The 142,769-nt window shown below is 48.5% G+C and overlaps 5 protein-coding genes and 2 pseudogenes across 7 annotated transcripts in view; all 7 read right to left on the bottom strand.

Annotated features, from left to right (window-relative positions):
* Positions 1–4,468: 4,468 nt before the first annotated feature.
* On the bottom strand, positions 4,469–7,502 carry LOC146756287 (uncharacterized). The gene is made up of 4 exons (XM_085524985.1): positions 7,362–7,502; positions 7,046–7,172; positions 6,212–6,322; positions 4,469–6,106 (listed from the first exon to the last, which is right to left on the bottom strand). The coding sequence occupies exons 1-4, from the start codon at positions 7,383–7,385 to the stop codon at positions 4,758–4,760; spliced, it is 1,611 nt and encodes a 536-aa protein (XP_085381111.1). The 5' UTR covers positions 7,386–7,502; the 3' UTR covers positions 4,469–4,757.
* A 10,580-nt stretch (positions 7,503–18,082) lies between these two features.
* Positions 18,083–97,796, bottom strand: LOC146756288 (uncharacterized). The gene is made up of 5 exons (XM_085524959.1): positions 97,657–97,796; positions 21,292–21,374; positions 20,976–21,102; positions 20,147–20,257; positions 18,083–20,041 (listed from the first exon to the last, which is right to left on the bottom strand). The coding sequence occupies exons 2-5, from the start codon at positions 21,313–21,315 to the stop codon at positions 18,525–18,527; spliced, it is 1,779 nt and encodes a 592-aa protein (XP_085381085.1). The 5' UTR covers positions 21,316–21,374; positions 97,657–97,796; the 3' UTR covers positions 18,083–18,524.
* LOC146756289 (uncharacterized) lies at positions 48,297–65,864 on the bottom strand (annotated as a pseudogene). The gene is made up of 7 exons (XR_014937567.1): positions 65,376–65,864; positions 63,812–65,270; positions 53,451–53,479; positions 52,758–52,819; positions 52,471–52,479; positions 50,311–50,488; positions 48,297–50,205 (listed from the first exon to the last, which is right to left on the bottom strand). The product of XR_014937567.1 is annotated as an uncharacterized LOC146756289 (transcript).
* On the bottom strand, positions 76,169–97,788 carry LOC146756290 (uncharacterized; annotated as a pseudogene). Its single transcript, XR_014937568.1, has 9 exons — positions 97,657–97,788; positions 93,145–93,553; positions 92,686–92,719; positions 92,447–92,612; positions 90,548–92,341; positions 80,926–80,954; positions 79,210–79,431; positions 78,380–78,493; positions 76,169–78,274 (listed from the first exon to the last, which is right to left on the bottom strand). The product of XR_014937568.1 is annotated as an uncharacterized LOC146756290 (transcript).
* A 14,078-nt stretch (positions 97,797–111,874) lies between the features above and the next one.
* Positions 111,875–114,701, bottom strand: LOC146756291 (uncharacterized). Its single transcript, XM_085524967.1, has 2 exons — positions 113,867–114,701; positions 111,875–113,761 (listed from the first exon to the last, which is right to left on the bottom strand). Exons 1-2 carry the CDS (start codon positions 113,886–113,888, stop codon positions 112,329–112,331), a joined length of 1,455 nt encoding a protein of 484 aa, XP_085381093.1. The 5' UTR covers positions 113,889–114,701; the 3' UTR covers positions 111,875–112,328.
* Positions 114,702–125,488: 10,787 nt separating this feature from the next.
* On the bottom strand, positions 125,489–127,613 carry LOC146756292 (uncharacterized). Its single transcript, XM_085524968.1, has 2 exons — positions 127,474–127,613; positions 125,489–127,368 (listed from the first exon to the last, which is right to left on the bottom strand). The coding sequence occupies exons 1-2, from the start codon at positions 127,493–127,495 to the stop codon at positions 125,936–125,938; spliced, it is 1,455 nt and encodes a 484-aa protein (XP_085381094.1). The 5' UTR covers positions 127,496–127,613; the 3' UTR covers positions 125,489–125,935.
* Positions 127,614–140,917: 13,304 nt separating this feature from the next.
* Positions 140,918–142,769, bottom strand: part of LOC146756293 (uncharacterized) — a 3,333-nt gene continuing 1,481 nt past the window's right edge. Inside the window, exon 4 of the mRNA XM_085524960.1 lies at positions 140,918–142,769. This exon is cut by the window's right edge and continues 107 nt beyond it. Coding sequence (XP_085381086.1) covers positions 141,360–142,769 — 1,410 coding nt within the window. The 3' untranslated portion in view covers positions 140,918–141,359.

Consider the following 142,769-nt stretch of genomic DNA (forward strand, 5'->3'; position numbering starts at 1 on the left):
TCGAGTAGTAGTATCAGAAACGACGGATGAAGGTCAGTCTCCATACGGGTCACCAGGTCTAGTGAAGGACCTGATCAAAATATTCCAATCCTACTCCTCACTTGTATCATCAAAAGTTTCAGCTATTAGACGCGTGTGCTTTCCAGCTCGAGCAAGGAACAACAGTAAGATTGCACAGCGTGTTTCCATGTGGTGCTACCTACGGGACCACAGAGAAGACATGAGGAAGTGGCACGACCAGCCTACTCCTGTACTACGAGCACGGGTGAGAGAACTACAAAAGAGACCAACCACCAGTGGAGTTGCTCCAGTCATCACAGGTAACCAATAGAGGGGCCCTGCCCTCAGTCTTGGCGGGGAAAGGGATAATAAGAGTTTATTGGACTGTGTGGATTAAATGGTCTGGCACATCAGAACCACAGAAATATAAGGCACTGGTGGATACTGGTGCACAGTGCACTCTAATGCCCTCGAGTCATGAAGGGACAGAATCAATCCATATTTCTGGAGTGATTGGGGGCTCTCAAGAACTGACTGTGTTGGAAGCCGAAATAAGCCTCACTGGAAATGACTGGCAATAGCATCCTATTGTGACTGGCCCAGTGGCTCCATGTATACTTGGTATTGATTACCTCAGAAGGGGACATTTAAGGTTCCGAAGGGGTATCGATGGGCCTTTGGAATAGCTGCTGTAGATATGGACATTAAGAAGCTGTCTGTTTTGCCTGACCTGTCAGAGGACCCATCTGTTGTGGGGCTGCTACGAGTAAAAGAGCAGCAGGTACCGAGTGCTACGAAGACAGTGCACAGACAGCAGTACCACACTAACAGGGATTCCTTGCTCCCCATTCATGATTTGACTCGCCAGCTGGAGAATCAGGGAGTGATCAGCAAAACTCACTCACCATTGCCACCATTGACATTGCTAATGCCTTCTTCTCCATTCCTTTGGCTGCAGAATGTCGGCTGTTGGGGAACTAAGCTGTCTTTGCAAGGATTTATGAGTGCATACAGTAGTTCTGAGTAGATGGAGTGTTCTAGAATAGCTGAGTAAGGCCTGCAGATTTAGAGTTAGTGGGTGGGGGGTTTAGTTAGGTGTGTGTAGAGGCTCTCTCGCGTGCATCGGGTTTTGCGTAGAGGGTGTACGTGTCTGCACAGGATTTAGGATGGTATATAAGGAGTGTGACGCAGCGAAAAAATGAGAGAAGACATCATGGCATCCATGTTTGTGTCTCTCCCCGGAAAGTCAAGGTCCTGGGATAAGTCAGGTTAATTTGCAGATACGTCAGTAGGCCACAGTTTGCCTTCACCTGGAGGGGCATTCAGTATACTTGGAACCGTTTGCCCCAGGGGTGGATACACAGCCCAACCATTTGCCATAGGTTGGTCCAAACTGTACTGGAACAGGGTGGTGCTCCTGAACACCTGAAGTACATTAATGACATTGTTGTGAGGGGCGATACAGCAGAGGACGTTTTCACAAAAGGAGAGCAAATAATCCAAATTCTTTTACAAGCTATTAAGCAAAGCAAAAGGCCTGCCCAGGAAATTCAGTTCCTAGGTATAAAGTAGCAGGATGGACATAGTCACATCCCAACTGATGTGATCGAAAAACTCACTGCCATGTCTACATCAACTAGCAAGAATGAGACACAGTCTTTCCTGGGTGTAGTAGGCTTTTGGAGGATGCACGTTCCAAACTACAGCCCTACACCTTTATCAGGTAACACGGAAGAAGATTAGTTTTGGATAGGGCCCTGAACAGCAGAAGGCTTTTGAGCAGATTAAACAAGAGGTACCCTGTGCCGTGGCCCTGGGGCCAGTACGGATGGGACAGGATGTAAAGAACATCCTCTACACTGCTGCTGGAAAGAAAGGTCCCACTCGAACTTTGTGGCAAAGAGCCTCAGCAGAGACCTGAGGCTGACCCCTGGGATTTTGGAGTTGAGCATACAAGGAGTCCGAAGAGTGCTACACTCCAACTGAGAAGGAGATCTTAGCTGCATATGAGGGGATTCAGGTTGCTTCCGAAGTAGTTGGTACTGAAACACAGCTCCTTCTGGCACCTCGACTGTCAGTGCTGAACTGGATGTACAAAGGAGAGGTTCCCTCCACCCATCATGCTACTGATGCCACCTGGAGCAAGTGGATTGTGCTGATTACACAACGAGCTCAGATGGGGAACCTCAGCCTTCCAGGGATCCTAGAGGTGATCATGGACTGGCCTGAAGGTAAAAAGTTTGGAACATCAGCAGCAGAAGAGGTGTCATAGTATCATAGTCTCGTGTAGGTTGGAAGGGACTTTAGAGATCATCGAGTCCAACCCCCCGGGATTGGAGCCTCCTGTGTAGCAGAGCGGCACTTCTACCACTTGTGCCACAGGGGGGATTCACGTGCTAAAGAGGCCACACCATACAACGAGCTACCAGAAAATGAAAAGAAATATGCCCTGTTCTCTGATGGATCATGTCACATCGTAGGGAAGCATCGCAAATGGAGCCCCACACAACAGGTTGCAGAGGCTACTGAAGGTAAAGGAGAATCAAGTCAGTTTGCAGAGGTAAAGGCTGTCCAGCTGGCCTTAGATGTTGCTGAATGGGAGAGGTGGCCAATGCTTTATCTTTATACTGACTCATGGATGGTGGCAAATGCCTCGTGGGGGTGCTTACAGCAGTGGGAAAAAAGTAACTGGCAACGGAGGGGTAAACCTATTTGGGCTGCTGGACTGTGGAAAGACATTGAAACCTGAAGGTACGGTTGTAAAGGTGCGTCATGTGGATGCACACGTGCCCAAGAGTCGGGCTACTGAAGGACAACAGAACAACCATCAGGCAGATTGAGCTGCCAGAATTGAGGTTGCTCAAATTGACTTGGACTGGCAGAATAAGGGTGAGTTATTTCTAGCTCGATGGGCTCATGAGACCTCGGGCCATCAGGAAACAGATGTGACATATAAGTGGGCCGGAGACCGAGGGGTGGACTTAACTATGGACACTATTGCGCAGGTTACTCATGACTGTGAAACACGTGCCGTAATTAAACAAGCCAAGAGGTGAAACTTCTCTGTGGGCAAGGACAATGGCAGAAGGTTAAATACAGGGAGGAGTGGCAGGTTGATTATATCACCTTGCCACCATCTCACAATTGAATAGTGAAAAAAGACCGCATAGTAGATGAAAAGGGAACACTTTGCTACAGAAAGGGAAAGGGGGCCTCACTAAGGCAAAGGGTAGTTACAGATAGATAGTTTATGTTAAGGGGGGGCAGAGAGGGGGAATTGCAGACACTAATTTTGAGAAAACAAGGAGATGAAGGCCATGAAGAGAAGGGTGGAAGAGCCCCAGAACAGTGTGGTGATTAGATGTCCACAGAGCAAGCTGGAATGAGTTTGGGGGGTGCCCCTCCCGCAGGGTCGAAAGTTTACAGTGAGGAAGATGATGAGCCTTCATCCCACAACCACCCCCACAACTCAGTACACATACGCAAGGGGGGAGGGACTGCATGCTAATGGGGTCTCATGAATATAATTAATATGTATCCAAATTTCTGCAAACTATTGATTATGTATTAGTTCAGCCTATATCTGTTGCACATTTAGTCCTAACGGTGTGCAAGTAAGGTGAAGCTATCCCCCATGCACCAGGGTGTATGCGCATCACTCATTAAACATACCTGCTTTATAACTGCTTTGTGGTTATGGAGTTTGATTACGCAAGTCACAATGGCAAGTATTATGTGCTTACCATGGTGAAAGCAAACACTGGGTGGCTTGACACATACACAGTACCCATACTACCACCTGAAACACCGCACTGAATCTTGAGAAGCAAGTCCTATGGTGACATGGCACCCAAGAAAGATATGAATCTGAAAATGAGACACAATTCAAACGTTTCCTTATAAAAACAGTGGGTTTATCATATCCCCTACAGTGACCAGCTTCTGGTAAAATTGAACAACGGGTTGTTGAAAGCTATGTTGAAAGCAATAGATGGTGGAACACTGAAGCTCTGGGAGAAGCATTGGGCAGAAGCCACTTGGTTGGTCAGTATGAGAAGATCTGTCAATCATGAGGGTCCTAGCCAATCCAGCCCCCTGCACAATGTAGAGAGAGATAAGATCCCTGTAGTACATGTAAAGAACATGTTGGGAAAAGCTGGTGAAATTTTTTTTACCCAGGGACCTGGGAGCACTTGGTGGGTGATGCAGAAAGATGGGCATGTTCAATATGTACCACAAAGGAATTTGATGTTTGGGCAGTGCAGTCAGTAATTCTATGTATATATATGTAAATAGACCTGTGTGTGTCATACATTTTAATTTTTGTTTATTTACATGTATTTTAAGCATATTATAGCGATGTAGAATAAGACATGGAATGGCATGGTTTGGTAATATTTTTTCTATTGGTATTTCTCATCATATCATCATGTGGAGCACAGAGAAGAACTACACATCCCAGAGGACCTCAGTTTCAATTAGACTGTATTATATTGTGTAATCTTGCATCCCAACATCATAGTTAGTAAGGTAAGTCTTCCTCCTTAGATTGTTGCTGCTGCTCTGTTTGTTTCCCTGAGCCCAGCTCCCATCTCCCTACCCCCTTTCCCTTCCCATTTTTGGGGGGCAGGGAGCCCAAAAGACTGCTAACCGCCTGTCACGGACATAGTTTGATCTAGATAACACCGTGACACTCTCCTGTATGGATGCTTCAATTCAGAACTCCCTTCGAAGCTCTTCCCACACTCAGGACACTTTCAGGGTCTCTCTTCCGTGTGGATGCACTGATGGCACTTCAAAGCACGCCTCGTGGCAAAGGTCTTCCCACACTCAGAGCACTTATATGGTCTCACTCCTGTGTGGATGCGCTGGTGCACCTTCAATTCAGAGCTCCTTTTGAAGCCCTTCCCACACACAGGACACGTATAGGGTTTCTCTCCTGTATGGATGCGCTGGTGGAGCTTCAAATCATAGCTGCTTTTGAAGCCCTTCCCACACTCAGTGCACTTAAATGGTCTCTCTCCTGTGTGGATGCGATGGTGGTACTTCAAAACAGAACTGTTTTTGAAGCTCATCCCACACTCAGAGCACTTATATGGTCTCTCTCCTGTGTGGATGCGCTGGTGCCATTTCAATTCATAGCTGCTTTTGAAGCTCTTCCCACATTCATTGCACTTATATGGTCTCTCTCCTGTGTGGTTGCGCTGGTGGCGCATCAAATGAGAATGACGTTCGAAGCTCTTCCCACATTCAGTGCACTTAAATGGTTTCTCTCCTCTTTGGATGCGATGGTGGTAGGCGAGTTGGGAATTATATTTGAAGCACTTCCCACACTCAGTGCACTTATATGGTCGCTCTCCTGTGTGGACACGTTGGTGCCTTTTGAGTTTATAACTATCTTTGAAGTTCTTCCCACACTCTGTGCACTTATATGGTCGCTCTTCTATGTGGACAAGTTGGTGCCTTTTGAGTTTATAACTATCTTTGAAGTTCTTCCCACACTCAGTGCATTTATATGGTCGCTCTCCTGTGTGGACACGTTGGTGCCTTTTGAGTTTATAACTATCTGTGAAGTTCTTCCCACACTTAGCACACTTGTACAGTCTCTCTCTTCTGTGGATACACTGCTGGGAAGTGAGGTTCCCAGTGTCCGTGAAATTCTTTCCACAATCAGAGCACTCGAAGGCTCTCTCTCCTGTGTACATGCACTGCTGGCCAGTGGGGTGGACTCTCCTTTTCATGCTCTCTGCAGAATCACACAACTCGTAATGCCTCTTTGCTGAGTCCATGCACTGGCGGTTAGTGATGCTGGAATCTGTTTTAAAGCTTTTCTCACACTCAGTGCACGGATTCTGCTTTTTCATCTGGCACGCATCCTTGCTCCTGGTTTCCTCAGGCTGCTTTGGACCTATGGTGAAGTCCACTGGGTTCCTCAATGTCATTCCCAGACGCGTTCCCAGGGGCTTCTTGATGTGCTCACCCTGACCTTGCTGCAGGCCTTCATGGGCATCCCTTCTGATTTCTTCCGCAGAGATGTGACCCCACTGTCTATCTGCTACACAACTTCTCTGCAGAACCTCCTTTGCATTTTTGATCCCATCAGCTGCTGGATGACAGAGAAAATACAGCAATAGCACACGGTGCCCAACATAAAACACAGGCAGAGAAGGCTCTTACAGCCCCAACATTCCCATTCCCTCCACCATCTCACCTGGGATGAGGTCTCCTGGCATGGCCTCAGGGCTACGCACATCTGGGATCCAGGGGTCTTCCCCACTTTCAAGCAGGGAGATCACCACGGGCTTGGGGCCTGGAAATGGTGCTTCTGGGAGAGAAACAGGGAACAAGAGAGCATTTCCATCATGCTGGCGCACTGCCTGTTCAACAGCTCCACTCTGTCTCCCTCCCCATGGACAAACCACCCCTTGGGCCTGAATGTTGGAGCAAAGAATGATTTGACATCTGAACATTATGAAGGGATATTTTCTTTATATGTTCAACAGGTCATCAGCACCACTGTGTCCCTCCCCATGGAGAAAACAACATTTGGGTCTGAATGACACCGTGCCTACAGCTTCCCTTGGAGCAAAGAATGCTTTGACATCTCTGAACATTGTGAAGGGATATTTTTTCTTTCAAATTAATTTTAAAACAGATTACTTATTTTCTTACAATCTACCAGAGATCAAGGCATCAAAATGTTGATGGCAATTGCATGGAAAATCCTCAATTTCATAGCAGTATTCAGGGAGTCATCTGTGAGTTGGAGCTGGTGGCACCATGCAACACACAACACAAGGGCTCCTGTGTTTTCTCCCTCCTGGCTGATGCCTGCTTGCCAGCAATGACTCTGCAGCTTTGATCACAGTGCCGTGCATACTAATCCCTTCTGAAACTCGTGCTTCTCAGTATCTCCTTTCTTGCTGGCACTGCTGTGTTAGTCAATATGTAGCTGCATGACAATTATTCAAGGCCCGGCTTGCAGAGGCTCATTCTGCACAGCCAAAGGTGCCCTAACGAGGAGGAAAGGCAGACAAGCTCTCACCCAGCGAGGCCACGCACTGGTACGTCTCCAGCATCACGTCCCGGTAGAGCGCTCGCTGTGCAGGGTCCAGCAGCGCCCACTCCTCCCTGCTGAAATACACGGCCACCTCCTCAAAGCTCACGGGCTCCTGCAAGCAAAGAAGCACCTTGCTGGGAACAGCCAAGGCCCAGGCAAACAGCTCGCACAGGACAGAACCTCCCATCCCAGCTGCTTCCCTGTCCCCTGCACACACATGCTGCGTGAGGGCATCTCCCTCTTCCCCTGCATTCACATCCCTGGCCATTTGGCCTCTCCTGCCTGCTTCCCCAACCCCTACCTCAGCTGGATGTGCTGCGGCCATTTCCTGCTCTCCTGCAGGCTGGGATGATCACGGCTGGAAGGCAGAAGTTGAACTGGAGCCTGCAGGGAGAAGAGAAATGGCAGGGGAGCTGTGAGAGAATGCAGCAGTCCCAGTCCCAGATCAACCCTTCTGCAGGGCACAGACTCGGCTTACAGAGGAAGACAATGTGCTGCAGCACAGGAAACAGCCTAGCTCAAAGAGATAAACTGCCACAAAGCTGTTTCATACTGGGAGGCTGATGCAACTGGTAGCAGACACTGAGTTCAACAGCTGAGACTGAGCTGGGGACTTAAGACAAAGCAAGGCAAGGAGGCAGCCATCTTACCCCAAAACAGGGAGCAGCACAAGTGCCCCTCCAGCTCTGCTGCACAGCAGCAGGCTACACTGCAGGACCTGCCATCAAGCAGGGCTCTCTGCAGCTCACACCTGCACAGAGATCCCTTGCAGCTTGACATCAGGACTCCTCCTCAGTACAGATCTTCTCTAAGGCACCTGTGGTTACTTTGGAGCTTTCATGTGCTCTATAAGGCTCTGCCTTAGAGGGACTGTTTGATTCCTTCCACACAAAGCCTTGAGCAAGTTTGGGACTAGGAGAGGATCCAGCCACATCCTAGCTCCTTACCTCTGTGGTCTGAAGACATGAGAAAGAAAGGGGAAGTACTCTGAGCATCGTGACTCAATGGGATTGCCTCCTGTAGCTGTGCGTGTAACCCTACCCTCTATGCAGTAAATAACCAAGTGTATCCAGTCACCTCAGAAGGGGAGTTTTATTGGAGGTCTGAGTGGAGAAGAAAGTTGAGGACATACAACAAGGACAGGCTGTGCTGATTGGGGGATCTTTCGACTGACTGCAAGCACGTCTAAATGGGACGGCTACCCAGGAAAGAGCTGCAGAAATACTGTTAGAAAATGGTATGGCCATCCAACCATCCAGCAGGAGGTGCAGAAAAGCACCTGGTTCATGGAAGAACACTGTGAATGCAGCCCCCAACACACAAACACAGCGAGCCTCAGCGCAGATGGCAGCTGCCAGCAGAGCAGCCTGCTGGAGCACCGCCTCTACAGATCCGTGAGGGGAACACCTGGTGGCAAATGGATTAAATCCTCTGGCAGATGTCTGTACATCCTCTCAGGAGCGGAAGTAGCCTTGGGCTTGCTGAAATCAACCAAGCCCTCATAAAAGGGTTGGGAAAAGTACTTTGTGAAGGAAAATGATGTAGTTCTCAAAACCACCTGCTGCTGATGTTACCTAAAAGTGATGAGGGCTCACATTCCTTGTGTAAGGAAGTGCAAAATGGCGAGGAGTCAACTGGATTTTACACACTTCTCAAATAAACAGGATGGCTTACTTAAACACAGAAACAAATCAACAAAACATCCAAAAAACTCCTGAAAAGAGAGAGTATCTGACAGCACTGCAGCCAAACCAGCCTGTGACGGTCACAACCACCACCAGACAATGCTGTGCTGGGAATTTTAACTCAACCAGGAAGGCAACTTATCAAATAGTAGCAGCTCAAAACAGAACAATTAAGGCAATACACAACCACGTGGTTACAACAGCGTTGTTGAGCCCTTGTTAGAGAACTCCATGATACCTGCATTACATCAATGAATACATTCCTCCGTCTCTCTTCAGCTCAGCACGCAGACTGCGCTCACTGCCAGGGGACGCTCTCAGCAGCGTGTGCCCTTTGCAGAAGGCAGCCTGGGCTGTGCTTTACTGCCCTGCTGCTGCTCGGCCGTGTTCTCAGCGCGTGCTCCAGTCAGCCCACAGGCTGCCAGCTTCTCATCGTCTGTTCCAGAGCCCAGTGCCGGAGCTGCTGCAGATGCTGAACGTGCTCAGGGCCCGCAGCTGTGCGCTCAAGGCATCTGCAGCTGCCGGGACAGACTCAACAAAAGCCTTGCCAGGGCTTTGCACAACCCCAGCTGAGCCATCAGGCAAGCGCTCAGCAAACAAAAGGTAACGCCATTTCAAGGGTCGCCAGAGGCACGTGTTGCCCGCAGGGTCCCCGAAGGGAAGCTGGGAACTGCCGGGGAGGAGAAGCAGGGGGAGTGGAAATTCCCTCTTGGGTGCTTCACATTAAGACACTCCAAAGGAGACACTGGGGAGTTTAAAGCTTCCATCATTCCACTCGTGCACAGCTGCAGAGCGAGGCCGTCTCGTGTCTCCCGTGGCCCAGAGGAAGAACTGCAGTCCCAGCTGCGCTGTGTTACAGAGATCCAACCGGGCAGCAGAGCACGCTGACCTCCTCTGCTCCCTTCCTCACTGTCCCAGCTCCCAGCCCGTTCCCGTGCCCCTCGGAGCCCAGCCCGGGCTGCATAAACTGCTGCCCTGGTTGCAGCCCGTCTGGGCCAGCAAACCTGCTGCGCTGAGTGGGAGCTGGAGCCGGGACCAGGGTCCCGCCTGGGGTACGGCAGTGCGGGTTCCGCCCCGTCCGGGGCCGCTCCCCGCTCCTCTCCCGGTGCTGCTGGCAGGGGGCAGGAAGCGTGCGCTCCTCTGCACGAGCCACGAAGGGCACCTACCTTGGGTGCGGAGCAGGCTGCTCCCAGCTCTGGTGCAGGTAGCCGGGCTCCTCGGAGTCGCGTAGAGCAGAGGATGCCGAGTGCCCTGAGCCCGGAGCTGGCCGCAGGACGGCCTTGGTGCACCTCCTGCCCCCGCGGTGCTGCCCGGATGGCTTCCAGACAGGCTCTCGCCTCTTCCGCACAGGCTCAGGAAGGCAGGAATTCCCACAGCGAGCACGCCCGGAGCTCGTTCTCATGGCACATCTGCCCTCGGGGGAGGGCGATGGGAGGGGTGCAGGGGAGAACGGTTTGAGGGAGGGAGGAATGGGGGCTGTGTTTTGTTACGCTAATGAAGCATCGCTTTCTGCCGGCTCTCTTTGCTTCCTTCGGTGGGGACATTCGCACACCCTTGTGGTCAGACATCCCTCCCTTGCTGTCCTGGCGTTCCTTTCACTCCTCTCCCCCACGAGTATGTCCCAGCATGAGGCAATCTCCGTTACAGCACCAGAGGACATTGTATGTTGAACAGAACTCTTGCAATGGAACCGAGCTGTGGGTAGCAGCTTTACCCAAAAGCTGCGGTAAGAATACGACTATCCCCAGATCCTTGTCTAAGGGTCCTAATAAGTCTTCTGTGAAGCAATACTATGGAGTTCTGTGTGGGTTTTTGGTCTGTATGGTTGTCTGTTATAGATTCCCGTGTCAAAACCGTGTCAAAACCAGGCAAAGTCTTGTGATTTAAATAAAGGGATAGCTTTATTCAATTAAGGAAGGTGGTAAAGTGAGCAAAACAGAGCTGGGTGCTGAGGGGAGTCTGTACTCCGCCAGGGTGGCAATTTGAACAAAGGTTCTGCATTTGTACAGTTCTTATCTCTTTTATATATTCCAGTCATTCTTGTGGCTGTGCAGGTTATTGCTGCGGTCGTAGAGTGTTGTGGGGGTGAAAGTCATCAGTCTTTTCCTATATCTTTGGTTATTTTCTAGCAGCTTATGTGCCCTGGCAATATGTAGTTTGCAGTGCTTGCTGCTTCTTAGTTTCCCTGCTTTACAACACGATCTACATTTTACAACACTGTTTACATTCCAGGACTCCTGAGAAAGCACCACTGAGTTTCATTTGACTAACAAACTTAACCCTTACCTATCACAATCTCCCTTTTTCTATTTAATCCTGATTTTGTTCATTAAATCGTTTTACTGCTTCTTTAGCCCTTTGGAGGGTAGATTCATCCTCTTCCTTGCTACTGATACGTTCATATTCTTTTCTTACTAACATTAAATAGGCTATTTCTAACCGACCGTTAACAATAGCAATAAGTGTATTGAACAGAAATGGTCCAAGAGTTAGTCTCAGGATTAATAAAATAAGAGGTCCCGCTAAAGTGGACAGCAAAGTAGTCAGCCAGGGAGAACAGTCAAACATTGATTCATACCAGCTTTGTTGCATCTCTCTTCTTTCTCCATTTTTCTAGTCCCTCTCGTATTTTGATGACTATTTCTCTTACAACCCCAGTATGGTCAGCTTATACACAGCACTCCTCTCAAAGTGCGGCACACAGCCCCCTCCCCGCTGTAAAAAGATAAGGTCTAATGTATTGGGGTTGACCCTACGTACCCAGTGCAATACATTCCAAATTGCCACAGATACCAACTGACTGCCATACATTTCGTGGGAATCAATTGTTGTTTCTGCATTTAGAACAAGATACGAGTATTTCGTTTCAAGCTCTCAGTATCTAAGTGAAGCAATTTGTAGTTATTAAAAATTAGGTAAAAGTCATAAGTACAAAGACTGCAGCTCATTTCTGTCCAGCCATCTGAAATAGAACTACTGATTTTCGGTGCTGGACAAAAAAGACCTGAGTAATAAAGGATCCAAAGAGGAGAAGTTAAAATAATTAACCGAATAATTGTATAAACTAACACAATGTATATATATATATATATATATAAGTCGTGATATACCTATACAAAAGTATAATTGAGGGTATGTGGAACTGTAACTGATGGTACAAATAGTGGAATAGTGTTCAAAGGAAAATGGGTTAAGGAGAAAGTGAGTTTATCTGCGCTGGTATGAGAGATTCTGTAGATATTCAAGGCCCAACTGGGCGCCTACCTGTGCAACATGGTGTAGGGAACTTGCTTTGACAGGGGGTTTGGACTCGATGATCTTTAGAGGTCCCTTCCAACCCCTACAATTCTGTGATTCTGTGAGAGCAATCCCCCTTCATTGTTCCCTCCCCCAGCAGGAACTTCTGGAGTGAGAGAGAGCCAGGGAAAGAGACTGCTGCTGTAAACAGCGAAGGGGGAGGTGGAGAGGACGGGGCAATGGAAGTGAGAATAGCCATCATGTGCAGAGATCTAGCAAACCTGAAATCCCAGTGTTAGCGCTTGACACCTCTGAAGAGAAGGAGGCGGAAGTGAAATAGGATGTTAGTAGTTTACGTAATGATGAGAGTTTCGATAATGAGAAAGTTTGGGACAGACACAGGCTGAAGAAAGGACGACTGGCAAGGTATGACAGAGATGTCAGGACGGAAGAGTGGTGAATGATATGAAAACTAACCAAAACAAAACTGATTGACGTACATATAGAAAAAGAACTGGGAATAAGAACAGCTGTTACTGTTGTGGTGTTAGAATAAGGCAGTAGGACCCAGAGATCCCCTTAGGGAGAGTTGGGGGGATGGGGTCTTGAAGATCCCAGGGAGGGCTCCTCCCCACTGGAAGGAAAGCAGTGTGCAAACTGCAGTGGGAAATTGCATCTAGGAAAGCAGGATATAGAGGTTCATTTTCTGGTGGATATTGATGCTTCTTAGAAGTTATTGCCCAACAAGAAAAGGTTTCCTTTTTTGGAATATAAATATTAAATATATATTATAAATATATTATATTTATATTTTATATATATTTATATATATATATTATTATATATTTTTATATTATTATTATAATATTATAATTATTTAAATAATTATAAAATTATTATAATATTATAATTAAATATATATTATATTAAATATAATCTAAGAAAACAGTAGGAATACAGAAATTCTTGTACCTGCCAGGTTACTCTGGCAAGAAATTGAATAAAACTGGAGCTAAGAGTGCGACGATATTGACTGATTAAAAACTGTAACTCTGGCTTTAACACAATCTGGGCAAAACATTGTGACATGGTTTTGTAATGTTGCTGTCAATATTCCACATCAGAACATTATGTGCAGTTTGGATCATTAGAAGCTTCATACTCCAGTTCCATGGAATAACAACGTTCCGAATACTCATCTCTCAGAAGAAAACTACATATTCCAGAGGACTTCGCGGCCAAAGATAAGTCATGGGAGGAGGACATATGTATAATCTCCTCCCAGGCTGGAGCTCTCTTTTTTGGGCTGGGGGCCCTACGGGCCAGCTGCCCCCTGTCATTCACAAAGGTAAATCTAGGTAAACTGTGACAGATTTTGGTGGAGATGGCGGGCATAAGCTGCTGCTTTTTAGCTTTTAGAACAAATCTCTCTTTGCTCTCAGAGAGCTTTGTTAGGGGAGTGATATCTTTCTGTAGCTGCTCACTGAGAGTGTGACCTTGAAAGTCCAGGCAAACTGTCAACATTCAGGAGTAGCTGTAAACTCTGAGCATTGCTGTCTTGCTTTTGTAAAGAAAACAAAGAGATTTCTTTCTCTCCCAGAGCACAGCTAGCTAGCTCTGACTTTTACAGCACCTGCCAGCTACTGCCAGCTATGACTCTGCTCTCTATTTTAGGAGCACTGCATAGGGGATTCAAAGCCATCATGTTCTTTGGAACTTATTGGCCCCTTCTTAATTTATTGATTTCTTGTTATAGAATATATGCATTATACAACCAAGTAAGGGCATTGATGGAGACACCTGCCTGGTACTTCTATGCAATTTGGTATGATGTGAATTTTGACACTTGCATCCTAGATGAAATAGTTAATTTTACAATGACTAATTTCACAATTGCTAATTTCACAGCAGCTAATTTTACAAACACCACGATGTTCAATCTGGTTTCCAGGCTGCCTTATCAGATTGCCGCACAGTTTTTGAAAACCGAGTTAGTGTTCATCCTTGTGTTCATACTCATGTTCATGTTATCATTATCAATATATATGAATGTACTTCTCTCCATTCGTTCTATGCGGAAGTCCCCTCCAAAACCAGAAAATGCTGACTGGCAGGGAATATGGAAAGGTTTAAGAAAAATCTTAAAAGCGTGGGGACCCACAGTGTAATGGGATTTCACTCTTGAACATCTGAGGGACCCTGAGAAATTGAGTATTTGAGTCAGAGATCTAAGGAGGTAAACCATACTTGGGGGTTGGCTTATGCTTACCGTGCTCTATATACTACTACCCAAGAGAGAGAGAGTTTCCTATCTGAGGTTCAAGCCTCAAAAAAAAAAAAATCCCCAAGTCAACTCTGATCAGTCACAGGAGGCACCAGTAACAATATCAGTTGCCCCTGTGGAAGGAAGAAATGGAAACGGGTATCCTTGTGTCTAGGACGAGAAGAAGGAGAAGCAGAGGAGGAGGCAGCAGAAGATCCAGGTAGGGGGTCTGGATTGGCACTGAGAAATGCAAAAAAACAGAACAAAACAAAAACAAAAACTAAGAGGCATGAAGAAGAGAGTGATGAGGAGGAAATCTCTATTACCGTTCATCAACCTCTGAAGATGGATGAATTCCAAGGCTCAAGAAAGGAGTTTACATGGCATCAAAATGAAGGTCTCTTGCCTTATTGATTCGCTGCTGGGACAACGGGGCCAACAGCCTGTCTCTAGCTGGTAATGAATCTCACCAACTAGGAAGCATTGCCAGAGACCCAGCTATCGACAGAGGGATTAGCAGATGTTTGGATGGAGCTGGCACCCTCTGGACTGTTAACAGCCGTGAGGGAAAGGTACCCCTTCAAGGATGCTTTGAAGCCTCAGACTATTAAGTGGGATACCATCGAAAAAGGTATCCAGTACCTGAGGGAAATGACCGTGGTGGAAATGTTGTATGACCCTGATCCACAAGACCGTGATCCTGAGAGAGTGAGGACCAAGCCTAGCATGTGGCAGAAACTCACAAATACAGCACCAGAAAGATATGCACACACACTGGCCTTCACCTGGAGGGGCATTCAGTATACTTGGAACCGTTTGCCCCAGGGGTGGATACACAGCCCAACCATTTGCCATAGGTTGGTCCAAACTGTACTGGAACAGGGTGGTGCTCCTGAATACCTGAAGTACATTAATGACATTGTTGTGAGGGGCGATACAGCAGAGGACGTTTTCACAAAAGGAGAGCAAATAATCCAGATTCTTTTACAAGCTATTAAGCAAAGCAAAGGGCCTGCCCAGGAAATTCAGTTCCTAGGTATAAAGTAGCAGGATGGACATAGTCACATCCCAACTGATGTGATCGAAAAACTCACTGCCATGTCTACATCAACTAGCAAGAATGAGACACAGTCTTTCCTGGGTGTAGTAGGCTTTTGGAGGATGCACGTTCCAAACTACAGCCCTACACCTTTATCAGGTAACACAGAAGAAGATTAGTTTTGGATAGGGCCCTGAACAGCAGAAGGCTTTTGAGCAGATTAAACAAGAGGTACCCTGTGCCGTGGCCCTGGGGCCAGTACGGGTGGGACAGGATGTAAAGAACATCCTCTACACTGCTGCTGGAGAGAAAGGTCCCACTCGAAGTTTGTGGCAAAGAGCCTCAGGAGAGACCTGAGGCTGACCCCTGGGATTTTGGAGTTGAGCATACAAGGAGTCCGAAGAGTGCTACACTCCAACTGAGAAGGAGATCTTAGCTGCGTATGAGGGGATTCAGGTTGCTTCCGAAGTAGTTGGTACTGAAACACAGCTCCTTCTGGCACCTCGACTGTCAGTGCTGAACTGGATGTACAAAGGAGAGGTTCCCTCCACCCATCGTGCTACTGATGCCACCTGGAGCAAGTGGATTGTGATGATTACACAATGAGCTCAGATGGGGAACCTCAGCCTTCCAGGGATCCTAGAGGTGATCATGGACTGGCCTGAAGGTAAAAAGTTTGGAACATCAGCAGCAGAAGAGGTGTCATAGTATCATAGTATTATAGTCTCGTGCGGGTTGGAAGGGACCTTAGAGATCATCGAGTCCAACCCCCCGGGATTCGAGCCTCCTGTGTAGCAGAGCGGCACTTCTACCACTTGCGCCACAGGGGGGATTCACGTGCTAAAGAGGCCCCACCATACAACGAGCTACCAGAAAATGAAAAGAAATATGCCCTGTTCTCTGATGGATCATGTCACATCGTAGGGAAGCATCGCAAATGGAGCCCCACACAACAGGTTGCAGAGGCTACTGAAGGTAAAGGAGAATCAAGTCAGTTTGCAGAGGTAAAGGCTGTCCAGCTGGCCTTAGATGTTGCTGAATGGGAGAGGTGGCCAATGCTTTATCTTTATACTGACTCATGGATGGTGGCAAATGCCTCATGGGGGTGCTTACAGCAGTGGGAAAAAAGTAACTGGCAACGGAGGGGTAAACCTATTTGGGCTGCTGGACTGTGGAAAGACATTGAAACCCGAAGGTACAGTTGTAAAGGTGTGTCATGTGGATGCACACGTGCCCAAGAATCGGGCTACTGAAGGACAACAGAACAACCATCAGGCAGATTGAGCTGCCAGAATTGAGGTTGCTCAAATTGACTTGGACTGGCAGAATAAGGGTGAGTTATTTCTAGCTCGATGGGCTCATGAGACCTCGGGCCATCAGGGAAGAGATGTGACATATAAGTGGGCCGGAGACCGAGAGTTGGACTTAACTATGGACACTATCGCGCAGGTTACTCATGACTGTGAAACACGTGCCGTAATTAAACAAGCCAAGAGGTGAAACTTCTCTGTGGGCAAGGACAATGGCAGAAGGTTAAATACAGGGAGGAGTGGCAGGTTGATTATATCACCTTGCCACCATCTCACAATTGAATAGTGAAAAAAGACCGCATAGTAGATGAAAAGGGAACACTTTGCTACAGAAAGGGAAAGGGGGCCTCACTAAGGCAAAGGGTAGTTACAGATAGATAGTTTATGTTAAGGGGGGGCAGAGAGGGGGAATTGCAGACACTAATTTTGAGAAAACAAGGAGATGAAGGCCATGAAGAGAAGGGTGGAAGAGCCCCAGAACAGTGTGGTGATTAGATATCCACCAGAGCAAGCTGGAATGAGTTTGGGGGGTGCCCCTCCCGCAGGGTCGAAAGTTTACAGCGAGGAAGATGATGAGCCTTCATCCCACAACCACCCCCACAACTCAGTACACATACGCAAGGGGGGAGGGACTGCATGCTAATGGGGTCTCATGAATATAATTAATATGTATCCAAATTCCTGCAAGCTATTGATTATGTATTAGTTCAGCCTATATCTGTTGCACATTTTGTCCTAACGGTGTGCAAGTAAGGTGGAGCTATCCCCCATGCACCAGGGTGTATGCGCATCACTCATTAAACATACCTGCTTTATAACTGCTTCGTGGTTATGGAGTTGGATTACGCAAGTCACAATGGCAAGTATTATGTGCTTACCATGGTGAAAGCAAACACTGGGTGGCTTGACACATACACAGTACCCATACTACCACCTGAAACACCGCACTGAATCTTGAGAAGCAAGTCCTATGGTGACATGGCACCCAAGAAAGATATGAATCTGAAAATGAGACACAATTCAAACATTTCCTTATAAAAACAGTGGGTTTATCATATCCCCTACAGTGACCAGCTTCTGGTAAAATTGAACAATGGGTTGTTGAAAGCTATGTTGAAAGCAATAGATGGTGGAACACTGAAGCACTGGGAGAAGCATTGGGCAGAAGCCACTTGGTTGGTCAGTATGAGAAGATCTGTCAATCATGAGGGTCCTAGCCAATCCAGCCCCCTGCACAATGTAGAGAGAGATAAGATCCCTGTAGTACATGCAAAGAACATGTTGGGAAAAGCCGTTTGGGTCCTTCCAGCCTCTGGAAAGGGCAAACCACTTGGTGAAATTTTTTTTGCCCAGGGACCTGGGAGCACTTGGTGGGTGATGCAGAAAGATGGGCATGTTCAATATGTACCACAAAGGAATTTGATGTTTGGGCAGTGCAGTCAGTAATTCTATGTATATATATGTAAATAGACATGTGTGTGTCATACATTTAATTTTTGTTTATTTATATGTATTTTAAGCATGATGTAGCGATGTAGAATAAGAGATGGAATGGCATGGTTTGGTAATATTTTTTCTATTGGTATTTCTCATCATATCATCATGTGGAGCACAGAGAAGAACTACACATCCCAGAGGACCTCAGTTTCAATTAGACTGTATTATATTGTGTAATCTTGCATTCCAACATCATAGTTAGTAAGGTAAGTCTTCCTCCTTAGATTGTTGCTGCTGCTCTGTTTGTTTCCCTGAGCCCAGCTCCCATCTCCCTACCCCCTTTCCCTTCCCATTTTTGGGGGGCAGGGAGCCCAAAAGACTGCTAACCCCCTGTCACGGACATAGTTTGATCTAGATAACACCGTGACACTCTCCTGTATGGATGCTTCAATTCAGAACTCCCTTCGAAGCTCTTCCCACACTCAGGACACTTTCAGGGTCTCTCTTCCGTGTGGATGCACTGATGGCACTTCAAAGCACGCCTCGTGGCAAAGGTCTTCCCACACTCAGAGCACTTATATGGTCTCACTCCTGTGTGGATGCGCTGGTGCACCTTCAATTCATATCTCCTTTTGAAGCTCTTCCCACACACAGGACACGTATAGGGTTTCTCTCCTGTATGAATGCGCTGGTGCACCTTCAATTCATAGCGGCTTTTGAAGCCCTTCCTACACTCAGAGCACTTATATGGTCTCTCTCCTGTGTGGATGCGCTGGTGCCATTTCAATTCATAGCTGCTTTTGAAGCTCTTCCCACATTCATTGCACTTATATGGTCTCTCTCCTGTGTGGATGCGCTGGTGGCGCATCAAATATGAATGACGTTCGAAGCTCTTCCCACATTCAGTGCACTTAAATGGTCTCTCTCCTGTGTGGATACGACGGTGGTAGGTAAGGTTGGAACTTTGTTTGAAGCTCTTCCCACAGTCAAGGCACTTAAATGGTCTCTCTCCTGTGTGGACGCGATGGTGGCAAGTGAGTCTGGAACTGCTTTTGAAGCTCTTCCCACACTCAGTGCACTTATATGGTCTCTCTCCTGTGTGGATGCGATGGTGGTACTTCAAAACAGAACTGCTTTTGAAGCTCATCCCACACTCAGAGCACTTATATGGTCTCTCTCCTGTGTGGACGCGATGGTGGTAAGAGAGGTTGGAATTATATTTGAAGCTCTTCCCACACTCAGTGCACTTATATGGTCTCTCTCCTCTGTGGACGCGATGGTGGTCAGAGAGGTTGGAATTATATTTGAAGCTCTTCCCACAATCAGTGCACTTATATGGTCTCTCTCCTCTGTGGACGCGATGGTGGCAAGTGAGTCTGGAACTGCTTTTGAAGCTCTTCCCACACTCAGTGCAATTATATGGTCTCTCTCCTGTGTGGACACGTTGGTGCCTTTTGAGTTCATAACTATCTTTGAAGTTCTTCCCACACTCAGCACACTTGTACATTCTCTCTCTTCTGTGGATACACTGCTGGGAAGTGAGGCTCCCAGTGTCCGTGAAATTCTTTCCACAATCAGAGCACTCGAAGGCTCTCTCTCCTGTGTACATGCACTGCTGGCCAGTGGGGTGGACTCTCCTTTTCATGCTCTCTGCAGAATCACACAACTCGTAATGCCTCTTTGCTGAGTGCATGCACTGGTGGTTAGTGATGCTGGAATCTGTTTTAAAGCTTTTCTCACACTCAGTGCACGGATTCTGCTTTTTCATCCGGCACGCATCCTTGCTCCTGGTTTCCTCAGGCTGCTTTGGACCTATGGTGAAGTCCACTGGCTTCCTCAATGTCATTCCCAGATGCGTTCCCAGGGGCTTCTTGATGTGCTCACCCGGACCTTGCTGCAGGCCTTCATGGGCATCCCTTCTGACTTCTTCCACATAGATGCGATCCCACTGTCTATCTGCTACACAACTTCTCTGCAGAACCTCCTTTGTATTTTTGATCCCATCAGCTGCTGTATAACAAAAGAAATGCAGCAATAGCACACAGTGCCCAAAATAAAACACAGGCAGAGAAGGCTCTTACAGCCCCAACATTCCCATTCCCTCCACCATCTCACCTGGGATGAGGTCTCCTGGCATGGCCTCCGGGCTACGCACATCTGGCATCCAGGGGTCTTCCCCACTTTCAAGCAGGGAGATCACCACGGGCTTGGGGGCTGGAAATGGAGCTTCAGGGAGAGAAACAGGGAACAAAAGAGCATTTCCCTCATTCTGGCACAGTGCCTGTTCAACAGCTCACTCTGTCTCCCTCCCCATGGACAAACCACCCCTTGGGCCTGAATGCTGGAGCAAAGAATGATTTGACATCTGAACATTATGAAGGGATATTTTTTTTATATGTTCAACAGGTCATCAGCACCACTGTGTCCCTCCCCATGGAGAAAACAACATTTGGGTCTGAATGACACCGTGCCTACAGCTTCCCTTGGAGCAAAGAATGCTTTGACGTCTCTGAACATCATGAAGGGATATTTTTTCATTCAAATTAACTTTACAACAGCTTATTTATTTTCTTACAATCTACCAGAGGTCAAGGCATCAAAATGTTGACGGCAATTGCATGGAAAATCCTAAATTCCAAAGCCGTAACCAGGGAATCATCTGTGAGCTGGAGCTGGTGGCACCATGCAACACACAACACAAGGGCTGGTTTTCTCCCTCCTGGCTGATGCCTGCTTGCCAGCAATGACTCTGCAGCTTTGATCACAGTGCCGTGCATACTAATCCCTTCTGAAACTCATGCTTCTCAGTATCTCCTTTCTTGCTGGCACTGTGGTGTTAGTCAATAAGTAGCTGCATGGCCATTATCCAAGGCCCGGCTTGCAGAGGCTCATTCTGCACAGTCAAAGGTGCCCTAACGAGGAGGAAAGGCAGACAAGCTCTCACCCAGCGAGGCCACGCACTGGTACGTCTCCAGCATCACGTCCCGGTAGAGCGCTCGCTGCGCAGGGTCCAGCAGCGCCCACTCCTCCCTGCTGAAATACACGGCCACCTCCTCAAAGCTCATGGGCTCCTGCAAGCAAAGAGGCTCCTTGCTGGGAACAGCCAAGGCCCAGGCAAGCAGCTCGCACAGGACAGAACCTCACACCCCAGCTGCTTTTCTGTCCCCAGCACACACACGCTGGCTGAGGACAACTCCCTCTTCCCCTGCATTCACATCCCTGGCCCCTTGGCCTCTCCTGCCTGCTTCCCCAACCCCTACCTCAACTGGATGTGCTGCGGCCATTTGCTGCTCTCCTGCAGGCTGGGATGATCACGGCTGGAAGGCAGAAGTTGAACTGGAGCCTGCTGGGAGAAGAGAAATGGCAGGGGAGCTGTGAGGGAATGCAGCAGTCCCAGTCCCAGCTCAGCCCTTCTGCAGGGCGCTGCCTGGCCTTGCAGAGGAAGACAATGAGCTGCAGCACAGGAAACAGTCTGGCTCAAAGAGATGAACCGTCACAAAGCTGTCTCAAACTGGGAGGCTGAAACAACTGGTAGCTGACACTTAGTTCAACAGCTGAGACTGAGCTGGGGACTAAAGAGAAAGCAAGGCAAGGAGGCAGTCATCTTACCCCAAATCAGGGAGCAGCCCAAGTGCCCCTCCAGCTCTGCTGCACAGCAGCAGGCTACACTGTAGGACCGCCCTCAAGCAGGGCTGTCTCTGCAGCTCACACCTGCACAGAGATCCCTTGCAGCTTGACGTCAAGACTCCTTCTCAAAACAGACTTTCTGTAAGACACCTGTGGTTACTTTGGAGCTTTCTTGTGTTCTCTAAGGTTCAGCCTTAGAGGGACTGTGCAGGTATGATTCCTTCCACACAAACCCTTGAGCACGCTTGGGACTAGGAGAGGATCCAGCCACATCCTAGTGAATAGCGATGCAAAAAACAGAGGCTCTGGTGGAATTTAGAACAAAGGGGGGCTAGAGGAAGATAGTTATATTTAGTGTGTAGGTGGGAAAAGGAATGATCTAGTTAGAATAACAAGGAATGGAGACAATGGCTCTGGGAGAGCAGGAAGGATGCAGATAAGAAGTGAGATCTCCCTGAGACACCTGGGGAGGAGAGGATTAGAAGTTTAAATATCAGAAGAGGAGTTGCATCTCCCTGATAAGATGGGCAATAACAAGAGGGGGGTCTGCATGCTAAAGAACTATTGAATAAGTATCAGAATTTCGAGAACTCATTGACTATGTATTAGATGTACCTATATCTATGTCACGATTTTACAAATCGGTGTGCAAGTTTGGTTGGAGCTATTCCCCTTGCACCCAGCACTGCACAACACTGGAATAAACATACCTGCTTTATAACCCATCTCTGGATTATAGAGTTTGATTCCGCAATCACTAGCACCTTACCTCTGTGGTCTAAAGACACGAGAAAGAAAGGGGAACTACTCTGAGCCTCGTGACTCGATGGGAGTGCCACCTGTAGGTGTGTGTGTATCCCTACCCTCTATGCAGTAAATAACCAAGTGTATCCAGCCACCTCCGATCCTGTTTGTCACTACTAAATCACTACAGCATATCCCTATTATATCAACAAATATAAGCCTGTTTCTCCCTTAGGAGTGTATACTGTGTTTCGATCCACCTGTGACCAATGGGGAAAGTCTGTAGGTTGGCAAGAAGGGAAACAAACTGACAACAAGAGACATTAAGTGCATCCCAAACTCTTCCGTGAATGACTGCTTATTGTCTACCTTTGCTGCAGGAATGGGAAAAGGGAGTTTTATTGGAGGTCTGAGTGGTGAAGAAAGTTGAGAATATACAACAAGGACAGTCTGTGCCAACTGGGGATCTTTCGACTGACAGCAAGCACGCCTAAAGGGGATGGCTACCCAGGAAAGAGCTGCAGAAATACTGTTAGAATATGGTATGGCCATCCAACCATCCAGCAGGAGGTGCAGAAAAGCACCTGGTTCATGGAAGAACACTGTGAATGCAGCCCCCAACACACAAACACAGCGAGCCTCAGCGCAGATGGCAGCTGCCAGCAGAGCAGCCTGCTAGAGCACCACCTCTACAGATCAGTGAGGGGAACACCTGGTGGCAAATGGATTAAATCCTCTGGCAGATGTCTGTACATCCTCTCAGGAGCGGAAGTAGAATTGTGCTGCCAGCTTCTCATTGTCTGTTCCAGAGCCCAGTGCCGGAGCTGCTGCAGATGCTGAACGTGCTCAGGGCCCGCAGCTGTGCGCTCAAGGCATCTGCAGCTGCCGGGACAGACTCAACAAAAGCCTTGCCAGGGCTTTGCACAGCCCCAGCTGAGCCATCAGGCAAGCGCTCAGCAAACAAAAGGTAACGCCATTTCAAGGGTCGCTAGAAGCACGTGTTGCCCGCAGGGTCCCCGAAGGGAAGCTGGGAACTGCCGGGGAGGAGAAGCAGGGGGAGTGGAAATTCCCTCTTGGAGGTTTCACATTAAGACACTCCAAAGGAGACACTGGGGAGTTTAAAGCTTCCATCATTCCACTCGTGCACAGCTGCAGAGCGAGGCCGTCTCGTGTCTCCCGTGGCCCAGAGGAAGAACTGCAGTCCCAGCTGCGCTGTGTTACAGAGATCCAACCGGGCAGCAGAGCACGCTGACCTCCTCTGCTCCCTTCCTCACTGTCCCCGCTCCCAGCCCGTTCCCGTGCCCCTCGGAGCCCAGCCCGGGCTGCATAAACTGCTGCCCTGGTTGCAGCCCGTCTGGGCCAGCAAACCTGCTGCGCTGAGTGGGAGCTGGAGCCGGGACCAGGGTCCCGCCTGGGGTACGGCAGTGCGGGTTCCGCCCCGTCCGGGGCCGCTCCCCGCTCCTCTCCCGGTGCTGCTGGCAGGGGGCAGGAAGCGTGCGCTCCTCTGCACGAGCCACGAAGGGCACCTACCTTGGGTGCGGAGCAGGCTGCTCCCAGCTCTGGTGCAGGTAGCCGGGCTCCTCGGAGTCGCGTAGAGCAGAGGATGCCGAGTGCCCTGAGCCCGGAGCTGGCCGCAGGACGGCCTTGGTGCACCTCCTGCCCCCGCGGTGCTGCCCGGATGGCTTCCAGACAGGCTCTCGCCTCTTCCGCACAGGCTCAGGAAGGCAGGAATTCCCACAGCGAGCACGCCCGGAGCTCGTTCTCATGGCACATCTGCCCTCGGGGGAGGGCGATGGGAGGGGTGCAGGGGAGAACGGTTTGAGGGAGGGAGGAATGGGGGCTGTGTTTTGTTACGCTAATGAAGCATCGCTTTCTGCCGGCTCTTTGCTTCCTTCGGTGGGGACATTCGCACACCCTTGTGGTCAGACATCCCTCCCTTGCTGTCCTGGCGTTCCTTTCACTCCTCTCCCCCACGACTATGTCCCAGCATGAGGCAATCTCCGGTACAGCACCAGAGGACATTGTATGTTGAGCAGCACTCTTGCAATGGAACCGAGCTGTGGGTAGCAGCTTTACCCAAAAGCTGCGGTAAGAATACGACTTTCCCCAGGTCCTTGTCTAAGGGTCCTAATAAGTCTTCTGTGAAGCAATACTATGGAGTTCTGTGTGGGTTTTTGGTCCGTATGGTTGTCTGCTATTGATTCCCGTGTCAAAACCAGGCAAAGTCTTGTGATTTAAATAAAGGGATAGCTTTATTCAATTAAGGAAGGTGGTAAAGTGAGCAAAACAGAGCTGGGTGCTGAGGGGAGTCTGTACTCCGCCAGGGTGGCAATTTGAACAAAGGTTCTGCATTTGTACAGTTGTTATCTCTTTTATATATTCCAGTCATTCTTGTGGCTGTGCAGATTATTGCTGCGGTCGTAGAGTGTTGTGGGGGTGAAAGTCAGCAATCTTTTCCTATATCTTTGGTTATTTTCTAGCAGCTTATGTGCCCTGGCAATATGTAGTTTGCAGTGCTTGCTGCTTCTTAGTTTCCCTGCTTTACAACACGATCTACATTTTACAACACTGTTTACATTCCAGGACTCCTGAGAAAGCACCACTGAGTTTCATCTGACTAACAAACTTAACCCTTACCTATAACGATCACCCTTTTTCTATTTAATCCTGATTTTGTTCATTAAATCGTTTTACTGCTTCTTTAGCCCTTTGGAGGGTAGATTCATCCTCTTCCTTGCTACTGATACGTTCATATTCTTTTCTTACTAACATTAAATAGGCTGTTTCTAACCGAACCTTAACAATAGCAATAAGTGTATTGAACAGAAATGGTCCAAGAGTTAGTCTCAGGATTAATAAAATAAGCGGTACCGCTAAAGTGGACAGCAAGGTAGTCAGCCAGGGAGAACAGTTAAACATTGATTCATACCAGCTTTGTTGCATCTCTCTCCTTTCTCTGTTTTTCTAGTCCCTCTCGTATTTTGATGACTATTTCTCTTACAACCCCAGTATGGTCAGCTTATACCCAGCACTCCTCTCAAAGTGCGGCACACAGCCCCCTTCCGCTGTAAAAAGATAAGGTCTAATGTATTGGGGGTGACCCTACATACCACGTGCAGTACATTCCAAATTGCCACAGACACCAACTGACTGCCATACATTTTGTGGGAATCAATTGTTGTTTCTGCATTTAGAACAAGATACGAGTATTTCGTTTCAAGGTCTCAGTATCTAAGTGAAGCAATTTGTAGTTATTAAAAATTAGGTAAAATCTATATGTACAAAGACTGCAGCTCATGAAAGTAGTTTACACCGCGTCAAGATGAAGGTATCCTTGCTTGGTTGCTTCGCTGCTGGGACAACGGGGCCAAAAGCTTGTCTCTAGATGGTAATGAAGCTCGCCAACTAGGAAGCATTGCCCAAGATGCAGGTATCGACAGAGGGATTAGCAGATGTTCGGATGGAGCTGCCACTCTCTGGTTGCGGCTGTTAGAAGCCGTGAGAGAGCCTGAGGTAATTGGCCATGGCGAAAATGTTTTACAGCCCTGATCCAAGCGAACTTGACCCTGAGAGAGTGAGGGCCGATCCTGACATGTGGCAGAAAATCACAAGTACAGCACCAGAGAGAATTGCACAGTCATTAGTAACAGGATCTAAAGGATTCGTGGACAGATGGCCCCGAGTTGTTGAGCTGATTATAATGCTTCAATCCGTTGATCAGCAGCTCCCCCAACTGCATGCTGCAGTTTCTGCCATCTCACGGCTAGAAGACTGAGTAGATGAAATGTGCAAGAAATTGTTTCCATCAACTAATTGTAATGATCCCGTAATAGTATCAGAAACAACTGATGAAGGTCAATCCTCGTACGAGCCAACAGGTCTAATGAAGGATCTGATCAAACTAGTCCAGTCCTACTCCTCACCTGCATCATCAAAAGTCTCAGGACAGTCTTGTGTGTTAAACACACACGCTTCCCAGCTCGAGCAAAGAACAACAGTACGATTGCACCGCGTGTTTCCATGTGGCGCTACCTACGTGACCGTGGAGAAGACATGAGGAAGTGGCATGATCAGCCCACTTCTGCACTACGAGCACGGGTGAAAGAACTGCTAGACATACCAACCACCAGTGGAGTTGCTCCAGTCATCACAGGTAACCAATAGAGGGGCCCTGCCCTCAGTCAGGGGAGGGAAAGGGATAATAGAGTTTATTGGACTGTGTGGATTCGATGGCCTGGCACATCAGAACCACAGGAATATAAGGCGCTGATGGATACCGGTGCACAGTGCACCCTAATGCCCTCCAGTCATGAAGGGACAGAATCAATCCATATTTCTGGAGTGACTGGGGGCTCTCAAGAATTGACTGTGCTGGAGGCTGAAATAAGTCTCACTGGCAAAGACTGGCAAAAACATCCTATTGTGACTGGCCCAGGGGCTCCATGTATACTGGGTATTGATTACCTCAGAAGGGGGCATTTCAAGGATCCTAAGGGGTATCGATGGGCCTTTGGGATAGCTGCTGTAGATATGGACAACATTAAGCAGCTGTCTGTTTTGCCTGGCCTGTCAGAGGACCCGTCTGTTGTGGGGCTGCTACGAGTAAAAGAGCAGCAGGTACCGATTGCTACAAAGACAGTGCACAGACGACAGTATGGCACCAACAGGGATTCCTTGCTCCCCATTCATGATTTGATTCGCCAGTTGGAGAATCAGGGAGTGATCAGTAAAACTCACTCACCTTTTAACAGTCCCATATGGCCAGTGCATAAAGCCAGTGGAGAATGGAGGCTGACAGTAGACTACCGTGGCCTGAATGAGGTCACACCCCCATTGAGCGCTGCTGTGCCGGACATGTTGGAACTCCAGTACAAGCTGGAGTCAAAAGCAGCCAAATGGTATGCCACCATTGACATTGCCAATGCCTTCTTCTCTATTCCTTTGGCTGCAGAATGTAAGCCACAGTTTGCCTTCACCTGGAGAGGCATTCAGTATACTTGGAACCGTTTGCCCCAGGGGTGGATACACAGCCCAACTATTTGCCATGGGTTGGTCCAAACTGTACTGGAACAGGGTGGTGCTCCTGAACACCTGCAGTACATTGATGACATTGTTGTGTGGGGTGATACAGCAGAAGAGGTTTTCACAAAAGGAGAGCAGATAATCCAAATTCTTCTACAAGCCGGCTTTGCTATTAAGCGAAGCAAAGTAAAAGGACCTGCCCAGGAGATTCATTTCTTAGGTATAAAGTGGCAAGATGGACGTTGTCACATCCCAACAGATGTGATCGACAAAATGACTGCCATGTCTCTACCAACTAGCAAGAAAGAGACACAATCTTTCCTGGGTGCAGTGGGCTTTTGGAGGATGCACATTCCAAACTACAGCCTCATTGTAAGCACCCCTTATCAGGTGACGCGGAAGAAGAATGATTTTGCATGGGGCCCTGAGCAGCAGAAGGCTTTTGAACAGATTAAACAAGAGATAGCCCGTGCTGTAGCCCTGGGGCCAGTACGGACTGGACAGGATGTAAAGAACATCCTCTATACTGCTGCTGGAGAGAAAGGCCCCACTTGGAGTTTATGGCAAAGAGCCTCAGGAGAGACCCGAGGCTGACCCCTGGGATTCTGGAGTCGATCATATAAGGGGTCTGAAGAGTGCTACACTCCAACTGAGAAGGAGATCTTAGCCGCATATGAGGGGGTTCGGGCTGCTTCCGAAGTAGTTGGGACTGAAACGCAGCTCCTTTTGGCACCTCGACTGCCAGTGCTGAACTGGATGTTCAAAGGACAGGTTCCCTCCACTCATCATGCTACCGATGTCACCTGGAGCAAGTGGATTACGCTGATTACACAGCGAGCGCGAATGCGAAACCTCAATCGTCCAGGAATCCTAGAGGTAATCATGGACTGGCCTGAAGATAAAAGGTTTGGAACATCACCAGCAGAAGAGGTATCATGTGCTAAAGAGGCCCCACCATACAACGAATTACCAGAAAATGAAAAGAAATATGCCCTATTCACTGACGGATCATGTCGCATTGTAGGGAAGCATCGCAAATGGAAAGCTGCTGTGTGGAGCCCCACACGACAGGTTGCAGAGGCCACTGAAGGTAAGGGAGAATCAAGTCAGTTTGCAGAGGTAAAAGCTGTCCAGCTGGCCTTAGATGTTGCTGAACGGGAGAGGTGGCCAATGCTGTATCTTTATACTGACTCATACTGACTTTATACTGGATGGTGGCAAATGCCTTATGGGGGTGGTTACAGAGGTGAGAACAAAATAACTGGCAATGGAAGGGTAAACCTGTTTAGGCCGCTGAATTATTGAAGGACATTGCTGCCCGAACAAAGAATATGGTTGTAAAGGTGCGTTACGTGGATGCACATGTGCCCAAAAGTCAGGCTACTGAAGAACAACGAAACAACCATCAGGTAGATAAAGCTGCCAAAATTGAGGTGGCTCAAATCGACTTGGATTGGCAGAATAAGGGTGAATTATTTCTAGCTCGATGGGCTCATGAGACCTCAGGCCATCAAGGAAGAGACGCAACATATAAGTGGGACAGAGACCGAGGGGTGGACTTAACCATGGACGCTATTGCGCAGATTATTCATGATTGTGAAACATGTGCCATAATTAAACAAGCCAAAAGGATGAAACCTCTCTGGGAGGAAGGGCGATGGCAAAAGTATAAATATGGGGAGGCGTGGCAGGTTGATTATATCACCTTGCCACGATCTCGCAGTGGTGTTATGTACTCACTATGGTAGAGGCAACCACTGGGTGGCTTGAAACATACGCAGTACCCCATGCTACTGCTCGAAACACCATATTAGGTCTTGAGAAACAAGTCCTGTGGCGACATGGCACCCCAGAAAGAATTGAATCTGATAATGGGGCACATTTCAAAAATTCTCTTATAAATACTTGGGCCAAGGATCATGGCATTGAGTGAATTTATCATATTCCCTACCATGCACCAGCTTCTGGTAAAATTGAACGATATAATGGGTTGTTGAAAACTATGTTGAAAGCAATGGGTGGTGGAACATTTAAGCACTGGGAGAAGAATCTGGCAGAAGCCACTTGGTTGGTCAATACTAGAGGATCTGTCAATCGTGATGGTCCTAGTCAATCTAGCCCCCTACACACTATAGAAGGAGATAAGGTCCCTGTTATACATGTAAAGAACATGTTGGGAAAAGCTGTTTGGGTCCTTCCAGCTTCTGGAAAGGGGAAACCTATCTGTGGAACTGTCTTTGCCCAGGGACCTGGGTGCACTTGGTGGGTAATGCAGAAGGATGGGGATGTTCAGTGTGTACCACAAGGGAATTTGATGCTGGGGGAGTGCAGTCAATAATTTTATAATTATATTATAATTTTATTTTATCTATCTATATATATATGTTTGCATGTGTAGTGTATTTTAGTTATTATAGTTGTACATTTAGTTATGTTACATGCAATTCTACTATTTAGCTATCATAATTTTACATACGTGTATATATATGTATATATATTAACCATGATGTAATAATGTAGAATAAGGGCTGGAATGTCATGGTTTTGTAATTTTGTAATTTTGCTATCAGTATTCCACATCATAACATCATGTAAAGTATGGATACTTCTATTGAATGTGCAGTCCACAGAAGAAGACTACATATCCCAGAGAACAACAGGGGTAACAATAAGTCACGGGACCAGGACGCTGCATAATCTCGTTTCCAGGCTGGAGTGCCCTCCTTCTTCTCTCCAACTTCTCGGAGAGTGGGAAGCGTTCCAGCCGTGTCGCCTAGAGTTCACAGTAGGCCTCTCGGTTTTCGGGGACTCTCTCTCTCTGTTTCGTTCGATTTGTTAGCCTCAATTATATTATACTGTGTTATCTTGTATTTCGATATCATATTTAGTAAAATAAGTTTTTCCTCCTTAGATTGCCGCTGTTTTATCCCACTCCTTTTTTCCCCTCCTTTCCGGGCCCCGGGGGGGGGGGCCCACGGTATGGCTTCCCCTGTCACGGGCATAGGTAAATCTAAGTAACCCGTAACAGGGGCCTGTATGGGGTCTATGGGACCTATATGGGGTTGTGGGGCCTGTGTGGGGTCTATGGAGCCCATATGGGGCTTTGCAGCATTTATGGGGTCTATGGGGCCCTTTGGGGTTGTGGGGAATCTATGGGCTCTATGAGGCTCATATGTGGTTGTGGGGCCTGTAAGGGGTCTATGCGTCCCATATGGAATTGTGGGGCCCATATGGGGTTGTGGGGCCTGCATGAGGTCTATGGGGCCTGTATGGGGTTGTGTGACCTGTATGGTGTCTCTGGGGCCTATATGGGGTTGTGGGTCCTGTATGGGGTGTATGGGACCCATATGGGGTTGTGTAGCCTTTATGGGGTTGTAGGTCCTATATGGGGTTGTGGGGCCATTTGGGGTTGTGGGGCCATTTGGTGTTGTGGGGCCTGTATGGAGTCTATGGAGCCCATATGGGGTTGTGGGACAGTATGGGGTTATGGGGCCTGTATGGAGTCTGTAGGGCCCATATGGTGTTGTGGGCCCTGTATGGGGTTGTGGGGCCTGAATTGGGTTGTAGGTCCTACACGGGGTTGTGGGGCCATTTGGTGCTATGGGGCCTGTATGGGGTTTTTGGGCCTGTATGCGGTCTATGGGGCCCATATGGCATTGTGAGGCCTGTATGGGGTTGTAGGGCTTCTATGGGGTCGATGGGGCCTATATGGCGTTGTGGTGACAGTATGGGGTTATGGGGCCTGTATAGAGTCTATAGGGCCCATATGGGGTTGTGGGCCCTGTATGGGGTTGTGGGGCCTGTATGTTTTCAATGAGGCCCATATAGGGTTGTAAATCCTATATGGGGTCTATGGGGCCGATGTTGGTTTTGGGGCCTGTATGGGGTTGATGAGGTCCTTATGGGGTCTATGGGACTCATATGGGTTTGTGAGGCCTATATGGGGTTGTGGGCTTATATGGGGTTGTGAGGCCTGTGTGGGGTCTATAGGGACCATATTGGTTTGTGGGGCCTGTATGGTGTTGTGAGGCCTGTATGCGATTGTGGGCCCTCTATGGGGATCTATGGGCCCTGTATGGGGTTATGGGGACCATATGGGGCTGTGGAGCCAGTATGGGGTCCATGGGGCCCATATGGGGTTGTGGGCATGTATATGGTTGTGGAGCCCATCTGGGGTTTTGGGGCCTGTATGGGGTTGTGGGCCCTGTATGGGGTTATGGGGCCCATATGGGGTTTTGGGGCCTGTAAGGTGTTGTGGGGCCCACATGGGGTTGTGGGGAATATATGTGGTTGTGTGAGCTGTATGGTCTCTATGGGGCCCATATGGGATTTTGGACCATGTATGCGGTTGTGGGGCCTGTATGGGGTTCTGGGGCCCATTTGGTGTCGTGGGGCCTGTATGGAGTTGTGGGACCTATATGGGGTTGTGGGGAATATATGTGGTTGTTGGAGCTGTATGGTCTCTATGGGGCCCATATGGGGTTTTGGACCATGTATGCGGTTGTGGGGCCTGTATGGGGTTCTGGGGCCCATTTGGTGTCGTGGGGCCTGTATGGAGTTGTGGGACCTATATGGGGTTGTGGGGAATATATGTGGTTGTTGGACCTGTATGGGGTCTATGGGGCCAATATGGTGTTGTGGGGCATGTATGGGTTTGTGGGGCATGTATATGGTTGTGGGGCATGTATGGGATCTATGGGGCCAATGTGGGCTTGTAGCACCTTTATGGGGTCTATGGGGCCCATATGGGGTTGTGGGGCCGGTACGGGGTATATGGGGCCTGTATGGGGTATATGGGGCCTGTATGGGGTCTATGGGCTGGTATGGGGTCTATGGGGCCTGTATGGGGTTGAGGGGCTTGTATTGGATCTATGGTGCCTTTGTGGGGTCTAAGGGGCCTATATGGGGTCCATGAGGCCCGTATGCATTTGTGAGGCCTGTATGGGGTTGTGGGGTCTGTATGGGGTTTTGGGGCCTGTATGGGGTCTATGGGGCCCATATGAGGTCTATGTGTCTTGGATGGAAATGTGGGGCCCATATGGGGTTGTGAGGCCTGTATGGGGTTGTGGGGCCTGTATGGGGTACATATGGGGATGTGGGGTCTGTATGGGGTTGTGGGGCCTGTAAGGGATCAGTGGGGCCCATATGGGGTTGTGGGGCCTGTATGAGGTCTATGGGGCCTGTATGGGGTTCTGGGGCCTGTATGGGGTTCTGGGGCCCATTTGGTGTCGTGGGGCCTGTATGGAGTTGTGGGACCTATATGGGGTTGTGGGGAATATATGTGGTTGTTGGACCTGTATGGGGTCTATGGGGCCAATATGGTTTTGTGGGGCATGTATATGGTTGTGGGGCCTATATGGGATCTATGGGGCCAATGTGGGCTTGTAGCACCTTTATGGGGTCTATGGGGTCCGTATGGGGTTGTGGGGCTCGTATGTGGTATATGGGGCCTGTATGGGGTTGTAGGGACTGTATGGATCTATGGTGCCCATATGGGGTTTTGGAGCGTGTATGGAGTCCATGGGGCCCATATGGGGTAGTGGGGCCTGTATGGGATCTATGGGGCCAGTATGGGGTTGTGGGGCCTGTATGGGTTCTATGGGTCCCATATAGGGTTGTGGGGCATGTATGGAGTCATGGGGCCTGTATGGGGTTGTGGGGCCTATATGGGGTCTTTGTGTTTCATATGGGGTCTATGTGTCCCATATGGGGCCTGTGTGGGGCCCATATGGGGTTGTGAGGCATGTATGGAGTCTATGGGGCCCATATGGGGTTGTGAGTCCTGTATGGGGTCTATGGGGCCCATCTGGGGTCTATGTGTCCTGTATGAGGTCTATGGGGCCTATATGGTTTTGAGGGACCTGTATGGTTTTGTGGGACCTGTATGGGGTCTATAGGGACCTTATGGGGTTGTGGGGTCAGTATGGGGTCTATAGGGCCCATATGGGGTTTTGGGGCCTGTATGGTGTCTATGGGGCCTATAAGGGGTCTATGGGTCCCATATGGGGTCTATGGGGCCTATAATGATTTGTGGAGCCTGTATGGGATCTATGGGGCCTGTATGGGTTTTTGGAGCCTTTATGGCATTGTAGGTCCTATGGGGTTGCGGGGCCTGTATTGGGTTTTTGGGGCTGTATGGGGTTTTTGGGTTTGTATGCAGTCTATGGGGCCAATGTTGGTTGTGGGGCCTGTATGAGGTTTATGAGGCCCTTATGGTGTCTATGGGTCTCATATGGGTTTGTGAGGCCTATATGGGGATGTGGGGCCTCTATGGGGTCTATGGTGCCAATATGTGGTTGTGGGGTTTGTATGGGTTTGCGGGGCCATTTTGGTGTTGTGGGGCCTGTATGGTGTTGTGGGCCCTGTATGGGGTTATGGGGCCCTGTTATAGTTTTGTAATTTGGTTGGTGTTGGTATTCCACATCAGAACACCATGCCTAAAAATGGGAGGAAAGGGGACAAGTTTTTTTTTTCTGTGGACTGCCTTAAATGTTCATGTGTGGAGGGGCACCGGAGGGGAAGTGGGGCAGGGGACGGGGTTCCTGGCCCGGCTCCCTGCGGGGAGACAACGCGGGCGGAGCTTCTTACCTTCCACAGCTCCCTCGGTGAGATTGGGGACTTGGTATTCTCTTTGTTGAAACTCTCTTGTTGTTGTTTAGCGTTATTAGGTTATTAAACTGCCGTTCGTTCTCAGATCACCTTTTTCCTCCTTCATTTTTTGTTAGACCCAATCGCAATCTCCCTTCCCTTCCCCTCTCCCGAAACGCACGTGGCCGGACCGCGCTGTGCCGTACCGTGCAGCGCCGCCAGACAAAGGGGGGCACTTTTGTTCCTGCTCCCCCGGGTTTTTGCCCACTGTCCCGGAGTGAGCTCTAGAGAGAACTCCGTGACAGGCCCATACGGGGTTGTGGGGCCTGTATGGGCTCTATGGGGCCCATAAGGGGTTGTGGGGCATGTATGGGGTTGTGGGGCCTGTATGGGGTCTATGGGGCCTGCACGGGGTTGTCGGGCATGTATGGGGTTGTGGGGCCTGTATGGGGTCTATGGGGCCTGCATGGGGTTGTCGGGCATGTATGGGGTTGTGGGGCCTGTATGGGGTCTATGGGGCCTGTATGTAGTTGTGGGACCTGTATGGGTTTGTGGGGCATGTATATGGTTGTAGGACCTGTATGGGGTCTATGGGGCTTATATGGGGCTTTGGGGCCTGTATGGTGTCTATGGGGCTTATATGGGGTTGTGGGGCCTCTGTGGGGTCTGTTGGGCCCATATGGGGTTGTAGCAATTTTATGGGGTCTATGGGGCCCATATGGAGTTGTGGGGCCTATATGGGGTCTATGGTGCCCATATTGGCTTGTGGGGCCTGTATGGGGTCTATGGGGCTTATATGGGGTTGTAGCAATTTTATGGGGTCTATGGGGCCCATATGGGATTGTGGGGCCTATATGGGGTCTATGGTGCCCATATTGGCTTGTTGGGCCTGTATGGGGTCTATGGGGCTTATATGGGGTTGTGGGGCCTCTGTGGGGTCTGATGGGCCCATATGGGGTTGTAGCAATTTTATGGGGTCTATGGGGCCCATATGGGGTTGTGGGGCCTATATGGGGTCTATGGTGCCCATATTGGCTTGTTGGGCCTGTATGGGGTCTATGGGACCCATGTGGGTTTGGGGTCCTGTATCGGGTCTATGGGGCCCATATGGGTTCTATGGGTTAATATGGGTCTATGGGGTCTATATGGTTTTGTGGGGCCTTTATGGGGCCTATGGGTCCCATATGGGGTGTGTCGGTCCCATATGGGATTGTGGGGCCTGTGTGGGGTTGTGGGACCTGTATGGCATCCATGGGGCTTGTATGGCATCCATGGGGCTTGTATGGTTTCTGTGGGGTTTGTATGGTGTCTGTGGGGCTTGTATGGGCTTGTGGGACCAGTACGGAGTCTATGGGGACTGTATGGGGTTGTGGGACCCACATGGTGTTGTGGGGCCTATATGTGGCTGTGGGACCTGTATGGTGTTGTGGGGAATATACGTGGTTGTGGGACCTATATGGGGTGTATGAAACCCATATGGGGTTGTGGGGCATATCTGGGGTTGTGGGGCCTGTATGGGGTCGATGGGGCCTGTATGGGGTCTATGGGGCCAGTATGGGGTTGTGGGGCCTGTATGGGGTCTATGGGGCCAGTATGGGGTGGTGGGGCCTGCATGGGGTCTATGGGTCCCATATGGGGTAGTCGAACCTGTATGGGGTCTATGGGGCCCATATGGGGTTGTGGGGCCCATATGTGGTTTTGGGGCCTATATGGGGTTGTAGGGACTGTATGGGTCTATGGTGCCCATATGGGGTTTTGGAGCCTGTATGGGGTCCATGGGGCAAATATGGGGTTGTGGGGCCTGTATGGGGTGTATGGGGCCAGTATGGGGTTGTGGGGCCTGTATGGGTTCTATGGGTCCCATATGGGGTAGTGGGGCTTGTATGGGGTCTATGGGGCCCATATGGGTTTGTGGGGCCTGTATCTGGTCTATGGCCCATATGAGGTCACCCCAACTATCTTTTTAACTTGCAGTTTTCGTCCTGATAGCTACTCCCTTGCTGAGTTCCCAAAACCATGGCCAACTTCTCCCCACCATCACACATCCCATTGCTCTCGTCGTCCTTGCAGATGGCACAGCAGCTTGGTCAGCTGCACAGTGTCTACGTGACCCTTCTCAGCTAGCCAGTTGTCAATAAATCTGTCCACACACAAGGTGTGTTTGTTGGCTGCCAGGTTCCTCCTCGCCCTGTCTGCCTCAGCCTGGACTTACTCTGAGTCTTCCTCTGCACACACAGCAGGAAGCTCACCCCGTCTTTCCCTGCTGAGCTGAGTTTGGGACGGAGGGTGAGGGGAAGGAGAGGGCTGTGCAGCCCCAAAGCTGTCCCCACTGCCCTGGCTTGTGCCTCTCAACAGCAGGAGGGGGCTCCTGAGCTCTGTTCCCACACAGGACCACCTCCAGCTCTTCCTCCAGCCAGCCTGTAATGCATCCACCCTTTCTACCTCCTCCACTCGCAAGGGGTCTGGATTCCCACCTTCGGCTCCTTCATCATCCATCATCTCCAAGGAGATCAGGACAGAGGACAGGACCTTGACTCTGTGCTGGCCTGTGTTTCACCTGGCCAGCAACCTCACAGCTGTGCACCACCTCAAGTCCCTAATGGCAGGGAGTCCCTGCCAGGTAGGAGGGGGGATTCAAGCTCTGCTGGCTTTGTGGACGGGGCAAAGAGGGCCACCACATCCCTTCTCAGAAGCAGGCCTACCCCTCGCAGGAGCCCATCCAAACGCAGGGCCGTTCTGGATGATGTCCCTTAGAACCAGTTCTAGGTGGAACAGCAACCATATCATCAACACCATCCCTGGTATTTTCTCAGCCCACAGGAAGGTGGAGCCCCTGAAGTGCAGCCAGGTGGCCGCAGCCGCCTCTGTGAGCAGGTGGAGAGTGCAGGCTTGTATCCAAAGCACCGTATGGTTGCTCTCCATCTGCCTGCAGAATGGGGAGAACGTGGCCGTGGTGCTCAAGGATGTCGGAGTGCTCTTCACTGATGGGCTGACCTTCGAAATAAAGTTCTATTATGTCTTCATTGAGAAGCTGCCAGGGAAAAAGAACTTCAGGAAACCCATTTTTTTTGCTTCAGAGACTAGCTTCAAGCAGGTAAAACTGCACTGGAGAAGGAAACTGAAGTGAAGAAAAGTGAAGAAAAAGGACCAGAAAAGCTCTTTTTTTAGAGTTTTTTGGAGCTAGCACCAGTGCTGTGCTTGGGCTAGCAGCTGGCAGCTTGTGGGAGGGCTCCTGACTCACCAGGGGCGGAGCTGACACTGCCTGCTCTTTATCACTGGTAATTGACCTTGACCCATTTGCTGTGTGGATAAAGAGAGGCCAGGGAGGGCGGGAACTAGTTCACAGAACAACACAGAAGGTGTGAACAGCTGTTCTGAGCACCTAGTTTGGAGGTAGTCAGTGTTTGAGGGCTGCTTGCACTGCCCACTCAATAAGGCAGCAGTGGGAGTGGAGGCTGCGTCTTGTGTAAGCACGAGTTAGTGCTCTTGTCTTTTTCTCAGGTAACTTGCTCTTCTGTTGACAGGACCTGAAGCTAACGCTTCAAACATGGTCCTCACCAGGAAGCGGGCTTCCCGTGCAAAGCCTGTGGCAACCCAGACAGAAGGTCTGCTCCAAGATGTGGCAGTTCAGGTCTCTGGCTGCCAGGAGCCTGAAAGCTCTCAAAGATGATTTCAGGGGACTGGGGTGGGTAATTGAAGGAACAGGTGTGCAAGTGGTTATTGCATCTGTACCTTCAGTGGCAGGGAGGGATACTGAGTTGGGCCTGAGAACCCACCTCTTAAACAAATGGTTAAAGAGTTGGTGCAGACATAGGAGTCTTGGTTTTTTTGATCATGGGGCAATTTATTCGGCACCTGGCATGACAGCGGCAGATGGAAGCGGCCTGTCTCAAAGGGGTAAGAGGGTTCTAGCCAAGGAACTGTCAGGACTTATTGACAGGTGTTTAAACTAGGTAGGATGGGGGAAGGGGACAAAACGAGGGCCGCTGGGTCTGAGGCGGCAGTTCAAGACTCAAAGCAGAGCTTGCTAGGTGCAGACAATGGAGTTAAAAGGCATGGAGAGGGGTGGGGAGATGCTGCCTCTCTCAAGTGCCTGTATACCAACGTGCGAAGCATGGGGAATAAACAGGAAGAATTGGAGCTCTGTGTGCGGTCAAGTGGCCATGATCTCATTGCGATCACGGAGACGTGGTGGGACAGCTCGCATAACTGGAATGTTGTCATGGAAGGCTATGTGCTTTTTAGGAAAGATCGGCTGGCAAGGCAGGGTGGTGGAGTTGCTCTTTATGTGAGAGAGCAGCTAGAATGTATTGAACTCCACCTGGGCGAGAGTAATGTAGAAGTTGAGAGCTTGTGGGTGAGAATCAAGGGCCAGGCTGGCAAAGGGGACACTGTTGTGGGTGTGTACTACAGGCCTCCTGATCAGGAGGAGGAGGTTGATGAGGCCTTCCATAAGCAACTGGAAGTAGCGGCACGCTCCCAGGCACTGGTACTTATGGGGGATTTCAATTATCCAGATATTTGCTGGACAACCAACACGGCCAGGCATGCACGGTCCAGACAATTCTTGCAGTGCATTGAAGATAACTTCCTGATGCAGGTGGTAGAGGAACCGACGCGGGGTGGGGCATTGCTGGACCTTATTCTCACCAATAAGGAAGGACTTGTTAAGGAAGTAAAAGTTGGGGGCAGCTTGGGATGTAGTGACCATGAGATGGTGGAGTTCGAGATCCTGAGTGGAGGAAGCAAAGCAAAAAGTAGGATTGCTACCCTGGACTTTAGGAGAGCCAACTTTGATCTCCTTCAGGACCTACTTGGGGCTATCCCGTGGGCCAGGGTGCTAGAAGGCAAGGGGGCCTGTGAGAGCTGGTTAGCGTTTAAACGGCTCTTCTTCCAAGCTCAGGATCGGTGCGTCCCTGTGACTAAGAAATCGGGAAAAGGTGCAAGGAGACCTGCGTGGATGAGTAAGGAGCTCATGTGCAAGCTCCACGGAAAGAAGAAAGTACATGATATGTGGAAGAAGGGTCTGACCACTTGGGAACAATATAAGAATGTAGTCAGGGATTGCAGAGATGCAACCAGGAAGGCCAAAGCCCACCTGGAGTTGAATCTAGCTAAGGAGATAAAGAATAATAAAAAAGGCTTTTTAAAATACGTTAACAGCAAAAGGAAGGCTAGGGAGAATGTGGGCCCCATACTAGGTGAGGGGGGCGCTCTGGTAACTGGGGATGCTGAGAAGGCGGAAATACTGAATGCCTTCTTTGCTTCTGTCTTTAGTGAAAAGGCTCTCCCACAGGAATCCCAGACCCTGGAGGTTGATGAGAGAGTCTGGGGAATGGGAGATTTCCCTTTAGTCAGGGAAGAGGTGGTCCGTGAGTGCCTAGGAAACATTAAGGTCCATAAATCCATGGGACCTGATGGGGTGCATCCACAGGTGCTGAGAGAGCTGGCAGAAGTCATTGCTGAGCCGCTCTCTGTAATCTTTCAGAGGTCTTGGAGAACTGGGGAGGTGCCTGAAGACTGGAGGACGGCCAATGTCACTCCAGTCTTCAAAAAGGGCAAGAAGGAAGACCCGGGTAACTATAGGCAAGTCAGCCTCACCTCTGTCCCAGGGAAGGTGATGGAACAGCTTGTGCTGGATGCCATCTCCAGACAACTGGGAGATAAGGAGGTTATCAAGAGAACTCAGCTTGGGTTCACCAAGGGGAGGTGGTGCTCGACCAACCTGGTGGCCTTTTATGAAGATGTCACTAGCTGGGTGGACAGGGGGAGGGCGGTAGATGTAGTCTACCTTGATTTCAGTAAGGCTTTTGATACTGTCCCCCATGACATTTTTATAACAAAGCTGAGGAAGTATGGGATAGATGAGTGGACAGTGAAGTGGGTCGAGAATTGGCTGACTGGCAGAGTGCAGAGGGTTGTCATTGGCGGTGCGGTGTCCGGCTGGAGGCCTGTAACCTGCGGCGTCCCCCAAGGGTCTGTACTGGGTCAGGTCTTGTTCAACATCTTCATCAACGACCTTGATGAGGGGATAGTGAACACCATCAGCAAGTTTGCTGATGACACGAAGTTGGGAGGATTGGCTGACATGCCTGAAGGCTGTGCTGCCATTCAGTGAGACCTGGGCAGGCTGGAGAGCTGGGCAGTTAAGAAACCGGATGAGGTTTAACAAAAGCAAGTGTAGAGTCTTGCACCTGGGTAGAAATAATTGCATGCACCAGTACAGGCTGGGGGAAGACCTGCTGGAGAGGAGCTCTGCAGAGAGGGACCTGGGCGTCCTGGTGGACGACAGATTGACCATGAGCCAGCAGTGTGCCCTTGTAGCCCAAAAAACCAACGGCATACTGGGGTGTATTAAAAAGAGCATGTCCAGCAGGTCGAAGGAGGTGATCCTCCCCCTCTACTCTGCCCTGGTGAGGCCTCATCTGGAATACTGTGTCCAGTTCTGGGCACCCCAGTACAAAAAAGACAGGGATCTCTTGGAAAGAGTCCAGCGGAGGGCCACTAAGATGGTGAAGGGCCTGGAGCATCTCCCCTATGAGGACAGACTAAGTGATCTGGGTCTGTTTAGCCTTGCAAAAAGAAGGCTGAGGGGGGACTTGATCCAGGTTTATAAATACCTGAGGTGTGGGAGTCATAGTGGTGAGTCTGGTCTCTTTTCAGTAGTGCGTGGGGATAGGACTAGGGGTAATGGGATGAAAGTACAACATAGGAAGTTCCGCACGAATGTGTGCAAGAACTTCTTTACAGTGAGGGTGACGGAGCACTGGAACAGGCTGCCCAGGGAGGTGGTGGAGTCTCCTTCTCTGGAGATATTTAAGACCTGCCTGGACGCCTACCTGTGTGACGTGGTGTAGGGAGCCTGCTTTGGCAGGGGGGTTGGACCCGATGATCTCTAGAGGTCCCTTCCAACCCCTACAATTCTCTGATTCTGTGGTTCTGAGATTCTTTCGGGTCACCTAATAGAGGGGGCTCACAATGAGGCTATAATTCGGGATGTGCACCCTCCAGAAGCCCACTACACCCAGGAAAGACTGTGTCTCTTTTTTGTCAGTGGGTGCAGACATAGCAGTAATTTTGTTGATCACGTCTGTTGGGATGTGACGACGCCCATCTTGCCATTTCACCCCTAGAAACTGGATTTCTTGGGCAGAGCCTTTCACTTTGTCTCGCTTAATAGCGAAACCAGCAGACAGGAGGATTTGGATTACCCGTTCTCCTTTTTTAAAAACTTCCATTGCTGTATTACCCCACACAACGATAACATCAATGTACTGCAGGTGCTCTGGAGCACCGCCCTGTTCCAACGTGGCTTGGATCAGCCCATTGCAAATGGTCGGGCTGTGTTTCCACCTCTGGGGCAAACGGTTCCAAGTGACCTGAACACCCCTCCAAGTAAAGGCAAACTGTGGCCTACACTCTGTGGCCAAAGGGACAGAGAAGAATGCATTAGCAATATCAATGTTGGCATACCATTTTGCCTCTTTCAATTCCAGTTCATACTGGAGTTCCAACATGTCTGGCACAGCAGCGCTCAATGGGGGTGTGACCTCATTAAGGCCACGATAGTCCACTGTCAGCCTCCAATCTCCACTGGCTTTGCGCACTGGCCATATGGGGCTATTGAAAGGTGAATGGATTTTACTAATTACTCCCTGACTTTCTAGTTGTTGAATTAGCTTATGGATGGGGAGCAAGGAATCCCTATTAGTACGGTACTGTCGTCTGTGTACCGTTCTCGTGGCAATTGGTACCCGTTGTTCTTCCACCTGTAGTAACCCCACAGCAGACGGGTCCCCTCATAGGCCAGGCAAATCAGACAGCTGCTTTATGTTTTCTGTTTCTATAGCAGCTATTCCAAAAGCCCATCAGTATCCTTTGGGGTCCTTGAAATGTCCCCTTTTTAGGTAATCTATCCCAAGTATGCAGGGAGCCCCCTGGCCAGTCACTATACGATGTTTCTGCCAGTCTCTACCGGTGAGGCTTATCTCGGCCTCCAACACAGATTGTTCCTGCGAACCCCCAGTCACCATGTATATGTATCAGTTCTGTCCCTTTGTAACCTGAGGGTATCAGAGTATACTGTGCACCAGTATCCACCAGCTCCTTATATTTCTGTGGTTCTGATGTGCCAGGCCACCGAATGCACACAGTCCAATACACTCTATTATCCCTCTAACCCCCTGGCTGAGGGCAGGGCCCCTCTATTGGTTGTCTGCAGCAGTAGAGGCAATCTCAGTAGTGGCTGACCTCTTATGTAATTCTCTCGCACGTGCTCACAGTGCAAAATTGGGTTAGTCATGCCACTTCCTCATATTCTCTCCATGGTCACGCAGGTAGTTCGACATGGCACCACATGACATAGGCTCACTGCTGTCATTCACTCGGGCAGGCGGGCACTTGCGTCTGATGGCTGAGACTGCCACAGGTTCACTGTGGTTCCTTGCCACGAACCAGTTCTTCCGCACGTTGTCTTGTTTTCTCTCTATTTGGTCCAGTCTCTCCGTTATTAGGCAGATGGCTGCGATGGTGGCACGGTATGGCACTAGTGTGCTTTCGGTATTTTGCAGTGAAAGAATAACCTCAAAAATTGGAGGTCTTCTATCCAGCTCTTCATACCTGTTAGAGTTCGTTAATAGTATACTGGAATATTTCTCTGGTGCTGACCGTATAAGTTTCTTGCATAGTTCTGGAGTACTGCTCACCTTCTGTGGGTCATGGCCATCCTCTGGGTCCTTAGGGACAAACGTGGGATCGAACAGAATTTCTGCCACAGCCATTTCTCTCAGGTACTGGATACCTTCCTCAGCTGTACTCCATTTTTCCAGTACAGGCTCCAAATCACTTTTTAGAAGACAGGTTGCCTTTACAGCTGATAGCATCCTCTCCCAGAGAGTGGCAACTCCATTGAGACATCTGCTGATCCCTCTATCAATAGATGAGTTTCGAGCAATGTTTCCTAATTGATGAGCCTCATTGCAACTTAGGGACATGCTGGTGGCCCCATTGTCCCAACACCGGAGCAGCCAAGTGACAAGGCGTTCACCTGGGAGTCGGGCAAACTCCTTTCTCGTGCCTTGGATTTCAGTAATTTTCATAGGTTTACGAATATAGGAAACGGTGACTTCCCCCTCATCATCGCTATCCTCTCCGTGTCTGTTAGTCTTCCTCGGTGGCTTTGGGGAGGGCCTCCTCAACTTCATCCATCCATTCCAGACATGAGGACACACGCTCCCATCTCTGGCCTTCCAATGGGGCAACTGACACTGATGCTGGTGCTTCCTGTGGTTGGCTGGGATTAACCTGAAGCCTTTCTCTTAGGGTTTGGATCTCATTCTTGAGACTCTCTATCTCCTTCATAAGCCGTTCGTTCTGAGATTCCCCTGAGTTACACCATCCCTCACTCAAATGTTCATTTAATTTCCCAAGGTTCCCTCTGGTGTTCAGGGGTGAGATTACCTGAAACCGGGGGTCCCGATGCTCCTTGCCCTTTTCCGAAGTCTCTCACTATTCTTTGCAAGTCTCTCTGGACTTTATAGTAAGCTACTACAATTATTACAATTAGAGAGACTAACAACACAGTATCCAATTTGACACCCCAGTCATACTTAAGGAATTCAGAGCATTCGTGAGCCAGTCCGAGCACAGTGTCTGTGTTGTTTGTTAGGCTGGAAGGGAGCCAGGCAGGTATCCCTATCCCTGGCACCTGTTGGCTTAATGCATTTACAACTAACCCCCCCAACACGATGCAATGAAGCCAGGACCACAGGAACATAAGGACCATCAGTCCTACGTACAGGGCTGCTGAAATAAGCCAATTCATTACTGCCCAAAACATTGCCCAGAGAATTGCCCGCATTCTCCACCAAAAAATGTCACGAACTTCCCGCTAGAGCTCACTCTGGGACAGTGGGAACAAACCCAGGGGAGCAGGAACAAAAGTGCCTCCCTTCTCTAGCAGCACAGTGCAGCACTGCACAGCGCGGCCCGACCACATGTGTTTCAGGAGAGGGGAGGGGAAGGGAGATTGCGATTAAGTCTAAAAAAAAAATGAAGGAGGAAAAAGTGATTTGAGAACAAATGGCAGTTTAATAACCTAATAACGCTAAACAACAACAAGAGAGTTTCAACAAAGAGAATACCAAGTCCCCAATCTCACCAATGAGATATGGAAGGCGGGAAGCTCCGACCGCGCTGTCCCCTCACAGGGAGCCAGGCCAGAAAAACACGTCCCCTTCCTGACCTCCCCTCCGTTGCCGATCCCCACATGCCCATTTAAGGCAGTCCAGAGGAAAAAAAACTTATCCCGTTAATTCCCATTTATCCGCATGGTTATCTGATGTGGAATACAAACACCAACCAAACTACAAAACCATAACAGATACCATCGGAAAAGGTATCCAGTACCTGAGGGAAATGACCATGGTGGAAATGTTGTATAACACTGATCCACAAGACCGTGATCCTGAGAGAGTGAGGTCCAAGCCTAGCATGTGGCAGAAACTCACAAGTACAGCACCAGAAAGATATGCACAGACACTGGCAACAACATTTGGAAGATCCGAGGAACAAGAGAGAAGACCCCGAGTTTTTGAACTGATTATGACACTTCAAAACTACAAACAGCAGCTCCCCCCAGTACGCACCGCAGTTTCTGCCATCTCACGAGTAGAAGACTGATAGATGAAATGCACAAGAAACTATTTCCATCGACTAATTGTGATGGTCGAGTAGTAGTATCAGAAACGACTGATGAAGGTCAGTCTCCATACGGGTCACCAGGTCTAGTGAAGGACCTGATCAACATATTCCAATCCTACTCCTCACCTGTATCATCAAAAGTTTCAGCTATTAGACGCGTGTGCTTTCCAGCTCGAGCAAGGAACAACAGTAAGATTGCACAGCGTGTTTCCATGTGGTGCTACCTACGGGACCACAGAGAAGACATGAGGAAGTGGCACGACCAGCCTACTCCTGTACTACGAGCACGGGTGAGAGAACTACTAAACAGACCAGCCACCAGTGGAGTTGCTCCAGTCATCACAGGTAACCAATAGAGGGGCCCTACCCTCAGTCTTGGCGGGGAGAGGGATAATAAGAGTTTATTGGACTGTGTGGATTAAATGGTCTGGCACATCAGAACCACAGAAATATAAGGCACTGGTGGATACTGGTGCACAGTGCACTCCAATGCCCTCGAGTCATGAAGGGACAGAATCAATCCATATTTCTGGAGTGATTGGGGGCTCTCAAGAACTGACTGTATTGGAGGCCGAAATAAGCCTCACTGGAAATGACTGGCAAAAGCATCCTATTGTGACTGGCCCAGTGGCTCCATGTATACTTTGTATTGATTACCTCAGAAGGGGGCATTTAAGGTTCCGAAGGGGTATCGATGGGCCTTTGGAATAGCTGCTGTAGATATGGACATTAAGAAGCTGTCTGTTTTGCCTGGCCTGTCAGAGGACCCGTCTGTTGTGGGGCTGCTACGACTAAAAGAGCAGCAGGTACTGATTGCTAACAAAGACAGTGCACAGACGGCAGTATCACACCAATAGGGATTCCTTGATTTGATTATCCATCTGGAGAATCAGGGAGACATCAGCAAAACTCACCCACCTTTTAACAGCCCCATATGGCCAGTGTGTAAAGCCAGTGGAGAATGAAGGCTGATGGTAGACGACCGTGGCCTGAATGAGGTCACACCCCACTGAGTGCTGCTGTGCCAGACATATTAGAACTCCAGCACGAGCTGGAGTCAAAAGCAGCCAAATGGTATGGCACCACTGGCATTGCTAATGCCGCCTTCTCCATTCTTTGGCTGTATAATGTAGGCCAGTTTGCCTTCACCTGGAGGGGCATTCAGTATACTTGGAACCGTTTGCCCCAGGGGTGGAAACACAGCCCAGACATTTGCCATGAGTTGGTCCAGTCTGTATTGGAACAGGATGGTGGTCCTGAACACCTGCAGAACACTGATGACATTGTTGTGAGGGGCGATACAGCAGAGGAAGTTTTCACAAAAGGAGAGCAAATAATCCAAATTCTTCTACAAGCTGGCTTTGCTATTAAGCGAAGCAAAGTAAAAGGGCCTGCCCAGGAAATTCAGTTCCTAGGGATAAAGTGGCAGGATGAATGTTGTCACATCCCAACAGATGTGATCGAAAAAATCACTGCCATTTCTCTGCCAACTAGCAAGAAAGAGACAGTCTTTCCTGGGTGTAGTGAGGCTTTTGGAGGATGCACGTTCCAAACTACAGCCTCATTGTAAGCCCCCTTTATCAGGTCACCTAGAAGAAGAATGATTTTATATGGGGCCCTGAGCAGCAGAAGGTTTTTGAGCAGATAAAACAAGATATACCACGTGCTGTGGCCCTGGGCCAGTATGGATGGGACAGGATGTAAAGAACATCTTCTACATTGCTGGTGCTGGAGAGAAAGGTCCCATTTAGAGTTTGTGGCAAAGAGCCTCATGAGAGACCTGAGGCTGACCCCTGGGATTTTGGAGTTGAGCGTAAAAGGGGTCTGAAGAGATCTCCAACTGAGAAGGAGATCTTAGCCGCGTATGACAGGGTTCGGGCTGCTTCCGAAGTAGTTGATACTGAAACGCACCTCCTTCTGGCACCTTGACTGCCAGGGCTGAACTGGATGTTCAAAGGACAGGTTCCCTCCACCCATCATGCTACCGATGCCACCTGGAGCAACTGGATGGCACTGATTACACAAAGAGCGTGGATGGGGAACCTCAGCCATCCAGGGATCCTAGAGGTGATCATGGACTGACCTGAAGGTAAAATGTTAGGAACATCACCTGCAGAAGAGGTATCACATGCTAAAGAGGCCCCACCATACAATGAGCTACTAGAAAATGAAAGGAAATATGCCCTGTTCACTGATGGATCATGTCGTATTGTGTGGTATCATCGCAAACAGAAACCTGCTGTGTGGAGCCCCACATGACAGGTTGCAGAGGCTACTGAATGTAAAGGAGAATCAAGTCAGTTTGGAGAGGTAAAGGCTGTTCAGCTGGCCTTTGATGTTGCTGAATGGGAGAGGTGGCCAATGCTTTATCTTTATACTGACTCATGGATGGTGGCAAATGCCTCATGGGGGTGGTTACAGCAGCGGGAGCAAAATAACTGGCAGCAGAGGGGTAAACCTATTTGGGCTGCTGAACTCTGGAAATACATTGCTGCTCAAACAAAAGATATGGTTGTAAAGTTGCATCATGTGGATGCACACATGCCCAAAATTCGGGCTACTGAAGAACAGCAAAACAACCATCAGGTTGATCCATCTGCCAAAATCGAGGTAGCTCAAATAGACTTGGACTGGCAGAACAAGGGTGAATTATTTCTACCTCGATGGGCCCATGAGACCTTGGGCCATCAGGGAAGAGATGTGACACATCAGTGTGCTGCAGACCAAGGGCTGGACTTAACTATGGATGCTATTGTGCAAGTTATTCACGACTGTGAAACATGTGCCATAATTAAACAAGACAAAAGGCTTAAACCTCTCTGAGAGGAAGGACGATGGCAGGTTAAATACAGGGAGGAGTGGCAGCTTAATTATATCACCTTGCCACACTCTCACAATGGTAAGTGTTATGTGCTTACCATGGTGAAGGCAACCACTGGGTGGCTTGACACATACACAGTACCCATACTACCACCTGAAACACCATACTGAGTCTAGAGAAGCAAGTCCTGTGGCAACCTGGCACCCCAAGAGGAATTGAGTCTGATAATGGGACACATTTCAAACATTTCCTTATAGATACAGTGGGTTTACCATATCCTATGCCATAACCAGCTTCTGGTAAATTTATTGATACAATGGGTTGTTGAAAGCTATGTTGAAAACAATGGACGGTGGAACACTGAAGCACTGGGAAAAACATTGGTCAGAAGCCACTTGGTTGGTCAATACTACATATATGTATACATAGTATGGGATGTTCAATGTGTACCACAAGGGAATCTGATGCTGGGGGAGTGCAGTCAGTAATTCTTTGTATATATTTGTATGTAGACCTGTGTGTGTAATGCATTTTAATTTTTATTTGTATATATGTATGTACTTTAAGCATGATGTAATGATGTAGATTAAGGGGTGGAATGTCATGGTTTGGTAATTTTTTTGCTATTGCTATTCCACATCAGAACATCATGTGGAGCACAGAGAAGAACTACACATCCCAGAGGACCTCAGTTTCAATAAGACTGTATTATATTGTGTAATCTTACATCCCAACATCATAGTTAGTAAGGTAAGTCTCCACCTTAGATCGTTGCTGCTGCTCTGTTTGTTTCCCTGAGCCCAGCTCCCGTCTCCCTACCCCTTTTTCCTTCCCATTAATGGGGGGCGGGGAGCCCATAGGCCTGCTAACCCCAGTCACGGACATAGATTGATCTAGATAACATAATGACACACTCCTGTGTGGATGCTCTGATGCAGCATCAGTTCAGAACTCCCTTTGAAGCTCTTACCACACTCAGGACACTTTCAGGGTATTTCTTTTGTGTGGATGTGCTGGTGGCGCTTCAAATCAGAACTCCTTTTGAAGCTCTTCCCACACTCAGTACATTTAAATGGTCTCTCTCCCATGTGGATAAACTGATGGGAAGAGAAGCTGGAACTCCATTTGAAGCTTTTCCCACACTCAATACATTTAAAGGGTTTGTCTCCCGAGTGGACATTCTGGTGCAGTTTCAATTTAGAACTGCTTATGAAGGCCTTCCCACACTCAGTGCACTGAAAGGGTTTTACTCCTGTATGGATGCGCTGGTGGCACTTCAGTTCAGAATTGCTTTTGAAGCTCTTCCCACACTCAGGGCACGTATAGGGTTTCTCTCCCGTATGGATGCGCTGGTGGCACTTCAAAAAAGAACTGCTGGCGAAGCTCTTCCCACACTCAGTGCACTTAGACAGTTTCACTCCTGTGTGGATGCGCTGGTGGCGCTTCAAATCATAACTCCCTTTGAAACTCTTCCCACACTTAGGACATATAAAGGGTCTCTCTCCCATGTGGACGCGCTGATGGGAAGAGAAGCTGAAACTCCATTTGAAGCCTTTCCCACACTCAGGGCATTTAAATGGTTTGTCTCCTGAGTGGACATTCTGGTGCAATTTCAATACAGAACTGCTTTTGAAGCTCTTCCTGCACTCAGGACACTGAAAGGGTTTCAGTCCTGTGTGGATGCGTTGATGGCACTTCAAAACAGAACTGATTTTGAAGCTCTTGCCACACTCAAAGCACTTATATAGTCTCACTCCTGTGTGGGTGCGCAGGTGGAGCTTCAATTCAGAGCTGCTCCTGAAGCTCTTACCACACTCAGTGCACTTAAATGGTCTCTCTCCTGTGTGGATGCGATGGTGTTGGGAGAACTTGGAACTGCTTTTGAAGCTCTTCCCGCACATAGAACACTTATATGGTTTCTCTCCTGTGTGGATGCGCAGGTGCATCTTCAATTCATAGCTGCTTCTAAAGCTCTTCCCACACTCAGTACACTTAAATGGTCTCTCTCCTGTGTGGACGCGATAGTGGTAGATGAGGCTGGAACTGTTTTTGAAGCACTTCCCACACTCAAGGCACTTATATGGTCGCTCTCCTGTGTGGACACGTTGGTGTCTTTTGAGTTTAGAACTACATTTAAAGCTCTTCCCACACTCAGGGCACTTGTACATTCTCTCTCTTCTGTGGATACACTGCTGGGAAGTGAGGCTCCCACTGTCCGTGAAATTCTTTCCACAATCAGAGCACTCGGAGGCTCTCTCTCCTGTGTACATGCACTGATGGCCAGTTGGGTGGACTCTCCTTTTCATGCTCTCTGCAGAATCACAGAACTTGTAATGCCTCTTTGCTGAGTGCATGCACTGGTGGTTAGTGATGCTGGAATCTGTTTTAAAGCTTTTCTCACACTCAGTGCACGGATTCTGCTTTTTCATCCGGCACGCATCCTTGCTCCTGGTTTCCTCAGGCTGCTTTGGACCTATGGTGAAGTCCACTGGCTTCCTCAATGTCATTCCCAGACGCTTTCCCAGGGGCTTCTTGATGTGCTCACCTGGACCTTGCTGCAGGCCTTCATGGGCATCCCTTCTGATTTCTGCCACAGAGATGTGACCCCACTGTCTATCTGCTACACAACTTCTCTGCAGAACCTCCTTTGCATTTTTGATCCCATGAGCTGCTGGATAACAAAAGAAATGCAGCAATAGCACACGGTGCCCAAAATAAAACAAAGGCAGAGAAGGCTCTTACAGCCCCAACATTCCCCTTCCCTCCACCATCTCACCTGGAATGAGGTCTCCTGGCATGGCCTCAGGGCTACGCACATCTGGGATCCAGGGGTCTTCCCCACTTTCAAGCAGGGAGATCACCACGGGCTTGGGGCCTGGAAATGGAGCTTCAGGGAGAGAAACAGGGAACAAGAGAGCATTTCCCTCATTCTGGCACAGTGCCTGTTCAACAGCTTACTCTGTCTCCCTCCCCAAGGAGAAACCACTATTTGGGCCTGTATGACATCGCAGCTACAGCTTCCCTTGGAGCAAAGAATGCTTTGACATCTCTGAACATTATGAAGGGGTATTTTTGCTTTCAAATTAAACTTACAACAGCTTATTTATTTTCTTACAATCTACCAGAGGTCAAGGCATCAAAATGTTGACGGCAATTGCATGGAAAATCCTCAATTCTATAGCAGTAACCAGGGATTCATCTGTGAGTTGGAGCTGGTGGCACCATGCAACACACAACACAAGGGCTGGTTTTCTCCCTCCTGGCTGATGCCTGCTTGCAAGCACTGACTCTGCAGCTTTGATCACAATGCCGTGCATACTAATCCCTTCTGAAACTCATGCTTCTCAGTATCTCCTTTCTTGCTGGCACTGTGGTGTTAGTCAATATGTAGCTGCATGGCCATTATCCAAGGCCCGGCTTGCAGAGGCTCATTCTGCACAGTCAAAGGTGCCCTAACGAGGAGGAAAGGCAGACAAGCTCTCACCCAGCGAGGCCACGCACTGGTACGTCTCCAGCATCACGTCCCGGTAGAGCGCTCGCTGCGCAGGGTCCAGCAGCGCCCACTCCTCCCTGCTGAAATACACGGCCACCTCCTCAAAGCTCACGGGCTCCTGCAAGCAAAGAAGCACCTTGCTGGGAACAGCCAAGGCCCAGACAAACAGCTCGCACAGGACAGAACCTCCCATCCCAGCCGCTTCTCTGTCCCCAGCACACACATGCTGCGTGAGGGCATCTCCCTCTTCCCCTGCATTCACATCCCTGGCCCCTTGGCCTCTCCTGCCTGCTTCCCCAACCCCTACCTCAGCTAGATGTGTTGCAGCCATTTGCTGCTCTCCTGCAGGCTGGGATGATCACGGCTGGAAGGCAGAAGTTGAACTGGAGCCTGCAAGGAGAAGAGAAATGGCAGGGGAGCTGTGAGAGAATGCAGCAGTCCCAGTCCCAGCTCAGCCCTTCTGCAGGGTGCTGCCTGGCCTTGCAGAGGAAGACAATTAGCTGCAGCACAGGAAACAGTCTGGCTCAAAGAGATGAACCGTCACAAAGCTGTTTCAAACTGGGAGGCTGAAACAACTGGTAGCTGACACTTAGTTCAACAGCTGAGACTGAGCTGGGGACTAAAGAGAAAGCAAGGCAAGGAGGCAGCCATCTTACCCCAAATCAGGGAGCAGCCCAAGTGCCCCTCCAGCTCTGCTGCACAGCAGCAGGCTACACTGCAGGACCGCCCTCAAGCAGGGCTGTCTCTGCAGCTCACACCTGCACAGAGATCCCTTGCAGCTTGACGTCAAGACTCCTTCTCAAAACAGACTTTCTGTAAGACACCTGTGGTTACTTTGGAGCTTTCTTGTGTTCTCTAAGGTTCAGCCTTAGAGGGACTGTGCAGGTATGATTCCTTCCACACAAACCCTTGAGCACGCTTGGGACTAGGAGAGGATCCAGCCACATCCTAGTGAACAGCGATGCAAGAAACAGAGGCTCTGGTGGAATTTAGAACAAAGGGGGGCTAGAGGGAGATAGTTATATGTAGTTTGTAGGTGGGAAAAGGAATGATCTAGTTAGAATAACAAGGAATGGAGACAATGGCTCTGGGAGAGCAGGAAGGATGCAGATAAGAAGTGAGATCTCCCTGAGACACCTGGGGAGGAGAGGATTAGAAGTTTAAATATCAGAAGAGGAGTTGCATCTCCCTGATAAGATGGGCGATAACAAGAGGGGGGTCTGCATGCTAAAGAACTATTGAATATGTATCAGAATTTCGAGAACTCATTGACTATGTATTAGATGTACCTATATCTATGTCACGATTTTACAAATCGGTGTGCAAGTTTGGTTGGAGCTATCCCCCTTGCACCCGGCACTGCACAACACTGGAATAAACATACCTGCTTTATAACCCATCTCTGGATTATAGAGTTTGATTCCGCAATCACTAGCACCTTACCTCTGTGGTCTAAAGACACGAGAAAGAAAGGGGAACTATTCTGAGCCTCATGACTCGATGGGAGTGCCACCTGTAGGTGTGTGTGTATCCCTACCTTCTATGCAGTAAATAACCAAGTGTATCCATCCACCTCCGATCCTGTTTGTCACTACTAAATCACTACAGCATATCCCTATTATATCAACAAATATAAGCCTGTTTCTCCCTTAGGAGTGTATGCTGTGTTTCGATCCACCTGTGACCAATGGGGAAAGTCTGTAGGTTGACAAGAAGGGAAACAAACTGACAACAAGAGACATTAAGTGCATCCCAAACTCTTCTGTGAATGACTGCTTATTGTCTACCTTTGCTGCAGGAATGGGAAAAGGGAGTTTTATTGGAGGTCTGAGTGGTGAAGAAAGTTGAGAATATACAACAAGGACAGTCTGTGCCAACTGGGGATCTTTCGACTGACAGCAAGCACGCCTAAATGGGACAGCTACCCAGGAAAGAGCTGCAGAAATACTGTTAGAATATGGTATGGCCATCCAACCATCCAGCAGGAGGTGCAGAAAAGCACCTGGTTCATGGAAGAACACTGTGAATGCATCCCCCAACATACAAACACAGCGAGCCTCAGCGCAGATGGCAGCTGCCAGCAGAGCAGCCTGCTAGAGCACTGCCTCTACAGATCAGTGAGAGGAACACCTGGTGGCAAATGGATTAAATCCTCTGGCAGATGTCTGTACATCCTCTCAGGAGTGGAAGTAGAATTGTGCTGCCAGCTTCTCATCGTCTGTTCCAGAGCCTAGTGCCGGAGCTGCTGCAGATGCTGAACATGCTCAGGGCCCGCAGCTGTGCGCTCAAGGCATCTGCAGCTGCCGGGACAGACTCAACAAAAGCCTTGCCAGGGCTTTGCACAGCCCCAGCTGAGCCATCAGGCAAGCGCTCAGCAAACAAAAGGTAACGCCATTTCAAGGGTCGCCAGAGGCACGTGTTGCCCGCAGGGTCCCCGAAGGGAAGCTGGGAACTGCCGGGGAGGAGAAGCAGGGGGAGTGGAAATTCCCTCTTGGAGGCTTCACATTAAGACACTCCAAAGGAGGCACCGGGGAGTTTAAAGCTTCCATCATTCCACTCGTGCACAGCTGCAGAGCGAGGCCGTCTCGTGTCACCCGTGGCCCAGAGGAAGAACTGCAGTCCCAGCTGCGCTGTGTTACAGAGATCCAACCGGGCAGCAGAGCACGCTGACCTCCTCTGCTCCCTTCCTCACTGTCCCAGCTCCCAGCCCGTTCCCGTGCCCCTCGGAGCCCAGCCCGGGCTGCATAAACTGCTGCCCTGGTTGCAGCCCGTCTGGGCCAGCAAACCTGCTGCGCTGAGTGGGAGCTGGAGCCGGGACCAGGGTCCCGCCTGGGGTACGGCAGTGCGGGTTCCGCCCCGTCCGGGGCCGCTCCCCGCTCCTCTCCCGGTGCTGCTGGCAGGGGGCAGGAAGCGTGCGCTCCTCTGCACGAGCCACGAAGGGCACCTACCTTGGGTGCGGAGCAGGCTGCTCCCAGCTCTGGTGCAGGTAGCCGGGCTCCTCGGAGTCGCGTAGAGCAGAGGATGCCGAGTGCCCTGAGCCCGGAGCTGGCCGCAGGACGGCCTTGGTGCACCTCCTGCCCCCGCGGTGCTGCCCGGATGGCTTCCAGACAGGCTCTCGCCTCTTCCGCACAGGCTCAGGAAGGCAGGAATTCCCACAGCGAGCACAACCCGAGCCGGCTTCCGCCAGGCTCTCGGAAGTTTCACAGCTCGTTCTGCATCCGGGGGAGGGGAGGGCGATGGGAGGGGTGTACGGGAGGAGGGTGGAAGGGAGGGAGGAATGGGGGATGTGTTCTGTTACGCTACTGAAGCATCGCTTTCTGCCGGCTCTCTTTGCTTCCTTCGGTGGGGACATTCGCACACCCTTGTGGTCAGACATCCCTCCCTTGCTGTCCTGGCGTTCCTGTTACTCCTAACCCCCACGAGTATGTCCCAGCAAGATGTAATCTCAGGTACAGCACCAGAGGACATTGTGTGTTGAATAGAACTCTTGCAATGGAACCGAGCTGTGGGTAGGAGCCTTACCCAGAAGCTGTAAGAATACGACTTTCCTCCCATCCTTGTCTAAGGGTCCTAATAAGTCTTCTGTGCAGCGATACCATGGGGTTCTGTGTGGGTTTTGTGGTCCGTGTGGTTGGCGGTTATAGATTCTCGTGTCAAAACCAGGCAAAGTCTAGTGATTTACATAAAGGGATAGCTTTATTCAATTAAGGAAGGTGGTAAAGTGAGCAAAACAGAGCTGGGCACTGAGGGGAGTCTGTACTCTGCTAGGGTGGCAATTTGAACAATGGATCGGTTCTGCATTTATACAGTTCTTATATCTTGTATACATTCCAGTCTTTCTTGCGGCTTGGGAAGGTTATTGCTGGGGTCGTAGAGTGTTGTGGGGGTGAAAATCATCAGTCTTTTCCGTTATTCTTTGGTTATTTTCTAGCAGCTTATGTGCCCTGGCAATGTGTAGTTTGCAGTGCCTGCTGCTTCTTATTTTCTCTGCTTTACAACACGATTTACATTTTACAGCACTGTTTACATTCCAGGACACCTGAGAAAGCACCACTGAGTCTGGATTTGACTAGCAAACTTAACCCTTACCTATCGCAATCCCCCCTTTTCTATTTTATCCATTAAATCGTTTTACTGCTTCTTTAGCACTTTGGAGGGTAGATTCATCCTCTTCCTTGCTACTGATACGTTCATATTCTTTTCTTACTAACATTAAATAGGCTGTTTCTAACCGACCCTTAACAATGGCAATAAGTGTATTGAACAGAAATGGTCCAACAGTTAGTCTCAGGATTAATAAAATAAGAGGTCCCGCTAAAGTGTACAGCAAGGTAGTCAGCCAGGGAGAACAGTCAAACATTGATTCATACCAGCTTTGTTGCATCTCTCTCCTTTCTCCCTTTTTCTAGTCCCTCTCGTATTTTGATGACTGTTTCTCTTACAACCCCAGTATGGTCAGCTTATACCCAGCACTCCTCTCAAAGTGCGGCACACAGCCCCCTCCCGCTGTAAAAAGATAAGGTCTAATGTATTGGGGTTGACCCTACGTACCCAGTGCAATACGTTCCAAATTGCCACAGATACCAACTGACTGCCATACATTTTGTGGGAATCAATTGTTGTTTCTGCATTTAGAACAAGATACGAATATTTTGTTGCAAGCTCTCAGCATCTAAGTGAAGCAATTTGTAGTTATTAAAAATTAGGTAAAAGTCATAAGTACAAAGACTGCAGCTCATTTCTCTCCAGCCATCTGAAATAGAACTACTGATTTTCGGTGCTGGACAAACAAGACCTGAGTAATAAAGGTTCCAAAGAGGAGAAGTTAAAATAATTAACCGTATAACTGTATAAACTAACACAATGTATATATATATATATATATATATATAAGTCATGATATACCTACACAAAAGTATAATTGAGGGTATGTGGAACTGTAACTGAGGGTACAAGTAGTGGAATAGTGTTCAAAGGAAAATGGGTTAAGGAGAAAGTGAGTTTATCTGCGCTGGTATGAGAGATTCTGTAGATATTCAAGACCCAACTGGGCGCCTACCTGTGCAACATGGTGTAGGGAACTTGCTTTGACAGGGGGTTTGGACTCAATGATCTCTAGAGGTCCCTTCCAACCCCTACAGTTCTGTGATTCTGTGAGAGCAATCCCCCTTCATTGTTCCCTCCCCCAGCAGGAACTTTTAAAGTGAGAGAGAGCCAGGGAAAGAGTCTGCTGCTGTAAACAGCGAAGGGGGAGGTGGAGAGGACGGGGCAATGGAAGTGAGAATAGCCATCATGTGCAGAGATCTAGGAAACCTGAAATCCCAGTGTTAGCGCTTGACACCTCTGGAGAGAAGGAGGCGAAAGTGAAATAGGATGTTAAAATAGGATGTTAGTAGCTTATGTAATGATGAGAGTTTGGAAAATAAGAAAGTTTGGGACAGACACAGGCAGAAGAAAGAAGGACTGGCAAGGTATAAAAGGAATGTCAGGACTGAAGAGCGGTGAATGATATGAAAACTAACCAAAACAAAACTGATTGACGTACAGATAGTAAGGGAATTGGGAATAAGAACAGCTGTTACAGTTGCGGTGTTAGAATAAGGCAGTAGGACCCAGATATCCCCTCAGGGAGAGGTGAGGGGGTGGGGTCTTAAAGAGCCCAGGGTGGGCTCTTCCCCACTGGAAGGAAAACAGTGTGCAAACTGCAGTGGGAAATTGCATCTAGGAAAGCAGGATATAGAGGTTCATTTTCTGGTGGATATTGATGCTTCTCAGAAGCTATTGCCCAACAAGAAAAGGTTTCCTTTTTTGGACTAATTAAATATAAGCTAAGAAAACAAGCAGGAATACAGAAATTCTTGTACCTGCCAGGTTACTCTGGCAAGAAATTGAATAAAACTGGAGCTAAGAGTGCGACGATATTGACTACTTAAAAACTGTAACTCTGGCTTTAACACAATCTGGGCAAAACATTGTGTCATGGTTTTATAATGTTGCTGTCAATATTCCACATCATAACATTATGTGCAGTGTGGATCATTAGAAGCTTCATACTCCAGTTCCATGGAATAACAACGTTCCGAATACTCATCTCTCAGAAGAAAACTACATATTCCAGAGGACTTCGCGGCCAAAGATAAGTCATGGGAGGAGGACATATGTATAATCTCCTCCCAGGCTGGAGCTCTCTTTTTTGGGCTGGGGGCCCTACGGGGCAGCTGCACCCTGTCATTACCAAAGGTAAATCTAGGTAACCTGTGACAGATTTTAGTGGAGATGGCGGGCATAAGCTGCTGCTTTTTAGCTTTTAGAACAAATCTCTCTTTGCTCTCAGAGAGCTTCGTTAGGGATGTGATATCTTTTCATAGCTGCTCACTGAGAACGTGACCTTGAAAGTCCAGGCAAACTGTCAAAATTCAGGGGTAGCTGTAAACTCTGAGCATTGTTATCTTGCTTTTGTAAAGAAAACAATGGGATTTCTTTCTCTCCCAGAGCACAGCTAGCTAGCTTTGACTTTTACAGCGCCTGCCAGCTACTGCCAGCTATGAGTCTGCTCTTTATTTTAGGAGCACTGCATAGGGGATTCAAAGCCATCATGTTCTTTGAAACTTACTGGCCCTTCTTAATTTATTGATTTCTTGTTATAGAATATATGCATTATACAACCAAGTAAGGGCCTGGTACTTCTACGCAGTGTGGTATGATGTGAATTTTGACACTTGCATCCCAGATGAAATAGTTAATTTTACAATGACTAATTTCACAATTGCTAATTTAACAGCAGCTAATTTTACAAACACCACGATGTTCAATCCGGTTTCCAGGCTGCCTTATCAGATTGCCACACAGTTTTTGAAAACCGAGTTAGTGTTCATCCTTGTGTTCATACTCATGTTCATGTTATCATTATCAATATATATTAATGTACTTCTCTCCATTCGTTCTATGCGGAAGTCCCCTCCAAAACCAGAAAATGCTGACTGGCAGGGAATATGGAAAGGTTTAAGAAAAATCTTAGAAGCGTGGGGACCCACAGTGTCATGGGATTTCACTCTTGAACATCTGAGGGACCCTGAGAAATTGAGTATTTGAGTCAGAGATCTAAGGAGGTAAACCATACTTGGGGGTTGGCTTATGCTTACCGTGCTCTATATACTACTACCGTGGAGAGAGAGAGTTTCTGATCTGACGTTCAAGCCTCAAAAAAAAAAAAATCCCCAAGTCAATACTGATCAGTCACAGGAGGCACCAGTAACAATATCAGTTGCCCCTGTGGAAGGAAGAAATGGAAACGGGTGTCCTTGTGTCTAGGACGAGAAGAAGGAGAAGCAGAGGAGGAGGCAGCAGAAGATCCAGGTAGGGGGTCTGGATTGGCACTGAGAAATGCAAAAAAACAGAACAAAACAAAAACAAAAACTAAGAGGCATGAAGAAGAGAGTGATGAGGAGGAAATCTCTATTACCGTTAATCAACCTCTGAAGATGGATGAATTCCAAGGCTCAAGAAAGGAGTTTACATGGCATCAAAATGAAGGTCTCTTGCCTTATTGATTCACTGATGGGACAACGGGGCCAACAGCCTGTCTCTAGCTGGTAATGAATCTCACCAACTAGGAAGCATTGCCAGAGACCCAGCTATCGACAGAGGGATTAGCAGATGTTTGGATGGAGCTGGCACCCTCTGGACTGTTAACAGCCGTGAGGGAAAGGTACCCCTTCAAGGATGCTTTGAAGCCTCAGACTATTAAGTGGGATACCATCGAAAAAGGTATCCAGTACCTGAGGGAAATGACCGTGGTGGAATTGTTGTATGACCCTGATCCACAAGACCGTGATCCTGAGAGAGTGAGGACCAAGCCTAGCATGTGGCAGAAACTCACAAGTACAGCACCAGAAAGATATGCACACACATTGGCAACAACGTTTGGAAGATCTGAGGAACAAGAGAGAAGACCCCGAGTTTTTGAACTGATTATGACACTTCAAAACTATGAAGAGCAGCTCCCCCCAGTACACACCGCAGTTTCTGCCATCTCACGAGTAGAAGACTGATAGATGAAATGCACAAGAAACTATTTCCATCAACTAATTGTGATGGTTGAGTAGTAGTATCAGAAACGACGGATGAAGGTCAGTCTCCATACGGGTCAACAGGTCTAGTGAAGGAACTGATCAAAATATTCCAATCCTACTCCTCACCTGTATCATCAAAAGTTTCAGCTATTAGACGCGTGTGCTCGAGCAAGGAACAACAGTAAGATTGCACAGCGTGTTTCCATGTGGTGCTACCTACGGGACCACAGAGAAGACATGAGGAAGTGGCACGACCAGCCTACTCCTGTACTACGAGCACGGGTGAGAGAACTACAAAACAGACCAACCACCAGTGGAGTTGCTCCAGTCATCACAGGTAACCAATAGAGGGGCCCTGCCCTCAGTCTTGGCGGGGAGAGGGATAATAAGAGTTTATTGGACTGTGTGGATTAAATGGTCTGGCACATCAGAACCACAGAAATATAAGGCACTGGTGGATATTGGTGCACAGTGCACTCTAATGCCCTCGAGTCATGAAGGGACAGAATCAATCCATATTTCTGGAGTGATTGGGGGCTCTCAAGAACTGACTGTGTTGGAAGCCGAAATAAGCCTCACTGGAAATGACTGGCAAAAGCATCCTATTGTGACTGGCCCAGTGGCTCCATGTATACTTGGTATTGATTACCTCAGAAGGGGACATTTAAGGTTCCGAAGGGGTATCGATGGGCCTTTGGAATAGCTGCTGTAGATATGGACATTAAGAAGCTGTCTGTTTTGCCTGACCTGTCAGAGGACCCATCTGTTGTGGGGCTGCTACAAGTAAAAGAGCAGCAGGTACCAATTGCTACAAAGACAGTGCACAGACAGCAGTACCACACTAACAGGGATTCCTTGCTCCCCATTCATGATTTGACTCGCCAGCTGGAGAATCAGGGAGTGATCAGCAAAACTCACTCACCATTGCCACCATTGACATTGCTAATGCCTTCTTCTCCATTCCTTTGGCTGCAGAATGTCGGCTGTTGGGGAACTAAGCTGTCTTTGCAAGGATTTATGAGTGCATACAGTAGTTCTGAGTAGATGGAGTGTTCTAGAATAGCTGAGTAAGGCCTGCAGATTAAGAGTTAGTGGGTGGGGGGTTTAGTTAGGTGTGTGTAGAGGCTCTCTCGCGTGCATCGGGCTTTGCGTAGAGGGTGTACGTGTCTGCACAGGATTTAGGATGGTATATAAGGAGTGTGACGCAGCGAAAAAATGAGAGAAGACATCATGGCATCCATGTTTGTGTCTCTCCCCCAAAAAGTCAAGGTCCTGGGATAAGTCAGGTTAATTTGCAGATACGTCAGTAGGCCACAGTTTGCCTTCACCTGGAGGGGCATTCAGTATACTTGGAACTGTTTGCCCCAGGGGTGGATACACAGCCCAACCATTTGCCATAGGTTGGTCCAAACTGTACTGGAACAGGGTGGTGCTCCTGAACACCTGAAGTACATTAATGACATTATTGTGAGGGGCGATACAGCAGAGGACGTTTTCACAAAAGGAGAGCAAATAATCCAGATTCTTTTACAAGCTATTAAGCAAAGCAAAAGGCCTGCCCAGGAAATTCAGTTCCTAGGTATAAAGTAGCAGGATGGACATAGTCACATCCCAACTGATGTGATCGAAAAACTCACTGCCATGTCTACATCAACTAGCAAGAATGAGACACAGTCTTTCCTGGGTGTAGTAGGCTTTTGGAGGATGCACGTTCCAAACTACAGCCCTACACCTTTATCAGGTAACACAGAAGAAGATTAGTTTTGGATAGGGCCCTGAACAGCAGAAGGCTTTTGAGCAGATTAAACAAGAGGTACCCTGTGCCGTGGCCCTGGGGCCAGTACAGATTGGACAGGATGTAAAGAACATCCTCTACACTGCTGCTGGAGAGAAAGGTCCCACTCGAAGTTTGTGGCAAAGAGCCTCAGCAGAGACCTGAGGCTGACCCCTGGGATTTTGGAGTTGAGCATACAAGGAGTCCGAAGAGTGCTACACTCCAACTGAGAAGGAGATCTTAGCTGCGTATGAGGGGATTCAGGCTGCTTCCGAAGTAGTTGGTACTGAAACACAGCTCCTTCTGGCACCTCGACTGTCAGTGCTGAACTGGATGTACAAAGGAGAGGTTCCCTCCACCCATCATGCTACTGATGCCACCTGGAGCAAGTGGATTGTGCTGATTACACAACGAGCTCAGATGGGGAACCTCAGCCTTCCAGGGATCCTAGAGGTGATCATGGACTGGCCTGAAGGTAAAAAGTTTGGAACATCAGCAGCAGAAGAGGTGTCATAGTATCATAGTATCATAGTCTCGTGCGGGTTGGAAGGGACCTTAGAGATCATCGAGTCCAACCCCCCGGGATTGGAGCCTCCTGTGTAGCAGAGCGGCACTTCTACCACTTGCGCCACAGGGGGGATTCACGTGCTAAAGAGGCCCCACCATACAACGAGCTACCAGAAAATGAAAAGAAATATGCCCTGTTCTCTGATGGATCATGTCATATCGTAGGGAAGCATCGCAAATGGAGCCCCACACAACAGGTTGCAGAGGCTACTGAAGGTAAAGGAGAATCAAGTCAGTTTGCAGAGGTAAAGGCTGTCCAGCTGGCCTTAGATGTTGCTGAATGGGAGAGGTGGCCAATGCTTTATCTTTATACTGACTCATGGATGGTGGCAAATGCCTTATGGGGGTGCTTACAGCAGTGGGAAAAAAGTAACTGGCAACGGAGGGGTAAACCTATCTGGGCTGCTGGACTGTGGAAAGACATTGAAACCCGAAGGTACGGTTGTAAAGGTGCGTCATGTGGATGCACACGTGCCCAAGAGTCGGGCTACGGAAGGACAACAGAACAACCATCAGGCAGATTGAGCTGCCAGAATTGAGGTAGCTCAAATTGACTTGGACTGGCAGAATAAGGGTGAGTTATTTCTAGCTCGATGGGCTCATGAGACCTCGGGCCATCAGGGAAGAGATGTGACATATAAGTGGGCCGGAGACCGAGGGGTGGACTTAACTATGGACACTATTGCACAGGTTACTCATGACTGTGAAACACGTGCCGTAATTAAACAAGCCAAGAGGTGAAACTTCTCTGTGGGCAAGGACAATGGCAGAAGGTTAAATACAGGGAGGAGTGGCAGGTTGATTATATCACCTTGCCACCATCTCACAATTGAATAGTGAAAAAAGACCGCATAGTAGATGAAAAGGGAACACTTTGCTACAGAAAGGGAAAGGGGGCCTCACTAAGGCAAAGGGTAGTTACAGATAGATAGTTTATGTTAAGGGGGGGCAGAGAGGGGGAATTGCAGACACTAATTTTGAGAAAACAAGGAGATGAAGGCCATGAAGAGAAGGGTGGAAGAGCCCCAGAACAGTGTGGTGATTAGATGTCCACAGAGCAAGCTGGAATGAGTTTGGGGGGTGCCCATCCCGCAGGGTCGAAAGTTTACAGCGAGGAAGATGATGAGCCTTCATCCCACAACCACCCCCACAACTCAGTACACATACGCAAGGGGGGAGGGACTGCATGCTAATGGGGTCTCATGAATATAATTAATATGTATCCAAATTCCTGCAAACTATTGATTATGTATTAGTTCAGCCTATATCTGTTGCACATTTTGTCCTAACGGTGTGCAAGTAAGGTGGAGCTATCCCCCATGCACCAGGGTGCATGCGCATCACCCATTAAACATACCTGCTTTATAACTGCTTCGTGGTTATGGAGTTGGATTACGCAAGTCACAATGGCAAGTATTATGTGCTTACCATGGTGAAAGCAAACACTGGGTGGCTTGACACATACACAGTACCCATACTACCACCTGAAACACCGCACTGAATCTTGAGAAGCAAGTCCTATGGTGACATGGCACCCAAGAAAGATATGAATCTGAAAATGAGACACAATTCAAACGTTTCCTTATAAAAACAGTGGGTTTATCATATCCCCTACAGTGACCAGCTTCTGGTAAAATTGAACAATGGGTTGTTGAAAGCTGTGTTGAAAGCAATAGATGGTGGAACACTGAAGCACTGGGAGAAGCATTGGGCAGAAGCCACTTGGTTGGTCAGTATGAGAAGATCTGTCAATCATGAGGGTCCTAGCCAATCCAGCCCCCTGCACAATGTAGAGAGAGATAAGATCCCTGTAGTACATGTAAAGAACATGTTGCGAAAAGCTGTTTGGGTCCTTCCAGCCTCTGGAAAGGGCAAACCACTTGGTGAAATTTTTTTTGCCCAGGGACCTGGGAGCACTTGGTGGGTGATGCAGAAAGATGGGCATGTTCAATATGTACCACAAAGGAATTTGATGTTGGAGCAGTGAAGTCAGTAATTCTATGTATATATATGTAAATAGACCCCTGTGTGTCATACATTTTAATTTTTGTTTATTTATATGTATTTTAAGCATATTATAGCGATGTAGAATAAGAGATGGAATGGCATGGTTTGGTAATATTTTTTCTATTGGTATTTCTCATCATATCATCATGTGGAGCACAGAGAAGAACTACACATCCCAGAGGACCTCAGTTTCAATTAGACTGTATTATATTGTGTAATCTTGCATCCCAACATCATAGTTAGTAAGGTAAGTCTTCCTCCTTAGATTGTTGCTGCTGCTCTGTTTGTTTCCCTGAGCCCAGCTCCCATCTCCCTACCCCCTTTCCCTTCCCATTTTTGGGGGGCAGGGAGCCCAAAAGCCTGCTAACCCCCTGTCACGGACATAGTTTGATCTAGATAACACCGTGACACTCTCCTGTATGGATGCTTCAATTCAGAACTCCCTTCGAAGCTCTTCCCACACTCAGGACACTTTCAGGGTCTCTCTTCCGTGTGGATGCACTGATGGCACTTCAAAGCACGCCTCGTGGTAAAGGTCTTCCCACACTCAGAGCACTTATATGGTCTCACTCCTGTGTGGATGCGCTGGTGCACCTTCAATTCAGAGCTCCTTTTGAAGCCCTTCCCACACACAGGACACGTATAGGGTTTCTCTCCTGTATGGATGCGCTGGTGGAGCTTCAAATCATAGCTGCTTTTGAAGCCCTTCCCACACTCAGTGCACTTAAATGGTCTCTCTCCTGTGTGGATGCGATGGTGGTACTTCAAAACAGAACTGTTTTTGAAGCTCATCCCACACTCAGAGCACTTATATGGTCTCTCTCCTGTGTGGATGCGCTGGTGCCATTTCAATTCATAGCTGCTTTTGAAGCTCTTCCCACATTCATTGCACTTATATGGTCTCTCTCCTGTGTGGTTGCGCTGGTGGCGCATCAAATGAGAATGACGTTCGAAGCTCTTCCCACATTCAGTGCACTTAAATGGTTTCTCTCCTCTTTGGATGCGATGGTGGTAGGCGAGTTGGGAATTATATTTGAAGCACTTCCCACACTCAGTGCACTTATATGGTCGCTCTCCTGTGTGGACACGTTGGTGCCTTTTGAGTTTATAACTATCTTTGAAGTTCTTCCCACACTCTGTGCACTTATATGGTCGCTCTTCTATGTGGACAAGTTGGTGCCTTTTGAGTTTATAACTATCTTTGAAGTTCTTCCCACACTCAGTGCATTTATATGGTCGCTCTCCTGTGTGGACACGTTGGTGCCTTTTGAGTTTATAACTATCTGTGAAGTTCTTCCCACACTTAGCACACTTGTACAGTCTCTCTCTTCTGTGGATACACTGCTGGGAAGTGAGGTTCCCAGTGTCCGTGAAATTCTTTCCACAATCAGAGCACTCGAAGGCTCTCTCTCCTGTGTACATGCACTGCTGGCCAGTGGGGTGGACTCTCCTTTTCATGCTCTCTGCAGAATCACACAACTCGTAATGCCTCTTTGCTGAGTCCATGCACTGGCGGTTAGTGATGCTGGAATCTGTTTTAAAGCTTTTCTCACACTCAGTGCACGGATTCTGCTTTTTCATCTGGCACGCATCCTTGCTCCTGGTTTCCTCAGGCTGCTTTGGACCTATGGTGAAGTCCACTGGGTTCCTCAATGTCATTCCCAGACGCGTTCCCTGGGGCTTCTTGATGTGCTCACCCTGACCTTGCTGCAGGCCTTCATGGGCATCCCTTCTGATTTCTTCCGCAGAGATGTGACCCCACTGTCTATCTGCTACACAACTTCTCTGCAGAACCTCCTTTGCATTTTTGATCCCATCAGCTGCTGGATGACAGAGAAAATACAGCAATAGCACACGGTGCCCAACATAAAACACAGGCAGAGAAGGCTCTTACAGCCCCAACATTCCCATTCCCTCCACCATCTCACCTGGGATGAGGTCTCCTGGCATGGCCTCAGGGCTACGCACATCTGGGATCCAGGGGTCTTCCCCACTTTCAAGCAGGGAGATCACCACGGGCTTGGGGCCTGGAAATGGTGCTTCTGGGAGAGAAACAGGGAACAAGAGAGCATTTCCATCATGCTGGCGCACTGCCTGTTCAACAGCTCCACTCTGTCTCCCTCCCCATGGACAAACCACCCCTTGGGCCTGAATGTTGGAGCAAAGAATGATTTGACATCTGAACATTATGAAGGGATATTGTTTTTATATGTTCAAGAGGTCATCAGCACCACTGTGTCCCTCCCCATGGAGAAAACAACATTTGGGTCTGAATGACACCGTGCCTACAGCTTCCCTTGGAGCAAAGAATGCTTTGACATCTCTGAACATTGTGAAGGGATATTTTTTCTTTCAAATTAATTTTAAAACAGATTACTTATTTTCTTACAATCTACCAGAGATCAAGGCATCAAAATGTTGATGGCAATTGCATGGAAAATCCTCAATTTCATAGCAGTATTCAGGGAGTCATCTGTGAGTTGGAGCTGGTGGCACCATGCAACACACAACACAAGGGCTGCTGTGTTTTCTCCCTCCTGGCTGATGCCTGCTTGCCAGCAATGACTCTGCAGCTTTGATCACAGTGCCGTGCATACTAATCCCTTCTGAAACTCGTGCTTCTCAGTATCTCCTTTCTTGCTGGCACTGCTGTGTTAGTCAATATGTAGCTGCATGACAATTATTCAAGGCCCGGCTTGCAGAGGCTCATTCTGCACAGCCAAAGGTGCCCTAACGAGGAGGAAAGGCAGACAAGCTCTCACCCAGCGAGGCCACGCACTGGTACGTCTCCAGCATCACGTCCCGGTAGAGCGCTCGCTGTGCAGGGTCCAGCAGCGCCCACTCCTCCCTGCTGAAATACACGGCCACCTCCTCAAAGCTCACGGGCTCCTGCAAGCAAAGAAGCACCTTGCTGGGAACAGCCAAGGCCCAGGCAAACAGCTCGCACAGGACAGAACCTCCCATCCCAGCTGCTTCCCTGTCCCCTGCACACACATGCTGCGTGAGGGCATCTCCCTCTTCCCCTGCATTCACATCCCTGGCCATTTGGCCTCTCCTGCCTGCTTCCCCAACCCCTACCTCAGCTGGATGTGCTGCGGCCATTTCCTGCTCTCCTGCAGGCTGGGATGATCACGGCTGGAAGGCAGAAGTTGAACTGGAGCCTGCAGGGAGAAGAGAAATGGCAGGGGAGCTGTGAGGGAATGCAGCAGTCCCAGTCCCAGATCAACCCTTCTGCAGGGCACAGACTCGGCTTACAGAGGAAGACAATGTGCTGCAGCACAGGAAACAGCCTAGCTCAAAGAGATAAACTGCCACAAAGCTGTTTCATACTGGGAGGCTGATGCAACTGGTAGCAGACACTGAGTTCAACAGCTGAGACTGAGCTGGGGACTTAAGACAAAGCAAGGCAAGGAGGCAGCCATCTTATCCCAAAACAGGGAGCAGTACAAGTGCCCCTCCAGCTCTGCTGCACAGCAGCAGGCTGCACTACAGGACCTGCCCTCAAGCAGAGGTCTCTGCAGCTCAAACCTGCACAGAGATCCCTTGCAGCTTGACGTCAAGACTCCTCCTCAGTACAGATCTTCTCTAAGGCACCTGTTGTTACTTTGGAGCTTTCATGTGCTCTATAAGGCTCTGCCTTAGAGGGACTGTTTGATTCCTTCCACACAAAGCCTTGAGCAAGTTTGGGACTAGGAGAGGATCCAGCCACATCCTAGCTCCTTACCTCTGTGGTCTGAAGACATGAGAAAGAAAGGGGAAGTACTCTGAGCATCGTGACTCAATGGGATTGCCTCCTGTAGCTGTGCGTGTAACCCTACCCTCTATGCAGTAAATAACCAAGTGTATCCAGTCACCTCAGAAGGGGAGTTTTATTGGAGGTCTGAGTGGAGAAGAAAGTTGAGGACATACAACAAGGACAGGCTGTGCTGATTGGGGGATCTTTCGACTGACTGCAAGCACGTCTAAATGGGACGGCTACCCAGGAAAGAGCTGCAGAAATACTGTTAGAAAATGGTATGGCCATCCAACCATCCAGCAGGAGGTGCAGAAAAGCACCTGGTTCATGGAAGAACACTGTGAATGCAGCCCCCAACACACAAACACAGCGAGCCTCAGCGCAGATGGCAGCTGCCAGCAGAGCAGCCTGCTAGAGCACTGCCTCTACAGATCTGTGAGGGGAACACCTGGTGGCAAATGGATTAAATCCTCTGGCAGATGTCTGTACATCCTCTCAGGAGCGGAAGTAGCCTTGGGCTTGCTGAAATCAACCAAGCCCTCATAAAAGGGTTGGGAAAAGTACTTTGTGAAGGAAAATGATGTAGTTCTCAAAACCACCTGCTGCTGATGTTACCTAAAAGTGATGAGGGCTCACATTCCTTGTGTAAGGAAGTGCAAAATGGCGAGGAGTCAACTGGATTTTACACACTTCTCAAATAAACAGGATGGCTTACTTAAACACAGAAACAAATCAACAAAACATCCAAAAAACTCCTGAAAAGAGAGAGTATCTGACAGCACTGCAGCCAAACCAGCCTGTGACGGTCACTACCACCACCAGACAATGCTGTGCTGGGAATTTTAACTGAAAAGGGAAGGCAACTTATCAAATTGTAGCAGCTCAAAACAGAACAATTAAAGCAATAAACAACCACGTGGTTACAACAGCCTTGTTGAGCCCTTGTTAGAGCACTCCATGATACCTGCATTACATCAATGAATACATTCCTCCCTCTCTCTTCAGCTGAGCACGCAGACTGCGCTCACTGCCAGGGGACGCTCTCAGCAGCGCGTGCCCTTTGCAGAAGGCAGCCTGGGCTGTGCTTTACTGCCCTGCTGCTGCTCGGCCGTGTTCTCAGCGCGTGCTCCAGTCAGCCCACAGGCTGCCAGCTTCTCATTGTCTGTTCCAGAGCCCAGTGCCGGAGCTGCTGCAGATGCTGAACGTGCTCAGGGCCCGCAGCTGTGCGCTCAAGGCATCTGCAGCTGCCGGGACAGACTCAACAAAAGCCTTGCCAGGGCTTTGCACAACCCCAGCTGAGCCATCAGGCAAGCGCTCAGCAAACAAAAGGTAACGCCATTTCAAGGGTCGCCAGAGGCACGTGTTGCCCGCAGGGTCCCCGAAGGGAAGCTGGGGGCTGCTGGGGAGGAGAAGCAGGGGGAGTGGAAATTCCCTCTTGGAGGTTTCACATTAAGACACTCCAAAGGAGGCACCGGGGAGTTTAAAGCTTCCATCAATCCACGCGTGCACAGCTGCAGAGCGAGGCCGTCTCGTGTCTCCCGTGGCCCAGAGGAAGAACTGCAGCCCCAGCTGCGCTGTGTTACAGAGATCCAACCGGGCAGCAGAGCACGCTGACCTCCTCTGCTCCCTTCCTCACTGTCCCAGCTCCCAGCCCGTTCCCGTGCCCCTCGGAGCCCAGCCCGGGCTGCATAAAGTGCTGCCCTGGTTGCAGCCCGTCTGGGCCAGCAAACCTGCTGCGCTGAGTGGGAGCTGGAGCCGGGACCAGGGTCCCGCCTGGGGTACGGCAGTGCGGGTTCCGCCCCGTCCGAGGCCGCTCCCCGCTCCTCTCCCGGTGCTGCTGGCAGGGGGCAGGAAGCGTGCGCTCCTCTGCACGAGCCACGAAGGGCACCTACCTTGGGTGCGGAGCAGGCTGCTCCCAGCTCTGGTGCAGGTAGCCGGGCTCCTCGGAGTCGCGTAGAGCAGAGGATGCCGAGTGCCCTGAGCCCGGAGCTGGCCGCAGGACGGCCTTGGTGCACCTCCTGCCCCCGCGGTGCTGCCCGGATGGCTTCCAGACAGGCTCTCGCCTCTTCCGCACAGGCTCAGGAAGGCAGGAATTCCCACAGTGAGCACGCCCGGAGCTCGTTCTCCTGGCACATCTGCCCCCGGGGGATGGCAATGGGAGGGGTGTAGGGGAGAACGGTTTGAGGGAGGGAGGAATGGGGGCTGTGTTTTGTTACGCTAATGAAGCATCGCTTTCTGCCGGCTCTCTTTGCTTCCTTCGGTGGGGACATTCGCACACCCTTGTGGTCAGACATCCCTCCCTTGCTGTCCTGGCGTTCCTTTCACTCCTCTCCCCCACGAGTATGTCCCAGCATGAGGCAATCTCCGGTACAGCACCAGAGGACATTGTATGTTGAACAGAACTCTTGCAATGGTACCGAGCTGTGGGTAGAAGCTTTACCCAAAAGCTGCGATAAGAATACGACTATCCCCAGATCCTTGTCTAAGGGTCCTAATAAGTCTTCTGTGAAGCAATACTATGGAGTTCTGTGTGGGTTTTTGGTCTGTATGGTTGTCTGTTATAGATTCCCGTGTCAAAACCGTGTCAAAACCATCAAATCTTGTGATTTAAATAAAGGGATAGCTTTATTCAATTAAGGAAGGTGGTAAAGTGAGCAAAACAGAGCTGGGTGCTGAGGGGAGTCTGTACTCCGCCAGGGTGGCAATTTGAACAAAGGTTCTGCATTTGTACAGTTGTTATCTCTTTTATATATTCCAGTCATTCTTGTGGCTGTGCAGGTTATTGCTGCGGTCGTAGAGTGTTGTGGGGGTGAAAGTCAGCAGTCTTTTCCTATATCTTTGGTTATTTTCTAGCAGCTTATGTGCCCTGGCAATATGTAGTTTGCAGTGCTTGCTGCTTCTTAGTTTCCCTGCTTTACAACACCATTTACGTTTTACAACACTGTTTACATTCCAGGACTCCTGAGAAAGCACCACTGAGTTTCATTTGACTAACAAACTTAACCCTTACCTATCACAATCTCCCTTTTTCTATTTAATCCTGATTTTGTTCATTAAATCGTTTTACTGCTTCTTTAGCCCTTTGGAGGGTAGATTCATCCTCTTCCTTGCTACTGATACGTTCATATTCTTTTCTTACTAACATTAAATAGGCTATTTCTAACCGACCCTTAACAATAGCAATAAGTGTATTGAACAGAAATGGTCCAAGAGTTAGTCTCAGGATTAATAAAATAAGAGGTCCCGCTAAAGTGGACAGCAAAGTAGTCAGCCAGGGAGAACAGTCAAACATTGATTCATACCAGCTTTGTTGCATCTCTCTTCTTTCTCCATTTTTCTAGTCCCTCTCGTATTTTGATGACTATTTCTCTTACAACCCCAGTATGGTCAGCTTATACCCAGCACTCCTCTCAAAGTGCGGCACACAGCCCCCTTCCGCTGTAAAAAGATAAGGTCTAATGTATTGGGGGTGACCCTACGTACCCAGTGCAATACATTCCAAATTGCCACAGACACCAACTGACTGCCATACATTTTGTGGGAATCAATTGTTGTTTCTGCATTTAGTACAAGATACGAGTATTTCGTTTCAAGGTCTCAGTATCTAAGTGAAGCAATTTGTAGTTATTAAAAATTAGGTAAAATCCATATGTACAAAGACTGCAGCTCATGAAAGTAGTTTACACGGCGTCAAGATGAAGGTATCCTTGCTTGGTTGCTTTGCTGCTGGGACAACGGGGCCAACAGCTTGTCTCTAGATGGTAATGAAGCTCGCCAACTAGGAAGCATTGCCCAAGATGCAGGTATCGACAGAGGGATTAGCAGATGTTCGGATGGAGCTGCCACTCTCTGGTTGCGGCTGTTAGAAGCCGTGAGAGAAAGGTACCCCTATAAGGATGCTTTGAAGCCTAAATTTGATAGTTGGAATACTGTCCAAAAAGGTATTCAGCGCCTGAGGTAATTGGCCATGGCGAAAATGTTTTACAGCCCTGATCCAAGCGAACTTGACCCTGAGAGAGTGAGGGCCGATCCTGACATGTGGCAGAAAATCACAAGTACAGCACCAGAGAGAATTGCACAGTCATTGGTAACAGGATCTAAAGGATTCGAGGACAGATGGCCCCGAGTTGTTGAGCTGATTATAATGCTTCAAACCGTTGATCAGCAGCTCCCCCAACTGCATGCCGCAGTTTCTGCCATCTCATGGCTAGAAGACCGAGTAGATGAAATGTGCAATAAATTGTTTCCATCAACTAATTGTAATGATCCCGTAATAGTATCAGAAACAACTGATGAAGGTCAATCCTCATACGAGCTAACAGGTCTAATGAAGGATCTGATCAAACTAGTCCAGTCCTACTCCTCACCTGCATCATCAAAAGTCTCAGGACAGTCTTGTGTGTTAAACACACACGCTTCCCAGCTCGAGCAAAGAACAACAGTACGATTGCACCGCGTGTTTCCATGTGGCGCTACCTACGTGACCGTGGAGAAGACATGAGGAAGTGGCATGATCAGCCCACTTCTGCACTACGAGCACGGGTGAAAGAACTACTAGACATACCAACCACCAGTGGAGTTGCTCCAGTCATCACAGGTAACCAATAGAGGGGCCCTGCCCTCAGTCAGGGGAGGGAAAGGGATAATAGAGTTTATTGGACTGTGTGGATTCGATGGCCTGGCACATCAGAACCACAGGAATATAAGGCGCTGGTGGATACCGGTGTACAGTGCACCCAAATGCCCTCCAGTCATGAAGGGACAGAATCAATCCATATTTCTGGAGTGACTGGGGGCTCTCAAGAATTGACTGTGCTGGAGGCTGAAATAAGCCTCACTGGCAAAGACTGGCAAAAACATCCTATTGTGACTGGCCCAGGGGCTCCATGTATACTGGGTATTGATTACCTCAGAAGGGGGCATTTCAAGGATCCTAAGGGGTATCGATGGGCCTTTGGGATAGCTGCTGTAGATATGGACAACATTAAGCAGCTGTCTGTTTTGCCTGGCCTGTCAGAGGACCTGTCTGTTGTGGGGCTGCTACGAGTAAAAGAGCAGCAGGTACCGATTGCTACAAAGACAGTGCACAGACGACAGTATCGCACCAACAGGGATTCCTTGCTCCCCATTCATGATTTGATTCGCCAGCTGGAGAATCAGGGAGTGATCAGTAAAACTCACTCACCTTTTAACAGTCCCATATGGCCAGTGCATAAAGCCAGTGGAGAATGGAGGCTGAGAGTAGACTACCGTGGCCTGAATGAGGTCACACCCCCATTGAGCGCTGCTGTGCCGGACATGTTGGAACTCCAGTACAAGCTAGAGTCAAAAGCAGCCAAATGGTATGCCACCATTGACATTGCCAATGCCTTCTTCTCCATTCCTTTGGCTGCAGAATGTCGGCTGTTGGGGAACTAAGCTGTTTTTGCAAGGATTTATGAGTGCATACAGTAGTTCTGAGTAGATGGAGTGTTCTAGAATAGCTGAGTAAGGCCTGCAGATTAAGAGTTAGTGGGTGGGGGGTTTAGTTAGGTGTGTGTAGAGGCTCTCTCGCGTGCATCGGGTTTTGCGTAGAGGGTGTACGTGTCTGCACAGGATTTAGGATGGTATATAAGGAGTGTGACGCAGCGAAAAAATGAGAGAAGACATCATGGCATCCATGTTTGTGTCTCTCCCCGGAAAGTCAAGGTCCTGGGATAAGTCAGGTTAATTTGCAGATATGTCAGTAGGCCACAGTTTGCCTTCACCTGGAGGGGCATTCAGTATACATGGAACCGTTTGCCCCAGGGGTGGATACACAGCCCAACCATTTGCCATAGGTTGGTCCAAACTGTACTGGAACAGGGTGGTGCTCCTGAACACCTGAAGTACATTAATGACATTGTTGTGAGGGGCGATACAGCAGAGGACGTTTTCACAAAATGAGAGCAAATAATCCAAATTCTTTTACAAGCTATTAAGCAAAGCAAAGGGCCTGCCCAGGAAATTCAGTTCCTAGGTATAAAGTAGCAGGATGGACATAGTCACATCCCAGCTGATGTGATCGAAAAACTCACTGCCATGTCTACATCAACTAGCAAGAATGAGACACAGTCTTTCCTGGGTGTAGTAGGCTTTTGGAGGATGCACGTTCCAAATTACAGCCCTACACCTTTATCAGGTAACACAGAAGAAGATTAGTTTTGGATAGGGCCCTGAACAGCAGAAGGCTTTTGAGCAGATTAAACAAGAGGTACCCTGTGCCGTGGCCCTGGGGCCAGTACAGATGGGACAGGATGTAAAGAACATCCTCTACACTGCTGCTGGAGAGAAAGGTCCCACTCGAAGTTTGTGGCAAAGAGCCTCAGGAGAGACCTGAGGCTGACCCCTGGGATTTTGGAGTTGAGCATACAAGGAGTCCGAAGAGTGCTACACTCCAACTGAGAAGGAGATCTTAGCTGCGTATGAGGGGATTCAGGTTGCTTCCGAAGTAGTTGGTACTGAAACACAGCTCCTTCTGGCACCTCGACTGTCAGTGCTGAACTGGATGTACAAAGGAGAGGTTCCCTCCACCCATCATGCTACTGATGCCACCTGGAGCAAGTGGATTGTGCTGATTACACAACGAGCTCAGATGGGGAACCTCAGCCTTCCAGGGATCCTAGAGGTGATCATGGACTGGCCTGAAGGTAAAAAGTTTGGAACATCAGCAGCAGAAGAGGTGTCATAGTATCATAGTATCATAGTCTCATGCGGGTTGGAAGGGACCTTAGAGATCATCGAGTCCAACCCCCGGGATTGGAGCCTCCTGTGTAGCAGAGCGGCACTTCTACCACTTGTGCCACAGGGGGGATTCACGTGCTAAAGAGGCCCCACCATACAACGAGCTTCCAGAAAATGAAAAGAAATATGCCCTGTTCTCTGATGGATCATGTCACATCGTAGGGAAGCATCGCAAATGGAGCCCCACACAACAGGTTGCAGAGGCTACTGAAGGTAAAGGAGAATCAAGTCAGTTTGCAGAGGTAAAGGCTGTCCAGCTGGCCTTAGATGTTGCTGAATGGGAGAGGTGGCCAATGCTTTATCTTTATACTGACTCATGGATGGTGGCAAATGCCTCATGGGGGTGGTTACAGCATGGGAAAAAAGTAACTGGCAACGGAGGGGTAAACCTATCTGGGCTGCTGGACTGTGGAAAGACATTGAAACCCGAAGGTACGGTTGTAAAGGTGCGTCATGTGGATGCACACGTGCCCAAGAGTCGGGCTACTGAAGGACAACAGAACAACAATCAGGCAGATTGAGCTGCCAGAATTGAGGTTGCTCAAATTGACTTGGACTGGCAGAATAAGGGTGAGTTATTTCTAGCTCGATGGGCTCATGAGACCTCGGGCCATCAGGGAAGAGATGTGACATATAAGTGGGCCGGAGACCGAGAGTTGGACTTAACTATGGACACTATCGCGCAGGTTACTCATGACTGTGAAACACGTGCCGTAATTAAACAAGCCAAGAGGTGAAACTTCTCTGTGGGCAAGGACAATGGCAGAAGGTTAAATACAGGGAGGAGTGGCAGGTTGATTATATCACCTTGCCACCATCTCACAATTGAATAGTGAAAAAAGACCGCATAGTAGATGAAAAGGGAACACTTTGCTACAGAAAGGGAAAGGGGGCCTCACTAAGGCAAAGGGTAGTTACAGATAGATAGTTTATGTTAAGGGGGGGCAGAGAGGGGGAATTGCAGACACTAATTTTGAGAAAACAAGGAGATGAAGGCCATGAAGAGAAGGGTGGAAGAGCCCCAGAACAGTGTGGTGATTAGATATCCACCAGAGCAAGCTGGAATGAGTTTGGGGGGTGCCCCTCCCGCAGGGTCGAAAGTTTACAGCGAGGAAGATGATGAGCCTTCATCCCACAACCACCCCCACAACTCAGTACACATACGCAAGGGGGGAGGGACTGCATGCTAATGGGGTCTCATGAATATAATTAATATGTATCCAAATTCCTGCAAGCTATTGATTATGTATTAGTTCAGCCTATATCTGTTGCACATTTTGTCCTAACGGTGTGCAAGTAAGGTGGAGCTATCCCCCATGCACCAGGGTGTATGCGCATCACTCATTAAACATACCTGCTTTATAACTGCTTTGTGGTTATGGAGTTGGATTACGCAAGTCACAATGGCAAGTATTATGTGCTTACCATGGTGAAAGCAAACACTGGGTGGCTTGACACATACACAGTACCCATACTACCACCTGAAACACCACACTGAATCTTGAGAAGCAAGTCCTATGGTGACATGGCACCCAAGAAAGATATGAATCTGAAAATGAGACACAATTCAAACGTTTCCTTATAAAAACAGTGGGTTTATCATATCCCCTACAGTGACCAGCTTCTGGTAAAATTGAACAATGGGTTGTTGAAAGCTATGTTGAAAGCAATAGATGGTGGAACACTGAAGCACTGGGAGAAGCATTGGGCAGAAGCCACTTGGTTGCTCAGTATGAGAAGATCTGTCAATCATGAGGGTCCTAGCCAATCCAGCCCCCTGCACAATGTAGAGAGAGATAAGATCCCTGTAGTACATGTAAAGAACATGTTGGGAAAAGCTGTTTGGGTCCTTCCAGCCTCTGGAAAGGGCAAACCACTTGGTAAAATTTTTTTTGCCCAGGGACCTGGGAGCACTTGGTGGGTGATGCAGAAAGATGGGCATGTTCAATATGTACCACAAAGGAATTTGATGTTTGGGCAGTGCAGTCAGTAATTCTATGTATATATATGTAAATAGACATGTGTGTGTCATACATTTAATTTTTGTTTATTTATATGTATTTTAAGCATGATGTAGCGATGTAGAATAAGAGATGGAATGGCATGGTTTGGTAATATTTTTTCTATTGGTATTTCTCATCATATCATCATGTGGAGCACAGAGAAGAACTACACATCCCAGAGGACCTCAGTTTCAATTAGACTGTATTATATTGTGTAATCTTGCATCCCAACATCATAGTTAGTAAGGTAAGTCTTCCTCCTTAGATTGTTGCTGCTGCTCTGTTTGTTTCCCTGAGCCCAGCTCCCATCTCCCTACCCCCTTTCCCTTCCCATTTTTGGGGGGCAGGGAGCCCAAAAGACTGCTAACCCCCTGTCACGGACATAGTTTGATCTAGATAACACCGTGACACTCTCCTGTATGGATGCTTCAATTCAGAACTCCCTTCGAAGCTCTTCCCACACTCAGGACACTTTCAGGGTCTCTCTTCCGTGTGAATGCACTGATGGCACTTCAAAGCACACCTCGTGGCAAAGGTCTTCCCACACTCAGAGCACTTATATGGTCTCACTCCTGTGTGGATGCGCTGGTGCACCTTCAATTCAGAGCTCCTTTTGAAGCTCTTCCCACACACAGGACACGTATAGGGTTTCTCTCCTGTATGGACGCGCTGGTGGAGCTTCAAATCATAGCTGCTTTTGAAGCCCTTCCCACACTCAGTGCACTTAAATGGTCTCTCTCCTGTGTGGATGCGATGGTGGCGAGTGAGTTTGCAACTGTTTATGAAGCTCTTCCGACACTCAGTGCACTTAAATGGTCTCACTCCTGTGTGAATGCACTGGTGGTAATTCAAAACAGAACTGCTTTTGAAGCTCATCCCATACTCAGAGCATTTATATGGTCTCTCTCCTGTGTGGATGCGCTGGTGCCATTTCAATTCATAGCTGCTTTTGAAGCTCTTCCATATTCAGTGCACTTAAATGGTCTCTCTCCTGTGTGGATGCGACGGTGGCGAGTGAGTTTGGAACTCATTTTGAAGCTCTTCCCACACTCAGTGCACTTAAATGGTCTCTCACCTGTGTGGACATGATGGTGGATGGTGAGGTAGGAACTCCTTTTGAAGCTCTTCCCACACTCAGTGCACTTATATGGTCTTTCTCCTGTGTGGATGCGATGGTGGTTGGTGAGGTCGGAACTCCTTTTGAAGCTCTTCCCACATTCAGTGCACTTAAATGGTCTCTCTCCTGTGTGGATGCGCTGGTGCGATTTCAATTCATAGCTGCTTTTGAAGCTCTTCCCACATTCAGTGCACTTATATGGTCTCTCTCCTGTGTGGATGCGATGGTGGTCGGTAAGGTAGGAACTGCTTTTGAAGCTCTTCCCACACTCAGTGCACTTAAATGGTCTCTCTCCTGTGTGGACGCGATGGTGGTCGGTGAGGTAGGAACTCCTTTTGAAGCTCTTCCCACATTCAGTGCACTTAAATGGTCTCTCTCCTGTGTGGATGCGCTGGTGCGATTTCAATTTATAGATACTTTTGAAGCTCTTCCCACATTCAGTGCACTTAAATGGTCTCTCTTCTGTGTGGATGCGCTGGTGCGATTTCAATTCATAGCTGCTTTTGAAGCTCTTCCCACATTCAGTGCACTTAAATGGTCTCTCTCCTCTGTGGATGCGATGGTGGTAGGCGAGTTGGGAATTATATTTGAAGCACTTCCCACACTCAGTGCACTTATATGGTCGCTCTCCTGTGTGGACACGTTGGTGCCTTTTGAGTTTATAACTATCTTTGAAGTTCTTCCCACACTCAGGGCACTTGTACAGTCTCTCTCTTCTGTGGATACACTGCTGGGAAGTGAGGTTCCCAGTGTCCATGAAATTCTTTCCACAATCAGAGCACTCGGAGGCTCTCTCTCCTGTGTACATGCACTGCTGGCCAGTGGGTTGGACTCTCCTTTTCATGCTCTCTGCAGAATCACACAACTCGTAATGCCTCTTTGCTGAGTCCATGCACTGGCGGTTAGTGATGCTGGAATCTGTTTTAAAGCTTTTCTCACACTCAGTGCACGGATTCTGCTTTTTCATCTGGCACGCATCCTTGCTCCTGGTTTCCTCAGGCTGCTTTGGACCTATGGTGAAGTCCACTGGCTTCCTCAATGTCATTCCCAGACGCGTTCCCAGGGGCTTCTTGATGTGCTCACCCTGACCTTGCTGCAGGCCTTCATGGGCATCCCTTCTGATTTCTTCCGCAGAGATGTGACCCCCCTGTCTATCTGCTACACAACTTCTCTGCAGAACCTCCTTTGTATTTTTGATCCCATCAGCTGCTGGATGACAGAGAAAATACAGCAATAGCACACGGTGCCCAACATAAAACACAGGCAGAGAAGGCTCTTACAGCCCCAACATTCCCATTCCCTCCACCATCTCACCTGGGATGAGGTCTCCTGGCATGGCCTCAGGGCTACGCACATCTGGGATCCAGGGGTCTTCCCCACTTTCAAGCAGGGAGATCACCACGGGCTTGGGGCCTGGAAATGGAGCTTCTGGGAGAGAAACAGGGAACAAGAGAGCATTTCCATCATGCTGGCGCACTGCCTGTTCAACAGCTCCACTCTGTCTCCCTCCCCATGGACAAACCACCCCTTGGGCCTGAATGTTGGAGCAAAGAATGATTTGACATCTGAACATTATGAAGGGATATTTTTTTTATATGTTCAAGAGGTCATCAGCACCACTGTGTCCCTCCCCATGGAGAAAACAACATTTGGGCCTGAATGACACCACGCCTACAGCTTCCCTTGGAGCAAAGAATGCTTTGACATCTCTGAACATTGTGAAGGGATATTTTTTCTTTCAAATTAATTTTAAAACAGATTACTTATTTTCTTACAATCTACCAGAGATCAAGGCATCAAAATGTTGATGGCAATTGCATGGAAAATCCTCAATTTCATAGCAGTATTCAGGGAGTCATCTGTGAGTTGGAGCTGGTGGCACCATGCAACACACAACACAAGGGCTGGTTTTCTCCCTCCTGGCTGATGCCTGCTTGCCAGCAATGACTCTGCAGCTTTGATCACAGTGCCGTGCATACTAATCCCTTCTGAAACTCGTGCTTCTCAGTATCTCCTTTCTTGCTGGCACTGCTGTGTTAGTCAATATCTAGCTGCATGACAATTATTCAAGGCCCGGCTTGCAGAGGCTCATTCTGCACAGCCAAAGGTGCCCTAACGAGGAGGAAAGGCAGACAAGCTCTCACCCAGCGAGGCCACGCACTGGTACGTCTCCAGCATCACGTCCCGGTAGAGCGCTCGCTGCGCAGGGTCCAGCAGCGCCCACTCCTCCCTGCTGAAATACACGGCCACCTCCTCAAAGCTCACGGGCTCCTGCAAGCAAAGAAGCACCTTGCTGGGAACAGCCAAGGCCCAGACAAACAGCTCGCACAGGACAGAACCTCCCATCCCAGCTGCTTCCCTGTCCCCTGCACACAACATGCTGCGTGAGGGCATCTCCCTCTTCACCTGCATTCACATCCCTGGCCATTTGGCCTCTCCTGCCTGCTTCCCCAACCCCTACCTCAGCTGGAAGTGCTGCGGCCATTTCCTGCTCTCCTGCAGGCTGGGATGATCACGGCTGGAAGGCAGAAGTTGAACTGGAGCCTGCAGGGAGAAGAGAAATGGCAGGGGAGCTGTGAGAGAATGCAGCAGTCCCAGTCCCAGCTCAGCCCTTCTGCAGGGCACAGCCTCGGCTTACAGAGGAAGACAATGTGCTGCAGCACAGGAAACAGCCTAGCTCAAAGAGATAAACTGCCACAAAGCTGTTTCATACTGGGAGGCTGATGCAACTGGTAGCAGACACTTAGTTCAACAGCTGAGACTGAGCTGGGGACTTACGACAAAGCAAGGCATGGAGGCAGCCATCTTATCCCAAAACAGGGAGCAGCCCAAGTGCCCCTCCAGCTCTGCTGCACAGCAGCGGGCTGCACTACAGGACCTGCCTTCAAGCAGGGCTCTCTGCAGCTCACACCTGCACAGAGATCCCTTGCAGCTTGACATCAAGACTCCTCCTCAGTACAGATCTTCTCTAAGGCACCTGTGGTTACTTTGGAGCTTTCATGTGCTCTATAAGGCTCTGCCTTAGAGGGACCGTTTGATTCCTTCCACACAAAGCCTTGAGCAAGTTTGGGACTAGGAGAGGATCCAGCCACATCCTAGCTCCTTACCTCTGTGGTCTGAAGACATGAGAAAGAAAGGGGAAGTACTCTGAGCATCGTGACTCAATGGGATGGCCTCCTGTAGCTGTGCGTGTAACCCTACCCTCTATGCAGTAAATAACCAAGTGTATCCAGTCACCTCAGAAGGGGAGTTTTATTGGAGGTCTGAGTGGAGAAGAAAGTTGAGGACATACAACAAGGACAGGCTGTGCTGACTGGGGGATCTTTTGACTGACTGCAAGCACGTCTAAATGGGACGGCTAACCCGAAAAGAGCTGCAAAAATACTGTTAGAATATGGTATGGCCATCCAACCATCCAGCAGGAGGTGCAGAAAAGCACCTGGTTCATGGAAGAACACTGTGAATGCAGCCCCCAACACACAAACACAGCGAGCCTCAGCGCAGATGGCAGCTGCCAGCAGAGCAGCCTGCTAGAGCACTGCCTCTACAGATCAGTGAGGGGAACACCTGGTGGCAAATGGATTAAATCCTCTGGCAGATGTCTGTACATCCTCTCAGGAGCGGAAGTAGAATTGTGCTGCCAGCTTCTCATCGTCTGTTCCAGAGCCCAGTGCCGGAGCTGCTGCAGATGCTGAACGTGCTCAGGGCCCGCAGCTGTGCGCTCAAGGCATCTGCAGCTGCCGGGACAGACTCAACAAAAGCCTTGCCAGGGCTTTGCACAACCCCAGCTGAGCCATCAGGCAAGCGCTCAGCAAACAAAAGGTAACGCCATTTCAAGGGTCGCCAGAGGCACGTGTTGCCCGCAGGGTTTCCGAAGGGAAGCTGGGGGCTGCCGGGGAGGAGAAGCAGGGGGAGTGGAAATTCCCTCTTGGAGGTTTCACATTAAGACACTCCAAAGGAGGCATCGGGGAGTTTAAAACTTCCATCAATCCACGCGTGCAGAGCGAGGCCATCTCGTGTCCCCCATGACCCAGAGGAAGAACTGCAGTCCCAGCTGCGCTGTGTTACAGAGATCCAACCGGGCAGCAGAGCACGCTGACCTCCTCTGCTCCCTTCCTCACTGTCCCAGCTCCCAGCCCGTTCCCGTGCCCCTCGGAGCCCAGCCCGGGCTGCATAAACTGCTGCCCTGGTTGCAGCCCGTCTGGGCCAGCAAACCTGCTGCGCTGAGTGGGAGCTGGAGCCGGGACCAGGGTCCCGCCTGGGGTACGGCAGTGCGGGTTCCGCCCCGTCCGGGGCCGCTCCCCGCTCCTCTCCCGGTGCTGCTGGCAGGGGGCAGGAAGCGTGCGCTCCTCTGCACGAGCCACGAAGGGCACCTACCTTGGGTGCGGAGCAGGCTGCTCCCAGCTCTGGTGCAGGTAGCCAGGCTCCTCGGAGTCGCGTAGAGCAGAGGATGCCGAGTGCCCTGAGCCCGGAGCTGGCCGCAGGACGGCCTTGGTGCACCTCCTGCCCCCGCGGTGCTGCCCGGATGGCTTCCAGACAGGCTCTCGCCTCTTCCGCACAGGCTCAGGAAGGCAGGAATTCCCACAGCGAGCACGCCCGGAGCTCGTTCTGATGGCACATCTGCCCTCGGGGGAGGGCGATGGGAGGGGTGTACGGGAGGAGGGTGGGAGGGAGGGAGGAATGGGGGCTGTGTTTTGTTACGCTAATGAAGCATCGCTTTCTGCCGGCTCTCTTTGCTTCCTTCGGTGGGGACATTCGCACACCCTTGTGGTCAGACATCCCTCCCTTGCTGTCCTGGCGTTCCTTTCACTCCTCTCCCCTGCGAGTATGTCCCAGCATGAGGCAATCTCAGGTACAGCACCAGAGGACATTGTATGTTGAACAGAACTCTTGCAATGGAACCGAGCTGTGGGTAGCAGCTTTACCCAAAAGCTGCGGTATGAATACGACTATCCCCGGATCCTTGTCTAAGGGTCCTAATAAGTCTTCTGTGAAGCAATACTATGGAGTTCTGTGTGGGTTTTTGGTCTGTATGGTTGTCTGTTATAGATTCCCGTGTCAAAACCGTGTCAAAACCAGGCAAAGTCTTGTGATTTAAGTAAAGGGATAGCTTTATTCAATTAAGGAAGGTGGTAAAGTGAGCAAAACAGAGCTGGGTGCTGAGGGGAGTATGTACTCCGCCAGGGTGGCAATTTGAACAAAGGTTCTGCATTTGTACAGTTGTTATCTCTTTTATATATTCCAGTCATTCTTGTGGCTGTGCAGGTTATTGCTGCGGTCGTAGAGTGTTGTGGGGGTGAAAGTCAGCAGTCTTTTCCTATATCTTTGGTTATTTTCTGACAGCTTATGTGCCCTGGCAATGTGTAGTTTGCAGTGCCTGCTGCTTCTTATTTTCTCTGCCTTACAACATCATTTACATTTTACAGCACTGTTTACATTCCGGGACTCCTGAGAAAGCACCACTGAGTTTCATTTGACTAACAAACTTAACCCTTACCTATCACAATCTCCCTTTTTCTATTTAATCCTGATTTTGTTCATTAAATCTTTTTACTGCTTCTTCTACCCTTCCCTTTGGAGGGTAGATTCATCATCTTCCTTGCTAATGATACGTTCATATTCTTTTCTTACTAACTTTAAACGGGCTGTTTCTAACCGACCCTTAAGAATAGCTATAAGTATATTGAACAGAAATGTTCCAAGAGTTAGTCTCAGGATTAATAAAATAAGAGGTACCGCTAACGGGGACAGCAAGGAATTGTTGCCTCCCCCAGCAGGAACTTTTAGAGTGAGAGAGAGCCAGGGAAAGAGACTGCTGCTGTAAACAGCGAAGGGGGAGGTGGAGAGGACGGGGCAATGGAAGTGAGAATAGCCATCATGTGCAGAGATCTAGGAAACCTGAAATCCCAGTGTTAGCGCTTGACGCCTCTGGAGAGAAGGAGGCGGAAGTGAAATAGGATGTTAGTAGTTTATGTAATGATGAGAGTTTGGAAAATAAGTTTGGGACAGACACAGGCTGAAGAAAGAAGGACTGGCAAGGTATAACAGAGATGTCAGGATGGAAGAGTGGTGAATGATATGAAAACTAACCAAAACAAAACTGATTGACGTACAGATAGTAAGGGAACTGGGAATAAGAACAGCTGTTACTGTTGTGTTAGAATAAGGCAGTAGGACCCAGACATCCCCTCATGGAGAGGCGAGGGGGGATGGGGTCTTGAATAGCCCAGGGTGGGCTCCTCCCCACCGGAAGGAAAGCAGTGTGCAAACTGCAATGGGAAATTGCATCTAGGAAAGCAGGATATAGAGGTTCATTTTCTGGTGGATATTGATGCTTCTTAGAAGTTTTTGCCCAACAAGAAAAGGTTTCCTTTTTTGGATTAATTAAATATAAGCTAAGAAAACAAGTAGGAATACAGAAATTCCTGTACCTGCCAGGTTACTCTGGGAAGAAATTGAATAAAACTGGAGCTAAGAGTGCGACGATATTGACTGATTAAAAATTGTAACTCTGGCTTTAACACAAAGTGGGCAAAACATTGTGTCATGGTTTTGTAATGTTGCTGTCAATATTCCACATCATAACATTATGTGCAGTGTGGATCATTAGAAGCTTCATACTCCAGTTCCATGGAATAACAACGTTCCGAATACTCATCTCTCGGAAGAAAACTTCATATCCCAGAGGACTTCATGGCCAGAGATAAGTCACACGCAGAGGACATATTTATAATCTTGCTCCCAGGCTGGAGCTCTCTTTTTTGGGCTGGGGGACCTACGGGGCAGCTGCACCCTGTCATTACCAAAGGTAAATCTAGGTAACCTGTGACAGATTTTGGTGGAGATGGCGAGCATAAGCTGCTGCTTTTTAGCTTTTAGAACAAATCTCTCTTTGCTCTCTGAGAGCTTTGTTAGGGGAGTGATATCTTTTCATAGCTGCTCACTGAGAGTGTGACCTTGAAAGTCCAGGCAAACTGTCAACATTCAGGAGTAGCTGTAAACTCTGAGCATTGCTGTCTTGCTTTTGTAAAGAAAACAATGGGATTTCTTTCTCTCCCAGAGCACAGCTAGCTAGCTTTGACTTTTACAGCGCCTGCCAGCTACTGCCAGCTATGAGTCTGCTCTTTATTTTAGGAGCACTGCATAGGGGATTCAAAGCCATCATGTTCTTTGAAACTTACTGGCCCTTCTTAATTTATTGATTTCTTGTTATAGAATATATGCATTATACAACCAAGTAAGGGCATTGATGGAGACACCTGCCTTGTACTTCTATGCAATGTGGTATGATGTGAATTTTGACACTTGCATCCCAGATGAAATAGTTAATTTTACAATGACTAATTTTGCAATTGCTAATTTCACAGCAGCTAATTTTACAAACACCACGATGTTCAATCTGGTTTCCAGGCTGCCTTATCAGATTGCTGCACAGTTTTTGAAAACCGAGTTAGTGTTCATACTCGTGTTCATACTCATGTTCACGTCATGCGTCATGTTCACGTTCTATGTGGAAGTCCCCTCCAAAACCAGAAAATGCTGACTGGCAAGGAATATGGAAAGGTTTAGGAAAAATCTTAGAAGCATGGGGATCCGCAATGTCATGGGATTTCACTCTTGAACACCTGAGGGACCCTGAGAAATTGAGTATTTGAGTCAGAGATCTAAGGAGGTAAACCATACTTGGGGTTTGGCTTATGCTTACCGTGCTCTATATACTACTACCCTGGAGAGGGAGAGTTTCCTATCTGAGGTTCAAGCCTCAAAAAAAAAAAAATCCCCAAGTCAACTCTGATCAGTCACAGGAGGCACCAGTAACAATATCAGTTGCCCCTGTGGAAGGAAGAAATGGAAACGGGTGTCCTTGTGTCTAGGACGAGAAGAAGGAGAAGCAGAGGAGGAGGCAGCAGAAGATCCAGGTAGGGGGTCTGGATTGGCACTGAGAAATGCAAAAAAACAGAACAAAACAAAAACAAAAACTAAGAGGCATGAAGAAGAGAGTGATGAGGAGGAAATCTCTATTACCGTTCATCAACCTCTGAAGATGGATGAATTCCAAGGCTCAAGAAAGGAGTTTACATGGCATCAAAATGAAGGTCTCTTGCCTTATTGATTCACTGCTGGGACAACGGGGCCAACAGCCTGTCTCTAGCTGGTAATGAATCTCACCAACTAGGAAGCATTGCCAGAGACCCAGCTATCGACAGAGGGATTAGCAGATGTTTGGATGGAGCTGGCACCCTCTGGACTGTTAACAGCCGTGAGGGAAAGGTACCCCTTCAAGGATGCTTTGAAGCCTCAGACTATTAAGTGGGATACCATCGAAAAAGGTATCCAGTACCTGAGGGAAATGACCGTGGTGGAAATGTTGTATGACCCTGATCCACAAGACCGTGATCCTGAGAGAGTGAGGACCAAGCCTAGCATGTGGCAGAAACTCACAAGTACAGCACCAGAAAGATACGCACAGACACTGGCAACAACATTTGGAAGATCTGAGGAACAAGAGAGAAGACCCCGAGTTTTTAAACTGATTATGACACTTCAAAACTATGAAGAGCAGCTCCCCCCAGTACGCACCGCAGTTTCTGCCATCTCACGAGTAGAAGACTGATAGATGAAATGCACAAGAAACTATTTCCATCGACTAATTGTGATGGTCGAGTAGTAGTATCAGAAACGACTGATGAAGGTCAGTCTCCATACGGGTCACCAGGTCTAGTGAAGGACCTGATCAAAATATTCCAATCCTACTCCTCACCTGTATCATCAAAAGTTTCAGCTATTAGACGCGTGTGCTTTCCAGCTCGAGCAAGGAACAACAGTAAGATTGCACCGCGTGTTTGTAGGTGGTGCTACCTACGGGACCACAGAGAAGACATGAGAAAGTGGCACGACCAGCCTACTCCTGTACTACGAGCACAGGTGAGAGAACTACAAAACAGACCAACCACCAGTGGAGTTGCTCCATTCATCACAGGTAACCAATAGAGGGGCCCTGCCCTCAGTCTTGGCGGGGAGAGGGATAATAAGAGTTTATTGGACTCTGTGGATTAAATGGTCTGGCACAACAGAACCACAGAACCACTGCTGGATTCCGGTGCAAAGTGCACTCTAATGCCCTTGAATCACAAAGGGACAGAATCAATCCATATTTCTGGAGTGACTGGGGGCTCTCAAGAATTGACTGTGTTGGAGGCCGAAATAAGCCTCACTGGTAAAGACTGGCAAAAACATCCTATTGTGACTGGCCCAGTGGCTCCGTGTGTACTTGGTATTGATTACCTCAGAAGGATCCAAAGGGGTATTGATGGGCCTTTGGAATAGCTGCTGTAGATATGGAAAACGTTAAGCAGCTGTCTGTTTTGCCTGGCCTGTCAGAGGACCCGTCTGTTGTGGGGCTGCTACGAGTAAAAGAGCAGCAGGTACCGATTGCTACAAAGACAGTGCACAGACAGCAGTAGTGCACCAACAGGGATTCCTTGCTCCCCATTCATGATTTGATTCGCCAGCTGGAGAATCAGGGAGTGATCAGCAAAACTCACTCACCTTTTAACAGCCCCATATGGCCAGTGCGTAAAGCCAGTGGAGAATGGAGGCTGACGGTAGACTACCGTGGCCTGAATGACGTCACACCGCCACTGAGTGCTGCTGTGCGGGACATGTTGGAACTCCAGTACGAGCTGGAGTCAAAAGCAGCCAAATGGTATGCCACCACTGACATTGCTAATGCCTTCTTCTCCATTCCTTTGGATGCAGAATGTCGGCTGCTGGGGTACTAAGCTGTCTTTGCAAGGATTTATGAGTGCATACAGTAGTTCTGAGTAGATGGAGTGTTCTAGAATAGCTGAGTAAGGCCCGCAGATTAAGAGTTAGTGGGTGGGGGGTTTTGTTAGGTGTGTGTAGAGGCTCTCTCGCGTGCATCGGGCTTTGCGTAGAGGGTGTACGTGTCTGCACAGGATTTCGGATGGTATATAAGGAGTGTGACGCAGCGAAAAAATGAGAGAAGACATCATGGCATCCATGTTTGTGTCTCTCCCCCGGAAAGTCAAGGTCCTGGGATAAGTCAGGTTGATTTGCAGATACGTCAGTAGGCCACAGTTTGCCTTCACCTGGAGGGGCATTCAGTATACTTGTAACCGTTTGCCCCAGGGGTGGATACACAGCCCAACCATTTGCCATAGTTTGGTCCAAACTGTACTGGAACAGGGTGGTGCTCCTGAACACCTGAAGTACATTAATGACATTGTTGTGAGGGGCGATACAGCAGAGGACGTTTTCACAAAAGGAGAGCAAATAATCCAAATTCTTTTACAAGCTATTAAGCAAAGCAAAGGGCCTGCCCAGGAAATTCAGTTCCTAGGTATAAAGCAGCAGGATGGACATAGTCACATCCCAACTGATGTGATCGAAAAACTCACTGCCATGTCTACATCAACTAGCAAGAATGAGGCACAGTCTTTCCTGGGTGTAGTAGGCTTTTGGAGGATGCACGTTCCAAACTACAGCCCTACACCTTTATCAGGTAACACAGAAGAAGATTAGTTTTGGATAGGGCCCTGAACAGCAGAAGGCTTTTGAGCAGATTAAACAAGAGGTCCCCTGTGATGTGGCCTTGGGGCCAGTACGGATGGGACAGGATGTAAAGAACATCCTCTACACTGCTGCTGGAGAGAAAGGTCCCACTCGAACTTTGTGGCAAAGAGCCTCAGCAAAGATCTGAGGCTAACCCCTGGGATTTTGGAGTTGAGCATACAAGGAGTCCGAAGAGTGCTACACTCCAACTGAGAAGGAGATCTTTGCTGCGTATGAGGGGATTCAGGCTGCTTCCGAAGTAGTTGGTACTGAAACACAGCTCCTTCTGGCACCTCGACTGTCAGTGCTGAACTGGATGTACAAAGGAGAGGTTCCCTCCACCCATCATGCTACTGATGCCACCTGGAGCAAGTGGATTGTGCTGATTACACAACGAGCTCAGATCGGGAACCTCAGCCTTCCAGGGATCCTAGAGGTGATCATGGACTGGCCTGAAGGTAAAAAGTTTGGAACATCAGCAGCAGAAGAGGTGTCATAGTATCATAGTATCATAGTCTCGTGCAGCTTGGAAGGGACCTTAGAGATCATCGAGTCCAACCCCCCAGGATTCGAGCCTCCTATGTAGCAGAGCGGCACTTCTACCACTTGCGCCACAGGGGGGATTCACGTGCTAAAGAGGCCCCACCATACAACGAGCTTCCAGAAAATGAAAAGAAATATGCCCTGTTCTCTGATGGATCATGTCACATCGTAGGGAAGCATCGCAAATGGAGCCCCACACAACAGGTTGCAGAGGCTACTGAAGGTAAAGGAGAATCAAGTCAGTTTGCAGAGGTAAAGGCTGTCCAGCTGGCCTTAGATGTTGCTGAATGGGAGAGGTGGCCAATGCTTTATCTTTATACTGACTCATGGATGGTGGCAAATGCCTTATGGGGGTGCTTACAGCAGTGGGAAAAAAGTAACTGGCAACGGAGGGGTAAACCTATTTGGGCTGCTGGACTGTGGAAAGACATTGAAACCCGAAGGTAAAGTTGTAAAGGTGCGTCATGTGGATGCACACGTGCCCAAGAGTCGGGCTACTGAAGGACAACAGAACAACCATCAGGCAGATTTAGCTGCCAGAATTGAGGTTTCTCAAATTGACTTGGACTGGCAGAATAAGGGTGAGCTATTTCTAGCTCGATGGGCTCATGAGACCTCGGGCCATCAGGGAAGAGATGTGACATATAAGTGGGCCAGAGACCGAGGGGTGGACTTAACTATGGACACTATTGCGCAGGTTACTCATGACTATGAAACACGTGCTGTAATTAAACAAGCCAAGAGGTGAAACTTCTCTGTGAGCAAGGACAATGACAGAAGGTTAAATACAGGGAGGAGTGGCAGGTTGATTATATCACCTTGCCACCATCTCACAATTGAATAGTGAAAAAAGACCGCATAGTAGATGAAAAGGGAACACTTTGCTACAGAAAGGGAAAGGGGGCCTCACTAAGGCAAAGGGTAGTTACAGATAGATAGTTTATGTTAAGGGGGGCCACAGAGGGGGAATTGCAGACACTAATTTTGAGAAAACAAGGAGATTAAGGCCATGAAGAGAAGGGTGGAAGAGCCCCAGAACAGTGTGGTGATTAGATGTGCACAGAGCAAGCTGGAATGAGTTTGGGGGGTGCCCCTCCCGCAGGGTCGAAAGTTTACAGCGAGGAAGATGATGAGCCTTCATCCCACAACCACCCCCACAACTCAGTACACATACGCAAGGGGGGAGGGACTGCATGCTAATGGGGTCTCATGAATATAATTAATATGTATCCAAATTCCTGCAAACTATTGATTATGTATTAGTTCAGCCTATATCTGTTGCACATTTTGTCCTAACGGTGTGCAAGTAAGGTGGAGCTATCCCCCATGCACCAGGGTGCATGCGCATCACTCATTAAACATACCTGCTTTATAACTGCTTCGTTATTACGCAAGTCACAATGGCAAGTATTATGTGCTTACCATGGTGAAAGCAAACACTGGGTGGCTTGACACATACACAGGACCCATACTACCACCTGAAACACCGCACTGAATCTTGAGAAGCAAGTCCTATGGTGACATGGCACCCAAGAAAGATATGAATCTGAAAATGAGACACAATTCAAACATTTCCTTATAAAAACAGTGGGTTTATCATATCCCCTACAGTGACCAGCTTCTGGTAAAATTGAACAATGGGTTGTTGAAAGCTATGTTGAAAGCAATAGATGGTGGAACACTGAAGCACTGGGAGAAGCATTGGGCAGAAGCCACTTGGTTGCTCAGTATGAGAAAATCTGTCAATCATGAGGGTCCTAGCCAATCCAGCCCCCTGCACAATGTAGAGAGAGATAAGATCCCTGTAGTACATGCAAAGAACATGTTGGGAAAAGCTGTTTGGGTCCTTCCAGCCTCTGGAAAGGGCAAACCACTTGGTAAAATTTTTTTTGCCCAGGGACCTGGGAGCACTTGGTGGGTGATGCAGAAAGATGGGCATGTTCAATATGTACCACAAAGGAATTTGATGTTGGAGCAGTGCAGTCAGTAATTCTATGTATATATATGTAAATAGACATGTGTGTGTCATACATTTAATTTTTGTTTATTTATATGTATTTTAAGCATGATGTAGCGATGTAGAATAAGAGATGGAATGGCATGGTTTGGTAATATTTTTTCTATTGGTATTTCTCATCATATCATCATGTGGAGCACAGAGAAGAACTACACATCCCAGAGGACCTCAGTTTCAATTAGACTGTATTATATTGTGTAATCTTGCATCCCAACATCATAGTTAGTAAGGTAAGTCTTCCTCCTTAGATTGTTGCTGCTGCTCTGTTTGTTTCCCTGAGCCCAGCTCCCATCTCCCTACCCCCTTTCCCTTCCCATATTTGGGGGGCAGGGAGCCCAAAAGACTGCTAACCCCCTGTCACGGACATAGTTTGATCTAGATAACACCGTGACACTCTCCTGTATGGATGCTTCAATTCAGAACTCCCTTCGAAGCTCTTCCCACACTCAGGACACTTTCAGGGTCTCTCTTCCGTGTGGATGCACTGATGGCACTTCAAAGCACGCCTTGTGGCAAAGGTCTTCCCACACTCAGAGCACTTATATGGTCTCACTCCTGTGTGGATGCGCTGGTGCACCTTCAATTCATAGCTGCTTTTGAAGCTCTTCCCACACACAGGACACGTATAGGGTTTCTCTCCTGTATGGACGCGCTGGTGGAGCTTCAAATCATAGCTGCTTTTGAAGCCCTTCCCACACTCAGTGCACTTAAATGGTCTCTCTCCTGTGTGGATGCGATGGTGGCGAGTGAGTTTGGAACTGTTTATGAAGCTCTTCCGACACTCAGTGCACTTAAATGGTCTCACTCCTGTGTGAATGCACTGGTGGTAATTCAAAACAGAACTGCTTTTGAAGCTCATCCCATACTCAGAGCATTTATATGGTCTCTCTCCTGTGTGGATGCGCTGGTGCCATTTCAATTCATAGCTGCTTTTGAAGCTCTTCCATATTCAGTGCACTTAAATGGTCTCTCTCCTGTGTGGATGCGACGGTGGCGAGTGAGTTTGGAACTCATTTTGAAGCTCTTCCCACACTCAGTGCACTTAAATGGTCTCTCACCTGTGTGGACATGATGGTGGATGGTGAGGTAGGAACTCCTTTTGAAGCTCTTCCCACACTCAGTGCACTTACATGGTCTTTCTCCTGTGTGGATGCGATGGTGGTCGGTAAGGTAGGAACTGCTTTTGAAGCTCTTCCCACACTCAGTGCACTTAAATGGTCTCTCTCCTGTGTGGACGCGATGGTGGTCGGTGAGGTAGGAACTCCTTTTGAAGCTCTTCCCACATTCAGTGCACTTAAATGGTCTCTCTCCTGTGTGGATGCGCTGGTGCGATTTCAATTTATAGATACTTTTGAAGCTCTTCCCACATTCAGTGCACTTAAATGGTCTCTCTTCTGTGTGGATGCGCTGGTGCGATTTCAATTCATAGCTGCTTTTGAAGCTCTTCCCACATTCAGTGCATTTAAATGGTCTCTCTCCTCTGTGGATGCGATGGTGGTAGGCGAGTTGGGAATTATATTTGAAGCACTTCCCACACTCAGTGCAATTATATGGTCGCTCTCCTGTGTGGACACGTTGGTGCCTTTTGACTTTATAACTAACTTTGAAGTTCTTCCCACACTCAGCACACTTGTACATTCTCTCTCTTCTGTGGATACACTGCTGGGAAGTGAGGCTCGCAGTGTCCGTGAAATTTTTTCCACAATCAGAGCACTCGAAGGCTCTCTCTCCTGTGTACATGCACTGCTGGCCAGTGGGTTGGACTCTCCTTTTCATGCTCTCTGCAGAATCACACAACTCGTAATGCCTCTTTGCTGAGTCCATGCACTGGCGGTTAGTGATGCTGGAATCTGTTTTAAAGCTTTTCTCACACTCAGTGCACGGATTCTGCTTTTTCATCTGGCACGCATCCTTGCTCCTGGTTTCCTCAGGCTGCTTTGGACCTATGGTGAAGTCCACTGGGTTCCTCAATGTCATTCCCAGACGCGTTCCCTGGGGCTTCTTGATGTGCTCACCCTGACCTTGCTGCAGGCCTTCATGGGCATCCCTTCTGATTTCTTCCGCAGAGATGTGACCCCACTGTCTATCTGCTACACAACTTCTCTGCAGAACCTCCTTTGCATTTTTGATCCCATCAGCTGCTGGATGACAGAGAAAATACAGCAATAGCACACGGTGCCCAACATAAAACACAGGCAGAGAAGGCTCTTACAGCCCCAACATTCCCATTCCCTCCACCATCTCACCTGGGATGAGGTCTCCTGGCATGGCCTCAGGGCTACGCACATCTGGGATCCAGGGGTCTTCCCCACTTTCAAGCAGGGAGATCACCACGGGCTTGGGGGCTGGAAATGGAGCTTCAGGGAGAGAAACAGGGAACAAGAGAGCATTTCCATCATGCTGGCGCACTGCCTGTTCAACAGCTCACTCTGTCTCCCTCCCCAAGGAGAAACCACTATTTGGGCCTGTATGACATCGCAGCTACAGCTTCCCTTGGAGCAAAGAATGCTTTGACATCTCTGAACATTATGAAGGGGTATTTTTGCTTTCAAATTAAACTTACAACAGCTTATTTATTTTCTTACAATCTACCAGAGGTCAAGGCATCAAAATGTTGATGGCAATTGCATGGAAAATCCTAAATTCCAAAGCAGTAACCAGGGAGTCATCTGTGAGCTGGAGCTGGTGGCACCATGCAACACACAACACAAGGGCTGGTTTTCTCCCTCCTGGCTGATGCCTGCTTGCCAGCACTGAATCTGCAGCTTTGATCACAGCGCCGTGCATACTAATCCCTTCTGAAACTCATGCTTCTCAGTATCTCCTTTCTTGCTGGCACTGCTGTGTTAGTCAATATGTAGCTGCATGGCCATTATCCAAGGCCCGGCTTGCAGAGGCTCATTCTGCACAGTCAAAGGTGCCCTAACGAGGAGGAAAGGCAGACAAGCTCTCACCCAGCGAGGCCACGCACTGGTACGTCTCAAGCATCACGTCCCGGTAGAGTGCTCACTGCGCAGGGTCCAGCAGCGCCCACTCCTCCCTGCTGAAATACACGGCCACCTCCTCAAAGCTCACGGGCTCCTGCAAGCAAAGAAGCACCTTGCTGGGAACAGCCAAGGCCCAGACAAACAGCTCGCACAGGACAGAACCTCCCATCCCAGCCGCTTCTCTGTCCCCAGCACACACATGCTGCGTGACAGCATCTCCCTCTTCCCCTGCATTCACATCCCTGGCCATTTGGCCTCTCCTGCCTGCTTCCCCAACCCCTACCTCAGCTAGATGTGTTGCAGCCATTTGCTGCTCTCCTGCAGGCTGGGATGATCACGGCTGGAAGGCAGAAGTTGAACTGGAGCCTGCAGGGAGAAGAGAAATGGCAGGGGAGCTGTGAGAGAATGCAGCAGTCCCAGTCCCAGCTCAGCCCTTCTGCAGGGCGCTGCCTGGCCTTGCAGAGGAAGACAATGAGCTGCAGCACAGGAAACAGTCTGGCTCAAAGAGATGAACCATCACAAAGCTGTCTCAAACTGGGAGGCTGAAACAACTGGTAGCTGACACTTAGTTCAACAGCCGAGACTGAGCTGGGGACTAAAGAGAAAGCAAGGCAAGGAGGCAGTCATCTTACCCCAAATCAGGGAGCAGCCCAAGTGCCCCTCCAGATCTGCTGCACAGCAGCAGGCTACACTGCAGGACCGCCCTCAAGCAGGGCTGTCTCTGCAGCTCACACCTGCACAGAGATCCCTTGCAGCTTGACGTCAAGACTCCTTCTCAAAACAGACTTTCTGTAAGACACCTGTGGTTACTTTGGAGCTTTCTTGTGTTCTCTAAGGTTCAGCCTTAGAGGGACTGTGCAGGTATGATTCCTTCCACACAAACCCTTGAGCACGCTTGGGACTAGGAGAGGATCCAGCCACATCCTAGCGAACAGCGATGCAAAAAACAGAGGCTCTGGTGGAATTTAGAACAAAGGGGGGCTAGAGGGAGATAGTTATATGTAGTTTGTAGGTGGGAAAAGGAATGATCTAGTTAGAATAACAAGGAATGGAGACAATGGCTCTGGGAGAGCAGGAAGGATGCAGATAAGAAGTGAGATCTCCCTGAGACACCTGGGGAGGAGAGGATTAGAAGTTTAAATATCAGAAGAGGAGTTGCATCTCCCTGATAAGATGGGCGATAACAAGAGGGGGGTCTGCATGCTAAAGAACTATTGAATAGGTATCAGAATTTCGAGAACTCATTGACTATGTATTAGATGTACCTATATCTATGTCACGATTTTACAAATCGGTGTGCAAGTTTGGTTGGAGCTATCCCCCTTGCACCCGGCACTGCACAACACTGGAATAAACATACCTGCTTTATAACCCATCTCTGGATTATAGAGTTTGATTCCGCAATCACTAGCACCTTACCTCTGTGGTCTAAAGACACGAGAAAGAAAGGGGAACTATTCTGAGCCTCATGACTCGATGGGAGTGCCACCTGTAGGTGTGTGTGTATCCCTACCCTCTATGCAGTAAATAACCAAGTGTATCCAGCCACCTCCGATCCTGTTTGTCACTACTAAATCACTACAGCATATCCCTATTATATCAACAAATATAAGCCTGTTTCTCCCTTAGGAGTGTATGCTGTGTTTCGATCCACCTGTGACCAATGGGGAAAGTCTGTAGGATGGCAAGAAGGGAAACAAACTGAACAAGAGACATTAAGTGCATCCCAAACTCTTCTGTGAATGACTGCTTATTGTCTACCTTTGCTGCAGGAATGGGAAAAGGGAGTTTTATTGGAGGTCTGAGTGGTGAAGAAAGTTGAGAATATACAACAAGGACAGTCTGTGCCAACTGGGGATCTTTCGACTGACAGCAAGCACGCCTAAAGGGGATGGCTACCCAGGAAAGAGCTGCAAAAATACTGTTAGAATATGGTATGGCCATCCAACCATCCAGCAGGAGGTGCAGAAAAGCACCTGGTTCATGGAAGAACACTGTGAATGCAGCCCCCAACACACAAACACAGCAAGCCTCAGCGCAGATGGCAGCTGCCAGCAGAGCAGCCTGCTAGAGCACTGCCTCTACAGATCCGTGAGAGGAACACCTGGTGGCAAATGGATTAAATCCTCTGGCAGATGTCTGTACATCCTCTCAGGAGTGGAAGTAGCCTTGGGCTTGCTGAAATCAACCAAGCCCTCATAAAAGGGTTGGGAAAAGTACTTTGTGAAGGAAAATGATGTAGTTCTCAAAACCACCTGCTGCTGATGTTACCTAAAAGTGATGAGGGCTCACATTCCTTGTGTAAGGAAGTGCAAAATGGCGAGGAGTCAACTGGATTTTACACACTTCTCAAATAAACAGGATGGCTTACTTAAACACAGAAACAAATCAACAAAACATCCAAAAAACTCCTGAAAAGAGAGAGTATCTGACAGCACTGCAGCCAAACCAGCCTGTGATGGTCACTACCACAACCAGACAATGCTGTGCTGGGAATTTTAACCGAACCAGGAAGGCAACTGACCAAATAGTAGTGTCATCAATTTATAAGCAATACGCCAATGAGTCAACAATATTCCAATCAGAAAATTTTATTAATTGTAGCGGGTAAAACAAAAAGGCAATTCAGCGCTGGATGACAGGGGGATTATCATTCCTCCAACTGCCGCGCGTTCCTGTTCCTTGCAACTTCTTTTGTATTGTCAGGTCCCGGGTGTGCTGGTATCCGACTGGTCGGCCTTGGTCGTTAGGCTAGTGTGTCATTAGTTGATTGGTCCTTCCTTGAGACTTGCTGAGACTCGCAAAATCTACCTGTAAATTCGCGCGCTTTACAAACATTGTTGCCACATCCTGGTCTTAATGAGCAAACACTTTATCACAGTCCCCCCCTTTTCTTTTATTGTACCATTTTGTTTTGCTCATTAAACCGTTTTAGTTCTTGTCGACTCCATTCTAGAGCATCCTCTTCTGGTTCCCCATTAATGGGTTCATATTTTTCCCTAACCACCATTAGGTGGGCTGCCTCAAGTCGATTCTTAACGATAGTTATTAGTTTATTGTAGACACAATTGCCATTTATCTGTACACTTAGAGAGGTGGTGGACCCATTGCAGAAACAGGGATTCTCTTAGAAGGGAAAATTTAAAAAGAAAAGGGGTAAATCCGGATCCTGACTAGCATTACGTTGGTGTGTCATCGGTGGGTAAAAGGAGCAGGTTGTGGCATCCTAAGGATCGGGGATTAGAACTGAACTACTTGTACCTTAAGACCCACTTAGAAGGAGAGCAAGCAACTGCCCCTCCTGAAGAATACTCTTGCTGCCGAGAAGATGATACACCCCATGTCTCAAGGCAACCGAGTCGATGGGCGAGGCAGAGGAGATAAAGTGTGTAGAGGGGTTTGCTCCATTACGAATGGATCCAAAGACTCAGGATCCAGGAAACGACCCAAGGCTGGGAATAACCCCCCTAAACAATTAAAGACCTGCTACTGCAGTGGGGAAACCGCCTATCTAAGACTATTTCACTTAATAATGGCATTAAGTCTCATTAATGGAGGATGGGGCACAGAGGTACAGATAAGTACAAATGTGACCCCAGGCGCTTCCGTTCTCAAATGTCAAGTATCTGGTATGAAAATTGGTTTAATAGTTCCCCTTGGTTCACCACCTTATTATCAACAATAATGGGACCGGTAGTTATAATAATATTGGGGCTGACTTTCGGACCTTGTATCTTTAATAAACTAATAACTATCGTTAAGAATCGACTTGAGGCAGCCCACCTAATGGTGGTTAGGGAAAAATATGAACCCATTAATGGGGAACCAGAAGAGGATGCTCTAGAATGGAGTCGACAAGAACTAAAACGGTTTAATGAGCAAAACAAAATGGTACAATAAAAGAAAAGGGGGGGCTGTGATAAAGTGTTTGCTCATTAAGACCAGGATGTGGCAACAATGTTTCTAAAGCGCGCGAATTTACAGGTAGATTTTGCAAGTCTCAGCAAGCCTCAAGGAAGGACCAATCAACTAACGACACACTAGCCTAACGACCAAGGCCGACCAGTCGGATACCAGCACACCCGGGACCTGACAATACAAAAGAAGTTGCAAGGAACAGGAACGCGCGGCAGTTGGAGGAATGATAATCCCCCTGTCGTCCAGCGCTGAATTGCCTTTTTGTTTTACCCGCTACAGTTAATAAAATTTTCTGATTGGAATATCGTTGACTCATTGGCGTATTGCTTATAAATTGATGACAGTAGCAGTGCTAAACAGAACAATTATGGCATCGTAGACTTATTCCTCTTTGTGATGCCAAAGACAATGCACAACACACCAGGAAACACACCAGCAATAACAGATGAAAAGCCATAAAACTGCAGTACACAGACTGCGCTCATTAGCAGGGGACGCTCTCAGCAGCGCGTGCCCTTTGCAGAAGGCAGCCTGGGCTGTGCTTTACTGACCTGCTGCTGCTCGGCCGTGTTCTCAACGCGTGCTCCAGTCAGCCCACAGGCTGCCAGCTTCTCATCGTCTGTTCCAGAGCCCAGTGCCGGAGCTGCTGCAGATGCTGAACGTGCTCAGGGCCCGCAGCTGTGCGCTCAAGGCATCTGCAGCTGCCGGGACAGACTCAACAAAAGCCTTGCCAGGGCTTTGCACAGCCCCAGCTGAGCCATCAGGCAAGCGCTCAGCAAACAAAAGGTAACGCCATTTCAAGGGTCGCCAGAGGCACGTGTTGCCCGCAGGGTCCCCGAAGGGAAGCTGGGGGCTGCCGGGGAGGAGAAGCAGGGGGAGTGGAAATTCCCTCTTGGAGGCTTCACATTAAGACACTCCAAAGGAGGCACTGGGGAGTTTAAAGCTTCCATCAATCTACGCGTGCAGAGCTGCAGAGCGAGGCCGTTTCGTGTGTCCCGTGGCCCAGAGGAAGAACTGCAGTCCCAGCTGCGCTGTGTTACAGAGATCCAACCGGGCAGCAGAGCACGCTGACCTCCTCTGCTCCCTTCCTCACTGTCCCAGCTCCCAGCCCGTTCCCGTGCCCCTCGGAGCCCAGCCCGGGCTGCATAAACTGCTGCCCTGGTTGCAGCCCGTCTGGGCCAGCAAACCTGCTGCGCTGAGCGGGAGCTGGAGCCGGGACCAGGGTCCCGCCTGGGGTACGGCAGTGCGGGTTCCGCCCCGTCCGGGGCCGCTCCCCGCTCCTCTCCCGGTGCTGCTGGCAGGGGGCAGGAAGCGTGCGCTCCTCTGCACGAGCCACGAAGGGCACCTACCTTGGGTGCGGAGCAGGCTGCTCCCAGCTCTGGTGCAGGTAGCCAGGCTCCTCGGAGTCGCGTAGAGCAGAGGATGCCGAGTGCCCTGAGCCCGGAGCTGGCCGCAGGACGGCCTTGGTGCACCTCCTGCCACCGCGGTGCTGCCCGGATGGCTTCCAGACAGGCTCTCGCTTCTTCCGCACGGGCTCAGGAAGGCAGGAATTCCCACAGCGAACACGCCCGGAGCTCGTTCTCATGGCACATCTGCCCTCGGGGGAGGGCGATGGGAGGGGTGTAGGGGAGGACGGTTTGAGGGAGGGAGGAATGGGGGCTGTGTTTTGTTACGCTAATGAAGCATCGCTTTCTGCCGGCTCTTTGCTTCCTTCGGTGGGGACATTCGCACACCCTTGTGGTCAGGCATCCCTCCCTTGCTGTCCTGGCGTTCCTTTCACTCCTCTCACCCTTCAGCCCAAGCACGGTGCCTTCCAACCCAAGTGCGACACCCTCCAGTCCGAGCACAGCACTCTTCAGTCCGAGCATAATGCCCTCCGGTCCGAGCACAACACTCTTCAGTTCGAGCACAACACTCTTCAGTCCGAGCACAGCGCCCTCCGGTCCGAGCACAACACTCTCCAGACTGAGCACAGTGCCTTCCGGACTGAGCACAACACTCTCCGGACTGAGTATAACGCCCTCCGGTCCGAGCGTAACGCCCTCCGGACTGAGCACAACACTCTCCGGACTGAGTATAACGCCCTCCGGTCCGAGCATAACGCCCTCCGGTCCGGGTACAACACTCTCCAGTCCAAGTACGATGCCCTCCAGTTTGAGCGCTACACCCTCCAGCCCAAGCACAACGCCTTCCGATCCAAGAGTGACACCTTCCAGTTCAAGTATGACACTCTCCAGTCAGAGCACAGTGCCCTCCGGAACAAGCACAACACTCTCCAGACTGAGCATAACGTCCTCCAGTCTAAGAATAACACCCTCCAGATCGAGTGTAAAACCCTCCGATCCGAGCGCAACACCCTCCAGTGGAAGTACAACAACCTCCAGACTGAGTTCAGTGCCACCCAGTTCGAGCGGAACACTCTCCGAAACCAGCTATGTGCCCTCGGGGGTGAACTGAATGTATTTAACCAACTACCAGGGGCACATGTAGTACAATTTGTCCAGCCACGGGGGGAACATGTAGTCCAGTTTGACCAGCCACTGGGGGCGCGTGTAGTCCAATTTGACCAGCCACCGGGGGCACATGTAGTCCAATTGGACCAACCATCGGGGTCACCAGATATAATGTTGGTTGCCCCTGTAAGAGGGCGAAAGACAAAACGAGTTTCAACTCAGTTAGAGAAAATGCAGAAGGAGTTAGAAGAGCGGAGGAAGTTAGGAGAGCAGGGGGACTCAGGAGAGCAGGGGGAGTCAGAAGAGCAGGGGGAGTCAGAAGACCAGAGGAAGTTGGAGGAGCAGAGGATGTTAGAGGAGCATAAGAAGAAGTTAGATGAGCAGAGGAAGTTGGAAGAGCAGAGGAAGTTAGGAGAGAGGAAAAAAAAAGGAGGGTTACCTGGAGGAAATAATAGAAGAGACAGAGTCAGAAGAAGAAGAGGAGCCAAAAGCTAGATTTTCTTTACGAGAATTTCTCAAGTCCAAACTTATAGATGGGGCAGCCTCATCAACACAGTTGCCACCATCAACACCTGGGACTCTTGATAGAGCAAAAGGCAAGCAAAGTATTAGGACCATTATTGATCGATCTTTTAAACTGAGTGAAATTCGAGATCTAAGCCAAAAGAACATATGGTCACTTGGTTACTTCGCTGCTGGGACAATGGTGCCAACAGTGCATGGCTCGATGGCAGTGAAGCTCGCCAACTGGGTAGCATTTCCAGGGATTCACGTGTGGACAGAGGTATTGGCACATGCCAAAATCAGTCCTACACCCTCTGGAAGCAGATGTTGATAGCGGTAAGAGATAGATTCCCCTTTAAACGGGACTTGGAGCCTGAGAAAAAGAAATGCACTGATATAGAGAAAGGTATCCAATTTTTGAGAGAAAGTGCTCTGGTGGAAATGCTATACAGCCCCCACTTCAATCATAACGATCCAAACCAATTACATGATCCTGAAGCAGTCTGTGTTCCACGACAAATGTGGCGTGACTTTACAAAGGCAGCTCCAGAAAAGCATGTCAGTGCACTTGCATTAGTATATGGCAAAGGGGAAAGGAAACACCTTGGGAATGAACTAATTAGCAGACTTCAGGAACTTGAATTATTTATAAGCGCTACAGAAGTTAATCTGTATACTTCAGCCATTGTCAAAATTGTGGAAAGATTAAACAAGATGGAGGGAACACAAAGTGATATTATTGACAAATTGGCTAACGTGCCTGATGTAGATGAATCCATGGTGGTACAAGATGATGGAGACCAGGATTTCCACAATCACCTATTGAGAAAGCTAAACAACATGAGTTCCTCTCGACCTGTATCATCGAAAATCTCAACCATAAAAAAGAGACGTCCTCGTATTCAAGCAAATGACAACGATAAGACACCTCGTATTCAAGCAAATGACAATGATAAGACTACACCTCTTGCCTTGTTGTATTTCCTCTGTTGTCATGGGGAGGACATGAAGAAGTGATGTAATTCATCCACTTCTGCACTTCAGGCACGAGTGAAAGAATTACAATGCAAAACAACCACCAAGGTGAACTCTTCAAAAAAGGGGGAGTTCCAGTTGCTGCAAGCCACCAAGGTAAACAATAGAGGGGCCCTGCCCCCAGCCAGGGGGCGGAAGGGACAATAGGGTATACTGGACTGTGTGGATTAAGTGGCCTGGCACATCTCAACCACAGAAATACAAAGCCTTGGTGGACACTGGTGCACAATGCACCCTAATGCCCTCAAGTCACCAAGGGACACAACCAATATATATCCATGGAGTGACTGGGGGTTCCCAAGAATTGACTATGTTGGAGGCCGAAATAAGCCTCACTGGTAAAAACTGGCAGAGACACCCTATTGTGACTGGTCCAGAGGCTCCATGTATACTGGGAATCGATTACCTTAGGATGGGATATTTCAAGGATCCCAAGGGGTATCGATGGGCCTTTGGGATAGCTGCTGTTAACACAAACGGTGTTAAGCAGCTGTCAACTTTACCTGGTCTGTCAGATGATCCCTCTGCTGTGGGGGTGCTCCAGGTAAAAGACCAAGAGGTACCAATTGCCACCAAAGTGGTTCACAGAAGGCAGTACCGCACCAATAGGGACTCATTGCTCCCCATTCACAAGCTAATTCGCCAATTAGAGAATCAGGGAGTGATTAGCAAAACTCACTCACCTTTTAACAGCCCCATATGGCCAGTGCGTAAAACCAGTGGAGAATGGAGGCTGACGGTGGATTACCGTGGCCTGAATGAAGTCACACCTCCATTAAGTGCTGCTGTGCCAGACATGCTAGAACTCCAGTATGAGTTTGAGTCAAAAGAAGCTAGGTGGTATGCCACCATTGACATTGCTAATGCCTTCTTTCCATCCCATTGGCTGCAAAATGTAGGCCACAGTTTGCTTTTACCTGGAGAGGTATTCAGTACACCTGGAACCGTTTACCTCAAGGATGGAAGCACAGCCCAACAATTTGCCATGGATTGATCCAAGCTGTTTTGGAACAGGGTAATGCTCCTGAGCACTTGCAGTATATTGATGATATTGTAGTGTGGGACCGTACAGCAGCAGAGGTTTCCAAGAAAGGGAAACAAATAATCCAAATTCTCTTGCAGGCTGGTTTTGCCATTAAGCGCAGCAAGGTGAAGGGGCCTGCCCAGGAAATCCAGTTCTTAGGCATAAAATGGCAAGATGGACGTCGTCACATCCCAGCAGATGTGACTGAAAAAATCACTGCTATGTCTCCGCCCACTGACAAGACAGAGACCCAGTCTTTTCTGGGAGTAGTGGGCTTTTGGAGAATGCATGTCCCAAACTACAGCCACATAGTGAGCCCCCTCTATCAGGTAACACAGAAGAAGAATAATTTCTCATGGGGTCCTGAGCAGCAGCAGGCTTTTGAGCAGATAAAACAAGAGATAGCCCGTGCCGTGGCCTTGGGGCCAGTACGGACGAGAGAGGATGTAAAGAACATCTTTTACATTGCTGGTGCTGGAGAGAAAGGTCCCACCTGGAGTTTGTGGCAAAGAGCCTCAGGAGAGACCCGAGGCCGACCCCTAGGATTTTGGAGTCGAGCATATAAAGGGTCTGAGGAGCGCTACACTCCAACTGAGAAGGAGATCTTAGCCGTGTATGAGGGGGTTCGGGCTGCTTCTGAAGTAGTTGGGACAGAGGTTCAGCTTCTTCTAGCACCTCGCTTGCCAGTAATAAACTGGATGTTTAAAGGACAGGTTCCCTCCACCCATCATGCTACTGATGCCACTTGGAATAAGTGGATTTCATTAATTACTCAACGAGCTCAAATGGGAAAATTCAGCCGTCCTGGAATTCTAGAAGTGATCATGGACTGGCCTGAGAGTAAAAAAATTGAAACACCACCTACAGAAGAGGTATCACGCGCTAAAGAGGCACCACCATACAATGAGCTACCAGAAAACGAAAAGAAATTTGCCCTATTCACAGATGGATCATGTCGTATTGTAGGGAAGCATTGCAGATGGAAAGCTGCTGTATGGAGCCCCACACGACAAGTTACAGAGGCCACTGAAGGCAAAGGAGAATCAAGTCAATTCGCAGAGGTAAAGGCTGTTCAGCTGGCTTTAGATGTGGCTGAATGGGAGAGCTGGCCAATGCTTCATCTTTATACTGATTCATGGATGGTGGCAAATGCCTTATGGGGGTGGTTGCAACAGTGGGAAGATGATAATTGGCAACGAAAGGGTAAACCTGTTTGGGCTGCTGAACTGTGGAAAGACATTGCTGCCCGAATAAGGAACATTGTTGTAAAGGTGCGCCATGTAGATGCTCATGTGCCTAAAAGTAAGGCTACTGAAGAACATAAAAATAACCATCAGGTTGATCGGGCTGCCAAAATTGAGGTGGCTCAAATAGACTTGGACTGGCAGAACAAGGGTGAATTATTCCTAGCTCGGTGGGCCCACGAGGCTTCAGGTCATCAAGGAAGGGATGCAACATATAAGTGGGCCAGAGACCGAGGGGTGGACTTAACTATGGACGCTATTGCTCAGGTTATTCATGACTGTGAAACATGCGCCATAATTAAACAAGCCAAGAGGCTGAAATCTTTTTGGAGGGAAGGGCGATGGCAAAAGTATAAATATGGAGAGGCATGGCAGGTTGATTATATCACCTTGCCACGATCTCGCAATGGTAAGTGTTATGTACTCACCATGGTGGAGGCAACCACTGGGTGGCTCGAAACATACGCAGTACCCCATGCTACCGCCCGAAACACCATATTAGGGTTGGAAAAGCAAATCCTGTGGCGGCATGGCACTCCGGAAAGAATTGAATCAGATAATGGGACCCATTTCAAAAATTCTCTTGTAACCACTTGGGCCAAAAATCATGGCATTGAGTGGATTTACCATATTCCCTATCATGCACCAGCTTCTGGTAAGATTGAACGATTCAATGGGTTGTTGAAAACTATGTTGAAAGCAATGGGTGGCGGAACGTATAAAAATTGGGAGAACCATTTAGCAGATACCACCTGGTTGGTCAACACTCGAGGATCTAGTAATCGTAGTGGTCCTAACCAATCCAGCTCCCTACGTACCGTGGAGGGAGATAAGGTTCTGTCACGGTTTGAACGAAAAATCCACCTGCGTCCGTGACAGGGGCCCTGGGCCCCGGAGGGGCCCTAGGCCGAAAGGAAAAAGTTAATTAGGACCTGTTTTATTTGTGGGCGGAGACATAGCAGTGATTTTGTCAATCACATCTGCTGGGATGTGACAACGTCCATCTTGCCAGGTAAAAGCACTAAATGGAGGTGTGACTTCATTCAGGCCACGGTAATCCACCGTCAGCCTCCATTCTCCACTGGTTTTACGCACTGGCCATATGGGGCTGCTAAAAGGCAAGTGAGTTTTGCTAATCACTCCCTGATTCTCTAATTGGCGAATTAGCTTGTGAATGGGGAGCAATGAGTCCCTATTGGTGCAGTACTGCCCTCTGTGAACCACTCTGGTGGCAATTGGTACCTCTTGATCTTTTACCTGGAGCAACCCCACAGCAGAAGGATCATCTGACAGACCAGGTAAAGCTGACAGCTGCTTAACACCGTTTGTGTTAACAGCAGCTATCCCAAAGGCCCATCGATACCCCTTGGGATCCTTAAAATATCCCATCCTAAGGTAATCGATTCCCAGTATACATGGAGCCTCTGGACCAGTCACAATATGGTGTCTCTGCCAGTTTTTACCAGTGAGGCTTATTTCGGCCTCCAACATAGTCAATTCTTGGGAACCCCCAGTCACTCCATGGATATATATTGGTTGTGTCCCTTGGTGACTTGAGGGCATTAGGGTGCATTGTGCACCAGTGTCCACCAAGGCTTTGTATTTCTGTGGTTGAGATGTGCCAGGCCACTTAATCCACACAGTCCTATATACTCTATTGTCCCTTTCCCGCCCCTGGCTGGGGGCAGGGCCCCTCTATTGTTTACCTCGGTGGCTTGCAGCAACTGGAACTCTCCCCTTCTTGGAAGAGTTCACCATGGTAGTTATTTCACCTTGTAATTCTTTCACTCATGCCTGAAGTGCAGAAGTGGATGAATTACATCACTTCTTCATGTCTTCCCCATGACAACAGAGGAAATACAACAAGGCAAGACGTGTAGGCTCATCGTTGATTCGAGGTGACTTATCATTGTCATTTGCTTGAATAAGAGGACGTCTCTTTTTTATGGTTGAGATTTTCGATGATACAGGTCGAGAGGAACTCATGTTGTTTAGCTTTCTCAATAGGCGATCGTGGAAATCCTGGTCTCCATCATCTTGTACCACCATGGATTCATCTACATCAGGCACATTAGCCAATTTGTCAATAATATCACTTTGTGTTCCCTCCATCTTGTTTAATCTTTCCACTATTTTGACAATGGCTGAAGTATACAGATTAACTTCTGTAGCGCTTATAAATAATTCAAGTTCCTGAAGTCTGCCAATTAGTTCATTCACCAGGGGTTTCCTTTCCCCTTGGCCATATACTAATGCAAGTGCACTGGCATGCTTTTCTGGAGCTGCTTTTGTAAAGTCACGCCACATTTGTCGTGGAACGCGGACTGCTTCAGGATCATGTAATTGGTTTGGATCGCTACGATTGAAGTGGGGGCTGTATAGCACTTCCACCAGAGCACTTTCTCTCAAAAATTGGATACCTTTCTCTATATCAGTGCATTTCTTTTTCTCAGGCTCCAAGTCCCATTTAAAGGGGAATCTATCCTTTACTGCTATCAACATCTGCTTCCAGAGGGTGTAGGACTGATTTTGGCATGTGTCAATACCTCTGTCCTCACGTGAGTCCATGGAAATGCTACCCAGTTGGTGAGCTTCGATGCCATCGAGCCATGCACTGTTGGCACCATTGTCCCAGCAGCGAAGTAACCAAGTGACCATATTTTCTTTTGGCTGACGTGTGAAATCCTTTCTTAGATCTCGAATTTCACTCAGTTTAAAAGATTGATCAATAATGGTCCTAATACTTTGCTCGCCTTTTTCTCTATCAAGAGTCCCAGGTGTTGATGGTGGCAACTGTGTTGATGAGGCTGCCCCATCTATAAGTTTGGACTTGAGAAATTCTCGTAAAGAAAATCTAGGTTTTGGCTCCTCTTCAGACTCTGACCCTGACCCTTGTGTTATTTCTTCCAGGTAACCCTCCTTCTTTTTCCTCTATCCTAACTTCCTCTGCTCCTCTAACCTCTTCTGCTCCTCTAACATCTTCTTATACTGCTCTAACTTCCTCTGCTCCTCCAACTTCATCTGCTCCTCCAACTTCTTCTGCTCCTCTAACATCTTTTTATACCCCTCTAACATCCTCTTCTCCTCCAACTTCCTCTGGTCTTCTGACTCCCCCTGCTCTCCTGAGTCCCCTGCTCTCCTGAGTCCTGCTCTCCTAACTCTTTCCGCTCTTCTAACTCCTTCTGCATTTTCTCTAACTGAGTTGAAACTTGTTTTGTCTTTCGCCCTCTTACAGGGGCAACCAACGTTGTATCTGGTGTCCCCGATGGTTGGTCCAATTGGACTACATGTGCCCCCGGTGCCTGGTCAAATTGGACTACATGCACCCACAGTGGCTGGCCAAATTGGACTACATGTACCCCCAATGGCTGGTCAAATTGTACTACATGTGCCCCTGGTAGTTGGTTAAATACATTCAGCTCACCCCGGAGGGCACATAGCTGGTCTCAGAGAGCATTCCGCTCGAACTGGACGGCACCGAGCTCAGTCTGGAGGTTGTCATAGTTGGACTGGAGAGTGTTGTACCCGAACCGGAGGACGTTATGCTCGGCCCGGAGGGCATTGTGCTCAGTCTGGAGAGTGTTGTGCTCAGTCCGGAGAGCATTGTGCTCAGTCTGAAGAGTGTTATGCTCGGACCGGAGGGCATTATGCACACACTGAAGAGTGTTGTGCTCAGACTGGAGGGTGTCGCAGTTGGGTTGGAAGGCATCGTGCTTGGACTGGAGGGTGCCACGCTCAGACTGGAGGGTGTCATACTTGGACTGGAGAGTGTTGTACTCGGACCGGAGGGCACTGTGCTCAGTCTGGAGAGTATTGTGCTCGGTCCGGAGGGCATTGTGCTCAGTCAGTAAACCATGACAGGTTCCTGTAGTACACATAAAGAATGTGTTGGGAAAAACAGTTTGGGTCCTTCCAGCGTCTGGAAAGGGCAAATCTCTCCGGGGTACTGTCTTTGCCCAGGGACCTGGGTGCACGTGGTGGGTGATGGACAAAAATGGGAATGTCCAGTGTGTACCACAAGGGAATTTGATGTTGGGGGAGTGCAGCCAATGATTTTCTTGTAGATATATAGGTAGAGTCTCAAAAAATGTTTGACGAATGTCCAATTAGGTACAGGACTTAAGATAGAGTGGATTAATGTTAAGGAAACACTTTTTTCTATATAGCTTAATTAGGCATTCTGTAAGCAAGTTTTCCATCTGGACTCTATATCGTGCACTGGCCATGCATGTGTAGAGCACACATGGAAAGAAGTATAAGTCAAAAGGAAATCTGCAGTGGCGGCTGGGAAAGGATGAGTGCACCTTGATGTGGGGGACGCCCTACTAGTGCTGCCTTTCTCCTCCACCGCTGACATGTTTTCCTTTTTCTGGCAGTTTGGACATTTTTCTCAAAATTAATAAATAATAGTGGGTTAGGTTATAGAGTTTTGTTCTCAACTTAGGGATTTGTATGGAATAAATATAAATTGTCAAGAAAATAAGGTTGCTGATTACTCACAACTATACGTATGAGTGTGTATGTATGTATAAACATAATGTAATGATGTAGAATAAGGGGTGGAATGTAATGGTTTAATAATTTTGTAATTTTGCTATCAGTATTCCACATCATAACATCATATAAAGCATGAATAATTTTACTGAATCTGCAACTTACAGAAGAAGACTACATCTCCCAGAGAGCAACACGATAGGTCACGGGACCTGGACTCTATATTAACTCTGTCGCAGACTAGACTGACGTCTTTCGAGTTCTGGCGTTCAGGGGAGTGTGTGGGAGCCTTCAGCCGTTTGCCTAGATTCACAGTAGGCCTCTCGGTTACGGGACTCATTCTCTCTCGTATTTTGCTTGATTCATTAGCTCAATTTTCAATTTTCAATTATACTGTATTATATTGTGTTATCCGGTATTTCGATATAGTATTTAGTAAATAAGTGTGCCTCCTTAGATCGTTGCCGCTGTTTTCTTTTCCTAATTAACTTTTTCCTTTCGGCCTAGGGCCCCTCTGGGGCCCACGGCCCCTGTCACGGACGCAGGTGGATTTTTCGTTCAAACCGTGACAGCGGGACATGTTGGAACTCCAGTACGAGCTGGAGTCAAAAGCAGCCAAATGGTATGCCACCACTGACATTGCTAATGCCTTCTTCTCCATTCCTTTGGATGCAGAATATCAGCTGTTCGGGTACTAAGCTGTCTTTGCAAGGATTTATGAGTGCATACAGTAGTTCTGAGTAGATGGAGTGTTCTAGAATAGCAGAGTAAGGCCTCCGGATTAAGAGTTAGTGGGTGGGGGGTTTAGTTAGGTGTGTGTAGAGGCTCTCTCGCGTGCATCGGGCTTTGCGTAGAGGGTGTACGTGTCTGCACAGAATTTAGACATAATGGCATCCATGTTTGTGTCTCTCCCCCGGAAAGTCAAGGTCCTGGGATAAGTCAGGTTAATTTGCAGATACGTCAGCAGGCCACAGTTTGCCTTCACCTGGAGGGGCATTCAGTATACTTGGAACCGTTTGCCCCAGGGGTGGATACACAGCCCAACCATTTGCCATAGGTTGGTCCAAACTGTACTGGAACAGGGTGGTGCTCCTGAACACCTGAAGTACATTAATGACATTGTTGTGAGGGGCGATACAGCAGAGGACGTTTTCACAAAAGGAGAGCAAATAATCCAGATTCTTTTACAAGCTATTAAGCAAAGCAAAAGGCCTGCCCAGGAAATTCAGTTCCTAGGTATAAAGTAGCAGGATGGACATAGTCACATCCCAACTGATGTGATCGAAAAACTCACTGCCATGTCTACATCAACTAGCAAGAATGAGACACAGTCTTTCCTGGGTGTAGTAGGCTTTTGGAGGATGCACGTTCCAAACTACAGCCCTACACCTTTATCAGGTAACACAGAAGAAGATTAGTTTTGGATAGGGCCCTGAACAGCAGAAGGCTTTTGAGCAGATTAAACAAGAGGTACCCTGTGCCGTGGCCCTGGGGCCAGTACGGATGGGACAGGATGTAAAGAACATCCTCTACACTGCTGCTGGAGAGAAAGGTCCCACTCGAAGTTTGTGGCAAAGAGCCTCAGGAGAGACCTGAGGCTGACCCCTGGGATTTTGGAGTTGAGCATACAAGGAGTCCGAAGAGTGCTACACTCCAACTGAGAAGGAGATCTTAGCTGCGTATGAGGGGATTCAGGTTGCTTCCGAAGTAGTTGGTACTGAAACACAGCTCCTTCTGGCACCTTGACTGTCAGTGCTGAACCGGATGTACAAAGGAGAGGTTCCCTCCACCCATCATGCTACTGATGCCACCTGGAGCAAGTGGATTGTGATGATTACACAGTGAGCTCAGATGGGGAACCTCAGCCTTCCAGGGATCCTAGAGGTGATCATGGACTGGCCTGAAGGTAAAAAGTTTGGAACATCAGCAGCAGAAGAGGTGTCATAGTATCATAGTCTCGTGCAGGTTGGAAGGGACCTTAGAGATCATCGAGTCCAACCCCCCGGGATTCGAGCCTCCTGTGTAGCAGAGCGGCAATTCTACCACTTGCGCCACAGGGGGGATTCACGTGCTAAAGAGGCCCCACCATACAACGAGCTTCCAGAAAATGAAAAGAAATATGCCCTGTTCTCTGATGGATCATGTCACATCGTAGGGAAGCATCGCAAATGGAGCCCCACAAAACAGGTTGCAGAGGCTACTGAAGGTAAAGGAGAATCAAGTCAGTTTGCAGAGGTAAAGGCTGTCCAGCTGGCCTTTGATGTTGCTGAATGGGAGAGGTGGCCAATGCTTTATCTTTATACTGACTCATGGATGGTGGCAAATGCCTTATGGGTGTGCTTACAGCAGTGGGAAAAAAGTAACTGGCAACGGAGGGGTAAACCTATTTGGGCTGCTGGACTGTGGAAAGACATTGAAACCCGAAGGTACGGTTGTAAAGGTGCGTCATGTGGATGCACACGTGCCCAAGAGTCGGGCTACGGAAGGACAACAGAACAACCATCAGGCAGATTGAGCTGCCAGAATTGAGGTTGCTCAAATTGACTTGGACTGGCAGAATAAGGGTGAGTTATTTCTAGCTCGATGGGCTCATGAGACCTCGGGCCATCAGGGAAGAGATGTGACATATAAGTGGGCCGGAGACCGAGGGGTGGACTTAACTATGGACACTATTGCGCAGGTTACTCATGACTGTGAAACACGTGCCGTAATTAAACAAGCCAAGAGGTGAAACTTCTCTGTGGGCAAGGACAATGGCAGAAGGTTAAATACAGGGAGGAGTGGCAGGTTGATTATATCACCTTGCCACCATCTCACAATTGAATAGTGAAAAAAGACCTCATAGTAGATGAAAAGGGAACACTTTGCTACAGAAAGGGAAAGGGGGCCTCACTAAGGCAAAGGGTAGTTACAGATAGATAGTTTATGTTAAGGGGGGGCAGAGAGGGGGAATTGCAGACACTAATTTTGAGAAAACAAGGAGATGAAGGCCATGAAGAGAAGGGTGGAAGAGCCCCAGAACAGTGTGGTGATTAGATGTCCACAGAGCAAGCTGGAATGAGTTTGGGGGGTGCCCCTCCCGCAGGGTCGAAAGTTTACAGCGAGGAAGATGATGAGCCTTCATCCCACAACCACCCCCACAACTCAGTACACATACGCAAGGGGGGAGGGACTGCATGCTAATGGGGTCTCATGAATATAATTAATATGTATCCAAATTCCTGCAAACTATTGATTATGTATTAGTTCAGCCTATATCTGTTGCACATTTTGTCCTAACGGTGTGCAAGTAAGGTGAAGCTATGCCCCATGCACCAGGGTGCATGCGCATCACTCATTAAACATACCTGCTTTATAACTGCTTTGTGGTTATGGAGTTGGATTACGCAAGTCACAATGGCAAGTATTATGTGCTTACCATGGTGAAAGCAAACACTGGGTGGCTTGACACATACACAGTACCCATACTACCACCTGAAACACCGCACTGAATCTTGAGAAGCAAGTCCTATGGTGACATGGCACCCAAGAAAGATATGAATCTGAAAATGAGACACAATTCAAACATTTCCTTATAAAAACAGTGGGTTTATCATATCCCCTACAGTGACCAGCTTCTGGTAAAATTGAACAATGGGTTGTTGAAAGCTATGTTGAAAGCAATAGATGGTGGAACACTGAAGCACTGGGAGAAGCATTGGGCAGAAGCCACTTGGTTGGTCAGTATGAGAAGATCTGTCAATCATGAGGGTCCTAGCCAATCCAGCCCCCTGCACAATGTAGAGAGAGATAAGATCCCTGTAGTACATGTAAAGAACATGTTGGGAAAAGCTGTTTGGGTCCTTCCAGTCTCTGGAAAGGGCAAAACTTGGTGAAATTTTTTTTGCCCAGGGACCTGGGAGCACTTGGTGGGTGATACAGAAAGATGGGCATGTTCAATATGTACCACAAAGGAATTTGATGTTGGGGCAGTGCAGTCAGTAATTCTATGTATATATATGTAAATAGACCCCTGTGTGTCATACATTTTAATTTTTGTTTATTTATATGTATTTTAAGCATGATGTAGCGATGTAGAATAAGAGATGGAATGGCATGGTTTGGTAATATTTTTTCTATTGGTATTTCTCATCATATCATCATGTGGAGCACAGAGAAGAACTACACATCCCAGAGGACCTCAGTTTCAATTAGACTGTATTATATTGTGTAATCTTGCATCCCAACATCATAGTTAGTAAGGTAAGTCTTCCTCCTTAGATTGTTGCTGCTGCTCTGTTTGTTTCCCTGAGCCCAGCTCCCATCTCCCTACCCCCTTTCCCTTCCCATTTTTGGGGGGCAGGAAGCCCAAAAGCCTGCTAACCCCCTGTCACGGACATAGTTTGATCTAGATAACACCGTGACACTCTCCTGTATGGATGCTTCAATTCAGAACTCCCTTCGAAGCTCTTCCCACACTCAGGACACTTTCAGGGTCTCTCTTCCGTGTGGATGCACTGATGGCACTTCAAAGCACGCCTCGTGGTAAAGGTCTTCCCACACTCAGAGCACTTATATGGTCTCACTCCTGTGTGGATGCGCTGGTGCACCTTCAATTCATATCTCCTTTTGAAGCTCTTCCCACACACAGGACACGTATAGGGTTTCTCTCCTGTATGGATGCGCTGGTGCACCTTCAATTCATAGCTGATTTTGAAGCCCTTCCCACACTCAGTGCACTTATATGGTCTCTCTCCTGTGTGGATGTGCTGGTGCCATTTCAATTCATAGCTGCTTTTGAAGCTCTTCCCACATTCATTGCACTTATATGGTCTCTCTCCTGTGTGGATGCGCTGGTGGCGCATCAAATGAGAATGACGTATGAAGCTCTTCCCACATTCAGTGCACTTAAATGGTCTCTCTCCTGTGTGGATGCGACGGTGGTAGGTAAGGTTGAAACTTTGTTTGAAGCTCTTCCCACAGTCAAGGCACTTAAATGGTCTCTCTCCTGTGTGGACGCGATGGTGGCAAGTGAGTCTGGAACTGGTTTTGAAGCTCTTCCCACACTCAGTGCACTTATATGGTCTCTCTCCTGTGTGGACGCGATGGTGGTCAGAGAGGCAGGAATTATATTTGAAGCTCTTCCCACACTCAGTGCACTCATATGGTCTCTCTCCTCTGTGGACGCGATGGTGACAAGTGAGTCTGGAACTGCTTTTGAAGCTCTTCCCACACTCAGTGCAATTATATGGTCGCTCTCCTGTGTGGACACGTTGGTGCCTTTTGAGTTCATAACTATCTTTGAAGTTCTTCCCACACTCTGTGCACTTATATGGTCGCTCTTCTATGTGGACAAGTTGGTGCCTTTTGAGTTTATAACTATCTTTGAAGTTCTTCCCACACTCAGCACACTTGTACAGTCTCTCTCTTCTGTGGATACACTGCTGGGAAGTGAGGCTCCCAGTGTCCGTGAAATTCTTTCCACAATCAGAGCACTCGAAGGCTCTCTCTCCTGTGTACATGCACTGCTGGCCAGTGGGTTGGACTCTCCTTTTCATGCTCTCTGCAGAATCACACAACTCGTAATGCCTCTTTGCTGAGTGCATGCACTGGTGGTTAGTGATGCTGGAATCTGTTTTAAAGCTTTTCTCACACTCAGTGCACGGATTCTGCTTTTTCATCCGGCACGCATCCTTGCTCCTGGTTTCCTCAGGCTGCTTTGGACCTATGGTGAAGTCCACTGGGTTCCTCAATGTCATTCCCAGATGCGTTCCCAGGGGCTTCTTGATGTGCTCACCCTGACCTTGCTGCAGGCCTTCATGGTCACCCCTTCTGATTTCTTCCACAGAGATGTGACCCCACTGTCTATCTGCTACACAACTTCTCTGCAGAACCTCCTTTGCATTTTTGATCCCATCAGCTGCTGGATGACAGAGAAAATGCAGCAATAGCACACGGTGCCCAAAATAAAACACAGGCAGAGAAGGCTCTTACAGCCCCAACATTCCCCTTCCCTCCACCATCTCACCTGGAATGAGGTCTCCTGGCATGGCCTCAGGGCTACGCACATCTGGGATCCAGGGGTCTTCCCCACTTTCAAGCAGGGAGATCACCACGGGCTTGGGGCCTGGAAATGGAGCTTCAGGGAGAGAAACAGGGAACAAGAGAGCATTTCCCTCATTCTGGCACAGTGCCTGTTCAACAGCTCACTCTGTCTCCCTCCCCAAGGAGAAACCACTATTTGGGCCTGTATGACATCGCAGCTACAGCTTCCCTTGGCGCAAAGAATGCTTTGACATCTCTGAACATTATGAAGGGGTATTTTTGCTTTCAAATTAAACTTACAACAGCTTATTTATTTTCTTACAATCTACCAGAGGTCAAGGCATCAAAATGTTGATGGCAATTGCATGGAAAATCCTCAATTCCAAAGCAGTAACCAGGGAGTCATCTGTGAGCTGGAGCTGGTGGCACCATGCAACACACAACACAAGGGCTGGTTTTCTCCCTCCTGGCTGATGCCTGCTTGCCAGCACTGACTCTGCAGCTTTGATCACAGTGCCGTGCATACTAATCCCTTCTGAAACTCATGCTTCTCAGTATCTCCTTTCCTGCAGGCACCGTGGTATGAGTAAATATGAAGGTGCATGGCCATTATTCGAGGCCCAGCTTGCAGAGGCTCATTCTGCACAGTCAAAGGTGCCCTAATGAAGAGGAAAGGCAGACAAGCTCTCACCCAGTGAGGCCACGCACTGGTACGTCTCCAGCATCACGTCCCGGTAGAGCGCTCGCTGTGCAGGGTCCAGCAGCGCCCACTCCTCCCTGCTGAAATACACGGCCACCTCCTCAAAGCTCACGGGCTCCTGCAAGCAAAGAAGCACCTTGCTGGGAACAGCCAAGGCCCAGGCAAACAGCTCGCACAGGACAGAACCTCCCATCCCAGCTGCTTCTCTGTCCCCTGCACACACACATGCTGCGTGAGGGCACCTCCCTCTTCCCCTGCATTCACATCCCTGGCCATTTGGCCTCTCCTGCCTGCTTCCCCAACCCCTACCTCAGCTAGATGTGTTGCAGCCATTTGCTGCTCTCCTGCAGGCTGGGATGATCACGGCTGGAAGGCAGAAGTTGAACTGGAGCCTGCAGGGAGAAGAGAAATGGCAGGAGAGCTGTGAGGGAATGCAGCAGTCCCAATCCCAGATCAGCCCTTCTGCAGGGCACAGCCTCAGCTTACAGAGGAAGACAATGTGCTGCAGCACAGGAAACAGCCTAGCTCAAAGAGATAAACTGCCACAAAGCTGTTTCATACTGGGAGGCTGATGCAACTGGTAGCAGACACTTAGTTCAACAGCCGAGACTGAGCTGGGGACTTACGACAAAGCAAGGCATGGAGACAGCCATCTTATCCCAAAACAGGGAGCAGCACAAGTGACCCTCCAGCTCTGCTGCACAGCAGCGGGCTGCACTACAGGACCTGCCTTCAAGCAGGGCTCTCTGCAGCTCACACCTGCACAGAGATTCCTTGCAGCTTGACATCAAGACTCCTCCTCAGTACAGATCTTCTCTAAGGCACCTGTGGTTACTTTGGAGCTTTCATGTGCTCTATAAGGCTCTGCCTTAGAGGGACCGTTTGATTCCTTCCACACAAAGCCTTGAGCAAGTTTGGGACTAGGAGAGGATCCAGCCACATCCTAGCTCCTTACCTCTGTGGTCTGAAGACATGAGAAAGAAAGGGAAAGTACTCTGAGCCTCGTGACTCAATGGGATGGCCTCCTGTAGCTGTGCATGTAACCCTACCCTCTATGCAGTAAATAACCAAGTGTATCCAGTCACCTCAGAAGGGGAGTTTTATTGGAGGTCTGAGTGGAGAAGAAAGTTGAGGACATACAACAAGGACAGGCTGTGCTGACTGGGGGATCTTTTGACTGACTGCAAGCACGTCTAAATGGGACGGCTACCCAGGAAAGTGCTGCAAAAATACTGTTAGAATATGGTATGGCCATCCAACCATCCAGCAGGAGGTGCAGAAAAGCACCTGGTTCATGGAAGAACACTGTGAATGCAGCCCCCAGCACACAAACACAGCGAGCCTCAGCGCAGATGGCAGCTGCCAGCAGAGCAGCCTGCTAGAGCACTGCCTCTACAGATCAGTGAGGGGAACACCTGGCGGCAAATGGATTAAATCCTCTGGCAGATGTCTGTACGTCCTCTCAGGAGCGGAAGTAGAATTGTGCTGCCAGCTTCTCATCGTCTGTTCCAGAGCCCAGTGCCGGAGCTGCTGCAGATGCTGAACGTGCTCAGGGCCCGCAGCTGTGCGCTCAAGGCATCTGCAGCTGCCGGGACAGACTCAACAAAAGCCTTGCCAGGGCTTTGCACAACCCCAGCTGAGCCATCAGGCAAGCGCTCAGCAAACAAAAGGTAACGCCATTTCAAGGGTCGCCAGAGGCACGTGTTGCCCGCAGGGTCCCCGAAGGGAAGCTGGGAACTGCCGGGGAGGAGAAGCAGGGGGAGTGGAAATTCCCTATTGGAGGTTTCACATTAAGACACTCCAAAGGAGGCACCGGGGAGTTTAAAGCTTCCATCATTCCACTCGTGCACAGCTGCAGAGCGAGGCCGTCTCGTGTCTCCCGTGGCCCAGAGGAAGAACTGCAGTCCCAGCTGCGCTGTGTTACAGAGATCCAACCGGGCAGCAGAGCACGCTGACCTCCTCTGCTCCCTTCCTCACTGTCCCAGCTCCCAGCCCGTTCCCGTGCCCCTCGGAGCCCAGCCCGGGCTGCATAAACTGCTGCCCTGGTTGCAGCCCGTCTGGGCCAGCAAACCTGCTGCGCTGAGTGGGAGCTGGAGCCGGGACCAGGGTCCCGCCTGGGGTACGGCAGTGCGGGTTCCGCCCCGTCCGGGGCCGCTCCCCGCTCCTCTCCCGGTGCTGCTGGCAGGGGGCAGGAAGCGTGCGCTCCTCTGCACGAGCCACGAAGGGCACCTACCTTGGGTGCGGAGCAGGCTGCTCCCAGCTCTGGTGCAGGTAGCCGGGCTCCTCGGAGTCGCGTAGAGCAGAGGACGCCGAGTGCCCTGAGCCCGGAGCTGGCCGCAGGACGGCCTTGGTGCACCTCCTGCCCCCGCGGTGCTGCCCGGATGGCTTCCAGACAGGCTCTCGCCTCTTCCGCACAGGCTCAGGAAGGCAGGAATTCCCACAGCGAGCACGCCCGGAGCTCGTTCTCATGGCACATCTGCCCTCGGGGGATGGCGATGGGAAGGGGTCTAGGGGAGAACGGTTTGAGGGAGGGAGGAATGGGGGCTGTGTTTTGTTACGCTAATGAAGCATCGCTTTCTGCCGGCTCTCTTTGCTTCCTTCCGTGGGGACATTCGCACACCCTTGTCATCAGGCATCCCTCCCTTGCTGTCCTGGCGTTCCTGTTACTCCTAACCCCCACGAGTATGTCCCAGCAAGATGTAATCTCAGGTACAGCACCAGAGGACATTGTGTGTTGAACAGAACTCTTGCAATGGAACCGAGCTGTGGGTAGCAGCTTTACCCAAAAGCTGCGGTAAGAATACGACTATCCCCGGATCCTTGTCTAAGGGTCCTAATAAGTCTTCTGTGAAGCAATACTATGGAGTTCTGTGTGGTTTTTTGGTCTCTATGGTTGTCTGTTGTAAATTCCCGTATCAAAACCGTGTCAAAACCATCAAATCTTGTGATTTAAATAAAGGGATAGCTTTATTCAATTAAGGAAGGTGGTAAAGTGAGCAAAACAGAGCTGGGTGCTGAGGGGAGTCTGTACTCCGCTAGGGTGGCAATTTGAACAAAGGTTCTGCATTTGTACAGTTGTTATCTCTTTTATATATTCCAGTCATTCTTGTGGCTGTGCAGGTTATTGCTGCGGTCGTAGAGTGTTGTGGGGGTGAAAGTCAGCAGTCTTTTCCTATATCTTTGGTTATTTTCTGACAGCTTATGTGCCCTGGCAATGTGTGTTTCGCAGTGCCTGCTATTTTTTAGTTTACCTGCTTTACAACACGATTTCATTTTACAACACTGTTTACATTCTGGGACTCCTGAGAAAGCACCACTGAGTTTCATATGACTAACAAACTTAACCCTTACCTATCACAATCTCCCTTTTTCTATTTAATCCTGATTTTGTTCATTAAATCTTTTTACTGCTTCTTCTACCCTTCCCTTTGGAGGGTAGATTCATCATCTTCCTTGCTAATGATACGTTCATATTCTTTTCTTACTAACATTAAACGGGCTGTTTCTAACCGACCCTTAAGAATAGCTATAAGTGTATTGAGCAGAAATGTTCCAAGAGTTAGTCTCAGGATTAATAAAATAAGAGGTACCGCTAACGGGGACAGCAAGGAATTGTTGCCTCCCCCAGCAGGAACTTTTAGAGTGAGAGAGAGCCAGGGAAAGAGACTGCTGCTGTAAACAGCGAAGGGGGAGGTGGAGAGGATGGGGCAATGGAAGTGAGAATAGCCATCATGTGCAGAGATCTAGGAAACCTGAAATCCCAGTGTTAGCACTGGACACCTCTGGAGAGAAGGAGGCGAAAGTGAAATAGGATGTTAGTAGCTTATGTAATGATGAGAGTTTGGAAAATAAGAAAGTTTGGGACAGACACAGGCAGAAGAAAGAAGGACTGGCAAGGTATAAAAGGAATATCAGGACTGAAGAGCGGTGAATGATATGAAAACTAACCAAAACAAAACTGATTGACGTACAGATAGTAAGGGAATTGGGAATACGAACAGCTGTTACTGTTGTGGTGTTAGAATAAGGCAGTAGGACCTAGATATCCCCTCAGGGAGCTGTGGTGGGGTGGGGTCTTAAAGAGCCCAGGGTGGGCTCTTCCCCACTGGAAGGAAAACAGTGTGCAAACTGCAGTGGGAAATTGCATCTAGGAAAGCAGGATATAGAGGTTCATTTTCTGGTGGATATTGATGCTTCTCAGAAGCTATTGCCCAACAAGAAAAGGTTTCCTTTTTTGGACTAATTAAATATAAGCTAAGAAAACAAGTAGGAATACAGAAATTCTTGTACCTGCCAGGTTACTCTGGCAAGAATTTGAATAAAACTGGAGCTAAGAGTGCGACGATATTGACTGATTAAAAACTGTAACTCTGGCTTTAACACAATCTGGGCAAAACATTGTGTCGTGGTTTTGTAATGTTGCTGTCAATATTCCACATCATATCATTATGTGCAGTGTGGATCATTAGAAGCTTCATACTCCAGTTCCATGGAATAACAACGTTCCGAATACTCATCTCTCAGAAGAAAACTACATATTCCAGAGGACTTTGCGGCCAAAGGTAAGTCATGGGAGGAGGACATATGTATAATCTCCTCCCAGGATGGAGCTCTCTTTTTTGGGCTGGGGACCCTACGGGGCAGCTGCCCCCTGTCATTCCCAAAGGTAAATCTAGGTAACCTGTGACAGATTTTGGTGGAGATGGCGGGCATAAGCTGCTGCTTTTTAGCTTTTAGAACAAATCTCTCTTTGCTCTCAGAGAGCTTTGTTAGGGGAGTGATATCTTTTCATAGCTGCTCACTGAGAACGTGACCTTGAAAGTCCAGGCAAACTGTCAAAATTCAGGGGTAGCTGTAAACTCTGAGCATTGTTATCTTGCTTTTGTAAAGAAAACAAAGGGATTTCTTTCTCTCCCAGAGCACAGCTAGCTAGCTGTGACTTTTACAGCGCCTGCCAGCTACTGCCAGCTATGAGTCTGCTCTTTATTTTAGGAGCACTGCATAGGGGATTCAAAGCCATCATGTTCTTTGGAACTTATTGGCCCCTTCTTAATTTTTGGATTTCTTGTTATAGAATATATGCATTATACAACCAAGTAAGGGCATTGATGGAGACACCTGCCTGGTACTTCTATGCAATGTGGTATGATGTGAATTTTGACACTTGCATCCCAGATGAAATAGTTAATTTTACAATGACTAATTTCACAATTGCTAATTTCACAGCAGCTAATTTTACAAACACCACGATGTTCAATCTGGTTTCCAGGCTGCCTTATCAGATTGCCACACAGTTTTTGAAAACCGAGTTAGTGTTCATCCTTGTGTTCATACTCATGTTCATGTTATCATTATCAATATATATGAATGTACTTCTCTCCATTCGTTCTATGCGGAAGTCCCCTCCAAAACCAGAAAATGCTGACTGGCAGGGAATATGGAAAGGTTTAAGAAAAATCTTAAAAGCGTGGGGACCCACAGTGTCATGGGATTTCATTCTTGAACATCTGAGGGACCCTGAGAAATTGAGTATTTGAGTCAGAGATCTAAGGAGGTAAACCATACTTGGGGGTTGGCTTATGCTTACCGTGCTCTGTATACTACTACCCTGGAGAGAGAGAGTTTCCGATCTGAGGTTCAAGCCTCAAAAAAAAAAAAATCCCCAAGTCAACTCTGATCAGTCACAGGAGGCACCAGTAACAATATCAGTTGCCCGTGTGGAAGGAAGAAATGGAAACTGGCGTCCTTGTGTCTAGGATGAGAAGAAGGAGAAGCAGAGGAGGAGGCAGCAGAAGATCCAGGTAGGGGGTCTGGATTGGCACTGAGAAATGCAAAAAAACAAAACAAAACAAAAAAAAAAAAACAACTAAGAGGCATGAAGAAGAGAGTGATGAGGAGGAAATCTCTATTACCATTCATCAATCTCTGAAGATGGATGAATTCCAAGGCTCAAGAAAGGAGTTTACATGGCATCAAAATGAAGGTCTCTTGCCTGATTGATTTGCTGCTGGGACAACGGGGCCAACAGCCTGTCTCTAGCTGGTAATGAATCTCACCAACTAGGAAGCATTGCCAGAGACCCAGATATCGACAGAGAGATTAGCAGATGTTTGGATGGAGCTGGCACCCTCTGGACTGTTAACAGCCGTGAGGGAAATGTAACCCTTCAAGGATGCTTTGAAGCCTCAGACTATTAAGTGGGATACCATTGAAAAAAGTATCCAGTACCTGAGGGAAATGACCGTGGTGGAAATGTTGTATGACCCTGATCCACAAGACCGTGATCCTGAGAGAGTGAGGACCAAGCCTAGCATGTGGCAGAAACTCACAAGTACAGCACCAGAAAGATACGCAAAGACACTGGTAACAGCATGTGGAAGATACGGGGAACAAGAGAGAAGACCCCGAGTTTTTGAACTGATTATGACACTTCAAAACTATGAAGAGCAGCTCCCCCCAGTACGCACCGCAGTTTCTGCCATCTCACGAGTAGAAGACTGATAGATGAAATGCACAAGAAACTATTTCCATCGACTAATTGTGATGGTCGAGTAGTAGTATCAGAAACGACGGATGAAGGTCAGTCTCCATACGGGTCACCAGGTCTAGTGAAGGACCTGATCAAAATATTCCAATCCTACTCCTCACCTGTATCATCAAAATTTTCAGCTATTAGACGCGTGTGCTTTCCAGCTCGAGCAAGGAACAACAGTAAGATTGCACAGCGTGTTTCCATGTGGTGCTACCTACGGGACCACAGAGAAGACATGAGGAAGTGGCACAACCAGCCTACTCCTGTACTACGAGCACGGGTGAGAGAACTACAAAACAGACCAACCACCAGTGGAGTTGCTCCAGTCATCACAGGTAACCAATAGAGGGGCCCTGCCCTCAGTCTTGGCGGGGAAAGGGATAATAAGAGTTTATTGGACTGTGTGGATGAAATGGTCTGGCACATCAGAACCACAGAAATATAAGGCACTGGTGGATACTGGTGCACAGTGCACTCCAATGCCCTCGAGTCATGAAGGGACAGAATCAATCCATATTTCTGGAGTGATTGGGGGCTCTCAAGAACTGACTGTGTTGGAGGCCGAAATAAGCCTCACTGGAAATGACTGGCAAAAGCATCCTATTGTGACTGGCCCAGTGGCTCCATGTATACTTGGTATTGATTACCTCAGAAGGGGGCATATAAGGTTCCGAAGGGGTATTGATGGGCCTTTGGAATAGCTGCTGTAGATATGGACATTAAGAAGCTGTCTGTTCTGCCTGACCTGTCAGAGGACCCATCTGTTGTGGGGCTGCTACGAGTAAAAGAGCAGCAGGTACCAATTGCTACAAAGACAGTGCACAGACAGCAGTACCACACTAACAGGGATTCCTTGCTCCCCATTCATGATTTGACTCGCCAGCTGGAGAATCAGGGAGTGATCAGCAAAACTCACTCACCATTGCCACCATTGACATTGCTAATGCCTTCTTCTCCATTCCTTTGCATGCAGAATGTCGGCTGTTGGGGAACTAAGCTGTATTTGCAAGGATTTATGAGTGCATACAGTAGTTCTGAGTAGATGGAGTGTTCTAGAATAGCTGAGTAAGGCCTGCAGATTAACAGTTAGTGGGTGGGGGTTTAGTTAGGTGTGTGTAGAGGCTCTCTCGCGTGCATCGGGTTTTGCGTAGAGGGTGTACGTGTCTGCACAGGATTCAGGATGGTATATAAGGAGTGTGACGCAGCGAAAAAATGAGAGAAGACATCATGGCATCCATGTTTGTGTCTCTCCCCCGGAAAGTCAAGGTCCTGGGATAAGTCAGGTTAATTTGCAGATACATCAGTAGGGCACAGTTTGCCTTCACCTGGAGGGGCATTCAGTATACTTGGAACCGTTTGCCCCAGGGGTGGATACACAGCCCAACCATTTGCCATAGGTTGGTCCAAACTGTACTGGAACAGGGTGGTGCTCCTGAACACCTGAAGTACATTCATGACATTGTTGTGAGGGGCGATACAGCAGAGGACGTTTTCACAAAAGGAGAGCAAATAATCCAAATTCTTTTACAAGCTATTAAGCAAAGCAAAAGGCCTGCCCAGGAAATTCAGTTCCTAGGTTTAAAGTAGCAGGATGGACATAGTCACATCCCAGCTGATGTGATCGAAAAACTCACTGCCATGTCTACATCAACTAGCAAGAATGAGACACAGTCTTTCCTGGGTGTAGTAGGCTTTTGGAGGATGCACGTTCCAAACTACAGCCCTACACCTTTATCAGGTAACACAGAAGAAGATTAGTTTTGGATAGGGCCCTGAACAGCAGAAGGCTTTTGAGCAGATTAAACAAGAGGTACCCTGTGCCGTGGCCCTGGGGCCAGTACGGATGGGACAGGATGTAAAGAACATCCTCTTCACTGCTGCTGGAGAGAAAGGTCCCACTCGAAGTTTGTGGCAAAGAGCCTCAGGAGAGACCTGAGGCTGACCCCTGGGATTTTGGAGTTGAGCATACAGGGAGTCCGAAGAGTGCTACACTCCAACTGAGAAGGAGATCTTAGCTGCGTATGAGGGGATTCAGGCTGCTTCCGAAGTAGTTGGTACTGAAACACAGCTCCTTCTGGCACCTTGACTGTCAGTGCTGAACTGGATGTACAAAGGAGAGGTTCCCTCCACCCATCATGCTACTGATGCCACCTGGAGCAAGTGGATTGTGCTGATTACACAACGAGCTCAGATGGGTAACCTCAGCCTTCCAGGGATCCTAGAGGTGATCATGGACTGGCCTGAAGGTAAAAAGTTTGGAACATCAGCAGCAGAAGAGGTGTCATAGTATCATAGTATCATAGTCTCGTGCGGGTTGGAAGGGACCTTAGAGATCATCGAGTCCAACCCCCCGGGATTTGAGCCTCTGTGTAGCAGAGCGGCACTTCTACCACTTGCGCCACAGGGGGGATTCACGTGCTAAAGAGGCCCCACCATACAACGAGCTTCCAGAAAATGAAAAGAAATATGCTCTGTTCTCTGATGGATCATGTCACATCGTAGGGAAGCATCGCAAATGGAGCCCCACACAACAGGTTGCAGAGGCTACTGAAGGTAAAGGAGAATCAAGTCAGTTTGCAGAGGTAAAGGCTGTCCAGCTGGCCTTTGATGTTGCTGAATGGGAGAGGTGGCCAATGCTTTATCTTTATACTGACTCATGGATGGTGGCAAATGCCTTATGGGTGTGCTTACAGCAGTGGGAAAAAAGTAACTGGCAATGGAGGGGTAAACCTATCTGGGCTGCTGGACTGTGGAAAGACATTGAAACCCGAAGGTACGGTTGTAAAGGTGCGTCATGTGGATGCACACGTGCCCAAGAGTCGGGCTACTGAAGGACAACAGAACAACCATCAGGCAGATTGAACTGCCAGAATTGAGGTTGCTCAAATCGACTTGGACTGGCAGAATAAGGGTGAGTTATTTCTAGCTCGATGGGCTCATGAGACCTCGGGCCATCAGGGAAGAGATGTGACATATAAGTGGGCCGGAGACCGAGAGTTGGACTTAACTATGGACACTATCGCGCAGGTTACTCATGACTGTGAAACACGTGCCGTAATTAAACAAGCCAAGAGGTGAAACTTCTCTGTGGGCAAGGACAATGGCAGAAGGTTAAATACAGGGAGGAGTGGCAGGTTGATTATATCACCTTGCCACCATCTCACAATTGAATAGTGAAAAAAGACCGCATAGTAGATGAAAAGGGAACACTTTGCTACAGAAAGGGAAAGGGGGCCTCACTAAGGCAAAGGGTAGTTACAGATAGATAGTTTATGTTAAGGGGGGGGCAGAAAGGGGGAATTGCAGACACTAATTTTGAGAAAACAAGGAGATGAAGGCCATGAAGAGAAGGGTGGAAGAGCCCCAGAACAGTGTGGTGATTAGATGTCCACAGAGCAAGCTGGAATGAGTTTGGGGGTGCCCCTCCCGCAGGGTTGAAAGTTTACAGCGAGGAAGATGATGAGCCTTCATCCCACAACCACCCCCACAACTCAGTACACATACGCAAGGGGGGAGGGACTGCATGCTAATGGGGTCTCATGAATATAATTAATATGTATCCAAATTCCTGCAAGCTATTGATTATGTATTAGTTCAGCCTATATCTGTTGCACATTTTGTCCTAACGGTGTGCAAGTAAGGTGAAGCTATCCCCCATGCACCAGGGTGCATGCGCATCACTCATTAAACATACCTGCTTTATAACTGCTTCGTGGTTATGGAGTTGGATTATGCAAGTCACAATGGCAAGTATTATGTGCTTACCATGGTGAAAGCAAACACTGGGTGGCTTGACACATACACAGTACCCATACTACCACCTGAAACACCGCACTGAATCTTGAGAAGCAAGTCCTATGGTGACATGGCACCCAAGAAAGATATGAATCTGAAAATGAGACACAATTCAAACGTTTCCTTATAAAAACAGTGGGTTTATCATATCCCCTACAGTGACCAGCTTCTGGTAAAATTGAACAATGGGTTGTTGAAAGCTATGTTGAAAGCAATAGATGGTGGAACACTGAAGCACTGGGAGAAGCATTGGGCAGAAGCCACTTGGTTGCTCAGTATGAGAAGATCTGTCAATCATGAGGGTCCTAGCCAATCCAGCCCCCTGCACAATGTAGAGAGAGATAAGATCCCTGTAGTACATGTAAAGAACATGTTGGGAAAAGCTGTTTGGGTCCTTCCAGCATCTGGAAAGGGCAAACCTGTCCATGTAGAACTCTTTTTGCCCAGGGACCTGGGAGCACTTGGTGGGTGACGCAGAAAGATGGGCATGTTCAATATGTACCACAAAGGAATTTGATGTTGGGGCAGTGCAGTCAGTAATTCTATGTATATATATGTAAATAGACCTGTGTGTGTCATACATTTTAATTTTTGTTTATTTATATGTATTTTAAGCATGATGTAGCGATGTAGAATAAGAGATGGAATGGCATGGTTTGGTAATATTTTTTCTATTGGTATTTCTCATCATATCATCATGTGGAGCACAGAGAAGAACTACACATCCCAGAGGACCTCAGTTTCAATTAGACTGTATTATATTGTGTAATCTTGCATCCCGACATCATAGTTAGTAAGGTAAGTCTTCCTCCTTAGATTGTTGCTGCTGCTCTGTTTGTTTCCCTGAGCCCAGCTCCCATCTCCCTACCCCCTTTCCCTTCCCATTTTTGGGGGGCAGGGAGCCCAAAAGCCTGCTAACCCCCTGTCACGGACATCGTTTGATCTAGATAACACCGTGACACTCTCCTGTATGGATGCTTCAATTCAGAACTCCCTTTGAAGCTCTTCCCACACTCAGGACACTTTCAGGGTCTCTCTTCCGTGTGGATGCACTGATGGCACTTCAAAGCACGCCTCGTGGTAAAGGTCTTCCCACACTCAGAGCACTTATATGGTCTCACTCCTGTGTGGATGCGCTGGTGCACCTTCAATTCATAGCTCCTTTTGAAGCTCTTCCCACACTCAGTGCACTTATATGGTTTCTCTCCTGTATGGATGCGCTGGTGCACCTTCAATTCATAGCTGATTTTGAAGCCCTTCCCACACTCAGTGCACTTATATGGTCTCTCTCCTGTGTGGATGCGCTGGTGCCATTTCAATTCATAGCTGCTTTTGAAGCTCTTCCCACATTCATTGCACTTATATGGTCTCTCTCCTGTGTGGATGCGCTGGTGGCGCATTAAATGAGAATGACGTTCGAAGCTCTTACCACATTCAGTGCACTTAAATGGTCTCTCTCCTGTGTGGATGCGACGGTGGTAGGTAAGGTTGGAACTTTGTTTGAACCTCTTCCCACAGTCAAGGCACTTAAATGGTCTCTCTCCTGTGTGGACGCGATGGTGGCAAGTGAGTCTGGAACTGCTTTTGAAGCTCTTCCCACACTCAGTGCACTTATATGGTCTCTCTCCTGTGTGGACAAGTTGGTGGTAAGAGAGGTTGGAATTATATTTGAAGCTCTTCCCACAATCAGTGCACTTATATGGTCTCTCTCCTCTGTGGACGCGATGGTGGCAAGTGAGTCTGGAACTGCTTTTGAAGCTCTTCCCACACTCAGTGCAATTATATGGTCTCTCTCCTGTGTGGACGCGATGGTGGCAAGTGAGTCTGGAACTGCTTTTGAAGCTCTTCCCACACTCAGTGCAATTATATGGTCTCTCTCCTGTGTGGACACGGTGGTGCCTTTTGAGTTCATAACTATCTTTGAAGTTCTTCCCACACTCAGCACACTTGTACATTCTCTCTCTTCTGTGGATACACTGCTGGGAAGTGAGGCTCCCAGTGTCCGTGAAATTCTTTCCACAATCAGAGCACTCGAAGGCTCTCTCTCCTGTGTACATGCACTGCTGGCCAGTGGGATGGACTCTCCTTTTCATGCTCTCTGCAGAATCACACAACTCGTAATGCCTCTTTGCTGAGTCCATGCACTGGCGGTTAGTGATGCTGGAATCTGTTTTAAAGCTTTTCTCACACTCAGTGCACAGATTCTGCTTTTTCATCTGGCACGCATCCTTGCTCCTGGTTTCCTCAGGCTGCTTTGGACCTATGGTGAAGTCCACTGGCTTCCTCAATGTCATTCCCAGACGCTTTCCCAGGGGCTTCTTGATGTGCTCACCTGGACCTTGCTGCAGGCCTTCATGGGCATCCCTTCTGATTTCTTCCGCAGAGATGTGACCCCACTGTCTATCTGCTACACAACTTCTCTGCAGAACCTCCTTTGCATTTTTGATCCCATCAGCTGCTGGATGACAGAGAAAATGCAGCAATAGCACACGGTGCCCAAAATAAAACACAGGCAGAGAAGGCTCTTACAGCCCCAACATTCCCCTTCCCTCCACCATCTCACCTGGAATGAGGTCTCCTGGCATGGCCTCAGGGCTACGCACATCTGGGATCCAGGGGTCTTCCCCACTTTCAAGCAGGGAGATCACCACGGGCTTGGGGCCTGGAAATGGAGCTTCAGGGAGAGAAACAGGGAACAAGAGAGCATTTCCCTCATTCTGGCACAGTGCCTGTTCAACAGCTCACTCTGTCTCCCTCCCCAAGGAGAAACCACCATTTGGGCCTGAATGACACCACGCCTACAGCTTCCCTTGGAGCAAAGAATGCTTTGACGTCTCTGAACATCATGAAGGGATATTTTTTCATTCAAATTAACTTTACAACAGCTTATTTATTTTCTTACAATCTACCAGAGGTCAAGGCATCAAAATGTTGACGGCAATTGCATGGAAAATCCTAAATTCTATAGCAGTAACCAGGGAATCATCTGTGAGTTGGAGCTGGTGGCACCATGCAACACACAACACAAGGGCTGGTTTTCTCCCTCCTGGCTGATGCCTGCTTGCCAGCACTGACTCTGCAGCTTTGATCACAGTGCCGTGCATACTAATCCCTTCTGAAACTCATGCTTCTCAGTATCTCCTTTCTTGCTGGCACTGTGGTGTTAGTCAATATGTAGCTGCATGACAATTATTCAAGGCCCAGCTTGCAGAGGCTCATTCTGCACAGCCAAAGGTGCCCTAACGAGGAGGAAAGGCAGACAAGCTCTCACCCAGCGAGGCCACGCACTGGTACGTCTCCAGCATCACGTCCCGGTAGAGCGCTCGCTGCGCAGGGTCCAGCAGCGCCCACTCCTCCCTGCTGAAATACACGGCCACCTCCTCAAAGCTCACGGGCTCCTGCAAGCAAAGAAGCACCTTGCTGGGAACAGCCAAGGCCCAGGCAAACAGCTCGCACAGGACAGAACCTCCCATCCCAGCCGTTTCTCTGTCCCCAGCACACACATGCTGCGTGACGGCATCTCCCTCTTCCCCTGCATTCACATCCCTGGCCATTTGGCCTCTCCTGCCTGCTTCCCCAACCCCTACCTCAGCTGGATGTGTTGCAGCCATTTGCTGCTCTCCTGCAGGCTGGGATGATCACGGCTGGAAGGCAGAAGTTGAACTGGAGCCTGCAGGGAGAAGAGAAATGGCAGGGGAGCTGTGAGGGAATGCAGCAGTTCCAGTCCCAGCTCAGCCCTTCTGCAGGGCGCTGCCTGGCCTTGCAGAGGAAGACAATGAGCTGCAGCACAGGAAACAGTCTGGCTCAAAGAGATGAACCGTCACAAAGCTGTTTCAAACTGGGAGGCTGAAACAACTGGTAGCTGACACTTAGTTCAACAGCCGAGACTGAGCCGGGGACTAAAGAGAAAGCAAGGCAAGGAGGCAGTCATCTTACCCCAAATCAGGGAGCAGCCCAAGTGCCCCTCCAGCTCTGCTGCACAGCAGCAGGCTACACTGCAGGACCGCCCTCAAGCAGGGCTGTCTCTGCAGCTCACACCTGCACAGAGATCCCTTGCAGCTTGACGTCAAGACTCCTTCTCAAAACAGACTTTCTGTAAGACACCTGTGGTTACTTTGGAGCTTTCTTGTGTTCTCTAAGGTTCAGCCTTAGAGGGACTGTGCAGGTATGATTCCTTCCACACAAACCCTTGAGCACGCTTGGGACTAGGAGAAGATCCAGCCACATCCTAGTGAACAGCGATGCAAGAAACAGAGGCTCTGGTGGAATTTAGAACAAAGGGGGGCTAGAGGGAGATAGTTATATGTAGTGTGTAGGTGGGAAAAGGAATGATCTAGTTAGAATAACAAGGAATGGAGACAATGGCTCTGGGAGAGCAGGAAGGATGCAGATAAGAAGTGAGATCTCCCTGAGACACCTGGGGAGGAGAGGATTAGAAGTTTAAATATCAGAAGAGGAGTTGCATCTCCCTGATAAGATGGGCGATAACAAGAGGGGGGTCTGCATGCTAAAGAACTATTGAATATGTATCAGAATTTCGAAAACTCATTGACTATGTATTAGATGTACCTATATCTATGTCACGATTTTACAAATCGGTGTGCAAGTTTGGTTGGAGCTATCCCCCTTGCACCCGGCACTGCACAACACTGGAATAAACATACCTGCTTTATAACCCATCTCTGGATTATAGAGTTTGATTCCGCAATCACTAGCACCTTACCTCTGTGGTCTAAAGACACGAGAAAGAAAGGGGAACTACTCTGAGCCTCGTGACTCGATGGGAGTGCCACCTGTAGGTGTGTGTGTATCCCTACCCTCTATGCAGTAAATAACCAAGTGTATCCAGCCACCTCCGATCCTGTTTGTCACTACTAAATCACTACAGCATATCCCTATTATATCAACAAATATAAGCCTGTTTCTCCCTTAGGAGTGTATACTGTGTTTCGATCCACCTGTGACCAATGGGGAAAGTCTGTAGGATGGCAAGAAGGGAAACAAACTGATGACAAGAGACACTAAGTGCATCCCAAACTCTTCTGTGAATGACTGCTTATTGTCTACCTTTGCTGCAGGAATGGGAAAAGGGAGTTTTATTGGAGGTCTGAGTGGTGAAGAAAGTTGAGAATATACAACAAGGACAGTCTCTGCCAACTGGGGATCTTTCGACTGACAGCCAGCACGCCTAAAGGGGATGGCTACCCAGGAAAGAGCTGCAGAAATACTGTTAGAATATGGCATGGCCATCCAACCATCCAGCAGGAGGTGCAGAAAAGCACCTGGTTCATGGAAGAACACTGTGAATGCAGCCCCCAACACACAAACACAGCGAGCCTCAGCGCAGATGGCAGCTGCCAGCAGAGCAGCCTGCTAGAGCACTGCCTCTACAGATCAGTGAGGGGAACACCTGGTGGCAAATGGATTAAATCTTCTGGCAGATGTCTGTACATCCTCTCAGGAGCGGAAGTAGAATTGTGCTGCCAGCTTCTCATTGTATGTTCCAGAGCCCAGTGCCGGAGCTGCTGCAGATGCTGAACGTGCTCAGGGCCCACAGCTGTGCGCTCAAGGCATCTGCAGCTGCCGGGACAGACTCAACAAAAGCCTTGCCAGGGCTTTGCACAGCCCCAGCTGAGCCATCAGGCAAGCGCTCAGCAAACAAAAGGTAACGCCATTTCAAGGGTCGCCAGAGGCACGTGTTGCCCGCAGGGTCCCAGAAGGGAAGCTGGGAACTGCCGGGGAGGAGGAGCAGGGGGAGTGGAAATTCCCTCTTGGAGGCTTCACATTAAGACACTCCAAAGGAGGCACTGGGGAGTTTAAAGCTTCCATCATTCCACTCGTGCACAGCTGCAGAGCGAGGCCGTCTCGTGTCTCCCGTGGCCCAGAGGAAGAACTGCAGTCCCAGCTGCGCTGTGTTACAGAGATCCAACCGGGCAGCAGAGCACGCTGACCTCCTCTGCTCCCTTCCTCACTGTCCCAGCTCCCAGCCCGTTCCCGTGCCCCTCGGAGCCCAGCCCGGGCTGCATAAACTGCTGCCCTGGTTGCAGCCCGTCTGGGCCAGCAAACCTGCTGCGCTGAGTGGGAGCTGGAGCCGGGACCAGGGTCCCGCCTGGGGTACGGCAGTGCGGGTTCCGCCCCGTCCGGGGCCGCTCCCCGCTCCTCTCCCGGTGCTGCTGGCAGGGGGCAGGAAGCGTGCGCTCCTCTGCACGAGCCACGAAGGGCACCTACCTTGGGTGCGGAGCAGGCTGCTCCCAGCTCTGGTGCAGGTAGCCGGGCTCCTCGGAGTCGCGTAGAGCAGAGGATGCCGAGTGCCCTGAGCCCGGAGCTGGCCGCAGGACGGCCTTGGTGCACCTCCTGCCCCGCGGTGCTGCCCGGATGGCTTCCAGACAGGCTCTCGCCTCTTCCGCACGGGCTCAGGAAGGCAGGAATTCCCACAGCGAGCACGCCCGGAGCTCGTTCTCATGGCACATCTGCCCTCGGGGGAGGGCGATGGGAGGGGTGTAGGGGAGAGCGGTTTGAGGGAGGGAGGAATGGGGGCTGTGTTTTGTTACGCTAATGAAGCATCGCTTTCTGCCGGCTCTCTTTGCTTCCTTCGGTGGGGACATTCGCACACCCTTGTGGTCAGGCATCCCTCCCTTGCTGTCCTGGCGTTCCTGTTACTCCTAACCCCCACGAGTATGTCCCAGCAAGATGTAATCTCAGGTACAGCACCAGAGGACATTGTGTGTTGAACAGAACTCTTGCAATGGAACCGAGCTGTGGCTAGGAGCTTTACCCAGAAGCTGCTGTAAGAATACGACTTTCCTCCCATCCTTGTCTAAGGGTCCTAATAAGTCTTCTGTGCAGCGATACCATGGGGTTCTGTGTGGGTTTTGTGGTCCGTGTGGTTGGCGGTTATAGATTCTCGTGTCAAAACCAGGCAAAGTCTAGTGATTTACATAAAGGGATAGCTTTATTCAATTAAGGAAGGTGGTAAAGTGAGCAAAACAGAGCTGGGCACTGAGGGGAGTCTGTACTCTGCTAGGGTGGCAATTTGAACAATGGATCGGTTCTGCATTTATACAGTTCTTATATCTTGTATACATTGCAGTCTTTCTTGCGGCTTGGGCAGGTTATTGCTGGGGTCGTAGAGTGTTGTGGGGGTGAAAATCATCAGTCTTTTCTGTTATTCTTTGGTTATTTTCTAGCAGCTTATGTGCCCTGGCAATGTGTAGTTTGCAGTGCCTGCTGCTTCTTATTTTCTCTGCTTTACAACATGATTTACATTTTACAGCACTGTTTACATTCCAGGACACCTGAGAAAGCACCACTGAGTCTGGATTTGACTAGCAAACTTAACCGTTACCTATCGCAATCCCCCCTTTTCTATTTTATCCTGATTTTGTTCATTAAATCGTTTTACTGCTTCTTTAGCCCTTTGGAGGGTAGATTCATCCTCTTCCTTGCTACTGATACGTTCATATTCTTTTCTTACTAACATTAAATAGGCTGTTTCTAACCGACCCTTAACAATGGCAATAAGTGTATTGAACAGAAATGGTCCAACAGTTAGTCTCAGGATTAATAAAATAAGAGGTCCCGCTAAATTGTACAGCAAGGTAGTCAGCCAGGGAGAACAGTTAAACATTGATTCATACCAGCTTTGTTGCATCTCTCTCCTTTCTCCGTTTTTCTAGTCCCTCTCGTAGTTTCGTCATTGTTTCTCTTACAACCCCAGTATGGTCAGTGTATACACAGCATTCCTCTCAAAGTGCGGCACACAGCCCCCTCCCTAATCTCCCCGCTGTAAAAAGATAAGGTCTAATATATTGGGGGTGACCCTACGTACCAAGTGCAGTACATTCCAAATTGCCACAGACACCAACTGACTGCCATACATTTTGTGGGAATCAATTGTTGTTTCTGCATTTAGAACAAGATATGAGTATTTTGTTTCAAGGTCTCAGTATCTAAGTGAAGCAATTTGTAGTTACTAAAAATTAGGTAAAATCCATAAGTACAAAGACTGCAGCTCATGTCTGTCCAGACATCTGAAATAGAACTATGGATTTTCGGTGCTGGACAAAAAAGACCTGAGTAATAAAGGATCCAAAGAGGAGAAGTTAAAATAATTAACTGTATAACTGTATAAAGTAACACAATGTGTATGTATTATAGGTATATCACGACTTTTATATCTATATTTTTATATATATATATAATGAAAGTCGTGATGTGTATATATATATATATGTATGTATATATATATAAAAGTCGTGATATACCTATACAAATTATAATTGAGGGTATGTGGAACTGTAACTGAGGGTACAAATTGTGGAATAGTGTACAAAGGAAAATGGGTTAAGGAGAAAGTGAGTTTATCTGCGCTGGTATGAGAGATTCTGGAGATACTCAAGTCCTGACTGGGTGCCTACCTGTGCGACGTGGTGTAGGGAACTTGCTTTGGCAGGGGGTTTGGACTCAATGATCTCTAGAGGTCCCTTCCAACCCGTACAATTCTGTGATTCTGTGAGAGCAATCCCCCTTCATTGTTCCCTCCCCCAGGAGGAACTTCTGGAGTGAGAGAGAGCCAGGGAAAGAGTCTGCTGCTGTAAACAGTGAAGAGGGAGGTGGAGAGGACGGGGCAATGGAAGTGAGAATAGTCATCATGTGCAGAGATCTAGCAAACCTGAAATCCCATTGTTAGCACTGGACACCTCTGGAGAGAAGGAGGCGAAAGTGAAATAGGATGTTAGTAGCTTATGTAATGATGAGAGTTTGGAAAATAAGAAAGTTTGGGACAGACACGGGCAGAAGAAAGAAGGACTGGCAAGGTATAAAAGGAATGTCAGGACTGAAGGGCGGTGAATGATATGAAAACTAACGAAAACAAAACTGATTGACGTACAGATAGTAAGGGAATTGGGAATAAGAACAGCTGTTACAGTTGCGGTGTTAGAATAAGGCAGTAGGACCCAGATATCCCCTCAGGGAGAGGTGAGGGGGTGGGGTCTTAAAGAGCCCAGGGTGGGCTCTTCCCCACTGGAAGGAAAACAGTGTGCAAACTGCAGTGGGAAATTGCATCTAGGAAAGCAGGATATAGAGGTTCATTTTCTGGTTGATATTGATGCTTCTCAGAAGCTATTGCCCAACAAGAAAAGGTTTCCTTTTTTGGACTAATTAAATATAAGCTAAGAAAACAAGTAGGAATACAGAAATTCTTGTACCTGCCAGGTTACTCTGGCAAGAAATTGAATAAAACTGGAGCTAAGAGTGCGACGATATTGACTGATTAAAAATTGTAACTCTGGCTTTAACACAAAGTGGGCAAAACATTGTGTCATGGTTTTATAATGTTGCTGTCAATATTCCACATCATAACATTATGTACAGTGTGGATCATTAGAAGCTTCATACTCCAGTTCCATGGAATAACAACGTTCCGAATACTCATCTCTCAGAAGAAAACTACATATTCCAGAGGACTTCGCGGCCAAAGATAAGTCATGGGAGGAGGACATATGTATAATCTCCTCCCAGGCTGGAGCTCTCTTTTTTGGGCTGGGGGCCCTATGGGCCAGCTGCCCCCTGTCATTCACAAAGGTAAATCTAGGTAACCTGTGACAGATTTTGGTGGAGATGGCGGGCATAAGCTGCTGCTTTTTAGCTTTTAGAACAAATCTCTCTTTGCTCTCAGAGAGCTTTCTTAGGGTAGTGATATCTTTTTGTAGCTGCTCACTGAGAGTGTGACCTTGAAAGTCCAGGCAAACTGTCAACATTCAGGAGTAGCTGTAAACTCTGAGCATTGCTGTCTTGCTTTTGTAAAGAAAACAAAGGGATTTCTTTCTCTCCCAGAGCACAGCTAGCTAGCTGTGACTTTTACAGCGCCTGCCAGCTACTGCCAGCTATGAGTCTGCTCTTTATTTTAGGAGCACTGCATAGGGGATTCAAAGCCATCATGTTCTTTGGAACTTATTGGCCCCTTCTTAATTTTTGGATTTCTTGTTATAGAATATATGCATTATACAACCAAGTAAGGGCATTGATGGAGACACCTGCCTGCTACTTCTATGCAATGTGGTATGATGTGAATTTTGACACTTGCATCCCAGATGAAATAGTTAATTTTACAATGACTAATTTCACAATTGCTAATTTCACAGCAGCTAATTTTACAAACACCACGATGTTCAATCCGGTTTCCAGGCTGCCTTATCAGATTGCCACACAGTTTTTGAAAACCGAGTTAGTGTTCATCCTTGTGTTCATACTCATGTTCATGTTATCATTATCAATATATATGAATGTACTTCTCTCCATTCGTTCTATGCGGAAGTCCCCTCCAAAACCAGAAAATGCTGACTGGCAGGGAATATGGAAAGGTTTAGGAAAAATCTTAGAAGCGTGGGGACCCGCAGTGTCATGGGATTTCACTCTTGAACACCTGAGGGACCCTGAGAAATTGAGTATTTGAGTCAGAGATCTAAGGAGGTAAACCATACTTGGGGGTTGGCTTATGCTTACCGTGCTCTATATACTACTACCCTGGAGAGAGAGAGTTTCCGATCTGAGGTTCAAGCCTCAAAAAAAAAAAATCCCCAAGTCAACTCTGATCAGTCACAGGAGGCACCAGTAACAATATCAGTTGCCCCTGTGGAAGGAAGAAATGGAAACGGGTATCCTTGTGTCTAGGACGAGAAGAAGGAGAAGCAGAGGAGGAGGCAGCAGAAGATCCAGGTAGGGGGTCTGGATTGGCACTGAGAAATGCAAAAAAACAGAACAAAACAAAAACAAAAACTAAGAGGCATGAAGAAGAGAGTGATGAGGAGGAAATCTCTATTACCGTTCATCAACCTCTGAAGATGGATGAATTCCAAGGCTCAAGAAAGGAGTTTACATGGCATCAAAATGAAGGTCTCTTGCCTTATTGATTCGCTGCTGGGACAACGGGGCCAACAGCCTGTCTCTAGCTGGTAATGAATCTCACCAACTAGGAAGCATTGCCAGAGACCCAGCTATCGACAGAGAGATTAGCAGATGTTTGGATGGAGCTGGCACCCTCTGGACTGTTAACAGCCGTGAGGGAAATGTAACCCTTCAAGAATGCTTTGAAGCCTCAGACTAGTAAGTGGGATACCATCGAAAAAGGTATCCAGTCCCTGAGGGAAATGACCGTGGTGGAAATGTTTCATAGTTTCATAGTCTCGTGCGGGTTGGAAGGGACCTTAGAGATCATCGAATCCAGCCCCCGGGATTCGAGCCTCTGTGTAGCAGAGCGGCACTTCTACCACTTGTTGCGCCACAGGGGGGATTCGAACTCCGGGCCCCAGTGTTGCAAGGCGGTGTCCTTAACCACTGCGCCACCGGGGCACACATGTTGTATGACCCTGATCCACAAGACCGTGATCCTGAGAGAGTGAGGACCAAGCCTAGCATGTGGCAGAAACTCACAAGTACAGCACCAGAAAGATATGCACAGACACTGGCAACAACATTTGGAAGATCTGAGGAACAAGAGAGAAGACCTCAAGTTTTTGAACTGATTATGACACTTTGAAACTATGAAGAGCAGCTCCCCCCAGTACACACCGCAGTTTCTGCCATCTCACGAGTAGAAGACTGATAGATGAAATGCACAAGAAACTATTTCCATCGACTAATTGTGATGGTCGAGTAGTAGTATCAGAAACGACGGATGAAGGTCAGTCTCCATACGGGTCACCAGGTCTAGTGAAGGACCTGATCAAAATATTCCAATCCTACTCCTCACTTGTATCATCAAAAGTTTCAGCTATTAGACGCGTGTGCTTTCCAGCTCGAGCAAGGAACAACAGTAAGATTGCACAGCGTGTTTCCATGTGGTGCTACCTACGGGACCACAGAGAAGACATGAGGAAGTGGCACGACCAGCCTACTCCTGTACTACGAGCACGGGTGAGAGAACTACAAAAGAGACCAACCACCAGTGGAGTTGCTCCAGTCATCACAGGTAACCAATAGAGGGGCCCTGCCCTCAGTCTTGGCGGGGAAAGGGATAATAAGAGTTTATTGGACTGTGTGGATTAAATGGTCTGGCACATCAGAACCACAGAAATATAAGGCACTGGTGGATACTGGTGCACAGTGCACTCTAATGCCCTCGAGTCATGAAGGGACAGAATCAATCCATATTTCTGGAGTGATTGGGGGCTCTCAAGAACTGTTGGAAGCCGAAATAAGCCTCACTGGAAATGACTGGCAATAGCATCCTATTGTGACTGGCCCAGTGGCTCCATGTATACTTGGTATTGATTACCTCAGAAGGGGACATTTAAGGTTCCGAAGGGGTATCGATGGGCCTTTGGAATAGCTGCTGTAGATATGGACATTAAGAAGCTGTCTGTTTTGCCTGACCTGTCAGAGGACCCATCTGTTGTGGGGCTGCTACGAGTAAAAGAGCAGCAGGTACCGATTGCTACGAAGACAGTGCACAGACAGCAGTACCACACTAACAGGGATTCCTTGCTCCCCATTCATGATTTGACTCGCCAGCTGGAGAATCAGGGAGTGATCAGCAAAACTCACTCACCATTGCCACCATTGACATTGCTAATGCCTTCTTCTCCATTCCTTTGGCTGCAGAATGTCGGCTGTTGGGGAACTAAGCTGTCTTTGCAAGGATTTATGAGTGCATACAGTAGTTCTGAGTAGATGGAGTGTTGTAGAATAGCTGAGTAAGGCCTGCAGATTTAGAGTTAGTGGGTGGGGGGTTTAGTTAGGTGTGTGTAGAGGCTCTCTCGCGTGCATCGGGTTTTGCGTAGAGGGTGTACGTGTCTGCACAGGATTTAGGATGGTATATAAGGAGTGTGACGCAGCGAAAAAATGAGAGAAGACATCATGGCATCCATGTTTGTGTCTCTCCCCGGAAAGTCAAGGTCCTGGGATAAGTCAGGTTAATTTGCAGATACGTCAGTAGGCCACAGTTTGCCTTCACCTGGAGGGGCATTCAGTATACTTGGAACCGTTTGCCCCAGGGGTGGATACACAGCCCAACCATTTGCCATAGGTTGGTCCAAACTGTACTGGAACAGGGTGGTGCTCCTGAACACCTGAAGTACATTAATGACATTGTTGTGAGGGGCGATACAGCAGAGGACGTTTTCACAAAAGGAGAGCAAATAATCCAAATTCTTTTACAAGCTATTAAGCAAAGCAAAAGGCCTGCCCAGGAAATTCAGTTCCTAGGTATAAAGTAGCAGGATGGACATAGTCACATCCCAACTGATGTGATCGAAAAACTCACTGCCATGTCTACATCAACTAGCAAGAATGAGACACAGTCTTTCCTGGGTGTAGTAGGCTTTTGGAGGATGCACGTTCCAAACTACAGCCCTACACCTTTATCAGGTAACACGGAAGAAGATTAGTTTTGGATAGGGCCCTGAACAGCAGAAGGCTTTTGAGCAGATTAAACAAGAGGTACCCTGTGCCGTGGCCCTGGGGCCAGTACGGATGGGACAGGATGTAAAGAACATCCTCTACACTGCTGCTGGAAAGAAAGGTCCCACTCGAACTTTGTGGCAAAGAGCCTCAGCAGAGACCTGAGGCTGACCCCTGGGATTTTGGAGTTGAGCATACAAGGAGTCCGAAGAGTGCTACACTCCAACTGAGAAGGAGATCTTAGCTGCGTATGAGGGGATTCAGGTTGCTTCCGAAGTAGTTGGTACTGAAACACAGCTCCTTCTGGCACCTTGACTGTCAGTGCTGAACTGGATGTACAAAGGAGAGGTTCCCTCCACCCATCGTGCTACTGATGCCACCTGGAGCAAGTGGATTGTGATGATTACACAATGAGCTCAGATGGGGAACCTCAGCCTTCCAGGGATCCTAGAGGTGATCATGGACTGGCCTGAAGGTAAAAAGTTTGGAACATCAGCAGCAGAAGAGGTGTCATAGTATCATAGTATTATAGTCTCGTGCGGGTTGGAAGGGACCTTAGAGATCATCGAGTCCAACCCCCCGGGATTCGAGCCTCCTGTGTAGCAGAGCGGCACTTCTACCACTTGCGCCACAGGGGGGATTCACGTGCTAAAGAGGCCCCACCATACAACGAGCTACCAGAAAATGAAAAGAAATATGCCCTGTTCTCTGATGGATCATGTCACATCGTAGGGAAGCATCGCAAATGGAGCCCCACACAACAGGTTGCAGAGGCTACTGAAGGTAAAGGAGAATCAAGTCAGTTTGCAGAGGTAAAGGCTGTCCAGCTGGCCTTAGATGTTGCTGAATGGGAGAGGTGGCCAATGCTTTATCTTTATACTGACTCATGGATGGTGGCAAATGCCTCATGGGGGTGCTTACAGCAGTGGGAAAAAAGTAACTGGCAATGGAGGGGTAAACCTATTTGGGCTGCTGGACTGTGGAAAGACATTGAAACCCGAAGGTACAGTTGTAAAGGTGTCTCATGTGGATGCACACGTGCCCAATAATCGGGCTACTGAAGGACAACAGAACAACCATCAGGCAGATTGAGCTGCCAGAATTGAGGTTTCTCAAATTGACTTGGACTGGCAGAATAAGGGTGAGTTATTTCTAGCTCGATGGGCTCATGAGACCTCGGGCCATCAGGGAAGAGATGTGACATATAAGTGGGCCGGAGACCGAGAGTTGGACTTAACTATGGACACTATCGCGCAGGTTACTCATGACTGTGAAACACGTGCCGTAATTAAACAAGCCAAGAGGTGAAACTTCTCTGTGGGCAAGGACAATGGCAGAAGGTTAAATACAGGGAGGAGTGGCAGGTTGATTATATCACCTTGCCACCATCTCACAATTGAATAGTGAAAAAAGACCGCATAGTAGATGAAAAGGGAACACTTTGCTACAGAAAGGGAAAGGGGGCCTCACTAAGGCAAAGGGTAGTTACAGATAGATAGTTTATGTTAAGGGGGGGCAGAGAGGGGGAATTGCAGACACTAATTTTGAGAAAACAAGGAGATGAAGGCCATGAAGAGAAGGGTGGAAGAGCCCCAGAACAGTGTGGTGATTAGATATCCACCAGAGCAAGCTGGAATGAGTTTGGGGGGTGCCCCTCCCGCAGGGTCGAAAGTTTACAGCGAGGAAGATGATGAGCCTTCATCCCACAACCACCCCCACAACTCAGTACACATACGCAAGGGGGGAGGGACTGCATGCTAATGGGGTCTCATGAATATAATTAATATGTATCCAAATTCCTGCAAACTATTGATTATGTATTAGTTCAGCCTATATCTGTTGCACATTTTGTCCTAACGGTGTGCAAGTAAGGTGGAGCTATCCCCCATGCACCAGGGTGTATGCGCATCACTCATTAAACATACCTGCTTTATAACTGCTTCATGGTTATGGAGTTGGATTACGCAAGTCACAATGGCAAGTATTATGTGCTTACCATGGTGAAAGCAAACACTGGGTGGCTTGACACATACACAGTACCCATACTACCACCTGAAACACCGCACTGAATCTTGAGAAGCAAGTCCTATGGTGACATGGCACCCAAGAAAGATATGAATCTGAAAATGAGACACAATTCAAACATTTCCTTATAAAAACAGTGGGTTTATCATATCCCCTACAGTGACCAGCTTCTGGTAAAATTGAACAATGGGTTGTTGAAAGCTATGTTGAAAGCAATAGATGGTGGAACACTGAAGCACTGGGAGAAGCATTGGGCAGAAGCCACTTGGTTGGTCAGTATGAGAAGATCTGTCAATCATGAGGGTCCTAGCCAATCCAGCCCCCTGCACAATGTAGAGAGAGATAAGATCCCTGTAGTACATGCAAAGAACATGTTGGGAAAAGCCGTTTGGGTCCTTCCAGCCTCTGGAAAGGGCAAACCACTTGGTGAAATTTTTTTTGCCCAGGGACCTGGGAGCACTTGGTGGGTGATGCAGAAAGATGGGCATGTTCAATATGTACCACAAAGGAATTTGATGTTTGGGCAGTGCAGTCAGTAATTCTATGTATATATATGTAAATAGACATGTGTGTGTCATACATTTAATTTTTGTTTATTTATATGTATTTTAAGCATGATGTAGCGATGTAGAATAAGAGATGGAATGGCATGGTTTGGTAATATTTTTTCTATTGGTATTTCTCATCATATCATCATGTGGAGCACAGAGAAGAACTACACATCCCAGAGGACCTCAGTTTCAATTAGACTGTATTATATTGTGTAATCTTGCATTCCAACATCATAGTTAGTAAGGTAAGTCTTCCTCCTTAGATTGTTGCTGCTGCTCTGTTTGTTTCCCTGAGCCCAGCTCCCATCTCCCTACCCCCTTTCCCTTCCCATTTTTGGGGGGCAGGGAGCCCAAAAGACTGCTAACCCCCTGTCACGGACATAGTTTGATCTAGATAACACCGTGACACTCTCCTGTATGGATGCTTCAATTCAGAACTCCCTTCGAAGCTCTTCCCACACTCAGGACACTTTCAGGGTCTCTCTTCCGTGTGGATGCACTGATGGCACTTCAAAGCACGCCTCGTGGCAAAGGTCTTCCCACACTCAGAGCACTTATATGGTCTCACTCCTGTGTGGATGCGCTGGTGCACCTTCAATTCATATCTCCTTTTGAAGCTCTTCCCACACACAGGACACGTATAGGGTTTCTCTCCTGTATGAATGCGCTGGTGCACCTTCAATTCATAGCGGCTTTTGAAGCCCTTCCCACACTCAGAGCACTTATATGGTCTCTCTCCTGTGTGGATGCGCTGGTGCCATTTCAATTCATAGCTGCTTTTGAAGCTCTTCCCACATTCATTGCACTTATATGGTCTCTCTCCTGTGTGGATGCGCTGGTGGCGCATCAAATATGAATGACGTTCGAAGCTCTTCCCACATTCAGTGCACTTAAATGGTCTCTCTCCTGTGTGGATACGACGGTGGTAGGTAAGGTTGAAACTTTGTTTGAAGCTCTTCCCACAGTCAAGGTACTTAAATGGTCTCTCTCCTGTGTGGACGCGATGGTGGCAAGTGAGTCTGGAACTGCTTTTGAAGCTCTTCCCACACTCAGTGCACTTATATGGTCTCTCTCCTGTGTGGATGCGATGGTGGTACTTCAAAACAGAACTGCTTTTGAAGCTCATCCCACACTCAGAGCACTTATATGGTCTCTCTCCTGTGTGGACGCGATGGTGGTAAGAGAGGTTGGAATTATATTTGAAGCTCTTCCCACACTCAGTGCACTTATATGGTCTCTCTCCTCTGTGGACGCGATGGTGGTCAGAGAGGTTGGAATTATATTTGAAGCTCTTCCCACAATCAGTGCACTTATATGGTCTCTCTCCTCTGTGGACGCGATGGTGGCAAGTGAGTCTGGAACTGCTTTTGAAGCTCTTCCCACACTCAGTGCAATTATATGGTCTCTCTCCTGTGTGGACACGTTGGTGCCTTTTGAGTTCATAACTATCTTTGAAGTTCTTCCCACACTCAGCACACTTGTACATTCTCTCTCTTCTGTGGATACACTGCTGGGAAGTGAGGCTCCCAGTGTCCGTGAAATTCTTTCCACAATCAGAGCACTCGAAGGCTCTCTCTCCTGTGTACATGCACTGCTGGCCAGTGGGGTGGACTCTCCTTTTCATGCTCTCTGCAGAATCACACAACTCGTAATGCCTCTTTGCTGAGTGCATGCACTGGTGGTTAGTGATGCTGGAATCTGTTTTAAAGCTTTTCTCACACTCAGTGCACGGATTCTGCTTTTTCATCTGGCACGCATCCTTGCTCCTGGTTTCCTCAGGCTGCTTTGGACCTATGGTGAAGTCCACTGGCTTCCTCAATGTCATTCCCAGATGCGTTCCCAGGGGCTTCTTGATGTGCTCACCCGGACCTTGCTGCAGGCC

This window comes from Coturnix japonica, chromosome 28, assembly GCF_054131305.1.
Source record: "Coturnix japonica strain WE chromosome 28, WE-NBRP24, whole genome shotgun sequence".
In the NCBI taxonomy this organism is placed as follows: domain Eukaryota; kingdom Metazoa; phylum Chordata; class Aves; order Galliformes; family Phasianidae; genus Coturnix; species Coturnix japonica.

Bases quoted from the DNA above. Each gene is read 5' to 3' on its own strand.
- LOC146756291 (XM_085524967.1), bottom strand. From the start codon at position 113,888: ATGCCAGGAGACCTCATTCCAG. The intron at 113,762-113,866 runs GTGAGATGGTGG...TCTGTCATCCAG, and splicing joins GCCAGGAGACCTCATTCCAG to CAGCTGATGGGATCAAAAAT.
- LOC146756288 (XM_085524959.1), bottom strand. From the start codon at position 21,315: ATGGCCGCAGCACATCCAGTTGAG. The intron at 20,258-20,975 runs GTGAGAGCTTGT...CTCTCCCTGAAG, and splicing joins CCAGTGCGTGGCCTCGCTGG to CTCCATTTCCAGCCCCCAAG. The intron at 20,042-20,146 runs GTGAGATGGTGG...TTTGTTATACAG, and splicing joins GCCAGGAGACCTCATCCCAG to CAGCTGATGGGATCAAAAAT.
- LOC146756287 (XM_085524985.1), bottom strand. From the start codon at position 7,385: ATGGCCGCAGCACATCCAGCTGAG. The intron at 7,173-7,361 runs GTAGGGGTTGGG...CTTTGCTTGCAG, and splicing joins CCGCAGCACATCCAGCTGAG to GAGCCCGTGAGCTTTGAGGA. The intron at 6,107-6,211 runs GTGAGATGGTGG...TCTGTCATCCAG, and splicing joins GCCAGGAGACCTCATCCCAG to CAGCTGATGGGATCAAAAAT.
- LOC146756292 (XM_085524968.1), bottom strand. From the start codon at position 127,495: ATGCCAGGAGACCTCATTCCAG. The intron at 127,369-127,473 runs GTGAGATGGTGG...TCTGTCATCCAG, and splicing joins GCCAGGAGACCTCATTCCAG to CAGCTGATGGGATCAAAAAT.